The 139,185-nt window shown below is 44.9% G+C and overlaps 3 protein-coding genes across 3 annotated transcripts; all 3 read left to right on the top strand.

The window, feature by feature from the left end:
* Nucleotides 1-1,174: 1,174 nt before the first annotated feature.
* On the top strand, nt 1,175-115,240 carry LOC141121628 (uncharacterized). The gene is made up of 24 exons (XM_073611278.1): nt 1,175-1,242; nt 7,507-7,621; nt 7,749-7,883; nt 51,238-51,456; nt 51,534-51,749; nt 51,904-52,039; nt 53,620-54,717; nt 69,789-70,171; nt 80,462-80,482; nt 93,556-93,663; nt 93,864-93,998; nt 94,085-94,208; nt 94,325-94,419; nt 94,575-94,673; nt 94,771-94,909; nt 101,005-101,903; nt 107,866-107,943; nt 109,861-109,989; nt 110,117-110,251; nt 110,338-110,461; nt 110,578-110,675; nt 110,756-110,989; nt 111,078-111,216; nt 112,103-115,240. The coding sequence occupies exons 2-24, from the start codon at nt 7,526-7,528 to the stop codon at nt 113,320-113,322; spliced, it is 6,060 nt and encodes a 2,019-aa protein (XP_073467379.1). The 5' UTR covers nt 1,175-1,242; nt 7,507-7,525; the 3' UTR covers nt 113,323-115,240.
* Nucleotides 8,323-23,460, top strand: LOC141121592 (uncharacterized). The gene is made up of 2 exons (XM_073611236.1): nt 8,323-8,598; nt 18,021-23,460. Exons 1-2 carry the CDS (start codon nt 8,475-8,477, stop codon nt 19,913-19,915), a joined length of 2,019 nt encoding a protein of 672 aa, XP_073467337.1. The 5' UTR covers nt 8,323-8,474; the 3' UTR covers nt 19,916-23,460.
* A 9,878-nt stretch (nt 115,241-125,118) lies between the features above and the next one.
* LOC141121599 (uncharacterized) lies at nt 125,119-130,974 on the top strand. The gene is made up of 6 exons (XM_073611248.1): nt 125,119-125,190; nt 125,766-125,894; nt 126,022-126,366; nt 126,483-126,580; nt 126,670-126,811; nt 129,028-130,974. Exons 3-6 carry the CDS (start codon nt 126,282-126,284, stop codon nt 130,287-130,289), a joined length of 1,587 nt encoding a protein of 528 aa, XP_073467349.1. The 5' UTR covers nt 125,119-125,190; nt 125,766-125,894; nt 126,022-126,281; the 3' UTR covers nt 130,290-130,974.
* The last annotated feature ends 8,211 nt before the right edge of the window (nt 130,975-139,185 follow it).

Consider the following 139,185-nt stretch of genomic DNA (forward strand, 5'->3'; position numbering starts at 1 on the left):
CCAAGCACAGGTGGCCACACCCTGCACTACACTGACACTCCCAGTTCCCAAAATAAACAACCAGGCCTGGAATCACAATACAAGCCTGCCTAAATTTACCTGAAACCGTACTTTGTAATTTAAACTCAGGGATTTCACCTACATGAAAGTAGGTGACCGCTACATGTATATACACAGAACAAGACTGTGTTCACACTATGGTGTCCGTTTATGAAGCAGTGATCAGCGGTGATCCCGAGGATCGCCGCTGATCACAGTCCATAAACAGTTTATGAAACAGTGATAATCGGGGGAGAACATGTTTGAACTTGTTCTCCCGCCGATTATCTCTACACACGGAGAATCCTCATTGAATGACACAGTAACGGCCAGTTTATGAAGCGGTGATCTCACCGATTCACTGGCAATGTGTCAGAATTCACACTCCCAGGTTCACCAGCTCAGAGGTGGTGAATCGGGGAGTGAAGAGGAAATCTGGGGGGGGATCTGAGGGGGAAGAAGGAAGATTTTTAACTTCCTTATGCCTCGTTCAGACCCCCCAACGCTGTAAGCATGTCCCCCTGTCATATTTATGTGTATACATATATATATATATATATATATATATATATATATATATATATATATAATGTGTATATGTATATATATAATGTGTGTGTATATACATGTATATATAATGTGTGTGTGTGTGTGTATACATATGTATATAATGTAGGGGGACTCCTTATTTTATTAACATTAATCCACGCCGTCTGTCCGTGTATTGAGCGGTGATAATTTATCACTGCTTAATAAACTGACATCTCTGTGTTTCTGTGAATTTCTGGTGCTGTAATCTCATAAAGTCTCACGAGATTCCAGTATCAGGGGCCGTTCTCCACTGTTGGAAGCGTTTGTAGATCACTTCACTCCTCCAAAGGTGAAGCGATCTACAAAGCTTCATAAACTGGCACACAGAGGAGAAAGATCTTCACTGTGAATGCCGGAGAATGGAGCAGTGAATAGATTTCACTGCTTCATGAACGGACACCTATGAAATGTTTCTCAGAGCTGCAGTTCCTCTGAGCTCCATAAGATGGTGATCTCACTTCTACCCAGACAGGAAGTTTCTATGGAAGACAGACAGGAAGTGATGTCAGGTACAGACAGGAAGTGATGTCAGGTATAAATTAGAAGTTCCGGGTCAGAGGTGAGGCGGGAGGAAGTAGAGAGGAGACATTGCTGGAAGTGGCAGCAGTGGAGGTAATAAGATCTTATTTTCTATTTACAACCAGTAACCCCCCCCCGTCATGTCCGTCCTCTTCCTCCATAGTCACTGTGACGTCTTTTATCTCCAGCAGATGATGATACACACATATATAGTGTGGAAACCTAGATTAACCCCTTCAGGGGAAGAACATTTCCCCACTTACAGGGCCGGTGTTCTGCCGAGAAAGTTCCCCTCGGCAGATAAGGACCCCCCTCTACTGCGCAGGCGCAGCGCTTGCGCAGTAGGAGCCGGCGGAAATAGCCAAAGCCGAATAGAATAGAAATCAGCTGTACATGGCGCCTGTAAGAGGGCCCCTCGCGGGCTCGCTTCGCTTGGCACCACTTGGATGGTGGGGCTTGAACCTGGACCCAGGGCACAGGCGCCGTGTACAGCTGATTGAAGTTTTTCAGGTTCGGCTATTTTCGACGGCTCCTAGTCGTTCGTACTGCGCAAGCGCTGCGCCTGCGCAGTATAGGGGGGTCCTTATCCGCCGGGGGAACTTCCTCTGCAAGACACCGGAACATTCTCTTCATTTTAGAGATGTGTCACCTCCTCACCTTAGCCGTCTCTTGTAATGAGGGATGAGCTTCAGATTCGGGTTGGACTGAAATTTGACCCCGATTTCCCGGATTTGAATCTTGGGTGAATTTGTGGTCTTTTAAAGTGGACCTTCACCCAGTCCCCCCCCCAGAACCCCTTTCACACAATCACAGATTTTATTATTTGTAATGTGATAATGATGTAGGGCCAGCCACCCGCGGCCTCTTGTGATATCACATCACGGCTTTCAGGAGGCTTTAGGGATATTTACACAAAACTGCACATGCGCAGTGTGTGGTATGGGGACAGACAAGCGGCCCCTGATGACGTCAGAAAAGAAGATAGTGGTGCAGGAAGCAGTGTGCTGTGGGGATGGGCAGATCACTGCAGGGCAGCACTAGATGTACCAGGTGGATGAGTATGAACTAGGAGGTGGATAACTCTGAGAGGGGGTCTGAGATCAGCTAGTAATGGGAGGAGAGGACGGATAACCCCACCCCACATTATAAGAGGGGGTCTGAGATCAGCCAGTAATGGGAGGAGAGGACGGATAACCCCACCCCACATTATAAGAGGGGGTCTGAGGTCAGCCAATAATAAGGGGAGGAGAGGACGGATAACCCCATCCCACATTATAAGAGGGGGTCTGAGATCAGCCAATGATAAGGGGAGGAGAGGACGGATAACCCCACATTATAAGAGGGGGCTGAGATCAGCTAGTAATGGGAGGAGAAGACGGATAACCCCACCCCACATTATAAGAGGGGGTCTGAGATCAGCTAGTAATGGGAGGAGAGGACGGATAACCCCACCCCACATTATAAGAGGGGGTCTGAGATCAGCTAGTAATGGGAGGAGAGGACAGATAACCCCACCCCACATTATAAGAGGGGGTCTGAGATCAGCCAGTAATGGGAGGAGAGGACAGATAACCCCACCCCACATTATAAGAGAGGGACTGAGATCAGCTAGTAATGGGAGGAGAGGACGGATAACCCCACCCCACATTATAAGAGGGGGGCTGAGATCAGCTAGTAATGGGAGGAGAGGACAGATAACCCCACCCCACATTATAAGAGAGGGACTGAGATCAGCCAGTAATGGGAGGAGAGGATGGATAACCCCGCCCCACATTATAAGAGGGGGTCTGAGATCAGCTAGTAATGGGAGGAGAGGACGGATAACCCCACCCCACATTATAAGAGGGGGTCTGAGATCAGCTAGTAATGGGAGGAGAGGACGGATAACCCCACCCCACATTATAAGAGGGGGTCTGAGATCAGCCAATGATAAGGGGAGGAGAGGACGGATAACCCCACATTATAAGAGGGGGTCTGAGATCAGCCAGTAATGGGAGGAGAGGACGGATAACCCCACCCCACATTATAAGAGGGGGTCTGAGATCAGCCAATGATAAGGGGAGGAGAGGACGGATAACCCCACATTATAAGAGGGGGTCTGAGATCAGCCAGTAATGGGAGGAGAGGACGGATAACCCCACCCCACATTATAAGAGGGGGTCTGAGATCAGCCAGTAATGGGAGGAGAGGACGGATAACCCCACCCCACATTATAAGAGGGGGTCTGAGATCAGCCAGTAATGGGAGGAGAGGACGGATAACCCCACCCCACATTATAAGAGGGGGTCTGAGATCAGCCAGTAATGGGAGGAGAGGATGGATAACCCCACCCCACATTATAAGAGGGGGTCTGAGATCAGCTAGTAATGGGAGGAGAGGACGGATAACCCCACCCCACATTATAAGAGGGGGTCTGAGATCAGCTAGTAATGGGAGGAGAGGACGGATAACCCCACCCCACATTATAAGAGGGGGTCTGAGGTCAGCCAATGATAAGGGGAGGAGAGGACGGATAACCCCACATTATAAGAGGGGGCTGAGATCAGCTAGTAATGGGAGGAGAGGATGGATAACCCCACCCCATATTATAAGAGGGGTCTGAGATCAGCTAGTAATGGGAGGAGAGGACGGATAACCCCACCCCACATTATAAGAGGGGGACTGAGATCAGCTAGTAATGGGAGGAGAGGACGGATAACCCCACCCCACATTATAAGAGGGGGTCTGAGATCAGCTAGTAATGGGAGGAGAGGACGGATAACCCCACCACACATTATAAGAGGGGGTCTGAGATCAGCCAGTAATGGGAGGAGAGGACGGATAACCCCACCACACATTATAAGAGGGGGTCTGAGATCAGCCAGTAATGGGAGGAGAGGACGGATAACCCCACCCCACATTATAAGAGGGGGTCTGAGATCAGCTAGTAATGGGAGGAGAGGACAGATAACCCCACCCCACATTATAAGAGGGGGACTGAGATCAGCTAGTAATGGGAGGAGAGGATGGATAACCCCACCCCACATTATAAGAGGGGGTCTGAGATCAGCTAGTAATGGGAGGAGAGGATGGATAACCCCACCCCACATTATAAGAGGGGGTCTGAGATCAGCCAGTAATGGGAGGAGAGGACAGATAACCCCACCCCACATTATAAGAGGGGGTCTGAGATCAGCCAGTAATGGGAGGAGAGGATGGATAACCCCACCCCACATTATAAGAGGGGGTCTGAGATCAGCTATTAAGTTATAGCGTCTACAAAATAGGGGATAGATTTTTTTTTTTTTTAGCGGGACTTCGACATTGTGGCAGACAAATATCTGACCCCAAGTGACACTTTTTGGGGACCAGTGACACCAATACAGTGATCTGTGATTAAAAAAAATTCACAGATGACTGAAGAAATTCCCCTGGCAGGGAAGGGGTTAACACTAGGGGCGATCAAAGGGTTAACTGTGTTCCCTCAGTGTGTGTTCTAACTGTGTGGGGGATGGGCTCACTGGGACAACACAGAGATCACTGGGAACAGCCGATCTCAGTGCTGTCCCCTGTCAGAATGGGAATCCGCCTTGTTTACATAGGCCGATCCCCATTCTGCCTCTCTGTGGAGCGATCACAGGAGGCCGGCTGACATCAAGTCCGCCGGACCCGCGCGCTCGCTCCCCCAGCATGCAGTGCGCGCCCACAGTATCTCATGCACGAAACGACGTTCAGGTACGTCGTTATGCGCAGCCGGGCCGCCCTGGCGCAGTATATGTGCAGTGGGCGGTCCGGAAGTGGTTACATACAATCTGCTATACTCCAAGGTAGCCTTTCTCAACCTTTTCAACACAGAGGAACCCTTGAAATAACGTTCCGGTCTCAGGGAACCCCTGCTAATAATGACCATATCTACAACTCATGATACATTTAGTGTGATGGTAAGTGGGAAGAATGGTCCTTACACTTGTGGTCATTGGGAAGAATTGCCCCCTTACAGAGAGCTAAAAAGATCAATGGTGTCAATGGGAACTTATCTGAGAGGCAGAAACTGCTCATTGCTGAAGGAACCTCTGGAGGAACCCTGGTTGAAAAACCCTGATCTAAGGGTTGAGGAGCAGCCTACCGAATCCCACACTCTTCTGGGATTACTCAAGCTATCTTTCAAGCTATCCTTGTGTTTATCACACAACTCAGACACACGACTTAGGGTAACATGCCACCCACATGCAGTTTGTCAGCTGACTGGGCTGCTAGGGAACCACGCACGTAATCCCAGCCTGGCAGATCTGCAATCTTACACACGCACTGACACTAATCTGCAGACACCTGATTAGCAACGATTACCAACGAGCATTGATACAGATTAACAACGAGCGTGTACCGATTGTGCAGACACTGGTAACAGAATGATGCAATCTCTGTAGGAAGACTGAGCATACAGATACTGGGAACACAAGGATTCAAATGTAGATAATGCTGCGCAGTTCATATATAAATGTGACAAGTGCACTACAAATCAATAAATCAATATACACATCAAACATAAAGTAAATTAATATTGCATAAATCTCAAGTGCACCAATATAGAAAAGTGCTGGTAGTGGCTAAGAAATAATGCCCCAGTGCAATGAAATAAATATACAGTATTCATAGTTACATAGTAGGTGGGGTGAAAAAAAGACACAAGTCCATCAAGTCCAACCTATGTGTGTGATTATATGTCAGTATTACATTGTATATCCCTGTATGTTGTGGTCGTTCAGGTGATTATCTAATAGTTTCTTGAAAATATCGATGCTCCCCGCTGAGACCACCGCCTGTGGAAGGGAATTCCACATCCTTGCCGCTCTTACAGTAAAGAATCCTCTACGTAGTTTAAGGTTAAACCTCTTTTCTTCTAATTTTACATTATCAACTTGTGTGATCTGTTCTCCTTTGAATGTGGAGGGGTAGACGACGTGATTTTTTTTTTTTGTGACAGGTTCTCTTTAATGAGACACCAGGGGTATAAAAGACTTTGGATGTCTCACCTGTCCTCCAATGAACCTAATGCAGTGCAGATCTCACTGCATTAGATTCTTCCCCAACAGTACAGGCCTGGAAACTGACATGGGGACCCGAAAGTGATGTTTTACATGTTAATTCCGGGTCAGGAATGAGAGCAGATGCATGCCCACTGAACTCCCTCCCCTCTACCCTGCGGTAACCGCCATGCTGGCATGTGACCCTCGGGATGCATGCCGGGGGCATGCGCAGAGGGGCGGCATCACTGGGGGTGTTTTGGAAGCAATCAGGTGTCTTCCCAGCCGCTGGATTGCTTCCATCTGACAGACAGCCGTCAGTTGGCTTGTCATCAATACACACGCAGCCACCCGGAATGTGTGTAACCCCCCACTGTCAGGTCTGTTCGATGTACAGACTGGTAGTAAAAGGATTAAATATTGGACTGATGTATGTAAGGGGCTATTTTACTGTGTGACATGTTTCCCCTGCATGTGTGTCACTTCCTGTGGTTATGGGATATATACAAGAGAACCGACTTTGTGGTGCAGAGTCCGGTGTAAACGAAGGAATAGCCAGAAATTAAAAATTCTGAAAAAAATGGTGTGGAGTCCCCCCCTCCCCCAATCCATACAAAACCCTTATCCAAGCATGCAGCCCAGCAAGCCAGGAAATGGGGGAGGGAGTGAGCACCCCCCCTCCTGAACCATACCAGGCCACATGCTATCAACATTTTCGGGGGCTTTAGGGCAGGAGGGCTCCCCCCCCCAAGTACCTTGTCCCCATGTTGATGGGGACAAGGGCCTTTTCCCCACAACCCTGGGCAGTGGTTGTTGGGGTCTTCAGGCGGGGGTCGTATCAGAATCTGGAAGCCCCCTTTAACAAGGTGGGGCCCCCAGATTCTGGCTTCCCCCTATGGGGATACGGCTGTTGTGCACATCGCTGGGTCACAATGGGGCTCAGGTAAGTATTGGGGGGCTGGAGGGACTGCTGCAAACAGAAGGTTTTTTTACCTTCATGCATAGAATGCATGAAGGTAAAAAACCTTGAGCCTTTAGAACCACTTTTAAGCCACATGCAAGAGGAGTCTTAAAAAGCAGCAGGCTTCTGTGAGGGAATGTGAAGGGGTTCACAGCTGTGAGGGAGTTACCTTTCTGGAGACTGAGACCCTGGTTTTGCTGAAATCCTGCAGCTTGTCTTGTACCCTAAAACAAGTGGGAACCCTAAACCCCAGTGTGGGACCAACAGACTGGCGGTGAGCCACGTTGTATGGCTTTTGTTATATCAGGATTGTGAACCGTTTGCTTTACTTTTGCTGAAGGAAGCTCTTTTTTTTTCTGTTATGAAAGACCAATAATAACTATCTGCCTACAGAGAAAACTGCACAGATTACATGACCACATCAATGAGGATGGAGGAGGACCGAAGTCACATGACTGAGAGGATACTAAACCTCACCCTGGAGATCATCTACCTGCTGACTGGAGAGGTGAGGAGGATTCTGGGAGGTCACATGACATCACTCTTATCTCTATTAGTAAAACACAGACCTGATTGGAGAGATGAGGAGGATTATGGGATACTAACATGATATTCCTATTGGTTTTCCAATACAGAGATTTCCTCTTATGAAGTCAGGTGATCATATGACCATCACAGTGCCTCCATGTGACTCCCTAAAATTTGAGAGACACAACATGGAGAAGATTCTAGAAGTCACCAAGAAGATGATGGAGCTGCTGACAGGAGAGGTGAGCGGTGCTGGGAATTCTGGGACATTATCCAGTAACAGACAAGGGATGTGTCTGGATGGTGACTGTATCATTGTGTGTGTCAGGTTCCTATAAGGTGTCAGGATGTCACTGTCTATTTCTCCATGGAGGAGTGGGAGTATTTAGAAGGACACAAGGATCTCTACAAGGACGTCATGATGGACAATCAGCCGCCCCTCACATCACCGGGTAAGAGGAGACTTTATTGTAAAGGAGAGAGCAGTACGGAGGCTCCACCTAGATCCCCCATCATCTGATAAACACATAGAAACAATGTATTCAGTCTGTGTGTGTGTTTCCTACAGATGAATACAGTAATGGGAACCCACCAAAGAGAGGCCCCCTTCCTCTGTATCCCCGGGATTCCACAAAGGAAGGTCACACCATCCCTCACCATCATCAGGTCGGTGGAGTTGAGGACCTGGAACATAAAGTGATTGAACACTCTGACATATGGAGATGATGTGTGGACTCTACAGGATGATATTTTCTATGTGATCTCACATCATAAATACTTCTATGTTACAGATGTTATTTTCTGCCATTCTGTTGGTTTAGGGTGAAGATCTGATGGACATCAAAGTTGAGGATGAAGTAGAAGAGACATATATGAGGGATAATCAGCAATATACGAGGGAGGATGGAATGACGTGGACATTCAAAGAGGAGGACACTCCTACAGAGATCAGCACAGGTGAGCCATCATATATTCTTGTCATGGTATTGTGACATAAAAAATGAAAAATACATGACCCACGGAACATTTTACAAAACTTCTCACGCTTTCAAGATACAGGAAGAGTCTTTGACACTAGCTACATCAACCCCTTCCCGCCCACCATATAGCAAAATGACGACCGGAAAGTGGTTCTGTTATCCTGACTGGGCGTCATATAATGTCCAGCAGGATAAGCCGCGATCGCGGGGGTGCACAGCAAGGTGATCGGTGGTGTATCAGTCTGATGAGATAAAGAGCCTATGACGTTGGCTCTTTACCATGTGATCAGCTGTGTCCAATCACAGCTGATCACGGTCCAAACAGGAAAAGCCGTGTGTCGCCTTTTCCTCAACTGACAGGCGCGAATAGAGGAGAGCCGATCAGCTGCTCTCCTGACAGGGGGGTCTGCACTGATTGATCATAAGTGTAGCCCACCCAGGACCACCAGGAATGCCCACCCAGGACCACCAGGGATGCTCACCCATGACCACCAGGTAAGCACACTAGAGCCCACCAGGGATGCCAATCAATGCCCATTAGGGATGGCACTCTGTGCCCATCAGTGATGCCTGCCAGTGCCTCCTTATGAGTGCCCATTAGTGCTGCCTATCAGTTCTACATGTAAGTGCCACCTCACCAGTGCCTGTCAGTGCAGCCTCATCAGTGCCCATCAGCGAAGGAGAAAACTTTCTTATGTACAAAGTTTTGTAACAGAAACAAAGAAAAACTTTTTTAATATTTTTAAATTTTCGGTCTTTTTTTATTTTTAGCGCAAAAGTTAAAAACCCCAGAGGTGATCAAATACCACCAAAAAAAAAACAGCTCTATTTGTGGGAACAAAATGATAAAAATGTCATTTGTGTACAGCGTCGCATGACCGTGCAATTGTCATTCAAAATGTGACAGCGCTGAAAGCTGAAAATTGGTCTGGGCAGGGAGGTGTATAAGTGCCCGGTATTGAAGTGGTTAAAATACACAGGACAGGCTTTGAACACCGGCACCTGTGTTGGCCAAACTTAAGTAGTGCTAATGTAGTCTCAGGCTCATTCAACCCCATTTGACAATGCTAAAAGGTTCTCACCTTCGAGGTCCATAAATAAAAGTATTTGATAGAAAAGATTTAAGATTGAGGAAAAGATGATACTTCCAACGAAAAATAAAAAGACAATAGACCGCCCTCTAGGCATGTGGATGATGAAAAATTTAGTTTAGTTAATCTAGTTATTTAGTTTCATTAAATTTGGTTGATTCGCTCAATTCGTATTCGAAATTTACTGATTTTCTTTTTTCCAATTCGAAGCATTCGAATTGATACATTTTGAATTGGTCGAATAAAAATCTTTAGATTCAATTTTTTTTTTTTTTTTTTTTCGATTTGAATGTGGCAAAGTAAACAAACAAAATTAAAAATCTTCATGAAATGATTACAATGACTCTTTAAATCACCTTTTGGCTTAACTAAACCAGCATTTTTTCGAAATGGTAATCTAATAACGCGCACAGTCTTTGATTTCCGCAATATGTGTACAGTTAGAATACGACAAATTTAGTTTCATTATTCGGAGGATTCTGTAAAATTTTGTTTATATTGTGATTCGGCTATACGGATTTATCCGAATAATGAAAAATTAGTCTGATTTATTAATTTGGAACGAAACGAACCGCACAGGTATTGCGCGGTACCACCCTCATCGTTTCAAGGCTGAAGTTACCTGTCCCAAAGACCTCCATTATTTATTCAGCTGTGGCTCCAAACAATAGTGGAGCTACTAGTTAATTATAAACCAAACAAAACCCAGTTTCAAGTTCAAAACCGAAAACTGCAGACTATATGTGAGCAATATATACAGTAAAGTGAGTACACCCCTCACATATTTGTAAATATTTTATTATCTTTTCATGTGACAACACTGAAGAAATGACACATTGCTACAATGTAAAGTAGTGAGTGTACAGCTTGTATAACAGTGTAAATTTGCTGTCCCCTCAAAATAACTCAACACACAGCCATTAATGTCTAAACCGCTGGCAACAAAAGTGAGTACACCCCTAAGTGAAAATGTCCAAATTGGGCCCAAAGTGTCAATATTTTGTGTGGCCACCATTATTTTCCAGCACCCTCCTGGGCATGGCGTTCAGGTGGAGTTCAGATGGATGTTGGAGACCTTGCGCTCCTCAAACTTCCATTTGAGAATGCCCCACAGATGCTCAATAGGGTTTAGGTCTGGAGACATGCTTGGCCAGTCCATCACCTTTACCCTCAGCTTCTTTATCAAGGAAGTGGTCATCTTGGAGGTGTGTTTGGGGTCGTTATCATGTTGGAATACTGCCCTGCGGCCCAGTCTCTGAAGGGAGGGGATCATGCTCTACTTCAGTATGTCACAGTACATGTTGGCATTCATGGTTCCCTCAATGAACTGTAGCTCCCCACTGCTGGCAGCACTCATGCAGCCCCAGACCATGACACTCCCACCACTATGCTTGACTGTAGGGAAGACACACTTGTCTTTGTACTCCTCACCTGGTTGCCGCCACACACGCTTGACACCATCTGAACCAAATAAGTTTATCTTGGTCTCATCAGACCACAGAACATGGTTCCAGTAATCCATGTCCTTAGTCTGCTTGTCTTCAGAAAACTGTTTGTGGGCCTTCTTGTGCATCATCCTTAGAAGAGGCTCCCTTCTGGGATGACAGCCATGCAGACCAATTTGATGCAGTGTGCGGCGTATGGTCTGAGCACTGACCCCCCCACCCCTTCAACCTCTGCAGCAATGCTGGCAGCACTCATACGTCTATTTCCCAAAGACAACCTCTGGATGTGACGCTGAGCACGTGCACTCAACTTCTGTAATTGCAGTGAAAGGGGGTTCTACAAAGTATTGACTCGGGGTGCTGAATACAAATGCACGCCACACTTTTCACATATTTAGTTGTAAAAAAAATTTGAAAACCATTTATCATTTTGCTTCCGCTTCACAATTGTTGCGACTTTGTGTTGGACGATCACAAAAAATCCCAATAAAATATATTTGTTTTTGGCTGTAACATGACAAAATGTGGAAAATTTCAAGGGGTATGAATACTTTGTCAGGGCACTGTAATAACACAGATTTTCTTCTTTTCCTTCTTCTTTCTTTCCTTCTTCTTTCTTTTCTTCCTTCTTTCCTTCCTTTCTTCCTTCTCTCCTTCCTTCTTCCTCTTCTATATGATAACACAGATTGGGCCTTTTCTTAGATTGGTCCCTCTTTTTCGAGTATACTTTTAGCTAAATGTTAATATAAAACTTCATTTACAGTTTTCCTGGGATGAAATGTAAGGAGTAACATAAAGCAACCTCCAGTTCTGCCTATCACCAGCAGCCTAGGCATATTCTCTCTTGTTCATAAAAAGCAAAAATATCTGGTGCACTGCAAGTGGATGGTTTGTGATATAATGATAAAAATAACAGAAGTCCTTAGTATAAGCACACAGTCCCCATTAGTATAAGCACACGGTGTCCATTAGTCCAGCATAAGTGGAATAATAAAAGTTTTTAGTAGGTGACAGCCGTCCCAAGAGCATGTCTGTAAGAAATGACAGAAAAAAAGGGAAGGGGGTGGTGCACCTAAGTGTAGTATTAAAACATGGTATTTAATTCATAAGATTAGGAATCCTTACAGGATGTAAGGTTATTCACGCTTGTAAAAGAATGTCATCATCCTTGGTGGCTGCTGCCATCCTGGAGGTCCATCAGAGCGTCTGGATGGTTGCTGGAGGAAGAGCTGGGACACCTAGAATGTCCAGGAAGTCTATGCAAACCGGCGTGGACCGCACAGGAGGAAATGACGTCACAGGAAGAATTAGTGAAAGTAACTTGTAAACAATTGAAAAATGAAGAATTGTGGAAATAAAGTAAATATATGACATTTGGTCTTAAGACTATAATTACTAACTATCCGTAATCCACCACCCCCAAGACAAGGATATAGGACATGTGACATGCGGAGTAACGCAAAATATTACGAATATGTGGTGTAAAACAACTGAATATACAACTGGATATTACAATAAGGTATGGCCCTCAATTTCCTCATTTAACCCCCCAGGAGTAAGAGTATTTAAGGGATATATGCAGAACGTCTCCTGCTGGCATAAACAGTTTTGAAACATTCTGCTGTGGGCAAGCTTGCCTCAATCACTCATACCTTGAGACCAACTGTAGATTGCTGATGCTTCTCCATAAAATGTCTGGGAACGCTATCTTTACCACAACCTTCTTCGATGAAGCATCTGTGCTCGCCGAATCGTTTGTGAAGGGTACGGATGGTTCTGCCAACATAGAATAGAATTGCCCACATGGACAGGTCAGACAGTAAACAACATACTCCCTGGAACAATTGTGGAATTCTTTAATCGCATAGGTTTTGCCTTTGTGCGTAAAGATCTTTTGGCCGTGCTGTACAAATTGACAAGTCAGACAAAGTTTTTTTACGGCATTGAAACATACCCACCAGAGGAATTGAAGGGATGTAAATGCTGTCGGTTGGTGATTCTTTATTTATCTTACTAGGTGCGATTTTCCTTTTGATGTTTTTGGCTCTACGGTACGACATTTTCTGTTTCTCTGTAAGGGATGTCTGCAGGAAGGGGTCCTCGAGTAATATGGACCAATGCTTAGACAGATTACTCTCCATTCTTTTGTATTGGTCATGAAATTGGGTAGTGAATTTTCATTAATCCCAGCTGATTTTAAGGTTTTTTTTTTTTTTTTTTTTGCGTAGTGTTGGAAGGCATCTGACACCAGAGAAGAGGGGTACCGTTTATCAAGAAATTTTTGACTCAGTAACTCATTCTGTATTTGGAAATCGACGTCCCTTTTACAATTGTTACGGATTCTATGGAATTGGCTTTTTGGAATATTATTAATCCAATTTGGATGGGGGCAACTGCGGTAGTGGAGAAATGAGTTGCCGGTAATTGGTTTTACAAAGTTTTTGGCATATATCATGGGGCCCGCATGACATAACTCAATATCCAAGAAAGCTAGTTGATCCGGATGAGTAACATAGGTAAAAAATAGCCCTAAAGAGTTATTATTGCAGTGTTGTACCATCAGCTCAATACTTTCTGGGGTGCCGTTCCATATGACTGCTATATCATTAATATAGCAGCCATAATAAATATAATGGGATTGTTGCGGGTGATGTACTGCAATTCCCAAAAACCCTGGTTATATTGGCATAGCTGGGGGAAAAATTTGCCCCCATAGCTGTGCCGTTGGACTGCAAATAGTATTCACTGTCAATCTCAAAGTAGTTCTGCTTGAGGCAGAACTGTGTGGCTTCTAAAATGAAGTGGGCCTGTCTTGGGTTGACCAGTGGGTCCTCAGCTAAAAAGTGTTCTACGGCCCTGAGACCTACCTCATGGGGGTATAGAGGTGTAGAGGGACGTGACCTGTATGTGGGCTTCCAATCATAAGTTTGGAGCATCTGTAGAAGATGTATACCATCTCTGATATATGATGATTGGTTCTGGACTAGAGGTTGGAGGAACTTGTCAACATACATGGAAAAACCCCTAGTGACGCTCTCCATTGAGGCCACTATAGGTCATCCTGGTGGAGTTGTGATGGTCCTTGTGGACTTTGGGCAATTGGTAGAAATATGGCGTCCTATAAAAACCTCTCTTGATGAAGGATAGTTCAGCTTTGGAAATAACGCCCTCTGAAAAAGCCGCAAAGAGGCCAGAGAATGTGGGTAATAGGGCGAGTGCAAGTCTCGTATAGGTATTATGGTCAGATTATACTCTGTCAGCCTCTTTGTGTAAACTTGTCCTATATAACTATACCCCCCCATCTGCAGATTTGATGATAATATTTTGGTTGTTGGCTAACTCATCTAGTGCCTTCTGCTCTAACGGGGTAAGATTAGTTGTTCTTTTGGGATTAGATTTACACATTTTGATGAGGTCAGAATACACAACCTGGTAAAATGTTTGTATATAGGGCCTGCAGGAGACCGTTTCAAACATTTATGCCAGCAGGATACTTTCTGGATATATTTCTTAACCACTTAAGCCCCGGAAGGATTTGCCCCCTTAATGACCAGGCCATTTTTTATACGGTACTGCGTTGCTTTAAATGACAATTGCGCAGTCATGCAACGTTGTACCCAAACAAAATTGATGTCCTTTTTTTCCCCCCACAAATAGAGCTTTCTTTTGGTGGTATTTGATCACCTCTGCGGTTTTATTTTTTGCACTATAAACAAAAAAAGACCGACAATTTTGAAAAAAAAAACAATATTTTTTACTTTCTGCTATAATACATATCCAAAAAAAATACATATAAAAAAAAACATATCCAAAAAAAACCAAATTTATTCTTCAGTTTAGGCCGATGTATATTGTCGCAATAGCGATATATTGATTGGTTTGAGCAAAAGTTATTGCTTCTACAAACTGCGGGATAGATTTAGGGACTTTTATTGTTTTTACTGGTAATGGCGGCGATCTGCGATTTTTAGCAGGACTATGACATTGCGGTGGACAAATCTGACCCCAAATGACACTTTTTGGGGACCAGTGACACTATTACATTTATCAGTGCATTTTTATAGCACTGATCAATGTAAAAATGACACTCCCAGGAAAGGGGTTAACACTAGGGGGCAATCTAGAGGTTAAGTGTGTTCCCTCAGCGTGTTCTAACTGTAGGGGGGATGGGCTGCCTGGGACATGACATAGATTACTGGGAACAGTAGATCTCTGTCATGTCACTAGGCAGAACGGGGAAATGCCTTGCTTACAGTTTTCCATTCTAAATATAAATATAGCGCTCGCAAACACAATAAGTGAAAATATGTTGACCAAAAAGGAAACAAAGTCCAAATACAATAAGTGAAAATAAAGTCCAAATGAAGTGACTAAAGGTGCTGCAATCCAAAGTGAAGGAAATGTAATGCCGCGTACACAGGAGCGGACTTTTCGACAGGACTGGTCCGACGGACCAAGTCCGGCGGACAATTCGACCGTGTGTGGGCTTCATCTGACCTACAGCGGACTTTTTCAGTCGAAAATGTGATGGACTTTAGATTTGGAACATGTTTCAAATATTTACGTCGGACCTCCGCTGGACCCAGTTCCTATCAAAGTCCGCTCGTCTGTATGCTAGTCCGATGGACGAAAACCTACGCTAGGGCAGCTATTGGCTACTGGCTATCAGCTTCCTTATTTTAGTCCGGTCGTACGTCATCACGTATGAATCCATCAGACTTTGGTGTGGTCGTGTGTAGGCAAGTCCGTTCGTTGGGAAATTCCGCCGAAAGTCCGTCAAATAGTCCGTCGGATCTGTCCGGTCGAAAAGTCTGCTCGTGTGTACGCGGCATTAGGTGCTTCAGAAAAATTCAGGTGAGCAACACCCCCTCATGTATCCCCACTCACCAGATCAGAACGACCCCCAGCTTTTCAGTCTGGTGGGTCATTTAAAGTTTGGTAAAGAAATCCTGGGATGGTGGATACGGTGATAAGTCTTCAGGTCCAGAATTTCTTTATAGAGTTTCTTAGCCAGAAACAACAGGTACCCAAAAGTAAAAACAGAAGGGAACTGATAGTGAAATACCATTAAAAAAGGTTTTATCGTAAAAGGGAGTGGGTACTTACAAAAAGTAAGATAAAACAAGCCTCAAAATGGAGCTGTGGGTGTAAAAACGCCGTTCCTGGCGTGCGTTCCACGGGACCAGAAGTGACGTCAGTGATACCAGAAAAAGCGTCTATTTCTGGTTTTACTTCTGGGTACCTATTGTTTCTGGCTGAGAAACTCTATAAAGGAATTCTGGACCTGAAGACTTATCACCATATCCGCTATCTCAGGATTTCTTTACCAAGCTTTAAATGACCCACCAGACTGAAAAGCTGGGGGTTGTTCTGATCTGGTGAGCGGGGATACATGAGGGGGTGTTGCACACCTGAATTTTTCTGAAGCACCTTACATTTCCTTCACTTTGGGTTGGAGCATCTTTAGTCACTTTTATTTGGACTTTATTTTTACTTATTGTATTTGGACTTTGTTTCCTTTTTGATCAACAGATTTTCACTTATTGTGTTTGCTGCGCGGACATTGCTCACATGCCGCTATCCTCCTTGTACGGACTGACATTCAGGTACGTCAGTTCGCACAGGAGAGCTGACCTGCCACAGTATATCTGCATGAGCAGGTCGGCAAGTGGTTAAATACTCTTGCTTCTGGGGGGGATAAATGAGGAAATTGAGGTCCATACCTTATTGCAATACCAAGTTTTATATTTAGTTGTTTTACCCCTCATTTTTTACAGTGGACCCTTATGGTCTTACACTACTCCAGATGACGCATGTCCTATATCCTTGTCTTGGGGGTGGTGGTTTACGGATAGTTAGTAATTATAGTCTTAGGACCGAACATTATGTATTTAATTTATTTCCACAACTCTTCATTTTTCAATATTTGTTTACAAGTTACTTTCACTAATTTCAATCATGTTTTTGCTCCCAGCCGGATTGCAGGCTAGGCTGGTTATTATAATTATGCACTATTTCCCCCATTCCCCTCCCCCCCCCACCTCCTCCCCCCTTTTCATCCTGGTTCAATATTGCTGTTCAATATGAAAATTTGGCTGTCTACTGATGTATATTTTATCATTCCATGTGATATGTATTGTTTTTAATATGTTTAAATGATGTCCATTGTAGTTCCACGGCCGTGGACAATCACGCATACAGTATGTGCATTTGAGCTGGTAACCTCCTTGGTACAGCAGGCCAGTAGAAGGAGCTGTGTGCTCCGAGTGCGTAGCCTGCACGGTCATCACATCCTTCACATGATCGGGTCCCCGCCTCTTCCTGTGATGTAATTTCTTTCCATGCGGTCCACGATGGTTTGCATAGACTTCCTGGACGTTCTAGGTGTCTCAGCTCTTCCTCCAGCAGCCATCCAGACCTTCTAATGGACCTCCAGGACGGTGGCAGCCCCAAGGAAGATGACATTCTTTTACAAGCGTGAATTACCTTGTATGAATTAAATGCCATGTTTTAATTCTATACTTAGGTGCGCCACCCCTTCCCCTTTTTTCTGTCATATTGTCCCTTTTTTTTCTGCAAGTCTGAATTTTTAACCTCTTGTTTATCAGAGATCACATGACCCAGTGCCTAGGCTTGTGGTTGTGTGAAGAGCATGTACCTCCCAGTCCTCATTGGTTCCTGCTCTTCTAACAAGGCTTTCTCAATTTAGAAGTTATCTAGGAGGAGGACCAAAGGCTTGAAGAGGGGAAGTTGCAACTGATTAGGACAGCCACAGAGAAAATCTGCTCACTCACACGTGCCCGATCCAGATGGAATTTTGTCCTAAAGAGCTAACCTTCTTGTACCTATTTATATTTTTCCAGGACATGCCATCAAGAAACCCTCAAAGGATCATCTCACTTTATCTCCAGCTTGTGAAATGGAAGATGAGGACATTACAAGAGATTGTGCAGGAGAAAAGACCATGAGCTCAGCTATGGATGGTGAACTTCACACTGTGGATAGACCATCAAATCCCTCTGACTCTGAGCAGCCTCGTACTGTGAGTGATGGTCCTGGAATTCAGGTGGGGGAGACCTTTTCCTGTCCTGAATGTGGGAAAAGTTTTAGCTCTGAATTAAATCTTTCAGTACATATGAGATCTCACAAGGGTGAGATGCCACATTCCTGTTCTAACTGCGAGAAATGCTTTATTCATAAATCAGAACTTTTCATACCTTGCAGATCTCACACGGGCAAGAAACCAAATTCCTGCCCTGAATGTGGAAAATGTTTTACAACAAAATCAAAACTTGTTAGACATCAAAGATTTCACACGGGGGAGAAGCCGTATTCCTGCCCTGAATGTGGGAAATGTTTTACAACTAAATCAAAACTTGTTAGACATCAAAGATTTCACACGGGGGAGAAGGCTTATTCCTGCCCTGAATGTGGGAAATGTTTTACAACAAAATCAAAACTTGTTAGACATCAAAGATTTCACACGGGGGAGAAGCCGTATTCCTGCCCTGAATGTGGGAAATGTTTTACAACAAAATCAAAACTTGTTAGACATCAAAGATTTCACACTGGGGAGAAGCCTTATTCCTGCCCTGAATGTGGGAAATGTTTTACAACAAAATCAAAACTTGTTAGACATCAAAGATTTCACATGGGGGAGAAGCCATATTCCTGCTCTGAATGTGGGAAAAGTTTTACAACTAAATCAAAACTTGTTATACATCAGAGATCTCACACGGGGGAGAAGCCGTATTCCTGTCCTGAATGCGGGAAATGTTTTGTAACCAAATTAAAACTTGTTAGACATCAGAGATCTCACACAGAGGAGAAGCCTTATTCCTGCCCTGAATGTGGGAAATGTTTTACAACGAATTCAAAACTTGTTATACATCAGAGATCTCACACGGGGGAGAAGCCATATTCCTGCCCTGAGTGCGGGAAATGTTTTTCACATAAATCAGCCCTTGTTTCACATCAGAGATTGCACACAGGCGAAAAGCCGTATTTTTGCTCTGAGTGTGGGAAATGTTTTTCAGATAATTCAACCTTAGTTCAACATCAGAGATCTCACACTGGAGTGAAGCCGTATTCCTGTCCTGAGTGCAGAAAATGTTCCTCACAGAAATCACACCTTTGTAGACATCAGCGATTGCATGCTAGGGAGAAGCCAAATTCCTGCCCTGAGTGCGGTAAATGTTTTCTTCATAAATCAGAACTTGTCATACATTGCTGGTCTCACACTGGCAAGAAGCCACATTCTTGCCCTGAATGTGGGAAATGTTTTACATCAAATTCACTACTTGTTATACATCAGAGATCTCACACAGGGGAGAAGCCATATTCATGTTCTGAATGTGGGAAATGTTTTACACAGAAAGCAAGTCTTCATAAACATCAGAGATCTCACACTGTGAAGAAGACATATTTTTGCTCTGTGTGTGGGAAATGTTTTTCGGACAAATCACTTCTGCGTAAACATCGGAGATCTCACAGGAAGGAGATGCGATATCTCTGTCCTGAATGTGGGAAATGTTTTGTGCAGGAATCAAACCTTATTAAACATCTGATGGTTCATACTGGGGAAAAGCCGTTCTCCTGTCCTGAGTGTGGGAAATGTTTTTCACAGAAAACTAACCTTGTTTCACATCAGATATTGCACACAGGGGAGATGCCACATTCCTGCACTGCATGTGGAAAAGGTTTTAGACGGAAGAAAAGCCTTCTTAAGCATCAAAAATCTCACAGACTAAAAAAGTAATTTTTCTGTCCTGAGTGTGGGAAATGTTTTTTTTTTTTCTTTTTTTACAGAAATCAGACTTTGTTAGACATTAGAGAGCTGCAAGAGGGAAATATTTTACTATTCACGAGAGGTTCACTATACTTGCTCATAAGCTCTGAATGTTGATCTGAGCCCAGTTCTTGTAATAATATTTAAAGTGAAATATTAAAAATGCATAATTCTTTTAAATCATTAGATTGGGAGATGCCGTGAAGTGGCACGTGTATGATGTAAACAAGAAAAGTGACATTTTCAAAGAAAATATTTAAATTGCTGGCTGCTAAATGAAATTTCCTGGTCAGCTTCCTTATGTTTGTAAACAAAGGGTATTCCCTCCTTCACTCCATACCAGAAACTTATCCTAGGTGAGGGTCTGATATGGATTATAAACAGGACTCCACAAAAAAAATAATTAGCTGTACGTCGGTACTGTGACATAGAATACCAGGGTTATGGCAGCAAATAGCTGCCATAACTCCTGTATTTTCTGATACGGCGGGCAGTCCTCTTTAAGATTAAAAGTGATCTCCGTGGCCGCAAGATCACTTTTATCGGAGGCGGGAGAGGGCCCCCCTCCCGCCGCGCTCCAGTCATCTCCACCGCTTACTGGAGTCGTTGGTAGCGGTGTAGACGATTTGCCTCCTTTCCCCTCACAGGCCTGGAGCCGAATGAGGGAAAGATGGTGCCCACTTGGCTCCATAACATTGAATGACAGAAGCGACGTCAAACACCACTTCTGCCCATTGGTCTAAAAGGGGATTTTTTTTTAAACACATTTTATTTATTCTTATTGCATTTTAGTGTAAATATGAGACCTGAGGTCTTTTTGACCCCAGAACTCACAATAAAGAGGTCCTGTCATGCTTTTTTTCTATTACAAGGGATGTAATAGGAATAAAAGTGACCCCTTTTTTTTTTTTTTTAAAGGACCGTGTAAAAAAAAAAAAAAAAGTAAAAATAAATAAGAAAATACGCACGTAGAAGCGAACACATACGTAAGTCACGCCCGCATATTAAAACGGTGTTCAAACCACACATGTGAGGTATCGCCACGATCGTTACAGCAAGAGCAATAATTCTAGCAAAAGACCTCCTCTGTAACTCAAAAATGATAACCTGTAGAGATTTTTAAAAGTCGCCTATGGAGATTTTTAAGGGTCATTGTCGCCATTTCACGAGCGGGCGCAATTTTGAAGCGTGACATGTTGGGTATCAATTCACTCGATGTAACATTATCTTACACAAAATTAGGCTAACTTTACTGTTGTCTTGATTCAAAAAAGTTTTTTTTCCCACAATAATGTGCTTGTAAGACCGCTGCGCAAATACGGTGTGGCATAAAGTATTGCAACGACCGCCATTTTATTCTCTAGGGTGTCTGAAAAAAAATATATATATATATAATGTTTGGGGGTTCTAAGTAATTGTCTTTAAAAAAAAAAACAGATTTTTAACTTGTAAACAACAGATCTCAAAGATGACTTGGTCCTTAAGTGGTTAAAAAAGAAAAAGTAACCTGTACCCTAACAACCAAGGGTGCTGTGCAGAATGGTCATCCATATCCCAGCAACGGATGACCACATGGTCATTGGTCGTGTTGGTGTACAGTACCGCCCAATTACTTTTTTTAAGAAATAAAAACCCAAAACAAACCTCATGCCCCACTCCCAAAATAAGTCAATACGTGACCCTTATCCTTGATAAGGGTCTTGTGTGGATTTTAAGATAAACCCCATAAAAAAAAACTGTTGGGCCTCTCTAAATTTCCCTACCAGACCTCTTGACCATGGAATGGATTTTAAGGGTAAACCCCATTCAAAAATAAGTGGAAAGTCCAACCCAAAATCCACACCTGACCCTTATCTAAGCATGCAGCCTGGCTGGCTGAGAAAAGTGGGCCGTGAGTATGGCAAGGCATATTCCTCCTATGTTGAGGAGAACAAGGGGCCTTTTCCTGAAAACCCTGACCTTCTGGGTGTGGGGTCTGTGGGGGCAACAATATCTGAATGTCCATTTAATTATAAGGGGGCCCCCAGATACACGGTCCTCCCTATGTGAATAAATCAGTAGTTACATAGTAGAAAAAAAAAAGTAATAAAACACATTGACGCTGTGAGAAATATCTATATTGGGAAAAAAACACATGGGGGAAAAAAAAGTCCTATTAAAAACCACTTTAGCACCGGAACATTTGGCTGCTGAATGACCGGAGCATTTTTTGCGATTCGGCACTGTGTCGCTTTAACTGACAATTGCGCGGTCGTGCAACGTTGTACCCAAACAAAATTGAAGTCTTTTTTTCCCCACAAATAGAGCTTTCTTTTGGTGGTATTTGATCACCTCTGCGGTTTTTATTTTTTGCACTATAAACAAAAAAAGAGCGACAATTTTGAAAAAACACAATATTTTGTACTTTTTGCTATAATAAATATCCCCTTTTTTTTTTTTTTTTAAAAAAGCAATTTTTTTCTGAGTTTAGGCCGATATGTATTCTTCATATTTTTGGTAACAAAAGTCGCAATACGCGTATATTGATTGGTTTGCGCAAAAGTTGTAGCGTCTACAAAATAGGGGATAGATTTATGGCATTTTTTTTTTTATACTAGTAATGGTGGCGATCTGCGATTTTTTTTTTTTTTTTTTTTTTTTTTTTATCATGACTGCGACATTACGGCAGACACATTTTTGGGACTATTGGTATTTATACAGCGATCAGTGCTATAAAAATGCACTGATTACTGTAAAAATGTCACTGGCTGGGAAGGGGATAACACTAGGGGCGATCAAGGGGTTAACTGTGTTCCTTAGTGTGTGTTCTAACTGAAGGGGGATGGGACTAGCTAGGGGAAGAGATCGTTGTTCATACTTTGTATGAACACACGATCTGTTTCTTCTCCCCTCAGAAAACCGGGATCTCTGTGTTTACACTCAGAGATCCCGGTTCTGGCCGTGTCACGAGCGACCGACGGGCACTCGCATCGGCTCTGGGGGCGGGCGGTGCGAGCGCACCCCTAGTGGCCACAAATAGAAGCGACGTAACACGATTCGCGCAGCTGAGCCATGTTGCCGCAGTACAACTGCGGCGGCTGGTCGGCACGTGGTTAAAGGAAAAAAAAACAACCATGATATATGGTGCCAACTAAAGCCAATGCTGACACGTTCGGTCCAAATCACTGCTCACCATAAATGACAGTTCCCAGCCCCTTAGCTGAATGTAAACAATGGGCACCACCAAATATGGACATGACCATATTTGGTCAAAGACATCAACCCACCCCCGCCCTGTGATGTCACCCTGAATATCCTGACGTATTCATTTTGCTACCGGCTGGGGAGCTGTCATTTACAGCAAGACTCCAGACATATCAACGTGTTTTTTTTTTTTTTTTTTTTTTTTTGGGTTTTTTTTACGCTGGAAGGTCTCCATTGTAAATGTTATGGACCTGTTCCTTTTATTATTTATTTACATTGTTGGGGGGATTTTTTTCAATAAAGGACTAAGGTCAAAGATGTGTATGTGTTTGTTTATGTGGCAGAGTGCCTGTTTTTTGTCTTCCCCATTTTGGAGTAGCAGGGCCCTTTAACCTGCTCATGGGATATACTTTGCAGCTCCTCTCACTTTCTGTGACCATACCTGATGAAGCAGCTGTGTTATGTTAGCCAATATCCTGACAAGAAAGAGAGAGTGACTCTCTACCCCCCCGACCGATTTGAATTTCAGAAGATGGTTAAATTCTTTCTATTCTATTGTTTATTTTCTCTTCTATTCTTGTCTACACTGTTCTTTTATTTTCTATTCTACTATATTCTATTCAGATTTATTCTATTTGAATTTTGGGAAGTGGTTATATTTTTTCTATTCTATTTTTTTTCTATTCTATTCTTTTTAATGTGAATTTGAATTTATTCTATTCAAATTTCAGAAGAAGGTTATATTCTTTCTATTTTATTCTATTCTTTTTTCTGTTCTTTTTTTATTCTATTCTTCTCTATTGTATTCAAATTCATTCTATGTGAAATTCGAACATCAGACGATGGTTATATTCTTTTTTACTCTATTCTATTATTTTCTCTTTTATTTTGTTCTTTATTTATAAAAAAAAAAAAATCTTTATTTTAGTTTTCAAAAATAACGGTATAATAATGGTATACAGAAAAAAGAAGGAAAAAGCATCCAAAAGGGCAGTGAAAAGGCACCACATCATAAATCACAATTTGTCAAGAATGTTATTAGTGGCCCATTGGTATATTTAGTTACGAACATCAAATAACATATTCAATTTCTTTCCCAAACAAGACTAGGGATTACGTTTGTGAGATGCCGTACCAATCATGAGCTAAACATCCACATGTGAAAACAGGAAAAAGAGCAGTGAGAATCGGAGTGGATATAAAGGGTGGGTGGGGGAGAGGGGAACCAAAGGAAATGGGGAATAGGTTTGTACATAATAGAAAGAAGAATAACCTGTAGATAAAACAATCAGCACTATAACTGGATTCAGATACATTGATATCAAAGATGGTCTAAAGATTTGCAGATCTGCAGCAAGCCTGTCCCACTCTATGACAGCACCATACAACATTGCTTTAGTTCCTTAGTAATAAAGACAGAAGCAAAGAGGACCCAGAAGCATAGCTCCCAACTGTCCCTGATTTGGAACAATGTCCCTCTGTCCCTCATTCCTCCTCATTTGTCCCTCATTTTGGTCTGATCTATATAGTTGTGTATAAAATGCACTTTTTATCTTTCAAAAAGTGTTTCCCAGAGCAATCTGATTTCTAAATTGATGCATTTGTACATATTAAAAGCCAATATAAAGGAATAGTAGTGGTAAAAAAAATCCTTCTGGATTTAATTAACTTTTTTTTGGTTAATTCTCCTAGAGGGGGTGTGGCAGGGGGTGTGTCCTATGCCTACATACATTTGTTAGTAGGTGTCCCTCATTCCCATCTCAAAATTTCTGGAGGTATGCAGAAGCGCCAGGTTGGGGAGCCCGCAAAACATTAGAAGTATAGAGTATCCAGGTGGCCCAAATACCATAGAACTTCTCATCTCTGTCTTTACACGTCGCCACCCACTCCTCCGCTGCAATAATGGTATTGACCAGGCGGATCCAATCAGCTCTACTAGGAACATGAGCCATCTTCCAATGGATGGCGATCAAACGTCAGGCAGCATTCAAAAGGTGAGACAGAACCAACTTACGGTAGTGACTGAGAGTGATGGATGGCACGTGAAGCAAGAATTCCAAGGGAGAATCACTTAGTTCAACATCTAGTACCACCTTAAAGGGGTTGTAAAGGTATTTTTTTTTTTTTTTAAAATAACAAACATGTTATACTTACCTTCACTGTGCAGCTCATTCTGCACAGAGTGGCCCCGAACCTGGTCTTCTGGGGTCCCTCGGCGGCTGTTTCAGCTCCTCCCCGCAAGCATTTACCACCTTAATGCGAGCTCCCTCGCATGGTGGTGAGTGCTTGCGGGCGCGCTCCCGTGATACAGCCGGCGGCTATAGCCGCTCGCTGTATCACTCGGCCCCGTCCCCCGGCGTGCCGCGTCATCAGATGTGATTGACAGCAGCGCGAGCCAATGGCTGCGCTGCTTTCAATCCATCCACTGCAGCCAATCAGCGACCAGGCTGAGCTGCAATGAAGATGACGAGGACGAGCAGCGAAGATTCGAGGCGTCAGGTAAGTAAAACGGGGGGGCTGGGGGCGGCGGTACTGTCAAAAGTTTTTTCACCTTAATGCATAGAATGCATTAAGGTGAAAAAATTTTTACCTTTACAACCCCTTTAAGCTGGGCTCGAATATCTAGCCAGAATGGCCGAAGCTTTGGGCATTCCTACCAAATATGCAGATCAGTGCCCCAAAGCCCACAGCCCCTCTAGCAGGCATCTGAAGTTGCCTGAAAAATCCTGGCCAAAGTCGCAGGGACCCTGTACCACCGGGTCAATACATTAAAGCCGTTCTCCTGCATCTTGGTGTCCACAGAACTCTTGTGAGTAAGGCTATACAGGTGGTCTAGTTGGTTCTCTGTGTACGTCTCTCTCCTATTCCCTTAAATACGTAGACTGGCCTGCTCCTAAATTCAGCTTCCACCAACATCTCATAGAGGACCGAGATAGAGTGAGGGACAGGAGCAGCCAACATGCACAGTTTCTCAAATTGAGTCAAGGAGGACGGGGCTCTGATGGGGTGAGGTAAACTATGAACAAAATGATGTAACGATCTGTAACACCAATCATCCATTGAGAAACGGCCAAATTGATCACGGAGCCAATCCAGAGAGACTAGGCCCTGATCATGTATAAACCTTCCACACTGTATCTCCCCATCCCTCGCCCACAAGTGAAAGTAAGAGAGGTGTTTCCCAGGAATGAACCAGGGGAAGCCTCCCAAGGGTGCCAGTGGAGACACACGAGACAGCAACCCCTGTGCATTCAAAGCAAGTACAAAATTTCAATGTATGGACAGTGACCAGGGAGACCAAATCCAAAAGACCCCGATATTCCTGGGAGAGCCGAGGGGTGCAAGACAAGTTACAGCCGGTCAAAAATTTCTCAAGGGAAACCCAAGCTTTAGTACGAACGTGTTGATGCCAATCCAATTTCCACTGTAGAGCCAACGCCCCCAACTGCTTAGGACATTGCAGGGTGCAGAGGGCCAGGCGGGGGTTCCGCCCATGCCAAATACATTTCAAACACAGACTGTTGAGGGCCAAGAAAAATGGTCTGGGTAACGATATAGGCATCATCTGGAGGAAGAAAAAAACTCTTGGCAACACATTAATTTTCAATATACTGACTCCGCCCATCCAGGAGAAAGTGGTACCGTCCCATCTCAGCAAATCAGCTTTTATCGTGGAGAGAAAAGGGGCATAATTGCTCGTGTATAATTGTGAAAATTGGGCTGGGAGATGAATGCCTAGATATTTTAAAGAGGAGAGACACCAGGTAAAGGAAAAAGAGCATTGCAGCTGGGCACGCAGACCAGAGGGAATAGCAAGGCAGAGTCTCCGACTTAATATAATCGATTTTAAAATTTGTTAGTGAATGGAATCTCTGTTTGCTCAGCCATGATATTGGGGAGGGAGATTAGCGGATCAGCTACATAAAATAAGACATTTTCCGCGTATGCCGACCGATTATGTTCTGTCATCCCCACACAAAATCCCCTAATGCTAAGGTTCAAGCAAATCATATATAACAAAGGTTCAAGTGTTAGGGCAAAAAAAGGTGGAGACATGGGACATCCCTGTCTCATCCCATTTCGCATAGGGAAGGAGTCAGAGAGAGTCCCATTTACCTTCACCCAAGCCTCCGGGCACTATACAAGGACCCTATCCAGCTAAGCATTGTATGGCTGAGACCCAACCTGGTCTGCATGGCTCGAAGATATGCCCAGTCCACTCTATCAAAGGCCTTCTCGGCGTCAGAGGACAGTAGAAGGCAGGGTGGACAGGCAGTCTGTGAGTTTGCCCAGTGGATCAACTGGATTGCTCGGTTGGAATTGTCCCTAGCCTCCCTCCCTGCTATAAAACCTGTTTGGAGAAAGTGTATGACCGTCGGTAGGATAGGCTTCAATCTATTTCCCAGTACCTTTGCTAAAATCTTAATATTAGTGTTTAGCAGCGACCATGGCCTTGTGTACCTCCCATACTGCAGCTATCCCCGTCTCTCCCACCAGATTCTCCACAAAATATAGGGAGATGGTGTTGAAGATCTGCTTCAACGCCACTGCGTCATCTAGTAGGTTTTTATTCAATCGCCATGTCCCTCCAAGGCCCTGAAGAAGCCAACTAAACGAAACACACTGGGTTGTGTTTTTTTTTTTTTTATCTCCCTCATGTGTTATATAATCTTGTGCATAGCATGATCTCATTTCTATACAGTATATGAGTGTCAGTAACTATGTCGGGCGGGGGGGGCTTTTGGTATTACAAGGAGTTGTGATGAATTTTTCATGCTTTTAAGGGATGTCCATTATCTATAACAGACACACTTTTTTATGAATCACAATAAGAATCTATTTTTTAATTTATGATGTCATATGGACAATTATTCTAGGAGGAAGTTTCAGCACTTACAAAGTCCCAATCCCCCCCCCCTTAACATATTATGTGCCCATCAGTGTGCCCCCACTAACATATTGTGTGCCATCTATCCATAAAATGTGCATGTCAGCATGCCCCTTATTTTATGTTAAGGGACACTCTGATGGGTACATTTTATATTAAGGGGCACTCTGATGAAGACATTTTGTTGTGCCCATCAGAGTGCTCCTTAACATAAAATGTGCCCATCAGAGTGCCCCTTAACATAAAATATCAGGCAGCAACCAATGACTGCAGAGCGGAGATGTAGCACGTAAGATAGATATAAGAGATGAACAGCACTATAGCAAAATGACAATTAACGTTCTGATGCTTTTCAATGCCTCCTGCAGCCTTCAGTCCCACACAGCAGACATAGCAGGCACCAGATGTAGGCTTTAGACAGCGATCTCCCATCAATCAGCAGCTTACTACCTCCTTCACGGTGGTCACTGCTCCTACAACTCTCCCCACTCGGGTTGATCACTGTTTTCTTATGCTGTGAAGATAGTGACGTATTTACACAATCCAGCTGGTTCTGCCACACTCCCTGTATCCTCCTACTCTCACCGCTCCTCTCCAGACACTCCGGCGTTGTAAAAAAAAGCTTGACCCATGCAAAACCTTGACTGCGTCACTTCCGGTGCGGCCACATCATGAAACAGCTGCCCGCGTGGCTCCGCTGTAACGAGCCATCCGATGCTCCGGGACTAGAACTACAGCTATGCGCCGTTCTAATCCAGTTGTGTAGCTCAGAACAAACACCAGGCAGACTGTATGTAAGTTCAACCAGGAATCTCTTTTATTGACAGGAATACAGGCTCTTTTATACAGTAAAAGAGGGGGTGCATACCTCCTGCTCATATTACTCTAACAATACACCTTTAACCTAATTAACATGAGCTAGTTTACTAACATGACCTTTTGCCCAGACTTGTGGTGACCGAGCTTCACACAGTACATTATACATTATCATAAGTACAACCACAGGACATTTTCACAATAGCAGGAGCTAATTACAATTAACAATACAAACAGTGGTCTCCCCCCTCCTCAGCCTAGTCATCAACACTTATAGTAGGAGTAGACTGTTCATCTCCTAGCCAGTCCTGGAGGCTAATGTGATCAGCTCACTCAATTAACATGTTGAGTTCAGAATCAAACAAACCAATAATAGTCTTTACATATATATCCTGGGAGATATTGGGGATAAATATTACTGTCCCATTTTAAGCAATCCAAGACATACCCTCCAAGTCACCATTTCCCATATGGCATACACAGGGTCCCCAGAGTCTGTGTGTCCTGGGGGACCATGCCCCCGAATCCACAGTAATACCACCTCAAGAGTCCCCAGGCATACAGCTCACAAAGAGCACCATTCCCCCAAATGCCAGGGCCCATAATCGGTCGGCAAGAGGCTTGCATTCAGTCCCCTCCAACAGCCTCTATCCCGGGTGAGTCTGTCACAACCGCGCATGCGCGGGAAGTGACGCAGTCGAGGTTCTGCATGGGTCGAGCTTTTTTTTTCAACACCAGGCTCCAGACACACCACACGCCGCTCGTCACATGATGTTTAGAAGAAGAACTGAGCACAGCATCGGCACTCCACTAGATCAAAGGAGAAGGCTTAACACAGCTCCAGCACTCGGAACTCTGTGCATGTCTCACTGTCACAGGCTGCAGTTTCAGGCTTGCCTCGCTCACAACTTTGGTTCCTCGGCACTCCGACTCTCACAGCCTCACACACACTCAAGCCACACCAGCCGCTTCATCTCTGCGTGCAACCAAACAGGGAAGACTTTACACTGACGGCCCAGACAGGAGTGTCGCTCGGTCCATGTTTGGACTGCAGACCGCCATGTAATGATGACTGGTCTATACCTCTCATGTCCATATCAGTGGCGACCCATCCATTAGGGGCGCACGGGCACCCCCCCCCATCCATGCATCCGGCCCCCTAATCTACATACAGTGCGCATGGATTCCAATGGTTTTTTTTTTTAAGCACATGATTAGAGCCAGGAGCTCTAATAGGCTTCAAAAAAGGGTGGGCTCGGGGCACAGAGCCCTGAGCTCACCCAGTTGTGTGACAATAGCGAATGAATACGGGGTAGGTGCAGGGCTAGATCACCACCCGCCCGGGGGTGGGGGGGGAGTGGAATGCGGGTGACCCAACATCTGACAGTCAACGAGGATGGCAATGAGCCAACACAGTCCTGCCCCGCAGGAGGTAGTACCATTAGAGTTGGCCCCTTCAAGTCCCAGGAAAGAGGACTTTTCTCCAGTATAAAAGAGGATGCAAATGGAGTAACCAGAGGCACGTGAGCTTTAACTCCCCACATTTATCAGACTCACAGTCTAAATTATCGGACACTATGGATGGGAGATCCTCTACAGCCTCCAGAAATTCAGCCTCTTCAGTTTTTGAGAAGGACACCCCTACACATGCACCCCAAAAAATCCAGATGGGCGCATTAAACAAAAAACATGTAAAAAAACAAAACAAGGAGGACAAGGAGAGGAGGACAGAGGAACAAGAAGAACCACATACCCGTGACGAGCGAGGAACAGGAAAGTTTCACACAGGTGAATAATGTCATTGACCTCTCTGATGTTTCTTTCACACCCTCTGAGGTCTCACTCCTCTCCAGGGGACTATCGTTTATTGAGGAAATTCCAATACCTGTATTTTAATAGTTCGTTATTATAGGTTAGTTAGTTATTATTTCTGATTTTCTCATTTACAAATACTGCATCTAAACAAATGGAACATAACGAATTTGATCATAACGAGTGACCCCAAAAACTAAAAAAAAATACGAACAAATTTTTCGGCAGTGCACATGTCTAGTAGTAAGGTCAAACCAGGTCAGCAACAAAACGTCCATTCAGTAGTCTAGTATACCTGTAAGTGTGGTGCAGAGGCAACAATTCCCACAAGCAGGTGAACTAGAAGACTTGTATTGAAGTATTGCAGTAACCATTGGTGTGCGCAGCCTATTGCATTAGACTATGCACTCCAGAGCACAGACACACGTGTGTGTATATCAGCAGAGCAGTGGATGGTGTCAGTAGAGCAAAGATTGGTGTCAGTAGGGCAGTGGACGGTATTCGTAGTTTTTTATTTATATTACTTTTTACAATATTTTTTTTTATTTTAAATAATTTTTACAGTATTATTTTTCATTACTTTTTTACAATTTTTTTATGGGGCGTTGGTGAAATATCAAGAGTCTAAACAGACCCCGGATGTCTCATATTTGAGACAGAGAAAGAAACTAAGGACAGAGATTCCCCAGTCCCTGTCTCTGAAGCCTGCAGTAAACATAGTTTACTGTGCTTCAGAATGAAAACAGAAGCGATCGGTACAGATCATACACTGTGTTCATTCAGAAAAGGAAGAGGCCAGTTAATTAAATATTTACCAGCCCCTTCCCTGCTCGTGAGAGGAGAGGAGGGAAGCTGGCAGCATTGCAGGCGGGGAGACAGGAAGCCGTGGGAATCAGCACCGCACGGGGTGATTAGGGTGTGCCCAGGCACACCCGGCACACCCTGTGCTTACACCTATGGCAGTAACAGTTCTCAACAAATCCAGTGGAAAGGCCACCCAGCCGGGTGCACTCACAGTTCCCAGCCACATGGAAGAAGCAAATTCCAACCGGACTGACAGCGTCTGTTGAGAGGGGCAGAATACGGCCTCTAGACTAGTGCCCAATCAGTAAGATGTCCAGAAGAGGTGCAACCCTACACTTTCCATCCTCAACGGGAAGCTTTTCCATAATGCTAGTACTGTCCCTAACAAAACTTTCTTGAGGCTGCAGTTCATCTGAGCTCCACAAAGTGGTGATCTTGCATATTCCAAGACAAGACATCTCTATGGAAAGTAGAGAGGAAGTGATGTCAGGTACAGACAGGAAGTGACATCAGGTATAAATAAGAAGTTCCGAGTGAGAGGTGAGTTGGGACGAAGTAGAGAGAAGACATTGCTGGAAGTGGCAGGAGAGGAGGTAATAAGATCTTATTTTCTATTTACACCCAGTAACCCCCCCCCGTCATGTCCGTCCTCTTCCTCCATAGTCACTGTGATGTCTTTTATCTCCAGCAGATGATGATACACACATATATAGTGTGGAAACCTACATTAGCCCCTTCAGGGTCAGAACATTTCCCCACTTATGTTCGGAACATTCTCTTCGTTTTGAAGATGTCTCACCTTAGCAGTAATGATGGGCCGGGCGTGTGTGGCATTTGTTTTGGGTAAAATATAAAAGATGAGGTTGCACCAAATAAATGATACCATACATGTCACCTTAACCGCTTTCTGACCATTTACAGTACATATAAGGCAGCCTTTCTGTGAAAGATCACGTACAGGTACGTGATTTTGAACTTCTGGGGCACACACAGCGGGAGCCAATCAGCAAGTCTGCCAGGACCTGCCTATCGTTCCCGAGAGAGGCAGAACGGCAATCTGTCTATTGTTATTCAATGTAAACAAGGCAGATCACTGTTCTATGACAAGGGAAGATAGTGATCTTGTGTTTCTGCTAAGCAGGAACACGGATCTCTGCCTTCCCACAGTTAAAGCACCTCCTCCACAGTGCGTAGGAACACTTTTAACCTTTTGATCGCCCGTGATGTTAACCCCTTCCCTGCCAGTGTCATTAGTACAGTGCATATTTTTTTTAGCACTGATCACTGTATTGGTGTCACTGGTCCCCAAAAAGGTGTCACTTAGTGTCCGAATGTCCGCTGTAATTTCGCAGTCCTGCTATAAGTCACAGATTGCCGCCATTAGTATTAAAAAACAATACATTAAAAACTCCATAGATCTATCCCATAATTTGTAGTTGCGATAACTTTTGCACAAACCAATCAATATACGCTTATTGGGATTTTTTTTTAACAAAAATATATAGCAGAATACATATTGATCTAAATTAATGAAGAAATTTAGATTTTTTTTTGTTTTATAGCAGAAAGTAAAAAATATAGTTTTTTCAAAATTGTCGGTATTTTTTTGTTTATAGCGCAAAAAAAACAAAAAACGCAGAGATGATCAAATACCACCAAAAGAAAGCTCTATTTGTGGGGGGAAAAAAAGGACGTCAATTTTTATTTGGGTACAGCGTCCTGCGACCGCTCAATTGTCAGTTAAAGTAACCCAGTGCTGTATCGCAAACAAAATGGCCTGGTCAGGAAGGGGGTAAATCTTCCGGAGCTAAAGTGGTTGAATTGCATGCAGCCGTGCGATGGCCACAAGCTTCAGTAACCTATATTTTTTTATAGACGACTCTTTAAAAGCCCCTCCCAGGTCATCAGTTTGACTGTGGGTTAGGGTTGTCCTGATACCACTTTTTTAGGACCGAGTACAAGTACCGATACTTTTTTCAAATACTCACCGATACCGATACTTTTTTTTTAATGTCACGTGACAGTGTTTTTTTTTTTTTTTAACAGTGCTTTCTTTTTTCCGGGGGGGGAGGGGGTGAACGGTGTATGTGTGTGTGTTTTTTTTTTTTTTATTTATTTACAATTTTTATTTTTTACAATAATATTTTTTTTATTCTTTATTGCAATATGTGTTTTTTTTTTTTTTTGTTTTTTTTTTTTAATCAGCCCTGTTGGGGGGCTTTGGTGAGATATCAGGGGTCTTAACAGACCTCTGATATCTCCCCCTCTTGAGACAGAGAAAGAGACCGAGGATAGAGGTTCCCCAGTCCCTTTCTCTGCAGCCTCAGCTGTACTGAGAATGAATGGAGAGAAGACAGCGGCTCCTCTCCATTCATAAACTGACACATCGTAATCACAGAAGATTACAATGTTTCAGTTACGTGAATAGACAGAGTCAGCTGACTCTGTCCATTCACAAAGGAAGGAGGAGGAGGACAGCACAACGGAGGGGGAGAGCGGAGAGGCACAGCAGAACGGAGGGCACAGAGAAGGAGAGGGGGACAGAAGAACGGAGGGGACAGCGGAGAGGCACAGCAGAACGGAGGAGACAGCGGAGAGGCACAGCAGAACGGAGGAGACAGCGGAGAGGCACAGCAGAACGGAGGAGACAGCGGAGAGGCACAGCAGAACGGAGGGGACAGCGGAGAGGCACAGCAGAACGGAGGGGACAGCGGAGAGGCACAGCAGAACAGAGGGGACAGCGGAGAGGCACAGCAGAACGGAGGGGACAGCGGAGAGGCACAGCAGAACGGAGGGGACAGCGGAGAGGCACAGAAGAACGAAGAGGACAGCGGAGGGGACAGCGGAGAGGCACAGCAGAACAGAGGGGACAGCAGAGGGGGACAGAGAAGGAGAGGGGAACGGCAGAACCGAGGGGGACAGTGGAGAGGCACAGCAGAACGGAGGGGACAGCGGAGAGGCACAGCAGAACGAAGGGGACAGCGGAGAGGCACAGCAGAACGGAGGGGACAGCGGAGAGGCACAGCAGAACGGAGGGGACAGCGGAGAGGCACAGCAGAACGGAGGGGACAGCGGAGAGGCACAGCAGAACGAAGGGGACAGCGGAGAGGCACAGCAGAACGGAGGCGACAGCTGAGAGGCACAGCAGAACAGAGGGGACAGCGGAGGGGGACAGAGAAGGAGAGGGGAACGGCGGAACCGAGGGGGACAGCGGAGAGACACAGCAGAACGGAGGGGACAGCGGAGAGGCACAGCAGAACGGAGGCGACAGCTGAGAGGCACAGCAGAACAGAGGGGACAGCAGAGGGGGACAGAGAAGGAGAGGGGAACGGCGGAACCGAGGGGGACAGCGGAGAGACACAGCAGAACGGAGGGGACAGCGGAGAGGCACAGCAGAACGGAGGCGACAGCGGAGAGGCACAACAGAACGGAGGCGACAGCGGAGAGGCACAGCAGAACGGAGGGGACAGCGGAGAGGCACAGCAGAACGGAGGGGACAGCGGAGAGGCACAGCAGAACGGAGGGGACAGCGGAGAGGCACAGCAGAACAGAGGGGACAGCGGAGGGGGACAGAGAAGGAGAGGGGAACGGCGGAACCGAGGGGGACAGCGGAGAGACACAGCAGAACGGAGGGGACAGCGGAGAGGCACAGCAGAACGGAGGCGACAGCTGAGAGGCACAGCAGAACAGAGGGGACAGCAGAGGGGGACAGAGAAGGAGAGGGGAACGGCGGAACCGAGGGGGACAGTGGAGAGGCACAGCAGAACGGAGGGGACAGCGGAGAGGCACAGCAGAACGAAGGGGACAGCGGAGAGGCACAGCAGAACGGAGGGGACAGCGGAGAGGCACAGCAGAACGGAGGGGACAGCGGAGAGGCACAGCAGAACAGAGGGGACAGCGGAGAGGCACAGCAGAACGGAGGGGACAGCGGAGAGGCACAGCAGAACAGAGGGGACAGCGGAGGGGGACAGAGAAGGAGAGGGGAACGGCGGAACCGAGGGGGACAGCGGAGAGACACAGCAGAACGGAGGGGACAGCGGAGAGGCACAGCAGAACGGAGGCGACAGCTGAGAGGCACAGCAGAACAGAGGGGACAGCAGAGGGGGACAGAGAAGGAGAGGGGAACGGCGGAACCGAGGGGGACAGCGGAGAGACACAGCAGAACGGAGGGGACAGCGGAGAGGCACAGCAGAACGGAGGCGACAGCGGAGAGGCACAACAGAACGGAGGCGACAGCGGAGAGGCACAGCAGAACGGAGGGGACAGCGGAGAGGCACAGCAGAACGGAGGGGACAGCGGAGAGGCACAGCAGAACGGAGGGGACAGCGGAGAGGCACAGCAGAACAGAGGGGACAGCGGAGGGGGACAGAGAAGGAGAGGGGAACGGCGGAACCGAGGGGGACAGCGGAGAGACACAGCAGAACGGAGGGGACAGCGGAGAGGCACAGCAGAACGGAGGCGACAGCTGAGAGGCACAGCAGAACGAAGGGGACAGCGGAGAGGCACAGCAGAACGGAGGGGACAGCGGAGAGGCACAGCAGAACAGAGGGGACAGCGGAGAGGCACAGCAGAACGGAGGGGACAGCGGAGGGGGACAGAGAAGGAGAGGGGAACGGCGGAACCGAGGGGGACAGCGGAGAGGCACAGCAGAACGGAGGGGGATAGCGGAGGGGGACAGAGAAGGAGAGGGGAACGGCGGAGAGGCACAGCAGAACGGAGGGGTCAGCGGAGGGGGACATAGAAGGAGAGAGGAACGGAGGGGGACAGCGGAGGGGGACAGAGGAAAGGAGGGGGCATGGAGGAGGATGCAGTGACAGTCAGCGGTGACCGATCACCGCTGTGTGTCACTAAAGCCGCTGAAAGCCGCAGGGGGAGAAGCTTGTAACTCCTCCACGCTCCGATCACAGCTGTCTTCTGGGTATCGGGGGAAGCATCGGGAGCATTTGCCCGAGTACAAGTACTTGGGCAAATGCTCGGTATCGGTATCGGGACAACCCTACTGTGGGTAATGGTCGTAGAATTATTGCTCCTGACGTGTGTCTTTACGTTTGTATGTGGACGGGCTCAAATGGCTTGGGAGGGGTTAAGTGTTTGGGTATAACTTTCATGTTTTACACTTTTTTTTTTTCACAAAACTTTATTTCTTATCACATAGAGGACGAAAAGTCCCCATATATGATACTTCCATTGGTGTCAGATTCTCCATTTCCCTACCAGGCACTTTTACCCCCTTCCTGCTCAGGCCAACTTTCAGCACTGTCTCACTTTGAATGGCAATTGCGCGGTCATGCAACATTGTACCCATATGAAATTTTTTTTTAGCATATTTTTTTTCATACAAATAGAGCTTTCTTTTCATGGTATTTAATCGCCGCTGGGGGTTTTATTTTTTGCTAAAAATTTGGTGCAAAATTTTGCAAACAGGTAATTTTTTCCTCCTTCACTGTGCGCTGACAAGACTGCAGTGATAGGCACTGATAGGCAGCACTGATGAAGCGGCACTGATAGGCTGCACTGACAGGTGGCACTGGTGAGCACTGATGAGGCTGCACCGACGGGCGGCACTGATAGGCTGCACTCATGGGCATTGATGAGACTGCACTGACAGGTGGCACTGATGGGCTGCACTGACAGGTGACACTGGTGAGCACTGATGAGGCTGCACCGACAGGCGGCACTGATAGGCTGCACTCATGGGCACTGATGAGACTGCACTAACAGGTGGCACTGATGGGCACTGATTGGCAACACTGGTGGGCACTGTTGGGGCTGCACTGATCATCAGGACACTGATTATCAGTGTGGATGCCCCCTTTCACATTTGCCAGTTACCAGCTCTCCTTCCCTCATAAGAGCGAGCCGTGTGCGGTGTCAACAGATGCCCTCACAGAACTGGACAACCACACGCTAGCCTTTATTCGGCAAGCTGTTAATAAGATATTGAGTGCCTTTTAGACCCCTGATGTCTCATCTTCCCTCTTCTGGAGCTAATCGAGTGTAGATTGGGTAAAAAGTTGCAGTTGGGCCTGGAGATGACATTTTTACACATTGCTTATGGATTCTCAGTAGGGAGAGGATGTACACTGATCTCCCTCCACTCTATGCGGTGGCACCTGCCATGCTAGTCTTGGGTCCAATGACGGTAGCCCAGGAAACATGACAGTGGCATGTGTGGTAGTGGAGAAACCGACTGTTGCTGAGGTGTGTGGAAGCGATTGGTTGACTGTCAGCTTCAGCTGTGTCTCTGGGTATTTCTGTGCACTCTTGCTATTCCTCCTGTGTACCCTGCTGTCTTGTGAGACCTGTGCTCCAGCTCTGCAAGGGGGGGTTTCACTGGTGCACTTGCATCCTGCTTGTCTAAATCGGAGAACCGCAACCTAAAACATATTATCTCCACCTCTAGGAGGCCTGTAGAAGACCAAATGGTAGCTTTGATTTTGCACATCAGCCCTTTTCAGCGTGTAGGCCTGTGTTAGGTACCATGCATTGGGAGCAAATATGTCCACACAGTATATATTATATATAACACAGTTTAAGCAGGCAGAAGTGCCCAAACATACAGAAGCCCCCGTGGATGGGTGGAGGTGCACAGAAGGTCATGAGAAGCAGGTTGCGGGCAAGGATGCATGTGATCGCTGGAGCAGGATGGGGACAAGGAGTACATGGGTGAAGCAACAAGTAGCTGTCAGGGAATCACACAGGCCCTGGCAGGATACAGAGGACACACTGGAAGCATGCAGGAAACAAACAAGTTCCTTGCAGCTCTGGGGATCTGGATACACAAGGCAGTGCGGTAACACAGTGGGTATGTATGGGAACACATAAAGGAGAAACCTAACGAGGGGCTGTGGCTGGACATCACCAGGGAGCATACTGGTGCAAGGAAGCAGGAACTAACTGTGCAGAGAGACATGAATGAACTGTACCATGCTATAAAATACTAGTGTGTTACAAAAATTATAAATGTGCCGAATAATCAATGGTGGTAACAAAGATTTACCAACAATCTGTGAATCCAGTGATTTTTGTAAATGCAGCGCCGAGTAATTTGCAGTGGTAATAAATGAAGGATAATTATTGGCAAACAAATTAGCAATATGCCGAGCAATCAGCAGTAGTAACAAAGATCAACTAACGATCTGTGACTCCAGTGATTTTGTAAATGCAGCGGCGAGCAATCGGCAGTGGTATTAAATGAAGGATAATTATTGGCAAACAAATTAGCAATGTGCAGAGTAATCAGAGGTGTTAACAAAGATTATCTAAAGCTGGCCATACACCATACAATTTTCCTGTTCAATTTTCTTTAGATTTACCTTCAACTATGTAGTACAAGGGCCTGCCTGATTGCATCCAAATTGAAAGTGTTTAGGTTTGACCTCCTATTATATGGTTTTGGTAAATCTAAAGGAAAGTTGAACAGGAAAATTGAATAGTGTATGGCCAGCCTAACAATTCGAGAATCCAATGATTTAGTAAATGTAGGAAATGTAAATGCAGTGCTGAGTATTCTGCAGTGATAATAAATGAAGGATAATATTTGGCAAACCAGTTAGCAATGTGCCGAGTAATCAGCAGTGGTAACAAAGATTTAACAAACAATCTGCATATTCAGTGATTTTGTAAATGCAGTAAATGTAAAGGCAGTACCGAGTAATCTGCAGTGGAAATAATTGATGGCTAATAATTGGCAAACAAATTAGCAATGTGCTGAGTAATCAGCAGTGGTAACAAAGATCAACTAAGAGCCCATTCACACAGGGGCAACACGACTTCCAGCACGACTTTGGGAGGCAACTTGGATACGACTTGAGTATGAATCACAGCACGACTTGAGGCAACTTGAGTCGCCTCCAGGACAGGGAACTTTACAAGTGGCCAATCAGAGCTTATCAGCTGTGTATGAGAAGGAGGGGGCTGGCTGTTTAGTGGAGGAAATTACTTTCTGTTTCCTTTCTGCTTCCTGTAAAGTTGCCTCAGTATGAACAGTGATCAGACTTGGAGGCAACTTCTATTGAAATCAATGGGTACAAGTTGCCTTCAAGTCGGATTGAAGTAGTACAGGAACCTTTTCTGAAGTCGGAGCGACTGCAGTAGTGTGCATTAAGGCAGATCCATTCACTTACATTGATTTATTCATGTAGCGCGACTTGAGGCGACTAGGGGCGACTTGAAGTCGGATCCAAAGTTGCCCCTGTGTGAATGGGCTGTTACAATCTGTTAATCCAGGGATTTTGTAAAAGCAGTGCCGAGTAATTTGCAGTGGTAATTAATGAAAGATAATTATTGGCAAGCAAATTAAAAATGTGCCGAGTAATCAGGGGTGGTAACAAAGATTAACCAACAATCTGTGAATCCAGTGATGTTGTAAATGTAAAAGCAGTACTGAGTAACCTGCAGTGGAAATAAATGAAGGATAATTATTGGCAAACAAATTAGGCTTAATATGAACTTTTAACTATTTACGGACTACATTTAAATAAGCACTGCTGTCTCTCTCCTTAATCAGAGGTGGTAACAAAGAGTATACAACAGTCTGTTAATTCAATCGTTTTGTAAATGCAGTGAATGTAAAGGCAGTAGTGAGTAATCTGCAGTGGAAATACAGTAAATTAAGGATAATAATTGGCAAATCAATTAGCAATCCGCTTTGTAATCAGCGGTGGCAAGAACAATTTAACAAATCTGTGAATCCAGTGATTTTATAAATGCAGTAAATGTAAAGGCAGTACCAAGTAATCTGCAGTGGAAATAAATGAAGGATAATTATTGGCAAACCAAACAGCAACGAGTCGAGTAGTCACTGAGTAATCAGAGGTGGTAGCAAAGATTAACCCAGGGGTCTTCAAACTACAGCCCTCCAGTTGTTCAGGAACTACAATTCCCATCATGCCTAGTCATGTCTGTGAATGTCAGTGTTTTACAATGCCTCATAGGATATGTAGTTCCGTAACAGCTGGAGGGCCGTAGTTTTGAGGATCCCTGGATTAACCAACAATCTGTGGATCCAGTGATTTTGTAAATGCAGTAAATGTAAATGCAGTGCTGAGAAATTTGCAGTGGAAATAAATGAGGGAAAATTATTGGCAAACAAATTAGTAATGTGCCGAGCAATCAACAGTGGTAACAAAGATCAACTAACAATCTGATTCCAGTGATTTTTATAAATGCAGTAAATGTAAAGACAGTATTGAGTAATCTGCAGTGGAAATAAATGCAGGATAATTATTGGCAAACCAAATAGTAATGTCCTGAATAATCAACAGTGGTAACAAAGATCAGCTAACAATCTGTGAATCCAGCGGTTTTGAAAATGCAGTAAAGGTAGTAGTGAGTAAGTCGAGTAATCAGTGGTGGTAAAGATTTATACAACAATCTGTGGATCCAGTGATTTTGTAAATGCAGTAAATGTGAATGCAGTACCGAGAAATTTACAATGGTAATAAATGAAGGATAATTATTGGCAAACAAATTAGTAATGTGTGGAGCAATCAACAGTCATCAGCTAACAATCTGTGAATCCAGCGGTTTTGTAAATGCAGTAAATGTAAAGGTAGTAGCGATTAATCTGCAGTGGAAAAACAGTAAATGAAGGCTAATAATTGGAAAACCAATTAGCAATGTGCTGCATAATCAGTGGTGGAAAGAACGATTTAACAACCAATCTGTGAATCCAGTGATTTTTGTAAATGCAGTAAAGGTAAATGCAGTACCGAGAAATTTGCAGTGGTAATAAATGAAGGATAATTATTGGCAAATTAGCAATGCGCCAAGTAATCAACGGTGGTAACAAAGATTTAACAAACAGTCTGTGAATCCAGTTGTTTTGTAAATGCAGTGCCGATTAATCCGCCATGGTAATAAATGAAGGATAATTATTAATTAACAAATCTGTGGACCAATGGTGGTCAAAAGTCCATGAAAAATAAACCAAATAAAGTCTATAAAATGAATCTTCTATAATAGTTCATAATAAATCCACCAAACGGAAATGAACCAAAAAGAAAAATAAAGTTGCAGAATCCAAAACGGTTTGTCTTTTGGACCACTGATGTCTCATTAAAGAGAGCCTGTCACCAAAAAATGCAACATGTCAGGCAGAAGTCCCCATCCCCCACACTGAGGACGGAGTGGTGGCGGTCTTGTCGGCGGAAGGGACCTGCTGTGGGCTGCACATACAGGGAATCTGAGTCCTTGAGTTTAATGCACTGCCACCCTCCCACCACCAGAGGGTGCCCGCTCCCCTTCTCCCAGTGTGTATATATATATATATATATATATATATATATATATATATATATATATATATATATATATAATATTTTTTTCAATAATAAAATTTTTTAATATTAATATTTTTTTTTTCTACAATAATAAAACAGATTGCGCTCATGTGGTCAGCCAAACAGATACAAATAATGATAGATAGATAGAGATCTATCTATCTATCTATCTATCTATCTATCTATCTATCTATCTATCTATCTATCTATCTATCTATCATTATTTGTATCTGTTTGGCTGACCACATGAGCGCAATCTGTTTTATTATTCTAGCAAAAAAATATTAATATTAAAAATTTTTATTATTGAAAAAAATATTTTTTCATCTTTATTTTTATCTGTTTGGCTGATTACATTAGCTCAATTTATTATTATTAATAATATTAAATCGGTCTCATGTCAGCCAAACAGTGGTAAAGATTAAAAAAATATATATTTTGTTTCAATAATAATTTCTCATAATCATAAAAAAATAAAAACAGATACAAATAAAGATTTAAAAAAATATATATTTTGTTTCAATAATAACAATATTTTCTCATCATAATAAGTAAAAACAGATACAAATAAAAATCTTAAAAAATATACTTACCTGAGTCCTGTATCAGTCCAGCGCTCAGTTTAACTCTTCTGGGAAGGCTGTCCACAAGGTTTAGGAGTGTGTCTATGGAAATGTTTGACCATTCTTCTAGAAGAGCATTTGTGAGGTCAGGCTATGATGTTGGAGTAGAAGGCCTGGCTCGCAGTCTCCACTCTAATTCATCCCAAAGGTGTTTAGGGTCAGGAATAGGGATGGGCTTTATGTTCGGGTCAAACCTGAGTTCGACTCGAACATTGGCTGTTCGTCCGTTCGCCGAATAGCGAACAATTTGGGGTGTTCGCGGCAAATTCGAAAGCCGCGGAACACCCTTTAAAAGTCTATGGGAGAAATCAAAAGTGCTCATTTTAACCACTTGAGCCCCGGACCATTATGCTGCCTAAGGACCAGAGGTCTTTTTCCAATTTGGCACTGCGTCGCTTTAACTGCTATTTGCGCGGTCATACAATGCTGTACCCAAACAAAATTTGCGTCCTTTTCTTCCCACAAATAGAGCTTTCTTTTGATGGTATTTGATCACCTCTGCAGTTTTTATTTTTTGCGCTATAAACGGAAAAAGACCGAAAATTTTGAAAAAAAATGATATTTTCTACTTTTTGTTATAAAAAAAATCCAATAAACTAAATTTTAGTCATACATTTAGGCCAAAATGTATTCGGCCACATGTCTTTGGTAAAAAAAATGTCAATAAGCATATATTTATTGGTTTGCGCAAAAGTTATAGCGCCTACAAACTAGGGTACATTTTCTGTAATTTACGCAGCTTTTAGTTTATGACTGCCTATGTCATTTCTTGAGGTGCTAAAATGGCAGGGCAGTACAAAACCCCCCCAAATGACCCCATTTTGGAAAGTAGACACCCCAAGGAAATTGCTGATAGGCATGTTGAACCCATTGAATATTTATTTTTTTTGTCCCAAGTGATTGAATAATGACAAAAAAAAAAAAATATTTACAAAAAGTTGTCACGAAATGATATATTGCTCACACAGGCCATGGGCCTATGTGGAATTGCACCCCAAAATACATTCAGCTGCTTCTCCTGAGTACGGGGATACCACATGTGTGGGACTTTTTGGGAGCCTAGCCGTGTACGGGGCCCCGAAAACCAAGCACCGCCTTCAGGATTTCTAAGGGCGTAAATTTTTGATTTCACTCTTCACTGCCTATCACAGTTTCAGAGGCCATGGAATGCCCAGGTGGCATAAAACCCCCCCAAATGACCCCATTTTGGAAAGTAGACACCCCAAGCTATTTGCTGAGAGGCATATTGAGTCCATGGAATATTTTATATTTTGACACAAGTTGCGGGAAAGTGACACTTTTTTTTTTTTTTTTTTTGCACAAAGTTGTCACTAAATGATATATTGCTCACACAGGCCATGGGCATATGTGGAATTGCACCCCAAAATACATTTAGCTGCTTCTCCTGAGTACGGGGATACCACATGTGTGGGACTTTTTGGGAGCCTAGCCGCGTACGAGGCCCCGAAAACCAATCACCGCCTTCAGGATTTCTAAGGGCGTGAATTTTTGATTTTACTCTTCACTGCCTATCACAGTTTCGGAGGCCATGGAATGCCCAGGTGGCACAAAACCCCCCCAAATGACCCCATTTTGGAAAGTAGACACCCCAAGCTATTTGCTGAGAGGCATTGTGAGTATTTTGCAGCTCTCATTTGTTTTTGAAAATGAAGAAAGACAAGAAAAAACATTTTTTTTTTTCTTTTTTCAATTTTCAAAACTTTGTGACAAAAAGTGAGGTCTGCAAAATACTCACTATACCTCTCATCAAATAGCTTGGGGTGTCTACTTTCCAAAATGGGGTCATTTGGGGGGGTTTTGTGCCACCTGGGCTTTCCATGGCCTCCGAAACTGTGATAGGCAGTGAAGAGTGAAATCAAAAATTCACGCCCTTAGAAATCCTGAAGGCAGTGATTGGTTTTCGGGGTCCTGTACGCGGCTAGGCTCCCAAAAAGTCTCACACATGTGGTATCCCCGTACTCAGGAGAAGCAGCAGAATGTATTTTGGGGTGTAATTTCACATATTCCCATGGCATGTTTGAGCAATATATCATTTAGTGACAACTTTGTGCAAAAAAAAAAAAAAATTTGTCTCTTTCCCGCAACTTGTGTCGCAATATAAAATATTCCATGGACTCGACATGCCTCTCAGCAAATAGCTTGGGGTGTCTACTTTCCAAAATGGGGTCATTTGGGGGGGTTTTGAACTGTCCTGGCATTTTATGCACAACATTTAGAAGCTTATGTCACACATCACCAACTCTTCTAACCACTTGAAGACAAAGCCCTTTCTGACACTCATTGTTTACATGAAAAAGTTATTTTTTTTTGCAAAAAAATTACTTTGAACCCCCAAACATTATATATTTTTTTAAAGCAAATGCCCTACAGATTAAAATGGTGGGTGTTTCATTTTTTTTTTTCACACAGTATTTGCGCAGCGATTTTTCAAACGCATTTTTTGGGGAAAAAACACACTTTTTTAAATTTTAATGCACTAAAACACACTATATTGCCCAAATGTTTGATGAAATAAAAAAGATGATCCGAGTACATGGATACCAAACATGACATGCTTTAAAATTGCGCACAAACGTGCAGTGGCAACAAAATAAATGCATTTTTAAAAGCCTTTAAAAGCCTTTACAGGTTACCACTTTAGATTTACAGAGGAGGTCTACTGCAAAAATTACTGCCCTTGATCTGACCTTCGCGGCGATACCTCACATGCATGGTGCAATTGCTGTTTACGTTTGACGACAGACTGCCGTTTGCGTTCGCCTTAGCGCAAAAGCAGGGGGCGACAGGGGTGCTTTTTTTTTTTTTTCTTTATTATTTTTTTGCTTTTTTATCTTATTTTTAAACTGTTCCTTTTATTTTTTTTTTTTTTTTAATCATTTTTATTGTTATCTCGGGGAATGCAAATATCCCCTATGATAGCAATAGGTAGTGACAGGTACTCTTTTTTGAAAAAATTGGGGTCTATTAGACCCTAGATCTCTCCTCTGCCCTCAAAGCATCTGATGACACCAAGATCGGTGTGATAAAATGCTTCCCCAATTTCCCAATGGCGCTATTTACATCCGGCGAAATCTAAGTCATAAAATGATCGTAGCTTCCGGTTTCTTAGGCCATAGAGATGTTTGGAGCCACTCTGGTCTCTGATCAGCTCTATGGTCAGCTGGCTGAATCACCGGCTGCATTCTCAGGTTCCCTGTTGAGACAGGAGAGCCAGAGAAAAACACGGAAGACGGTGGGGGGCATTCCCTCCCACGGCTTGTAAAAGCAGTCTAGAGGCTAATTAGCCACTAGGATTGCTTTTACATGAAAGCTGACCGCTGGCTGAAAAGAATGATACCAAGATGATACCTAAACCTGCAGGCATCATTCTGGTATAACCATTCAAAGTCGTGAATGGTGTACCTGAAGACGAAAAAATGGTTAACAATAAAGCACAGTAAACGGTAAAGTATAAAAAATTTCATACCTGAAAAGCAAACATGATAAAACATAATAACAATAAAACATTGCAGAATAGAATACAGTAAAAAAGAGCAGAACAAGAGAGAGAGAATAGAGAGAGAGAGAACAATAAAACGACAACTATTTTTTTTAAATTTTATATATATTTTTTTTTTTTTTACACTTTTTTTGTAACTGTAACTTTTATAACGGTAACCGGTTCCAGGTTCGGGTCTCTCAAAATGCGATGGCATCTTGGGAGACCCTGTGAAAGTGTGCCTAGTCTGTGCAATGCTGTACCCTACGCTAATACTCAGCTAGTGTATGGTAGCGTTCAAAACATTCACCAATGCAAAGACCAGGATTGTCAGGACAGGAGGGACAATAATAGTGGGTGTCATGCCTATATCCGCGCTTGCTGCAGACACGACATCTTTTTTGGGGGTTCGTTGGGTAGGGGTACTCGGGAGGACATAAAGAAAATGCCTCTCATGCAGCCGACTGCATTTGGTTGGGGATGTGAATGGGGGAAGTACGGGCGCTGCAGAAGCGGTGGGTTCCCAATTAGGATTGGCGAATGCAGCAGGAAGGGCATTATGGGCACGACGGGCCTGTGTTTGTCTTTTTGGTGGCAGCGGGACACTACTTGTGCTTGCCACCTCACCAGCTTGAACTGCACTTATAGGACTCGCCACGTCACCAAGTGTTACTGCAGTGCTGGTTTGACTACGACCGGGGTGTACTAGGCCGCTGGCGCTTGCCAGTTCAATAAAAAGCTACCAAAAAAACTGTTAGCGATCGCAGGGATCAGGCCTGACTCTGCGAACGCTGCAGTTATGCGTTAAGTGTTTTGTATGTGACAGTGATCGATCGATACTGCACTTGGGTGGGCTGGGCTGGGCGGAGGGGCAAAATGCAGGTGCTAGCAGGTATCTGTGCTGATCCCGCTAACACTGCGTTTTTGGGAACCCTAAACTGCTGGGGACGCTAGTATAGATCTGATCAGATATTGATCCGTTCAGATACTATACCACTAAGGGAGGTGTACAGTGCGTGCGTGGGTGTTAGCGGTACTGGCGCTAATCTGACGCTGCTTGGGGCTGGTGCTTGCCAGTTCACCAAAATACTACCAAAAAAACTGTTAGCGATCGCAGGGATCAGGCCTGACTCTGCGAACGCTGCAGTTATGTGTTTAGTGTTTTGTAAGTGTCAGTGATCGATCGATACTGCACTTGGGTGGGCTGGGCCGGGCGGAGGGGCAAAACGCAGGTGCTAGCAGGTATCTGGGCTGATCCCGCTAACACTGCGTTTTTGGGAACCCTAAACTGCTGGGGACGCTAGTATAGATCTGATCGGATCAGATATTGATCTGATCAGATACTATACCACTAAGGGAGGTGTACGGTGCGTGCGTGGGTGTTAGCGCTACTGGCGCTAACCTGACGCTGCCTGGGGCTGGTGCTTGCCAGTTCACCAAAATGCTACCAAAAAAACTGTTAGCGATCGCAGGGATCAGGCCTGACTCTGCGAACGCTGCAGTTATGCGTTTAGTGTTTTGTAAGTGACAGTGATCGATCGATACTGCACTTGGGCTGGGCCGGGCGGAGGGGCAAAACGCAGGTGCTAGCAGGTATCTGGGCTGATCCCGCTAACACTGTGTTTTTGGGAACCCTAAACTGCTGGGGACGCTAGTATAGATCTGATCGGATCAGATATTGATCCGTACAGATACTATACCACTAAGAGAGGCGTATGCTGCGTGCGTGGGTGTTAGCGGTACTGGCGCTAATCTGACGCTGCCTGGGGCGACGCATATCACCGCCGGGCGATCAGGGGGCTAAACCTTTATTCGGTAATAAACGGCGGGTGCCCTGACACTATAAAAAATAAACAAACTAACCAGCGTCACCCGTAACAGTTATACGGTGATCAGTGGTGAAAGGGTTAACTAGGGTGCAATCAAGGGGTTAAAACATTTATTAGATAGTATATGGGGGTCCCTGTCGCTATAAAACGCTGACGGCGAACCTAAATATTTACCTCACTAACTAGCGTCACCAGCGACACTAATACAGCGATCAGAAAAATGATCGCTTAGCGACACTGGTGACAGGGGGTGATCAAGGGGTTAAAACTTTATTAGGGGGGGTTAGGGGGATATCCTAGACCTACAGGGGGGTAATACTAACTGTCCCAACACTGTAACTGTCACAAACTGACACCAATGCAGTAATCAGAAAAAAAAAAAAAAAACTGCTGGTGTCAGTTTGTGACAGGGGGGGGGGGGGTGATTGGGTGGCGATCGGGGGGGGATCGGGGTGTTTTGTGTGACTGGCATGTTCTACTGTGTGTGTGTGTTGTGCACTCACATACCTGTCTTCTCTCCTCGGGCCGGAACGGAAATTACCGAGCCGAGGAGAGATGACATCATTTCCTTTGCTGCTGTTTAGCATACAGCAGCAAAGGAATGTTCTCATTGGCCGGTGGCGATCGCGAGGGGGGGGCCACGAACGGATGGCCTCCCCCTCATCTCCGATCGCCGTGGGAGAAAAGACGACCGCCTCGGGCACCGGGGGGGGGGGTCCGATCGGACCCCCCACCCGCGGAAGGCGAATCACGTATATGTACGTGATTTTGCCTGTCCGTGCCACCTTGCCGACGTAAATCGGCGTGAGGCGGTCGTCAAGTGGTTAAAGGATAATATGCAAGTTATTGTCATAAAAAGTGTTTGGAGACCGGGGTCCTGCCCCAGGGGACATGTATCAATGCAAAAAAAAGTATTAAAAACGGCCGTTTTTTCGGGAGCAGTGATTTTAAAAATGCTTAAAGTGAAACAATAAAAGTGTAATATTCCTTTAAATTTAGTACCTGGGGGGTGTCTATAGTATGCCTGTAAAGGGGCGCATGTTTCCCGTGTTTAGAACAGTCTGACAGCAAAATGACATTTCTAAAGGAAAAAAAGTCATTTAAAACTACTCGTGGCTATTAATGATTTGTTGGTCCGGCAATACACATAAAAGTTCATTGATAAAAACGGCATTGGATTCCCCCACAGGGGAACCCCGAAGCAAAATTTAAAAAAAATATGCGTGGGGGTCCCCCCAAATTCCATACCAGGCCCTTCAGGTCTGGTATGGATATTAAGGGGAACCCCGCGCCAAAATAAAAAAAAATGGCGTTGGGGTTCCCCTCAAAATTCATACCAGACTCTTAAGGGTCTGGTATGGATTTTAAGGGGAACCCCGCGCCAAAATTAACCACCGGGCAAGGGTTGTGGGGATAAGACCCTTCTCCCCATCAACATGGGAACAAGGTGCTTTTATCAATGAAATTTGATGTGTATTGCCGGACCGACAATTCATTATACCCGCGAGTAGTTTTAAATGACTTTTTTTCCTTTAGAAATGCCATTTTGCTGTCAGACTGTTCTAAACATGGGAAACATGCACCACTTTGCAGGCATACTATAGACACCCCCCAGGTACGAAATTTAAAGGAATATTACACTTTTATTGTTTCACTTTAAGCATCATTAAAATCACTGCTCCCGAAAAAACGGCTGTTTTTAAAACTTTTTTTTGCATTGATACATGTCCCCTGGGACAGGACCCAGGTCCCCAAACACTTTTTAAGACAAAACCATGCATATAAGCCTTTAAAATTAGCACTTTTGATTTTTCATGTTCGTGTCCCATAGACTTTAACGGTGTTCGCGTGTTCAAACAAATGTTTTGCCTGTTCGCATGTTCTGGTGCGAACCGAACCGGGGGGTCGTTCGGCCCATCCCTAGTCAGGACTCTGTGCAGGCCAGTTAAGGTTCTCCACCCCAAACTCACTCATCCATGTCTTTATGGACCTTGCTTTGTGCACTGGTCCACATCATTTGGTGGAGGGGAGACTATGGTGTGGGGTTTTTTTCAGGGGTTGGGCTTGGCCCCTTAGTTCCAGTGAAGGGAACTCTTAAGGCGTCAGCATACCAAGACATTTTGGACAATTTCATGCTCCCAACTTTGTGGGAACAGTTTGGGGATGGCCCCTTTCTGTTCCAACATGACTGCACACCAGTGCACAAAGCAAGGTCCATAAAGACATGGATGAGCGAGTTTGGGGTGGAGGAACCTGACTGGTCTGCACAACCCTGACCTCAGTCATGAACTCAACCCGAAAGAAAACTTTTGGGATGAAAGTTATAGTGGTTTTATGTAATCTCCAGGCCTACGTTTTTTTGGAGCGTGTATTCTCTGACAGCGAATGGGTTAAGGAATGGCGGAAGCAGGTTTTTTTTTTTTTTCAGCGGGGGCACAGTTCCAGGCACCTCCAGCACTGAATGTTTGTAATGGCAAGGGGTTGTGCTACAGTGTCTTTTGATGCTGGCAGCTGGGGGATCTATTTTTGCTGGGGAGGGGGTGATATTGTTCCTGGGGAGGTCTATTGTTGCTGCTAGGGGACCTTCAGTATTGTCTCTGGATGGGATCTATTTTTGCAGGGGGGGGTCTAATTTTGCTGGCGAGGTCTATTGTCGCTGATGGGGGACCTACTGTTGCTTTGGTGCGTCTTATGCTGCTGGGAGGGATCTACTGTTGAGGGGAACAGTCTATTTAAGCTGGCTGCTGGAGGGTCTATAGATTTTGTCTGTGGGGAGATCTATTGTTGCTGCCGGGGTCATTTATAGGATTTGTGTATTTCCCAAGTTCCCCTCAAAGCTGTGTGAGAAGGACCCTTCTAATACTAAGCAAACACAGTTCAGACTTGAGATGTAATTTCTGATCGGGCAGGTAGGACAGGATATAACAGGTGTGCAGGGTGCAAGAAACCCAACAAATACAAAGTAACCCAAATTACATGCACTCCATCCTAACACTGTACAACCAATCATTCTCAACTATCCATCTACAGGGAAACCCACATAGATCACATGAAACATCAATGAGGATGGAGGAGGACCGGAGTCACATGACTGAGAAGATACTAAACCTCACCCTGGAGATCATCTACCTGCTGACCGGAGAGGTGAGGAGGATTCTGGGAGGTCACATGACATCACTCTTATCTCTATTAATAAAACACAGACCTGACCGGAGAGGTGAGGAGGATTCTGGGATTCTAACATGATATTCCTATTGGTTCTCCAATACAGAGATTTCCTCTTGTGAAGTCAGGAGATCATATGACCATCACAGTTCCTCCATGTGAATCCCTAAAACCCGAGAGACACAACATGCAGAAGATTCTAGAAGTCACCAAGAAGATGATGGAGCTTCTGACAGGAGAGGTGAGCGGTGCTGGGAATTCTGGGACATTATCCAGTAACAGACAAGGGATGTTTCTGGATGGTGACTGTATCGTGTGTTTCAGAATCTGTATATTGTCTGCATTTTTACAATTTATTACGTTTTTATTTATTTTTTATTCTATCTTCAGTGTGGAAACCTGAGAGATTCTAAAGCTGATGTTAAAGAAGAAAAGGAGGATGAGGATGGGGTGATTGTCGAGTTAAAGTTGCTAAATGGACACAAAGATCTGTACCAGGACACCATGGTGGAGTCATCCAGCTACAGGAACCCACCAGAGAGATGTCCCCGTCCTCTGTATTCCCGGAATTCCACACAGGAAGGTCACACCATCCCTCACCATCATCAGGTAGATGATTAATAATTATTGGTAGTTCTGATTTATACACTGCATGTTTTTACAAGGAATGTTTATTATATATTCAGAGCGGAAACCTCGGGAATTATAATATTGTTGTTAAAGAAGAGTATAAGGATGATGAGTATGGAGTGATGAAGAGGTTTTCTGAAGGACACAAGGATCTATTTAAGGACATTATGATGGAGTCACCTACTAACAGATACCCACCAGAGAGATGTCCCCATTCTCTGTATTCCCGGGATTCCACACAGGAAGGTCACACCATCCCTCACCATCATCAGGTAGGTGGAGTTGAGGGTCTGGAACATAAAGTGTTGAACACTCTGACATGTGGTGACGATGTGTGGACTCTACAAGATGATATTTTCTATGTGATCTCACATCATAAATACTTCTATTTTACAGATGTTATTTTCTGCCATTCTGTTGGTTTAGGGTGAAGATCTGATGAACATGAAAGTTGAGGGTGAAGAAGAAGAGACGTATGTGAGGGATGATCAGCAATATGCGGAGGAGACTGGAATGACGACGACATTCGAAGAGGAGGACACTCCTACAGAGATCAGCACAGGTGATGTATAACCCCTTCCCGCCGACCGAACGCACATATGCGTACTCGGCTTTCCGGGGTTATACCGGGATGATGCCCGCAGCTGCAGGCATCATCCCGGTACCGTTGTTTACAGCGGGCGATCAGCTACCCGTGTATAACAACCGATGCGGCTAAAAGCCGCTCGGCTGTTATACCGGAGGAGCGGGAGGGGACATCCCCCCCCTCCCGCCGCCTCCCGCTGCTGTTACCGGGCCTCCCGTGCGATCGGGAGGCCCGGTGTCCGTTCGGCTGCCTTCGGCGGCTGGGGGCGGACTGGAACGAAGCTGCGAGCGGCTTCGTTCCAGCCTTCTTGTTGTAAATGCGGAAGCGACGTCATGACGTCACTTCCCGTTTACTCGGCTGCCAATGGCGCCGAATTTAAAAAAGTACACAGTATTCAGAATCGCCGTTTTCGGCGATCTGAATACTTTGAAGTGTAAAGGAGGGATGGGGGGGGTCTTTTAGACCCCCCATCCCTCCATAAAGAGTACCTGTCACTACATATTACTGTCACAAGGGATGTTTACATTGCTTGTGACAGCAATAAAAGTAAAAAAAAAAAAAAAAAATTTAAACACAATTTATAAAGTACAAAAATAAATAAATTAAAAAAAAAAAATTTTAAAGTGCCCCTGTCCCCGCGAGCTCGCGCAGCGAAGAAAACGCATACGGAAGTCGCGCCCGCATATGTAAACGGTGTTCAAACCACACATGTGAGGTATCGCCGCGATCGTCAGAGCGAGAGCAATAATTCTAGCCCTAGACCTCCTCTGTAGCTCAAACCTGGTAACCGTAAAAAATGTTTAAATCGTCGCCTATGGAAATTCAAAGGTACCGTAGTTCGTCGCCATTCCACGAGTGCGTGCAATTATAAAGGGTGACATGTTTCTTATCTATTTACTCGGCGTAACATAATCTTTCACATTATACAAAAAAATTGGGGTAACTTTACTGTTTGGATTTTTTAAAATTCATGAAAGTGTCACTTTTCCAAAAATTTGCGTTTAAAACACCGCTGCACAAATACCGTGTGATAAAAAATATTGCAACAATCGCCATTTTATTCTCTAGATTCTCTGCTAAAAAAATATATATAATGTTTTGGGGTTCCTAAGTCATTTTCTAGCAAAAAATACGTATTTTAACTTGTAAACACCAAATTTCAAAAATAGGCTTAGTCATGAAAGGGATAATATATTCTTCTGTTATCTCTGCTACCTCTTCATTATCAGAGATCACATGACCCAGTGCTTAGACTTGTGGTTGTGTAAAGAGCATGCACCTCACAGTCCCCATTGGTTCCTGCTCTTCTGACAAGGCTGTATAAATGTAGAAGTGATCTGGGAGGAGGAACAAAGGCCCTTTGGCTGAAGAGGGGAGCTGGTTAGGACATCCACAGAGAACATCTGCTCACTAAAATCTACTTGAACAAGATAGAATCTTGATTTAAGTGAACTAACTTACATAGGTTGGACTTGATGGAATTGTGTCTTTTTTCAACCTCACCTACTATGTAACCCTCTCATATCTATTGATCATGTTTTTTTTATATTTTCCAGGAGACGCCATCGAGGAACCCTCAAAGGATCATCTCACTTTATCTCTGGGTTGTAAAATGGAAGCTGAGGACATCACAAGAGATTGTGCAGGAGAAAAGACAATGAGCTCAGCTATGGATGGAAGACTTCACAGTGTGGAGAGACCATCAAATCCCTCTGACTCTGAACAACCTCGTACTGTGAGGGATGGTGCCGGAATTCAGGGGGAGGAGAAATTTTCCTGTTCTGAGTGTGGAAGATGTTTTCTTCATAAATCAGAACTTTTCATACATTATAGATCTCACACAGGGGAAAAGCCAAATTCCTGCCTTGAGTGCGGGAAATGTTTTTTACAGAAATCAGACCTTGTTCTGCATCAGCGATCTCACATGGAGGAGAAGCCATTTTCTTGTAATGAGTGCGGGAAATGTTTTTCACAGAAATCAGACCTTGTTAGACATCAGAGATCTCACACAGGGGAGAAGCCTTTTCCCTGTGCCGAGTGCGGTAAATGTTTTTTACAGAAATCTGCCCTTGTTGTACATCTGAGGTCTCACACAGGGGAGAAGCCGTATTCCTGCCTTCAGTGCGGAAAATGTTTTTCACAGAAATCAGACCTTGATAAACATCAAAGATCTCACACAGGTGAAAAACCATATTCCTGTCCTGAGTGCGGGAAATGTTTTTCACGGGTCTCCTATCTTTACTTGCATCAGAGGATTCACACAGGTGAGAAGCCTTTTTCCTGCTCTGAGTGTGGGAAATGTTATTCATGGAAATCAGACCTTGTTATGCACCAGAGATTGCACACGGGGGAGAAGCCGCATTCTTGCCCCGAATGTGGGAAATGTTTTTCAGAGAAGTCCAGTCTTTGCAGACATCAGAGAATCCACACGGGAGAGAAGCCGTTTTCCTGTGCAGAATGCGGGAAATGCTTTTCACAGAAATCAGACCTTGCTATACATCAGAGATTGCACACAGGGGAGAAGCCATATTCCTGCCCCATATGTGGGAGATGTTTTCCATGGAAGTCAGACCTTGATAATCATCAAAGAACTCACACAGGAGAGAAGCCGTATTCCTGTCCTGAGTGTGGAAAATCTTTTTCTTGGAGGTCCAGTCTTTCTGCACATCAAATATGTCACACAGGGGAAAAGCCGTATTCCTGCCTTGAGTGCGAGAAATGTTATCCACGGAAATCAGAACTTCTTAGACATCAGAGATCTCACAAAGGGGTGAGATCTGAGTTCAGTTCCAGGGAGGTTCACTAAACAGCTCTAAAGTTCCAAACTCCACTGAAGTCAATGGGAGCAGAATATTTAAAGTCCATTTTGAAGGCTAATAGGCAAGAGAATGCCAACTAAAGGGCGTGGCTAGCTGGGCACTGCCCTGATGGACATGTAGAAATGCAATTTTTTTCTTTTTTTTTTTTTTTTTGCAAAATTATGCAAAATTTCTTGTGACACAGAAAAAGACTGGTCAGAAGACAGCTCATAGGCACCACATTCCATCACTTGGAAATAAGACACAAAAAAAGGCTGCTCAAACCAGGAGCTGAGATTTTTAAGATGTCAATAAACCAATTTCATAAACATATGTTAAAAGTCATCGATTTTATTGTATTGATTAAAAAGATTTGAATATAAAAAAAAAAATAACATATATACATTTGAACGAAAAAACATTAAAGTTACTGGATCAGTTCATTTTGGATGTTTACAAATATGATTGATAGTTGATGGCAAGTATGGAATGATAACCCTGCCAATAGATTTGGCTTTTCTCATGGGATATTTATTATCACACCTACAATAAGTGAATAAAGACATATAAATATTCCAAAAAGATAGATGGTGAATGTTAAATCATACATTACAACAATACTCATAAAAACAATATTCATAAAAATTGGTGGGGGGTGGGGGGGGGCATCTTCCCAGTATGCAAGTATGCAATGTTAATGCATGTAGTCATCCAAAAAGGTTTGTATTGACCGCAAGGTCAGAAAAAAAAAAGGAGAAACACACAGAATGGTTGCAGGATGAGGCACTCATGTGCTGGCCGCAGGAGGTGTAGATCAGGTCATTATCCACCAAAAATGTTTTTATATATATATATATATATATATATATATATATATATATATACACACAATTATAATATAATATAATTTTTAGTGGATAATGACCTGATCTACCCCTCCTGCCTCATCCTGCAACCATTCTGTGTGTTTCTCCTTTTTTTTTTTTTTTTTTTTTTGGGTTTACAACCGCTTTAAGCCTGCCTGTGAAGGGGCACAACTGTACGATGTAAACCAGTGACATTTTCGTAGTAGAAATAAAACATTTACATTGCTTTTAAATTACCCCACTAGCTTCTTTCTGTTTAAAAACAAAAGGGCATTCTGTTCATCCATACCAGACCCTATCCTGGATGAGGATCTGGTATAGATTCAAAGTGCGACCCCATAAAAAGTGAACACAAAAAAATGTCACCTGCACTCTAGCACCCAAGGATGCTGTACATGCAAGACACCTGCGTCCTAACAACCAATTATGTCATTGGTTGCTAGGATGCTGTCTGCCATGCGGTCATTGGTAGGTCTGGTGCACTGCAACAAACAATGACTTTTATGACAAAAAATAAATAAAAACGTGTTCCCCCAAGTCAATACCAGACTCTTATCCTTGATGAAGGTCTGGTATGGATTGTAAGGGGGAAAATACAAAAAAAAAAAAAAGAACGGGTCCAAATTCCAAACCGTATTCATTCATAGTATAGATGTTAAGCATGAACCCCATGCACAAAACAAGGGGAAAAAAAAATGTGTGGGGTCCACCCCAAAATCAAACCCTGACCCTTATTTAACCTCTTCCCACCAGCTGCATGCATATATGCAGCCCTATGTAAACACAAATCTGCTGAGAGTGTGCACCCAGCACAGTCAATAGTGGGCACCGGAAAGCTCCTGTGATCGTGAGTATTCCAATCATGTCACTGCTGTGGCAGCCAATCACAGTGGTCACATGACCTGAATGCTCCTGGCATCTACACAGTGCCTTGAAAAAGTATTCATACCGCTTGATATTTTCCACATTTTGTTATGTTACAACCAAAAACGTAAATGTATTTTATTGGAATTTTATGTGATAGACCAACACAAAGTGGCACATTGATTGTGAAGTGGAAGGAAAATGAAAAATGGTTTTCAATTTTTTTATACAAATAAATATGTGAAAAGTGTGGGGTAAATTTTGTATTCAGCCCCCTTTACTCTGATACCCCTAACTAAAATCTAGTGGATCCAATTGCCTTCAGAAGTCACCTAATTAGTAAATGGAGTCCACCTGTGTGTAATCTAATCTCAGTATAAATACAGCTGTTCTGTGAAGCCCTCGGAGGTTTGTTAGAGAATCTTAGTGAACAAACAGCATCTTGAAGGCCAAGGAACACACCAAGGCACTGTAGATGTTCTTAAAGGGCCGGGAGGCAGTTGAGGGAAGGGGTTAAACATGTAGCCTGGCTGGACAGGAAACGAGGGGGTGCGCACCAACTTCTGAACTATACCAGGCTACATGCCCTCCAAATAGGTAGGGTGCCTTACCGGGGGGGGGGGGGGGGACTTCTCTGGCAAAGCACCTTTTCTAAGTAGACATAAAAATAGGAGGACCCCAAATACAGGCCCCTCCCCAAGAGGTACATAGTACTTATTAAAAAAAAAATTGAAAAGGTAAACTCACAATGACATTATGAGGAGCACTTATATTGGAAGAAAATATGAACACAATGACAAAGTCCTTTGTTAAAAAAATAAAATGTCCAATGTAAATCCATCGTCCTTCACATCATCCAGCAGTGTAAATCCACATCAAATATTAGAAAAAAGAAGAAAGAAAAGCTGTAGGACTTTAATGGTTGCCATCCATAACCCCAAAGAAATAAGTACTTCAAAAATAAGAAAATATACATAGTTACATAGTAGGTGAGGTTGAAAAAAGATACAAGTCCATCAAGTCCAACCTATGTGTGTGATTATATGTCAGTATTACATTGTATATCCCTGTATGTTGCGGTCATTCAGGTGCTTATCTAATAGTTTTTTGAAACTATCAATGCTCCCCGCTGAGACCACCGCCTGTGGAAGGGAATTCCACATCCTCGCCGCTCTAATTCCCCGTACACACGGTCGGATTTTCCAACGGAAAATGTGCGATCGGAGCGTGTTGTCGGAAATTCCAACCGTGTGTGAGCTCCATCGGATTTTCTGACACACAAAGTTTAAGAGCAGGATATAAAATTTTCCGACAACAAAATCCGTTGTCGGAATTTCCGATCGTGTGTACACAAATCCGACGCACAAAGTGCCACGCATGCTCAGAATAAATAAAGAGATGAAAGCTATTGGCTACTGCCCCGTTTATAGTCCCGACGTACATGTTTTACGTCACCATGTTCAGAATGATCGGATTTTCCGACAACTTTGACCGTGTGTATGCAAGACAAGTTTGAGCCAACATCCGTCTGAAAAAATCCTAGGATTTTGTTGTTGGAATGTGCGATCAATGTCCGACCGTGTGTACGGGGCATTACAGTAAAGAACCCTCTAAGTAGTTTAAGGTTAAACCTCTTTTCTTCTAATTTTAATGAGTGGCCACAAGTCTCTTTTGCGAAAAAGTTTTATTCCTATTGTGGGGTGACCAGTACGGTATTTGTATATTGAAATCATATCCCCTCTCAAGTGTCTCTTCTCCAGAGAGAATAAGTTCAGTGCTTGCAACCTTAAACGTTTATTAACAACATCTGATGATCCATTAAAGTGAATTCCATAAAAACAAATGCAAAATGTATTCGACTGTAGGCCTCATGCACACTGGACGTTAAATTAACGTTATAAAAACAGCAGTAGCTTTGCAGTAAGTTTTTCAATGTTTTTGCAATAGCGTTTTTCCATGTTTTTTTTTTAATAGATCAAAAACCACTGGTGAGCTGTGTTTTTGAGCGTTTATCACCGTTTAATGTTAGAGCATTTTTACAGCTGAAAAACTCCTCTCCAAACCCACTAGTTTTGGGGGTTTTTTTTAAAGCCAAAAAAAATTTGAAGCCAAAAACAGCTGCTGTAAAAAGTCCCATGTGCATGATGTTGCATTTTCCATCTGTGTACAAAATATCTGCATAAACTGAGACCTGTGTGCGTCAGCCCTGTATACTTATGTTACATAAGAAGATCATAACAGTAGAAGTCTTCCATCCAGGAATCAGTAGATAATCATTGGTAAGGATCTCTACGTGTTTCGCCAACAGGCTTCTTCAGGGGTTCCTATTAGTGCTGGAAAATGCATTGCAGTTATTTTCTACTACTTTACACAGTTGCAAAAGCCAAACAAAAAGAGAAAATATATTCATAACTCTATAGCAATGTTCAGTACTCACATCTATACAAACAAAAAGCAAGTACCAGAGTAACAAACTGCTTGGTTCAAGAGAGAGGGGAAAATTATGGACTCACAAGGAGGTGCTGCATGCGGACCAAACCAGCTGAAACAGGAGCCCAATAGGGCATTCCATTCCCTATTTAATAACAGCCTTATATAGTGTATTACACAGAGGGTATATTAAAGCTCTCTTCTAGGCATAACAATCTTAAGGGGGGGTAGAGGTTAGGGGTTTTGGTGGTCAGAATGAGCTAAAAGTAATTGAAAAATAACATTAGAAAGAAGTTGTATAAAAATCTAATAATCAAAACAAACGGTTGGTCACAGGGTCATATTGTGTGCCTACAAGGAAATGGAATTTACATAAAGAAGTCCAAAGACTAAAATGAAGTAGATTTTTAAACAATTATTATGGGGACTTTGATCATGGGCGGTGCCCAGAAGTACGGGGACCCCCAACCCAAAAGTCAATAAAGTCTTCTGTTTTAGGTATATCAAAAACTGACCTTCAAGAGTATTCGTAGGAGCCAATCTGTCAGTAGACGGTCCACAACATGCCATCACACCCCCCTTAAGTAGAAAAAAGTGCCTGCCTCAGACCTCGTAAGTCATCCCTATATATAAGGAATAAAATGGCTGCCACCACTACAACTCCTTCCCGTGCACGCCACGTACACTCTCTTTGTAGGGGGAAGTGCAGGCAGATAGGTCTCCGGGCACGTGTGAACCAAGGCCGACCATGTCCAGGAATGGTGGGGCAGAGTTGAGAGTGTCCGCAGCGCGGCATCCAAGTCAGGCCAGAATGACACCAGACATGAGGCGCAAAGGCTGTGCACCACCATCCCCTCACCTGGCACGAAACATACAATAACACTGTGAGAAAGACCTATACTAGGGAAAAAGACCCCAGAAACTGAGGCGCTTATTTAAAAAAAAAAGGTCCTACTTTGTAAATACATCATCTGACAATGTGATGTATAAACCTGCTGACACATCCATTCCCAATGACTGATCACCACAAATGACTGCTCCTGGCATTGGGAGCAGGCGTGTCAATGTCCTCATTAGGAATGAGGCAGTGGGCATCGTTCATGGATTACATTATTTATTTATTTTTTAAATAAAGTACTTGTCAAGGGTGTGTGTTTATGTAGCAGAGCGCCCTCTTACCCACCTTTCCTAGTGGCAGCCACATGGCCCTTTAACTCCAATACAGCCATTCAAGTAAGCTGGCATTACTCAAAGCTGCTTGAACTGCTTTACTAGACATGGCCATACCTGTGTGGAGTTGTCAGAAACCATGAAATCAGGCCAAGACAGAAGTACAGTTAAATCACACTTGTTTAATAATAAAAGTAAAAAAAACAAACGTAGTCAAAACATAGCAAAAGTTCAGTAACCGGAACGGATAGTCAGCCAAGCCAGGATTCTGGGATCAATGTAGTGGAACAGCAAGCAGGATCTGGAGCCAGAAGGAATGTCAGCAAAGCAAGTCTTGAACAGCATCGCAGGAGATAGTTTCTGTGATGTTGACCAAGGCGAAGGCAGAGATCCTCTGGACTGGACAGCTTAAATAGGGAGGACTGATGAGCAGGATATCATCAACAGCTGAGTACCTGTGGAGAGATAGGAGCTGGCAATTAGCCGACAGCTGGGCGGCCAGCTCAGAGAAGGAAGGGCTGAGCCCAGCCCTGACAGGAGTCTGCTGTGGGGTTCCAGTCCTCAACTATCTGGGCTATCCACTGCAGCCAGTCCCCTGACAAAAAAGAGAGAGACTGTGTTCCCTCTCAGGGCGTCACAAGTATTTGCCTTAAAGTATAATTCCATGCTATACCTAACTAATCTCTATACCTAAAAATGCTCCCTCCCCACTCCCAACACTGATTCCAACTAACCTGAGTAAGAATAGATGTATATACTTGCCTATTTTCAGCCTGCTCCAGTCCAATCACATGATCTCTGTGTCATCCAGAGGCAGCTAAAATGCCAGTGGGTACCTGTATCTTTGTGACCTTTAGCACGCTGCTTGCTACCTTGTAACCAGGCTGACAGGCACTCCTGGAGACATGATCTAGGATAAGGGTCTGGAACTGATTTTGGGGGGAAACCCTATGGGGTTTTTTTAGGAATAATTAAAAAAAAGAGTGTGCGTCCTGCCAAAATCAGTATCCAGTGCAAAAAAAAAGAAAACACAAAAATGTTATGGGGTTCCCCTAAAAATCCATACAAGAACCTTATCCTTCGAAACGCGTCAGCCAGCAGTGGTTCACACGTCCTCTCTTTAGGATCTGGAGACTGCTTTTAGTAGACGGATTGCCACAAGCTAATGATTGTTACAGTGTGGTTTTCTTTCCATCTTTGTGAGTAGTTTTTAATATTTTTTCTTTTAATAAATATATCAAAGGATATTGCACAAGGCTGGTACGCCCTCTTTTTTCTATTCTTTTTTTGACTGCTAGGATATCCCTATCCTGGAGGGCGGCAAGGCCTAAAGACACTATCCATTCTGAACCTTGGATTGCCTGGTTAACACATTCGTGCGCAAGAGTATTTGCTTTGCTGCCACAACGCTGCCTGCCTGGAGTTTGCATGTTCTCCCTGTGCCTGCGTGAGTTTCCTCCCACACTCCAAAGACATTCTGGTAGGTTAATTGGCTTAATTGGTTAATTGGCTTCTGTCCAAAATAAATTGGCCCTAGTATATGAATGTGAGTTGGGGACCTTGAATTGTGGGCTCCTTGAGGGTAGGGACCAATGTGAGTGTGCGATGTGTGGAGCGCTGCGTAAATTGACGGTGCTATATGGGTACCTTAAGTAAATAATAATATAATAGAAGAGCATCTTAATGAGAAACAATGTACAGGGATAGGGACAATTGTAGACTCTCACTCAGGTTAAACTGGATGGATTGGTGTCTTTATTCAACCTTACTAACTATGTAACTATGTAATTAGTGCCCATCAGTGCTGCCTCATCAGTGAAGGAGAAAAATGACTTATTTACAAATTATGTAAAGTGTAAAGAGTAAAGTAGTTAGTAAGGAGTACATGGGTTTAAACCAGAGTAAAGTAGTTTAAACCCACGTACTCCTTAATAACTACTTTACTCTGCTGCTAAAAAATCCCCAGGGGGACTTTTCCCATATTGTACTATTTAGGCCTGCAGCACCATTATCTCTCCTCATATGTGTCTCTCCCATGCTACTTATTTACAGAATTTACTGACAGAAACTAAGAAAAACTTTTTTTTTTCAAAGTTTTTGTCCTTTTTTTTTTTTAGGAAAAAATAAAAAAAACCCAGGAGTGATTAAATACCACCAAAAGAAAGCTCTATTTGTGTGAATAAAATGATAAAAACTTCACATGGTTACCGTGTAGCATGACCGTGCAATTGTCATTCAAAGTGTGACAGCGCTGAAAGCTGAAAAATGGCCTGGGCGGGTAAGTGCCCTGTATTGAGGTGGTTAAGGGGTGTGGCAAGGGGCATGTTATATGCCTACATACATTTGTTAGTAGGTGTCCCTCATTCCCATCTCAAAATGTTGGGAGATATGGTGTTGTCAGTGAGTACAAGGTGTAACCTTACCCAGCATTAGTGGTTAGTGGTGGTACTTACCTGATCACACACTCCCACTGCCTCTCTGCTGATGTCGGAGTTCTACTCTCACTATCAGAAAGGAGATCACGGCTCCCAACAGTCTGGTATAATTGCAGCGCCTGGTGATGGAACTCAGAGAGTGTTCCAGCAATCATCACCTCACTGCCACTCTGCACAGTGTCCCGGAGCCTGCAAGATAAGGACATAATGGGACAGTAGCAAAAAATCCTGGGACTGTCCTGCAATATCTAAGACAACGTTGGGCTCATAATATGACGTTTCTCAGAGCTGCAGTTCCTCTGAGCGCCATAAGATGGAGTTCTCACTTCTACCAAGATAAGACGTCTCTATGGAATAAAGACAGGAAGTGATGTCAGGAACAGACAGGAAGTTCCGGGTGAGAGGTGAGTCGGGAGGAAGTAGAGAGGAGACATTGCTTGAAGTGGTAGCAGAGGAGGTAATAAGATCTTATATATATATAAGATCTGGGGTGTAGAGGGGTCAGAGTGCTGGGGGGGATATCTGGGGTGTAGAGGGGTCAGAGTGCTGGGGGGATATCTGGGGATGTAGAGGGGTCAGAGTGCTGGGGGGATATCTGGGATGTAGAGGAGTCAGAGTGCTGGGGAGATATCTGGGGTGTAGAGGGGTCAGAGTGCTGGGGGGATATCTGGGGTGTAGAGGGGTCAGAGTGCTGGGGGGATATCTGGGGTGAAGAGGGGTCAGAGTGCTCGGGGGATATCTGGGGTGTAGAGGGGTCAGAGTGCTGGGGGAATATCTGGGGGTGTAGAGGGGTCAGAGTGCTGGGGGAATATCTGGGGGTGTAGAGGGGTCAGAGTGCTGGGGGGATATCTGGGGTATAGAGGGGTCAGAGCGCTGGGGAGATATCTGGGGTGTAGAGGGGCCAGAGTGCTCGGGGGATATCTGGGGGTGTAGAGGGACCAGAGTGCTGGGGGGATATCTGGGGTGAAGAGAGGTCCGATTGCTGGGGGGGGGGGATATCTGGGGGTGTAGGGGGGGGTCAGAGTGCTGGGGGGATATCTGGGGTGTAGAGGGGTCAGAGTACTGGGGAGATATCTGGGGTGTAGAGGGGCCAGAGTGCTGGGGGGATATCTGGGGTGTAGAGGGGTCAGAGTGCTGGGGGGATATCTGGGGTGTAGAGGGGTCAGAGTGCTCGGGGGATATCTGGGGTGTAGAGGGGTCAGAGTGCTGGGGGGATATCTGGAGTGTAGAGGGGTCAGAGTGCTGGGGGGATATCTGGGGATGTAGAGGGGTCAGAGTGCTGGGGGGATATCTGGGGATGTAGAGGGGTCAGAGTGCTGGGGGGATATCTGGGGATGTAGAGGGATCAGAGTGCTGGGGGGATATCTGGGGATGTAGAGGGATCAGAGTGCTGGGGGGATATCTGGGGATGTAGAGGGATCAGAGTGCTGGGGGGATATCTGGGGATGTAGAGGGATCAGAGTGCTGGGGGGATATCTGGGGTGTAGAGGGGTCAGAGTGCTGAGGGGATATCTGGGGTGTAGAGGGGTCAGAGTGCTGAGGGGATATCTGGGGTGTAGTGGGGTCAGAGTGCTGGGGGGATATCTGGGGATGTAGAGGGGTCAGAGTGCTGGGGGGATATCTGGGGATGTAGAGGGGTCAGAGTGCTGGGGGGATATCTGGGGTGTAGTGGGGTCAGAGTGCTGGGGGGATATCTGGGGATGTCTGGGGTGAAGAGGGGTCTGATTGCTGGGGGGGGGGGGGATATCTGGGGTGTAGAGGGGTCAGAGTGCTGGGGGGATATCTGGGGTGTAGAGGGGTCAGAGTGCTGGGGGGATATCTGGGGATGTAGAGGGGTCAGAGTGCTGGGGGGATATCTGGGGATGTAGAGGAGTCAGAGTGCTGGGGGGGATATCTGGGGTGTAGAGGGGTCAGAGTGCTGGGGGGATATCTGGGGGTGTAGAGGGGTCAGAGTGCTGGGGGGATATCTGGGGGTGTAGAGCGGTCAGAGTGCTGGGGGGATATCTGGGGGTGTAGAGGGGTCAGAGTGCTGGGGGGATATCTGGGGATGTAGAGGGGTCAGAGTGCTGGGGGATATCTGGGGATGTAGAGGGGTCAGAGTGCTGGGGGGATATCTGGGGGTGTAGAGGGGTCAGAGTGCTGGGGGGATATCTGGGGATGTAGAGGGGTCAGAGTGCTGGGGGGATATCTGGGGGTGTAGAGGAGTCAGAGTGCTGGGGGGATATCTGGGGATGTAGAGGAGTCAGAGTGCTGGGGGGGATATCTGGGGTGTAGAGGGGTCAGAGTGCTGGGGGGATATCTGGGGGTGTAGAGGGGTCAGAGTGCTGGGGGGATATCTGGGGGTGTAGAGCGGTCAGAGTGCTGGGGGGATATCTGGGGGTGTAGAGGGGTCAGAGTGCTGGGGGGATATCTGGGGATGTAGAGGGGTCAGAGTGCTGGGGGATATCTGGGGATGTAGAGGGGTCAGAGTGCTGGGGGGATATCTGGGGGTGTAGAGGGGTCAGAGTGCTGGGGGGATATCTGGAGTGTAGAGGGGTCAGAGTGCTGGGGGGATATCTGGGGATGTAGAGGGGTCAGAGTGCTGGGGGGATATCTGGGGATGTAGAGGGGTCAGAGTGCTGGGGGGATATCTGGGGATGTAGAGGGGTCAGAGTGCTGGGGGATATCTGGGGATGTAGAGGGGTCAGAGTGCTGGGGGGGGATATCTGGGGTGTAGAGGGGTCAGAGTGCTGGGGGGGGATATCTGGGGTGTAGAGGGGTCAGAGTGCTGGGGGGATATCTGGGGTGTAGAGGGGTCAGAGTGCTGGGGGGATATCTGGGGATGTAGAGGGGTCAGAGTTCTGGGGGGATATCTGGGGATGTAGAGGGGTCAGAGTGCTGGGGGGGATATCTGGGGTGTAGAGGGGTCAGAGTGCTGGGGGGATATCTGGGGGTGTAGAGGGGTCAGAGTGCTGGGGGGATATCTGGGGATGTAGAGGGGTCAGAGTGCTGGGGGGATATCTGGGGGTGTAGAGGGGTCAGAGTACTGGGGGGATATCTGGGGATGTAGAGGGGTCAGAGTGCTGGGGGGGATATCTGGGGTGTAGAGGGGTCAGAGTGCTGGGGGGGATATCTGGGGTGTAGGGGGGGCAGAGTGCTGGGGGGATATCTGGGATGTAGAGGGGTCAGAGTGCTGGGGGGGGGATATCTGGGGTGTAGAGGGGTCAGAGTGCTGGGGGGATATCTGGGGGTGTAGAGGGGTCAGAGTGCTGGGGGGATATCTGGGGATGTAGAGGGGTTAGAGTGCTGGGGGGATATCTGGGGGTGTAGAGGGGTCAGAGTGCTGGGGGGATATCTGGGGATGTAGAGGGGTCAGAGTGCTGGGGGGATATCTGGGGGTGTAGAGGGGTCAGAGTACTGGGGGGATATCTGGGGATGTAGAGGGGTCAGAGTGCTGGGGGATATCTGGGGATGTAGAGGGGTCAGAGTGCTGGGGGGGATATCTGGGGTGTAGAGGGGTCAGAGTGCTGGGGGGGGATATCTGGGGTGTAGGGGGGTCAGAGTGCTGGGGGATATCTGGGGATGTAGAGGGGTCAGAGTGCTGGGGGGGATATCTGGGGTGTAGAGGGGTCAGAGTGCTGGGGGGGGATATCTGGGGTGTAGGGGGGTCAGAGTGCTGGGGGGATATCTTTGATGTAGAGGGGTCAGAGTGCTGGGGGGGGGGGGGATATCTGGGGTGTAGAGGGGTCAGAGTGCTGTGGGGGGGGGGGATATCTGGGGTGTAGAGGGGTCAGAGTGCTGGGAGGGATATCTGGGGTGTAGGGGGGTCAGAGTGCTGGGGAGATATCTGGGGTGTGGAGGGATCAGAGTGCTGGGGGGGATATCTGGGGTGTAGGGGGGTCAGAGTGCTGGGGAGATATCTGGGGTGTAGAGGGGTCAGAGTGCTGGGGGGGGATATCTGGGGTGTAGAGGGGTCAGAGTGCTGGGGGGGGGATATCTGGGGTGTAGAGGGGTCAGAGTGCTGGGGGGGGATATCTGGGGTGTAGAGGGGTCAGAGTGCTGGGGGGGATATCTGGGGTGTAGGGGGGTCAGAGTGCTGGGGAGATATCTGGGGTGTAGAGGGGTCAGAGTGCTGGGGGGGGATATCTGGGAATGTAGAGGGGTCGGAGTGCTGCAAGGAATATCTGGGGTTTAGAGGGGTCAGAGTGCTGGGGGGATATCTGGGGTGTAGAGGGGTCAGAGTGCTGGGGGGGGGATATCTGGGGTGTAGAGGGGTCAGAGTGCTGGGGGGGATATCTGGGGTGTAGGGGGGTCAGAGTGCTGGGGAGATATCTGGGGTGTAGAGGGGTCAGAGTGCTGGGGGGGGGGGATATCTGGGAATGTAGAGGGGTCGGAGTGCTGCAAGGAATATCTGGGGTTTAGAGGGGTCAGAGTGCTGGGGGGATATCTGGGGTGTAGAGGGGCCATAGTGCTGGGGAGGCATCAATCTAGCAGATATATTATATGCACTTTGTTACTTGATGCTATTAGGACAGCCCTGTCGCCATCCGTTATGTGTTCTCGGAAATCAACCAGCACACTGCAGATTGTTTTTCCAGTCCTGACATGCTTAACAGCCGTATAACATTACACACAGTCCATTATCCCACAGCTGCCATTGAAATGTCAAGGATGCAAACCATTGGCAACTTCTGTAGATAACCAAGGTGCAGACCTTGTATAGTGTAGGAGGGAATGCGACCCACAAGTTAAACCAGCTCTGATACAGTTGTCACAACCTGCAATATTTTGGCCACCACTAGAAAGAGCATCGACCCAAAATCTAGCTGGCTGGCCACACACAGGCAGATAAAAATCTTGTATGCAATCTGCTGCACTCTAAGCACTCTTCCCACCTGCACATCAGACAATATGACAGAGACACTTCTGTCACCAGGATTCAGATACATATAGAAGCTGCAACAGTTAAACTATTAGAAAACAGGAACACTTACCGAATAGTCTCTGCTTCTGGTCTGGTTGAAATACAGCAGCAGCTCTTGTATGGAAGGTCATGTGGTCCAATTGTGTGTCTACGTTCTGCAAACTCCCCTTTATGAGATATTCCAGTCCTCCAATCAGGGTTTCTGATCCAGATAGCAGGGACAATAAATACCTGTCTATAACCAATTATCTCTGTGATATTTACCAAGCAACATCTATTTACAAATACAGACACTAGAGGGAAGGTGCTTCCTACACATGTGCCAATTTCCATTGGGAGCAGCTCACCTATTAACCCCTTACATCTCCATCCCAATATTATACAACCAATACAGTCCAGATAATTCTTTTTCTACAGAGAAACCTACAAAGATCACATGATCACATCAATGAGGATGGAGGAGGACTGGAGTCACATGACTGAGAGGCTATTAAACCTCACCCTGGAGATCATCTACCTGCTGACAAGAGAGGTGAGGAGGATTCTGGGAAGTCACATGACAACACTCTTATTTCTATTAATAAAACACAGGCCTGACCAGAGGGGCGAGGAGGATTCTGGGAATGTGGCATGATATTACTGTTTTTTGCTTGAATAGAGTTTTCCTCCTGTGAAGTTTGGAGATCATATGACCATCACAGTGCCTCCACCTCACTCCCTAAATCCTGAGGTAAACGGCAATAGGAAGATACTAGAAGTCACCAAGAAGATGATGGAGCTGCTGACAGGAGAGGTGAGCGGTGCTGGGAATTCTGGGACATTATCCAGTAACAGACAAGGGATGTGTCTGGATGGTGACTGTATCATTGTGTCTGTCAGGTTCCTATAAGGTGTCAGGATGTCACTGTCTATTTCTCCATGGAGGAGTGGGAGTATTTAGAAGGACACAAGGATCTCTACAAGGACGTCATGATGGACAATCAGCCGCCCCTCACATCACCAGGTAATTGTAAAGTGTAGAGCAGTACGGAGGTACCATCTAGATCCCTCATCATCTGATAAACACATAGAAACAATGTATTCAGTCAGTGTGTGTGTTTCCTACAGATGGATCCAGTAATGTGAACCCACCAGTGAGATGTCCCCATCCTCTGTATTCCCAGGATCCCACACAGGAAGATGACACCATCACTCACCATGATCAGGTCGGTGGAGTTGAGGGTCTGGAACATAAAGTGATTGAACACTCTGACATGTGGAAACGATGATTTTCTATGTGATCTTACACCATTCTGTGGGTTTAGGGTGAAGATCTGATGAACATGAATGTTGAGGGTGAAGTAGAAGAGATATATGTGAGGGATGATCAGCAGGAGGCTGGAATGACGAGGACATTCAAAAAGAACACTCCTACAGAGATCAACACAGGTGAGCCATAATAAATAATAAATAAATATATATACACCTCTTTATTATTAGAGATCGCATGACCCAGTGCCTAGGTTTGTGGTTGTGTGAAGAGTATGCACCTCCCAGTCCTCAGTGGTTCCTGCTCTTCTGAAAAGACTGTGTAGAGGAAGAAGTGATCTGGGAGGAGGAACAAAGGCCCTTTTAATAAAGAGGGGAAGTCCCAGCTGGCTGGAACATCCACAGAGAACATCTACTCACTCAAATCTACCTGATCCAGATGGAATCTTGATTTAAGTAATCTAACCAACTTGCATATATTGATCATATTTTTATATTTTCCAGGACACGTCATCAAGAAACCTTCAAAGTATCATCTCACTTTATCTCCAAGTTGTAAAATGGAAGATGAGGACATCACAAGAGATTGTACAGGAGAAAAGACAATAAGCTCAGCTATGGATGGTGGACTTCACAGTGTGGATAGACCATCAAATCCTTCTGACTCTGAGCAACCTCGTACTGTGGGGGATGGTGCCGGAATTCAGGGGGAGGAGAATTTTTTCTGTCTTGAATGTGGGGAAAATTTCAGCTCTGAAATAAGTCTTACTGTACATCAGAAATCTCACACCGGTGAGAAGCTTCATTCATGTTCTGAGTGCGGAAAATGCTTTCTTCATAAATCAGAACTTGTCATACATTGCAGATCTCACATGAACAAGAAGCCAAATTCCTGCCCCGAATGCAGGAAATGTTTTACAAGGCAATCACAACTTCAAAGACATCAGAAATCTCACACAGAGAAGCCGCATTCCTGCCCTGAGTGCGGGAAAGGTTTTTCACAGAAATCAGACCTTGTTATACACCAGAGATCTCACACTGGTGAGAAGCCCTTTTCCTGCTCTGAGTGCAGGAAATGTTTTTCACATAAGTCAAATCTTGTTAAACATCAGAGAGTACACACAGGAGAGAAGCCGTACCCCTGCCCTGAGTGCGGGAAATGTTTTTCACAGGTGTCCACTCTGTACACACATCAGAGGATTCACACAGGTGAGAAGCCATATTTCTGCCCTGAGTGTGGAAAATGTTTTTCACAGAAATCAGCCCTTCTTCAACATCAGAGAATGCACACAGGTGAGAAGCCATATGTCTGCTCCGTGTGCGGGAATTGTTTTTCATGGAAAGCAGAACTTGACTATCACCAAAGATCCCATGCAGGGGAGACGCTGAATTCCTGACCTAAGTGTGGAAAATGTTTTTCTCAGAAGTCCCATCTTTACATCAGATATGCCACATGCAGGAAAAGCAGTTTTCCTGCCCCGAGTGTGGAAATTGTTTTACACAGAACTCAAACCTTGTTAAACATCAAAAATCTCACAGAGGGGTGTAGGGATGAGTCGAACATTTCTTGGTTCAGTTTGTGGGAGGTTCACTGAACTTCTCCAAAGTTTTTAATGTTAATCTGAACCCCATTGAAGTCAATGAGAGCAGAATCTTTAAAATCCATCCAGGCCATTTTAATGGTTCAAAAACAATGGATTCTTAAACAAAGGGCACATGTACGATGTAAAATCACTGCAGCCTCATCCATGTCCACCAGTGCCGCCTATTAGTGCCTCATCATCAATTCATCAGTGCCTATCAGTGAAGGAGAAAGATTACCTGTTTTATTACAAACTTTGAAATATATGTGGGGTTTTTTTTTTTCAAAATGTTCGTTTTTTGTTTTTTTTTTTGTTTGTTTAGCAAAAAATAAAAAACCCAGTGGTGATTAAATACCCCCAAAAGAAACATCTATTTGTGTGAAAAAAAAATTTCATATGGGTACAGTGTTGCATGACCACGCAATTGTCATTCAAATTGTGACAGCGCTGAAAATTGGCCTGGGCAGGAAGGGGGTAAAAGTGGCCAGTAGGCAAGTGGTTAAGGGGGACCAAAGAAAAAAATAAAAAGGTGGGGGTCTCCACCAAATTCCATAGCACAAGAAAAAATGTGAAAGCCATCCCGCCTGGCCCTATTCAAATGTGTAGCCTAGTTGGCCAGGAAAAGGGGGGCATGTGCCCCACCTCCTGAACAATACCAGGCCACATGCCCTCAAAATGTGGGGGGTATCCTGCCAGGAGGGGATACTCTGGCAAAGCACCTTGTCCCCATGAGAACAAGGGCCTCTTCCCCACAACCTTGACCTGTTTGTTGTGGGGGTGACAAAATCTGAAAGCCTTCTTGAAAAAAAAGGGGGGGTGGCCCCAAATACAGGCCTTTTCCTATCTGAATAAACAGGGCTTTTTTTCAGCAGGAACGCAGTTCCGGCACCCCCAGAATTGAATAGCAAGGTGTGCTGCCCTCCAGAATTCCATTGTTGCTGTAGGGGATCTATTGTTGCTGGGGGTACTATTGTTGCTGAGGGGGGTCTTCTGTTGCTCGTAGGGGATCTATTGTTGCTGGGATTGGGTCTTATGTTGCTGGAGGGTCAATTGTTGCTGGCAGGGATCTACTGTTAAGGGAGGGGGTATTTGTTGCTGGCTGCTGGAGGGTCTATTAATGCTGGCTTCCCGGGAATCTATTGTTGCTGGATGGGATCTATTTTTGCAGGGGGTATATTGTTGCTGAGGTGGGTCTTATGTTACAGGGGGTCAATCATTGCTGGGAGGGATCTACTGTGGAGTAAAGGGTCTAATCTATCGGAGAAAAAGAGGTGGAGTGTGGGACTTTATATGAGGCACAGATACGTGCCTCCATCCCTATATTTGGATGCATAGAGAAGGAAATTAGACTTTAAAATGAAGCGGTTGAAATGCGGAGGTGATGGTATAAATATAAAGTTTTATTTATATCAAAGTAATTAATTTCATATATTACATATATGCACAAGATATGGACATGGTAATACAAAGGTATAAACACATAAATGAAAGTAAATTCAAGGGAATCAAGTGGATGGTATGTAACAGCAAAACAGCCTAAAAAAGCCAAACACAGTATGCCCGGCACCTGTGTAGATAATCACATAATAGGAATCTAAGATAGCTGGGTTCATATTAGTAGCATCATAGGCCATAGTATGTGTGTCTGTAGCATCATGTAGCTCTACGCGTTTCGTGGATACGTTTCCACTCGTCAGGAGCAGATGCGACAGATTCCTGTAAATATGATAAATAGGGTAAACCACACTCTGAAGGTGAAAAATAATATTAAAATTAAAAGAGTTAACCCCGTACACTCACCAACCCTGGTAGTAAGTGCAGTAGGGGGCAGGCGAGACACGGCGAATCGGGAGCATAAACCACATCACGGGAGCTGAGGCGGCGTAGTAATACACAACCAGCTTGGGGAGATGTTGGGGTGTCTGTGAAGATCTCCGTGTGCAAAAGTGCTGGCATGTGAATCTGCAATTAGGGATATCTGTTGCTGAGGTGGGTCTTATGTTACAGGGGGTCAATCATTGCTGGGAGGGATCTACTGTGGAGGTCTAATCTATCTGGCTGCTGAAGGGTCTATTGATGCTGGTTGCTTTGGTGGATCTATTGTCACTGGGGTGTATTGTTGTTAGATCTATTTTACTGCCTTTCTTGTTATTAACAAATTCTATACAAAATAATTAGCACCACAAAATGATACTTGGTTCTGTATTCTCTAAAAGGGGTGGTACTGGGGGGTGGACCTAAGGAATGGTGCTCAGAGGTGGGTAGAAGGCGGAGTCAAGGGGTGACTCGGAAGGAAGGAGTTCCTGCACCTATTCTTTGAGAAAAAAAAGCACTGAATAAGTAAGGAGTATGTTGTACCCCTGTTTACTCATTCAAAAAGTAAATAAACACAATGGCACCACCAGAAAGTCCTATATTGAAAAAAAAACACCTCAAGAAGGAGGGTGGCATTACTCAATGCTGCCTATACTGCTTAACAAGAGACTTCTGCAGCCATACCTATTTGGAGCCTGCTGTGGGTTCCAATCCTCAACTACTTGGGGTATCCTCTGCAGCCAGTCCCCTGACAAAACAGAGTGAGTATTTGTCTTAATTGTCAATACAGGATCTACATAGTTCATACTTGCCAACAGTTCCGATTTTTCCGGGACGATTCCGATTTTGGGACGCTTGTCCCGATTAAATTCCCGGGATTTTGCCTTTGTCCCAGGAAAATCGGGAATGTTTTAGGCAAAAACGGCCGGCAGGCTACAAAAAGATGGCTGCCCCCGTGAGGACTAATCCCCACGTGTTCAGTGGAGAGGGGAGGGGCAGCCAGTAGGCTTCTTTCTTCAGTGTACAAGTAGACAATTCTCTTGTACACTGAAGCCGATTGATTGCACAGCCCAGAGGTCCCTCCCCTCTCCACTGAACACATGAGAACTGTGTAGCTGCCGATGATGGGGACAAATGCATGAAGGAGGGCTCTGCTGCCAGGGATACAGATGTAAGGAGGGGCTCCGCTGCTGGGGACATTGATGTGAGGAGGGCTCCGCTGCCAGGGACATTGCTGTGAGGAGGGGCTCCGCTGCTGGGGACATTGATGTGAGCAGGGGCTCCGCTGCTGGGGACACTGATGTAAGGAGGGGCTCCGCTGCTGGGGACACTGATGTAAGGAGGGGCTCCACTGCTGAGGACACTGATTTAAGGAGGGGCTCTGCTGCTGGGGACACTGATTCAAGGAGGGGCTCTGCTGCTGGGGGCACCTGATGTAAGCAGGGACTCCATTGGGGGCACCTGATGTAAGGAGGGACTCCGCTGGGGGTACCTGATGTAAGGAGGGACTCTGTTGAGGGCACCTAATGTAAGGAGGGACTCTGCTGGGGGCACCTGGTGTAAGGAGGGACTCTGCTGGGGGCACCTGATGCAGGGATGGACTCTGCTGAGGGCACCTGGTGGCAAGTGGCAGGCTCAGGGCTCCCACTGATTCTGCATTATGATGAGTTGAATGATTTCCTTTTTATATTACGATGTAATAATAGAAATGCGCTTCAATCATCCTGACACCATAACAACCATGGTGCCGGGATGATTGAAGCGCTAATACCAGGTTTTTGGAGTATCTTCATCTGCTGATTGTTAAATGTTCTGGATTACACATATTTCTTCGCTTCGACACACTCCGCTCCGCATTTTTCCCCGCTAAGTTACGTCTACAAATGAATGCCCAGCCCCCTAATTATAATAAGACTTTGCCTACAGGCAAAACAGCGTCAATATAAATCTTTTTACAATGCGTCCTTAACAATCGATGACTCATCAGCTGTCAGTGGGCTTTCCCGCTGTTCACTGGAGTGTAAACAGAATTGCCAGCAAATGAAAAATCAGGAAAAAAATGCATGCAAAGATTTAAAAAAAAAATGGTGTGCCCCCCCCCCACCCCCCAATTATATACCAGACCCTTATCTGAGCATGCAGCCCAGCATTCCTGAATCATACCAGGCCACATGCAATAAACATGGGGGGGTGCTTTGGGGCAGGGGGGTAATATCCCCCAAAGCACCTTGTCCCAATGTAGATAGCAACAAGGGCCTCTTCTCCGCAACCCTAATACTTCATATTCCCATTGCACACTTTCCTGGATGAGCTCATGAAATATGGGTGCTGCAGCAACAACCAGCTGGATACTGGTTCAAGTCAAAATAAAAATATTTGTCAGCACACCATGGAACGGCGTAGATAGCGTCCAAACGTGTAATTTATTGCATGATCACAATACAAGGAGAGTGCAACGTTTTGGAGTCACGCAGGACACCTTCGTCATCACATGCCTGACGAAGGGGTCCTGCGTGACTCCGAAACATCGCACTCTCCTTGTGTTGTGATCATGCGATAAATTACACGTTTGGACGCTATCTACGCCGTTCCATGGTGTGCTGGCAAATATTTTTATTTCTCCACAACCCTGGCCCGTTGGTTGTGGGGGTGACTTATTGGAATCTGGAAGCCCCCTTAAACAAGGAGACCCCCAGATCTTGGCCCCCCTATGTTATATTGGCTGCGATCTTCAGAAAACCAACTTGGAAGAGGAACCATGTGCTCAGGTGCAGCAGATGAAGCTGAGCCAGAAGGAGGCGCAGCATTAAAATCAGGCAAACTGGATAGTGATTGGATAAGAATCTCTAGTTGGAAAAATCTTCTTTAGCTCTGAGATCTGTTTGGAAGCTCAGCAAGAGGAGCATTGTCTCTGTTACCTAAATACATGGCTGTATCTTACTTTTATGGCGTCCCCTGGCAGGTAACTCTCCAGGTGTGGAGTCTGAGTCACAGTAAGTGACAGCTGACCTTACCCAGAGCTCCTGATGGTGGAGACAGCCTAGGACCTTAGTGGTTTATGTTGATGCAAGCTGTCCCTAGGTCCTGACCCTCTTGATTGCCCCACCAAGGGGGCGGCTGAAACAGAATGGCTATGGTGTAAAGCCTTTACGCTAAAAATTAGGCAACAAAGTAGTCAGCCCTGGGCAGGGGACAGGCAAGAGAGTAGTCAGGACAATCCTGGTCAGCAAAGAAACAAGTAGCAAGTAGTCTAGTTTAACTCTTTTGCACAAAGCTGGGTACTGCAACACTGGGTTTAATAGATGACTGAGCCTTGAGCTCCACTGATAAATGGACTAGACAAGTCAATGCCTAACAGCTGAGTGGGCTAAGTAGACCTGAGCTTGACAGCTGTGTTTCCTAATTCCTAATTAGGCTTCAATGTGGGGTGCGCTAGCTGGATTTGAACTAAACAACTTGCATGGGTTAGCTGAGCCTGGGCTTGACAGCAAGGTGGGTTAACTGAACCTGGGCTAGACAACTGAGTGGGATAGCTTGTGCCTGGCTTGATGGATGGGTGGGCCAGCTGGCTGACTGGAAATCCTAGACTGAGAGGCTTGGAGTATGGGCCACTAATAAGTGACAATTGGCATCCTTCTCCACACCCAGGCTTGCCACGAACAGGAAAGGGACACACAAGAGGATGTAATAGACAGCCATCTGCTTCACAGAGGGGTTTTTATCTCTCGGAGGCACTGGCCCCCTCTGTCCTTCTCACTCCCCAGCAATCTGCAGCCACTCCCAGGAAAGGTCCAGGGTGGAGTCTCTGTCCAGGCACTTTTGGGTAATTTATTGCATTTATGTGAACTAAAATTGACTTTAGTGCATTTTTTACTGAAATTTTGCATTTCCAAGACCTTTGCGCTAATATGATGTAACAATAAAAATCCACCAATTGCAAGTAAGGGAAACCATAATTAAGGAAAAATATACCTTTTTACATAGAGGCAGTGTAGGGAAATTTGAAAAAATATGGAGAAGATGGTTTGATATTCTGGATGTATGATGAGAGGGGACCAGATAGATGTGGGAGCGATAGGAAGAGAAGAGGGGGGGGGGCATGGGGGCCGGGGGGGTTTCTCTTTTTTTTTTTGGTTGTCTTTTTTTTTTATTCCCTCTCTATATGTGCTGGGTTGTATGTTGTTATCATTGTTTATGATGTTTGTATATAAAAGAAATAAAAAGATTTGATTTAAAAAAAAAAAAATCCACCATTTTACTCTCTAGGGTGGGGGTCAGCAACCCGTTGATCGCCGACAGGTGACGTGTAGACAGTGAAGATGTTCCACTGTTGCCCCAGAGAGGCGCATGCGCACACTCACTCAATCCCAAACTGCAGAGGAAGCCCCCGCCTCTTGCATACGTGTGGCTGCAAGGCGGGGAGGGGAAAGTCTCCGGAAGAGCTTGGGCGGGTTTATGTTCTTCTCCAAACATGCCCAAGCTCTTCTTATGGATATTGCGAACTCATCGCCACCGGCCTTCCTCCCCAATCCAAGGATACTATATGGGAAGGTGAGAGGATTGCCAGCAGGGATCAGCGCCACTCTGCTTTAAAAACTTCTGTGCCCCCCTAACATTCCAGTCCTCCTGACACCACAACCCTCCTGATGTCCCAGCACCATTCCCTCCTGGCACCACAGTACCATTCCCTTCTGACCCCCCCCCAATATCATAACCTTCTGACACCCCAGACCTCCTGACCCTCCAGTACCATGGCCTCCTGACCCCCCCCAGTATTATGCTTTCCTGACACCCCAGCCCTCCTGAACCCGCCCCCAATACCGTACCCTCCTGCCCCCCCAGGGCCATGTCCTCTTGAGATCCCAGCCCTCCTAATTTTCCTGTACTTTGCCCTCCATATCCTCCAGTACCATACTTTCCTGACCCCCCTGTACTGTGCCCTACTTACCTTCCTGTACCAGGCCCTCCTGACCCCTACCATACATACTAGTGACCTCTGTACACTGCCCTACATACTACTGACCTCTGTACACTGCTCTACATACTACTGACCTCTGTATACTGCCCTACATCCTACTGACCTCTGTACACTACCCTACATACTACTGACCTCTGTACACTGCCCTACATACTACTGACCTCTGCACACTGCTCTACATAATACTGACCTCTGTACACTGCCCTACATACTACTGACCTCTGTACACCGCCCTACATACTACTGACCTCTGTACACTGCCCTACATCCTACTGACCTCTGTACACCGCCCTACATACTACTGACCTCTGTACACTGCCCTACATCCTACTGACCTCTGTACACCGCCCTACATCCTACTGACCTCTGTACACTGCCCTACATACTACTGACCTCTGTATACTGCCCTACATACTACTGACCTCTGTACACTGCTCTACATCCTACTGACCTCTGTACACTGCTCTACATACTACTGACCTCTGTACACTGCTCTACATACTACTGACCTCTGTACACTGCTCTACATCCTACTGACCTCTGCACACTGCCCTACATACTACTGAGCCCTGGACGCTGCCCTACATACTACTGACCTCTGTACACTGACCTACATACTACTGACCTCTGTACACTGACCTACATACTACTGACCTCTGCACACTGCCCTACATACTACTGAGCCCTGGACGCTGCCCTACATACTACTGACCTCTGGACGCTGCCCTACCTACTACTGACCTCTGTACACTGACCTATTTTCCTGTACTTTGCCCTCCATATCCCCCAGTACCATACTTTCCTGACCCCCCTGTACTGTGCCCTACTTACCTTCCTGTACCAGGCCCTCCTGACCCCTACCATACATACTAGTGACCTCTGTACACTGCCCTACATACTACTGACCTCTGTACACCGCCCTACATCCTACTGACCTCTGTACACTGCTCTACATACTACTGACCTCTGTACACTGCTCTACATACTACTGAGCTCTGTACACTGCTCTACATACTACTGAGCTCTGTACACTGCTCTACATACTACTGAGCTCTGTACACTGCTCTACATACTACTGACCTCTGTACACTGCTCTACATACTACTGACCTCTGTACACTGCCCTACATACTACTGACCTCTGTACACTGCTCAACATACTACTGACCTCTGTACACTGCTCAACATACTACTGACCTCTGTACACTGCTCTACATACTACTGACCTCTGTACACTGCCCGACATACTACTGAGCCCAGGACTCTGCCCTACCTACTACTTGCACTGGCTAGAAATCAGAGCAGATAGCCAGGCCTGAAGCTAGTCAAGAAAATCAGCCTGCAGTACCAGATGTTCTGTTTTCATTATAAATTCATCAGACTTGTGGGGGTGACTAATTACTCCCCAGACATGAAAAATAATGTGAATTAAAGTGAAAGCAGAGTTTCTCACTGAAGCTAACTTTTAAGGTAGACTAAGTTGATATTTTTATAGCGACATTCTTTTTAGTAGATTTCTCTAGGTTTTTTCATGCTGTCTTTACTTTTTTGGGGGGGGCTAACTTCTTTAAAAAAAAAAGGGGGGGGGGGGGAGCTGCACTTCGGTGATCTTTGAATCTTTTCAATGTTGTCCAGGTAGATCTCCATCTCTCAGAGGTTGCCTACCCCTGCTCTAGGGCCTCTCCTTTCAGAAAAAATATAATGTGTTGAGGGCTTTATGTAATCTTTTCCAGCCTACATGTATGTAGCGCTGGTAGATTTTTCAGTCTACCGCTTATAGGTAAATTTAGTGGGTCATCTGTTCTGTACATAGTTCAGATTTAGTTTATTGTCAGATTTAGCCTCTGTTCCAGCTTGGCTGTGTTGCGTGTAGTTTCACATTGCGCCTGTGGGTGTCGTTCTCACCATGGGTCGGTGTTGGAAAAGCAACAGGCTGAAGTGTATGAGTGCTCCTCTGTCCTGGAGATAACTCGGCGGAGGTGGTCCACCGAGTTGCATGCTGGGAGAGGGTATTTTTGGAACAGATGCCATGTTTTGAGGGTTAATCTTTTTGCCTCGTGGCCCTCCTGGCCTAGAGGTATGTGTCAGTGAGTTCTACCTCGTAGCCCTCAGGCCTGGAGGGTTGCATTGCTGCAGCCGTGAGGGTAGACCCAGAAGCCTGTCTGGGGCCTGCTATGGCTGGGATGGTCCTGAGCTGTCTGTCCTGCGGGAGGAAGCCGGACAATCGGGAAGATCCAGGGGAGGACCCGTCTTGGAAGGGACCATGCAAGGCTGGTCTTAAGAAGGGCCTGGTGACCCGATTGGAGGATGTATCCTAAACTAATCTACCGCACAAGTACTGCCGGGTCGGCTTAAAGGTTCTGGTACTGTGTTTGCTGTTCATCGAAAACCACTACATCCTGTGGCAGAGGATCGTACGGGTTTTGCTTCACTCAAGTCTGTGGCAGAGATTTTTTGTTCGTGCTGCGTACCGGCTGCTACCCTGTTTCTCCTAAAATAAGACCTAGTGTGATTGTCGGTGATGGCTGCAATATAAGCCCTACCCCCCAAATAAGCCCTACCCTGTTTCCCCGAAAATAAGCCCTACCCTGAAATTAAAACCTACAAGGACTTTAACTAGGGCTTATTTAGGGGGTAGGGCTTATATTGCAGCCATCACCAACAATCACGCTAGGTCTTATTTTCGGGGAAACAGGGTAGGTTGGTGAGAGAGATCTATCCGGGTGGGCAAAAGATATAACACTAAAAGGAAAATACATTCATCCCTGAAACTTCAATTCCTTAGTGCTACATCAAGAAAAGGTATTTGAACTTCCCTGCAACTCTTCTTCTACCTCTCTCCTGCTACTTCTTCCAGTTATATCCCATTAAAGCACTGAAAACATACTCAAGTGACTGGTGCCTACATTGTCTGATAATAAGCTCAGCGTGGACTCTAAGTTTGGTGTTGGTGAAATTACAGGTAAAAAGGTGACGGTAACAGCCCGCTTTAAATCGGCAGCTCCACCGTGAGTTATTGCTACATGTATGTAAAAAAAAACCCTCACAAAAACGGTTCTGGCAGTGAAAGGGTTAAAGGTGTGAAGTACACACAGCACAAGGCTTTGTTCACTCTAATGTTTCTCTCCGAGCTCCAAAAGGTGCTGATCTCACTTATACTGAGACAGGGCGCCGCCTTGGAATACAGACAGGAAGTGATGTCAGGTACAGACAGGAAGTGATGTCAGGTACAGACAGGAAGTGATGCCATGAATGAACAGAAAGTTCCAGGTGAGAGGTGAGTCGGGAGGAAGTAGAGAGAAGACATTGCTGGAAGTTGCCGTAGAGGAGGTAATAAGATCTTATTTTCTATTTACATCCAGTAGCCCCCCCCCCCGTTATGTCCATCCTCTTCCTCCATAGTCACTGTGATGTCTTTTATCTCCAGCAGATGATGATACACACATATATAGTGTGGAAACCTAGATTAACCCCTTCAGGGGCAGAACATTTCCCCATTTATGGGACCAGAAACATGGAGTGCAAGGTTTGGTCCAGACACAAGTCCAGGCTGAACATTGGCTGTTTGGGCATTCCGCTATTACACTTAACAGCTTCCAACTGTCAATGGCTGTACTATTCACATGGGTGGACAGTATCTGTGTGCCACCTTATTGTTAAAGGGGGCTTACAGATTCGATAAGCTTCAACCCGCCCCCCGGACCCCCACAATCACAGGACCAGGGTTGAGGGGAAGAGGCCCTTGTCCTAATCAACATGGGGACAAGGTGCTTTGCCAGAGGGCTACCCTGGCAAAGTACCCCCCCTCCCATGTTGAGGAAATGTGGCCTGACATGGTTCAGGAGGGGGGCGCACACTTGCCCTCTCTTCCTTGGCCAGCAAGGCTACATGCTCAGATTGGGGGTCCGGTATAGATATTATTTTTTTTTTTAGTTAGATCAAATGATTGTTTTTATTTCTTCCTTCGTATTCGTGTTTTTTCACCTTAATGCATCCTATGCATTAAGGTGAAAAAACACCTCGCTATCATGGGCCCCCAGCCCCCCGTTTTAATTACCTGAGCCCGTTCACCCGGCGTCCTCTTCTCCACTGAGTCTGGCCGTTAATTGGATAGATTGATAGCAGCACAGCCATTGGCTCGCGCTGCTGTCAATCACATCCAATGACACGGCCGCTGGGGAGGGCGGGACCGAGTCATACACTTGGCATCTATGGACGCCAAGTGTATGACACGGGAGCGCGCCCGCAAGCTAACCCCCTCGGGAAAGAGCTTCCCAGAGGGGATTAGCTTTAGCGGGGAGCAGCCAAGACAGCCGCCGTGGGACCCCAGAACAGCAGGATCGGGGCCACTCTGTGCAAAACCAACTGCACAGTGGAGGTAAGTATAACATGTTTGTTATTTAAAAAAAAAAAAAAAAAAAACGAACCTATACAACCACTTTAACCACTTGGCTTGGCGACCAGACTTTTACTGGCACTTTTGCTTACAAGTTTAAATCTGTATTTTTGCTAGAAAACGACACAAAACGTCACAAAAGTGAGTACACCCCTCACATTTTTGTAAATATTTTCTTCTATCTTTTCATGTGACAACACTGAAGAAATGACACATTGCTACAATGTAAAGTAGTGAGTGTACAGCTTGTATAACAGTGTAAATTTGCTGTCCCCTCAAAATAACTCAACACACAGCCATTAATGTCTAAACCGCTGGCAACAAAAGTCAGTACACCCCTAAGTGAAAATGTCCAAATTGAGCCCAAAGTGTCAATATTTTGTGTGGCCAGCACTGCCTTAACCCTCTTGGGAATGGAGCTTGAGTAGGGGTTGTCCAAATAAGTTTGAAAAAGCATGGCAGTGTTGGTTTTCAGACACTGACACTCTTGGTTGAAATGAATTGTTGTCTTTAGTACTATGGTAGTAGTGCTGACGTAGTTCTCTCACTTGAGCATTGTAGGGTTTTAACCAAGGGATCCTTACTGCTTCATATGGTTACTATCCAATGATGAAGATGAATGTAGATGATAGGGCTATTAGTCCTTGTCTAGTTTTCCTCTGCACTTAAAGTGGAGTACCACCCAAAAAATGGAACGTCCACTTTTTGGACTCTTTCCCCCCCCTCCAGTGTCACATTTGGCACCTTTCAGGGGGGAGGAGGGAGCAGATACCGGTCTAATACAGGTATTTGCTCCCACTTCCTGGCATAGATCACCGCAGTGATTGCGGTGACCTACGCCACTTCCGCCGCCTACTCTGTCCTCCTCCACACAGACACAGAATACAGCAGGGACCAGTGAGGACGCGCAGCGTGACTCGCGCATGTGCAGTAGGGAACCAGGAAGTGAAGCCACACGGCTTCACATCCTTATTCCCTTACCGAGGATGGCGGCGGCAGCAGCCGAGAGCCAAAGGACGGATCGGCTTCGGCTGCCGACATCACGTGCTCCCTGGACAGGTAAGTGTCCATATATTAAGAGTCAGCAGCTGCAGTATTTGTAGCTGCTGGCTTTTAATATTTTTTTTTCAGCGAACCTCCGCTTTAAGGAACGTTGCACATTTGGGAAGGAAGGTGGGGGAGGGATTTTGTTATTTTATTGTATTTACACATATTTTTTCTATGTTAATGAGGTTACTAACTCGGTGAGATCTGATACCGGGTTGTAACTGTAATGTTGTATGTTTTGTATGTATTTTTCTTTTTGTTGGTAAGGAAAAAGGTAATATAAATACCATATTTATTGGCGTATAACACGCACCCCAAGTTTAGGAGGGAATTTTAAGGAAAAAAACTTTTAGGAGGGAAGTTTAACCACTTCCAGCCCACGGACGTCATATGACGTCCTGGGCTTTGGGCGGGTATATCTGAATGATGCCTGTAGTTACAGACATCATTCAGATATTGCCGGTTTCAGCCGGCGAATTTCTACACCATAAGAACAATCATAGCGGCCGTTCCGCCGCTTGATCGTTCCTATGGGAGGCGAGAGGGGACGTCCCCCCCCCTCCCACCGCCCTCCGGTGCTTGCTCCGACTCACCGTTACGATCGGTGAGGCGGAGAGTGGATCCGCCGGCACCGGATGTAGATCATAGAGATTTCCGGCGGACCAGATGGTCCCCGGAGTCTCTATGATCGTCGGAGGCCGGGCGCGATGTTATGACGTCACGTCCGGCCTCTCCATTCAAAAAAACGAAGCGGCGATTGTTTTATTTTTTTTTTTATTTCAGGCTTCCCAGCCTAGTGGTGAGATATGGGGTCTTATTGACCCCATATCTCACTATTAAGAGGACCTGTCATGTCATATTGCTATTACAAGGGATGTTTACATTCCTTGTAATAGGAATAAAAGTGATCAATTTTTTTTTTTTTCAAAAAAGTGTCAAAAAAAAAAAAAAAATAGAATTAACAATAAAAAAAAAAAAAAATGTTTTAAAGCACCGCTGTCCCTGTGTGCTCGCATGCAGAAGCGAACGCATACGTAAGTCCCGCCCACATATGAAAACGGTGTTCAAACCATACATGTGAGGTATCGCCGCGAACGTTAGAGTGAGAGCAATAATTTTGGCCCTAGACCTCCTCTGTAACTCAAAACATGTAACCAGTAAAAAAATTTCAAGCGTCGCCTATGGGGATTTTTAAGTACCGAACATTGTGCAATTTTGAAGCGTGACATGTTAGGTATCTATTTACTCGGCGTAACTTCATCTTTCACAAAATGCAAAAACATTGGGCTAACTTTACTGTTTTGTTTTTTTTTAATCACAAAACAGTTTTTTTCCCCAAAAAAACGCGTTCGAAAAATTCCTGCGCAAATACTGTGTGAGATAAAAAGTTGCAACAACTGCCATTGTATTCTCTAGGGTCTTTGCTAAAAAAACATATATAACGTTTGGGGGTTCTATGTAATTTTCTAGCAAAAAAATTATGATTTTTACATGTAGGAGAGAAATGAAAGAATTGGCCCGGTATTGAAGTGGTTAAGGAAAAAAACTTTTAGGAGGGAAGTTTAAGGAAAAAAACTTTTAGGAGGGAAGTTTAAGGAAAAAAACTTTTAGGAGGGAAGTTTAAGGAAAAAACTTTTAGGAGGGAAGTTTTCAAGGGAAAATACTTTTAAATGCCCATCAATGCAGCCTTATCAGTGTCCATCTGCAGCCTTGTCCATCATTTCAGAATGATCAGTGTCATTTGCAGCCTTGCCCAGTGTCATTGTAGCCTTATCGTTTAAAATTAGCGCCACCGAGATACACAGAGCCGGATGTCCTGTGTACGCGGCTCCTCTCGACTCTCGCAGTCCCGCCCCTTTAGCCCGGTGTCTTGTCAAATACAGTCCCCTATCATATAGTGTCCTCCCTGTACTGCGCAGGCGCAGTACGGAGGACAAACGAGACGCCGAACGTCTCCGAAGTTTAACAGCTGATCATCAGTTGTACACGGCGCCTGCGCTTTTATTCTCACCCTATGTCCAGGATCATTCCCTACTATCCAAGTGGACACAGAGTGAGAATAAATAGTTGCCGAGCGCAGCGAGGCCGTGCCCGAAGCGCGGCGAGCGAAGCGAGCCCGCGAGAGGCCCTCTTACACAGCCATCGCTAAGAACTGCCGAAGCGCCGTGTACAGCTGATGGTCAGCTGATCAACTTCGGACATTTTCGGCATCTCCTTCTGCTCCGTACTGCGCAAGCGCTGCGCCTGCGCAGTACGGAGCGGACACTATCCGATAGGAGGACACTATATGGCAGAACACCGGCTCCTGTCATGGACATAACACAGGTCCAATGGCGGGACTGGGCGTGACTGCGAGTGGAGCCGAGCCTAGCCTAGCTGAGTACACAGGACACTCAGCTATGTGTATATCGGCCGCGCTCGCTCCTCCAGACAGCGGGGATCAGCGTATAACACGCACCTACGATTTTCCCTTGATTTTAAGTGGAAAAATTGCATGTTATACGCCGATAAATACGATAATTTTCCAAAAAAAGAAAAAAATACACTTCAATGAAAAAAAAACAAACCAAAAAAAAAAAAAAAAACACAATATTTACGGCTGTTTTTGTATAATGTGAAAGATGATAGATAGATACCTAATATGTCACGCTTTAAAATTGCGCGCACTCGTGGAATGGAGACAAACTACTGTACTTAAAAATCTTCATAGGCGACGCTTTAAATGCCTTTACAGGTTACCTGTTTAGAGTTACAGAGGAAGTCTTGTGCTAGAATTATTGATCTCACTCTAATGCCCTGTACACACGGTCGGATTTTCCGATGGAAAAAGTGCGATCGGATTGTGTTGTCGGAAATTGCGACCGTGTGTAGGCTCCATCGGACTTTTTCCGTCGGAGTTTCCGACACACAAAGTTTGAGAGCAGGATATAAAATTTTCCGACAACAAAATCCAATCGTTTAAATTCCGATCGTGTGTACACAAATCTGACGCACCAAGTGCCACACATGCTCAGAATAAATTAAGAGACGAAAGCTATTGGCTACTGCTCCGTTTATAGTCCCGACGTACGTGTTTTACGTCACCGCGTTCAGAACGATCGGATTTTCCGACAACTTTGTGCGACCGTGTGTATGCAAGACAAGTTTGGCCCAAAATCCGTCAGAAAAAATCAATGGATTTTGTTGTCGGAATGTCCGATCAATGTACAGGGCACTACATTTGGAGCGATACCTCACACGTGTTGCAAACTTTGTTTACATATGCGTGCGCGACTTACGTATGCGTTCACTTCTGCACGCGAGCATGGAGGTATAGGGTGCTTTCATTTTTTTTCTTATTTATTTTACTTTTTATTTTTACACTGTCCCTTCAAAAAAAAAAATATCACTTTTATTCCCATAACAATGAATGAAAACATCCCTTGTAATAGAAATAAGGATGACAGGTCCTCTTTATGGAGAGATCTGGGGTCAAAAATACCCCAAATCTCTTCTTTACCTTTTAAAAGCAAAAGATGATAAAAAAAAAAAAAAAACCTTTTTTTGATCATTTGCTTTAAAAAAAATTTTAATTATTTACTTCCAGCCTGGCCCGAAAGTGACGTCATGATGTCGCTCCGGTCCTCCAAGGCCATAGAGTCAATCAAAGAGTCATGCCGCTTTTGAAAGCATTTCAGCGGCTCATAAACCGCTGAGAATGATTTCATGAGAAAACATCAAAAATTGGTACCGAGGTTATGGCTGATATCGTCAGCTATAACCCTGGTAAATAAGGTTGCCACCTCTCCGGGATTCACCCGGACAGTTGGGATTTGAAATCATGTGTCTGGGTTTCAGACCGCCTGTCTGGCAGGGTTGCTGGCTGTAGTTGGCTAAGCTGAGAATGTCTGTTGCACTCTCTTTCACACTGCCCAAAGTTATCACTTACAATCCCCCCTCTCCCCCCCCAAAAAAAAAAACACACGAGAGAGAAGAGAGGGCTCGATTTGCACCTCTTCCCCCTACCCCTCTGTGTCTGCCCACACTCCAATCCCCGGCGCTGTGCCTCAGAAAAGGAACGTGGGGGCCGGAAATTGAAAGTCTAGCAGCCTCAGATACATCTGAATGAGAGGTGCCACTGCCAAGGGGTGAGTGAGCTCACCATCCATCCCTGTCTGTGACTGAAGTCTTCCCCCCTTCTCTCTCCTGCCTCTGAGTGCGTACAGTAGGGTAATTCAGGGTTCTCAGAGCACCCCTTACATCAGAGTTCCCCTTTACACCAGAGGCCACAGTGTTCCCCCTTACATCAGAGTTCTCTCTGTACATCAGAGTTCTCAGTGTTCCCCCTTAAATCAGGGTTCCCAGAGCATCCCTTATGTTAGAGTCCCCAGAGTTCTCCCTTACATCAGAGTCCTCTCCGTACATCAGAGTTCTCAGTGTTCCCCCTATTAAATCAGGGTTCCCAGAGCATCCCTTATGTTAGAGTCCCCAGAGTTCTCCCTTACATCAGAGTCTGCAGAGTCCCCCCTTACAGTGAACTTTGTGGATTCAGATGTAAAAGGGGAACTCTGTGAACTCTGATGTAAAGTGGGACATTTGCTATTACCGTCATGTGATTAGAAATGTTATTTAATAGCAAAATATATGTATAGTTTATACTATTATTGCTGTGCGCTAAAGTGTTCGGGTTTGACTTGAAGAAAAGGTGGCAACCCTACTGGTAAACCACTTGCAAACCGCAACTTATATCTACGTATTGCGGTCGGCAAGTGGTTAAAATTCATATCAGACCTGAAGAGTCTTTTATGGATCTCCAGGAAGACCTCATGCATTTTATAATTTTTATTTTTTGTGTGGGGTACTCTCTTAAAATCTATACCAGACTCAAGGGGTTTGGTATGTATTTTTTAGTGGGGAGAACTCTATGCTGTACGATGTGCTACAGCAAAATGACATTTACAAAATGGAGTTGAAAATGCTGGCAAATGACATTTCATTGCCGGCTTCTTTTTTTTTTTTTTTTTTTTTTTTTTTTTTTTTACTTTTTTTTTTTTTTGCCGGCTTCTTTTAAGGAAAAAAGAAAAAAAAAAAGCCCACACACATAGAGCCCTCCAAAAGTTCCCCAAAATACATAAGTTTGCTGTTATTTGCTGTCAGTGAAATGTCATTTGCCACAATTGTAACTTTTTTCCTTGTAAATGTCAGCATTGCTGCAGCACTTTCTGTACACCACAGAGATGCCCCTCTACAGGCAGGATTAGGCCCCACCAGACATGTTTGTAACATTAATGTGATTATAGATGTAGCAGTAGGGTCATTTTGCCAATAGCGGAGGTGACGTGATCTGTAGAAGTGGTGTTATTGTTGATGTAGTTTAATTCTGTAGTATCAGTAATCAGTTGTAGACATAAGTTCTTCTATTAACATTTGAAAGGACAGAGCAAGCGTCTAGGCTTGAGTTGACACATAGATTCCAATAAAATTTCCCTTCCATGTAGACATAGATTTCTCACCTTCCCAAAGCCTCAATGAAGCCTACTAGTTATGTTGGTCATAAGAACCAGCAGGGGACAGTCAGGAGGCCCCGAATGGTTGGCCAGCTTTGATTTATATCCACAGATCTGAGGAATCCATTTTATCTCTCATAAAAGCTAAAATATTAGTTGCAGAGAGATGAAAATAATTCCTTCTGGTTGTACACATGTTGGACTACCTGTACATGTAAATCTGTATTTGTAACACATTTAGAATCCCAGAGAAACACACACAACTGTTATATGGCGCCTGATTGCGACAGCTGAACAGTGATTGGTACTGTCTCAGTCGGATCCATCCCAGGGATCGGATTGTTTCTGCCGCTACCGACGGCTCCAGTAAGTGGCAGGAGGGGCACCCCTCCCGCCACCCATAAAAGTAATGTCACGGCATATCCGCCGCTGAGACCACTTTTATGTTAAACCGGACCGCCCGCCGTTTAAAAAAAATACCGGGGTTATGGCAGCTGGTGTCGGAAAACCTCTTCCCGACCCAGTGGTCAGATCTGTTGCAGGCCAGTTCAGAACACAGAACTGTCCTGTGGGTTGTAACGGGAACGCCCCCCCCCCCCCCCCCCCCCCAGGGTTGATTGCCCAAGGGCTAAAGCCCAGCCCACATCCATATTCCAATAAATTGAGGAGACTGGGATATGGACGGGGTGATTCCTACGAAGCCGATCCGTCTGACTGGAGAATTACAGGCTTTCCGACATGCTTCTGTCAAAGGACAAACATTGGTAAAATTCTATTTCAGTTTTTACCCCTTTTTATCTTCATAGTGAATAGCCAACTTTGTATGTCCTTGTGTCTTTTTGTGTTTTTTGTAATGCGTTTTCTGTGTATATATTTTATGCACTGCCCGCTTTCAGGATATTAAATTATAAAATTAACCACTTCCGGACCTCCCACTGTGTATATATACGTCGCCACAGATAGCTGCCATAACCCCGGTATTTTTTTTAAACGGTGGGTGGTCCACATTAACATAAAACTGGTCTCAGCGGCGGATTCGCCACAAGATCAAAAATTTTTTTTTTTAAAGGGACAGTGTAAAAATATAAAGTGAAATAATAATAAAAAAAATTAAAGCGCCCCGTCCCTCTGAGCTTGCGTACAGAAGCGACCGCATACGCAAGTCGTGTCCACATATGTAAACGATGTTCAAACCACACATGTGAGGTATCGCCACAATCGTTAGAGTGAGTGCACTAATTCTAGCCTAAGATCTCCTCTGTAACTCTAAACTGGTAACCTTTAGAAATGTTTAAACGTTGCCTATGGAAACTTAAGTACCAAAGTTTGTCACCGTTCCACGAGCGTGCCCAATTTTGAAGCATGACATGTTAGGTACAGGCAGTCCCCGAGTTACGAACATCCGACTTGCGAACGACTCCTACTTACGAACGGGAGGCATCTGCCGTTCTGCACACGCGTGGCCACTGTTTGCATCGGAAAACGACGTCTCTGCCATTCTGCGCATGCGCTCCCGACTTACAAACATTTACGACATAAGAACAAACCTACAGTCCCTAACCCGTTCGTAACTCAGGGACTGCCTGTATCTATTTACTCGGCATAACATCTTTCACAATCTAGAAAGAAATTGGGTTAACTTTACTGTTTTCTTATTTTTTAATTCAGAAAAGTGTATTTTTGTCCCAAAAAATTGTTGGACAAAGACCGCCGCGCAAATACGATGCTACATTAAGTATTGCAACAATCTCCATTTTACTCTCGAGGGCAGGGGTCTCAAACTGGTGGCCCTCCAGCTGTTGCGAAACTACAAGTCCCATGAGGCATTGCAAGGCTGACAGTTAAAAGCATGACTTCCACAGGCAGAGGCATGATGGGACGTCTTTGTGCTAAGCTAGGGCTCATATCTCTGGAGACATGCTGGATTGCAGTGTCTATGTGCTCGTTCTAAGTTAATTGCCAATCTGTATGTAATTGCACTGGCAGATTGGCAGATTGGCAGATTTCATGCAGATCCTAAACTAGCAGATCATTTTCTGTGCATGTGTGGGTGTGGGGATAGTGGGAAGAGTGATTAACACCGGGGTTCTAGCTTGAAGGATAGCTGAAGAAATCCTGGAAATGTGTGCTAATTGCTAGACTGCTCCCCAACCCTTAAGCCTCGTACACACGGTTCAATTGTTGGCAGGGGATTGTCTGTTGACAGACTGTTGTCCTAAAATTTTACCGTTAGTACGCTCCTTTTGACAATTGTTGTCCAACTTTCGACCAACAAATGTTGGATGGCAAGCTAGTAAATTTTCGGCGGACAACGGTTTGACGACGTAAGGTCAGTACACAAATCCGTCACATAAAAGTCGAAAGTACAAACACGCATGCTGGGAATCAATGCTCACCAAACATTAGCAGAAGGGGCCCAAAGGGTAGCGCTCAAGAGCTGAAATTCCTCGTAGTACGTCACTACGTTTGTGTTTATGGCACAACAATTGTGTACCGTTAGTATGGAAGACAAGAGCCTGGCACACGCCCTTTTGACAAAAATCAGACGCTCGGTTGGCCAACAATCATACCTTGTGTATGAGGCTTAAGAGTGCACCAGATTATATGTAAGATTTGTATCTGCCTGTGTGTTGTCAGCGAGTTGGATTGTAGTGTAGTCTCCCTCTAGTGGTGGCCAGAGGTGGTGCGGGCTGTGAAAGTGTATCACGGCCAGTCTTACTTGCTGAGAATAAGTCCTCCTCATTTCCTCATACCCCAGTCAAGGACCACGCCCCCCGGCTAGCTAGCTGCCACAGGGGCGTGCATTTCCATTACAATGTTATTTAACCACTTCCCGCCCGCCCTATTGCGGCTTGACGTCCGGGAAGTGGTTCCGTTATCCTGACTCATATCATGTCATATGACAGCTGAAAATTGGCCTGGGCGGGAAGGTGTCTAAGTGCCCGGTATTGAAGTGGTTAAGGGAATTTAACATTTTTAATATTTAACTTGGGGTATTTAAAAAATAAATCACTGATCCCGGGCCAATTGGATTTTTTTAAACTTTTTTTTTTTTTGCATTGGTAAATGTTCCCTGGGGCAGTGCCCACCCCTCATGGTATTATTTTACCCCTTTGCTTATTAGCCCAGAAAATGGGCATTTTTAATTTGACAGATTTGGCTCCCAGTTCGGTATCTAAACATGGAAGTTCACTGAACCCTGCTTGAACCAAACCCAGGGCAGTTTAGCTCATCACTAATGCTCACCCATTATGCCCTGCACAACCTTTCATCCCTGTCAGCAGACTCACACCAGCTAACAGTGGGGGGGGGGAGGTGGATAACCCCATCCCTCACTACAAGTGGGGGTCTGAAATCAGCCAATTATATAAAGGGGATGGATAACCCTGTAGGCAGTGAAAGGAATTCTGGTTCTGGACGGCCATCCTTCATTAATTTGGCAAGCCACTTGGACCCTCGGTACCAGGAGACACCCCAAAAATACAGGAAGCAAGCAAGATGTGTATTCATAGGGTCTCTGTCTTTAATGGGAGATCATCCAGCTTATATAGTATACAGATGAAAAGAGAAGGGAGGGGTTGTGTGGTCTTAGTGACAGGAAGAGAGAGACTTTGAAATACAGATACCAAAAAACAGTAAACTGGACACCTGGTCATTTAGTCATAAAATGAAGCCAATTGCCTAAGGATAAACAGGATATTCAAACTTGAAAGGGCTTGACCATAAATACACACTATAGGGTGTATGCTATTATACAGACATTCCTACATAATCATATACAACCTGAAACCAGAAGCAATGAGAGACTATACTGAATATAGCAGGCACAAATCAAATGATGGGAATTATTAAATTGGAGTCCTTATGATTCATTCATATTATTATGGGCAACTGCAGTGTTGGTTTTTGCCCGTTGTCCTGAAGGGAGAGCTGCGTCACCTCACCAGGTTGGCAGGAGCCCATTAAGGACTGAATGGTTCCCTATCATGGGCTCCAGGCAGCATCTTGGGAAGGCTGTTTTCTCCTATTGAATGCTAAAATGGGTCATTTATGTGCATCCACAGTGTGGGAGTGGGGTGGAGACAGAACCTTGCTTGTCAGGGATATAGTGATATAGTGCAAGGGAAAGGAACCAGATGAGGATGGGCCGTGCATGTTTCCCTAAAGAGCAGCACCATCAGTGAGTCCTCCAGAAACGACCCCTCTCGCTATGAAAGAGCTCCTCATACACCCAGCAACCTGTAATCCTTCCATCATATTGTCATTAGAAGTCCCTTATTGTCAGCCTGTGCCTCTCTGCCTGTACATGAATTATCTCAGACAGCACCCTTCCACTAAGTCATCTTCTTCTTTTGAACTTCACCATAAAGACCATAAAAGTTACGTACAACCATCAATGTGGTGTCATCTGCTCCAACTATTTGGTGTCGCTTCATAAGCCCCACCGCAAACCTGCTTCTTACTGTAAGAGGGGTCTGAGATAAACCTATAATGTGGGAGGAAGTTGATAATCCCTCGGTTTAAGGTTGGGTTTGAGATCAGCAAAAAATTGGGAAGGATGTAAATAACCCCGCCCCTTTACATTGAACACCAGAGCAAAATCATCAACAGTCATGTGGTGTCCATGATGTCTCCACTGCTAACAGTAATCTTTTGGCAGCAGCTTGGGCACCACCTTCAGTTGTTTGGTGGGGGGCAGATGGTGGAAAGAACCAACAACAGTCCCGCCCTCCTCCATCTTCAGTTTCTGCATTATAAGCCCCTACATCATAGCAACAGTGGTAGCTAAATTCACAGTAATGAGGACTGAAGAACCTCAAAACTGAGTACAAAAACACAGTGTCTCCTTTCTTTTGCTTAAGCTAGCAAGTGTGTGGCAAACTATGGGATTTACAGTAAATGTTATATCCCGAGGCTCCATTCACACTTGTACGACTCCAAAGTTGCACCGACTTTGAAGTGCAACTTTGGATCGGTGCAACTTGGATATGACTTTGTCTTTGACCAGCGATAATAGACAACTGTTGCATTGTATAACATTCAGGTACGACTTTCATGCAACTTTTGAGGGTTAACATTGAAGTCTATGGCCCTCAAGTTGCATGAAAGTCGGACCAAAGCAGTGCATGAACTACTTTGAAGTTGCTGCAACTTTAAGTCCCACATATATAAATAGTTATGATTGGAAAACATGGGGAATGACTCGTCATGCAACTTTGATGTCCAAAGTTGCATGACAAGTCTCACAAGTGTGAATGGAGCCTACGGGTTATACAGAAAACGGATTCATTCCATGGACCCACAACTGTTCTCAAAGCATACATACACAAGGTTCCAACACAGGGGCAATATGACTGCTGTGAACATATACTTTTATAGTAAGAGGGCGGGGTTATCTATTCTTTTACATAATTGGAGCTTGCAAATCAGCTGATCAGAGGCAAAGCAGTACATTCTCCACTATTTGTCTACAGATAAACCTGCATATGACCACATCAACGAAGATGGACAAACACCAGATTCTTGTGATTGAGAGCATATTAAACTTCACCCTGGAGATCATCTACCTGCTGACCGGAGAGGTGAGGAGGATTTTGGGAGGTCACATGACATCACTCTTATCTCTATTAATAAAACACAGACCTGACCAGAGAGTTGATGAGGATTCTGGGAGGTCACATGACATCACTCTTATCTCTATTAATAAAACACAGACCTGACCGGAGAGGTGAGGAGGTATCTGGGATTCTAACATGATATTCCTATTGGTTCCCTAATACAGAGATTTCCTCTTCTGAAGTCAGGTGACCATATGACCATCACAGTGCCTCCATGTGACTCCCTAAAACCTAAGAGACAAAACATGCAGAAGATTCTAGAAGTCACCAAGAAGATGATGGAGCTGCTGACAGGAGAGGTGAGCGGTGCTGGGAATTCTGGGACATTATCCAGTAACAGACAAGGGATGTGTCTGGATGGTGACTGTATCATTGTGTGTGTCAGGTTCCTATAAGGTGTCAGGATGTCACTGTCTATTTCTCCATGGAGGAGTGGGAGTATTTAGAAGGACACAAGGATCTCTACAAGGACGTCATGATGGACAATCAGCCGCCCCTCACATCACCGGGTAAGAGGAGACTTTATTGTAAAGGAGAGAGCAGTACGGAGGGTCCACCTAGATCCCCCATCATCTGATAAACACATAGAAACAATGTATTCAGTCAGTGTGTGTGTTTCCTACAGATGGATCCAGTAATGGGAACCCACCAGAGAGATGTCCCCGTCCTCTGTATTCCCGGGATTCCACACAGGAAGGTCACATCATCCCTCACCATCAGGTAGGTGGAGTTGAGGGTCTGGAACATAAAGTGATTGAACACTCTGACGTGTGGAGACGATGTGTGGACTCTACAAGGTGATATTTTCTATGTGATCTCACATCATAAATACTTCTATTTTACAGATGTTATTTTCTGACATTCTGTTGGTTTAGGGTGAAGATCTGATAGACATGAAAGTTGAGGGTGAAGTAGAAGAGACGTATGTGAGGGATTCCACACAGGAAGGTCACACCATCCCTCACCATCATCAGGTAGGTGGGATAGGGCGTCTAAACCTTGGACTAGTAGAGACGATGTGTGGATTTTGTATGTGATATCACAATTTTAAATCTTATATTTTTGGTTTAGGGTGAAGATCTGATAGCTATAAAAGTTGTGGTTAAAGAAGAAGAAGAAACTTATGTGAGGGATGATCAGCAGTCTATGGAGGAGGATGAAATGACGAGGACAGTCAAAGAGGAGGACATTCCTACAGAGATCAGCACAGGTGAGCCATACTATATTCTTCTGTTATCTCTGCTCTGTTACTGCACACTGATTGGTCCAGAGTAGGGCGGGAGATAAGTGATGTCATAGGTTGATAATAGTCACCTCCTTTTACTGATACCCATCCTGAACATTAGACATTCTTTCTCTCTGATAAACCCCCTGGGGTTCATCTAGCTGTATTAGGATTGTTAAGCCTCATACACACGATCGGATTTTCCAACCGGAATTGTGATGACAGGCTGTTGGTGCAAAATCCGATCGTTTGTGCGCTCCATAGGACAATTGTTGTCGGATTTTCCACGGGCAAATGTTGGATGGCAGGTTTTAAATTTTCCGTGGACAAATGTGTGTCAGCGGATTTTCCGAGCGTGTGTACACAAGTCCGTCGGAGAAAAGTCCAAAGTACAAACACGCATGCTCGGAAGCAAGGACGAGCCAGAAGCGGTCGGTCTTGTAAACTAGCGTTCGGAATGGAGAATTGACATTCGTGACGTGGAAAATTATGAAATCTCGAAATGCAGCGCACAATTCTCTTCTTCTTTAATGGGATAATAATGAAGCTGCTTTGCTGGTGATACTGATGGAGTTATTGCAAACAAATTTTCAAAGGCTTTTTTTTTCTAGTGATATCAATAATAATATTATTATGCTTCTTTTTTTATTTGGGCAAGTTACCACAACACCATTATCCGTAGTTTTTAAGTTCAAAGATACAACTATGTTGGTGTCCGGTGTTGATTTTACTTTGTATTTTTTTTAAATGTAACTGCCCACTCCCAAACTGTCATTTGAAGTAAAACACATAGCCAAGTACTATTCTCCTCAAATTTTTTATTGTGCATTAAGAAAAGAAAACAAATAAAATTAGACATGCTATCTGTCAATAGAACTTAACCAAAAAGTGCATTCTATGCATCCAAAAATATAGAAAATATACCAAATCAAATCATTATTATTCAACCAGAAAATAAAATAAAAGCCTCATGCATGTGTCCTGCTTCTTAATATAGGGGGTCAACAATGCCAAGAGTTGGTGAAAGCAGGGGTCCGTCATCTGGAGATAATTCCGAAAATCATCCGGATTATTCTCCTGGAGCTCCCGCAGCAAAGGCAAATGACATAATTGGTCACGATTAATAAAGCAACCAATTTTTGGTCCAAGAAATCCTCCTCCTCCTGTTCCTGGACTGGACTTGGGTCAAAGCAATAACTCCAAGGCCAATAATAAGTAACCCGTTATCTCCTCCGATTCCGCAACATGGCTGGCTGACGAACGGCCGTTCAGAAACAAACTAAAAAGCGCAAAATGAAAAGCGCGATTCAACACTCACTGAACTTCTACTAACATGAAATTAGCAGAAGGAGCCCAAAGGGTGGTGCCAAAGAGCTGAAAAACCATGTAGTACGTCAGTAAGTTTGTGTTTATTGGCCGACAGTTCCTTGCCGTTTGTATGAAAGACAAAATCCAGGCACACGCCTTCAAACAAAAGTCAGAGGTTTTGTCTGCGGAAAATTTGATCGTGTGTACGAGGCTTTAGAGTAGCACAAGTATGATAACATAGATTGTTCCTTTCTTAGGTTGCGCCCTCTTCTTTTAGCAAACTTATAATTATAGTAAAAGATAGGAAGAATAGGGCGCTTCTGCCTACTGGGTCTTGGAAGCGCTGGTCAGAATGAGGAATGTTCGCACAGCTGGGGATGGCCTTAGGGCATAGAGTAGAAGCAACTCTAACTTCAAGAGAAAAGGACAGAGAAAAGGCTCCTCTAAGTATAGAATGCAGTCAAGATGGCCACCGCTCTTCTGGGACCACGGTGGAACACCCTCACCGGAGGTGACGTCAGGAAAAGGACGGTGATGCATTTCAGAGCATGCGTACTAAGCTCCTTCTTCAAAAACCCTTTTGTGTTTTGAAGAATGAGCTTAGTTCGCATGCTCCAAAACGTTTCACCGCTCTTTCCTGACGTCACTTCTGGCACGTGCGTTCCACCGTTGTCCCCGGAAGAGGGGGCGGCAGCCATCTTGACTGGGCTATCCTACCCACCCTTGAGCTGCTGGATGGCACAGGGCATAGGGAGATGGAAGACAGTGACAGAGGCCGCCAGGAACATACTGATAATGAGCCTATTTTATGCTTAATAAAACTGCTGGCCTTCTGCACTTGGAGGCACCTTCTCTTTCCATTTCTTTTTTTTAGACTTATAACTATAGAAGTCATGTGCACTGACAAAAAATGTGTTTATTTTCGTTTTTTTGCTTTTTTCGGAAATTAGAAAATTAGAAAATTCAGAATTCTAAAAATTGGAAATTAACGAATTTGTAAAAATGTGTTAAAGAACTAATTCGGAACTAAACGATTTGCATGTGTCTAATAGCAGTTGATTAGGGACAAGTTAGCTTGTGTTCAGACCAAACCTTGAACGTTCAGGGTGAATGCCCAAAAATGTACCTGTTTGGCTACTATACATAACAGCTTCTTGTCATCAATGTTTGTTAAAGGAGCCAGTGGGTGCAATCCTTAACAACCAGTGGTGGCGCCGTAAGCAAAGGTGTGGGATAGCTACAAAAGAAAATGGCATGGGGTTCCTCCATAATTCATACCCGGCCCTTTAGGTCTGCTATGAATTTTAGGTGGGGCCCCATGCAAAAAACAAAAAATAGCATGGGGCTCCCCCAAATTCCAGTGGTTTCATTAGGATCTCAGTGACATCATTAAGTGAATATGGTTCTATGTAAAGATGATCAATGATGTCACCCAGGAGACCGTGCCCCATTTTATCAGATGTTGTCCACCGGAGCTGTCAGAAGTTCCCCATAAACGTTTACTGTACAAAATAATGGACCATAGGGTGAGTACATGGATTGCAAATTGGCTACAAGGGCGTGTTCAGAGGGTGGTGATAAATGGGGAGTACTCAGAATGGTCAGGGGTGGGTAGTGGGGTCCCCCAGGGTTCTGTGCTGGGACCAATCCTATTTATTTGCAATCTATACACTGGGGGGAGAACCTCTGGGGGAATCTAGGATGGAAAAGGACCTGGAGGTCCTAGTAGATGATAGGCTCAGCAATGGCATGCAACGCCAAGCTGCTGCTATCAAAGCAAACAGAATATTGGCATGCATTAAAAAGGGGATTAATTCCAGAGATAAAACGATAATTCTCCCGCTCTACAAGACTCTGGTCCGGCCGCACCTGTAGTATGCTGTCCAGTTCTGGGCACCAGTCCTCAGGAAGGATGTACTGGAAATGGAGCGAGTACAAAGAAGGGCAACAAAACTAATAAAGGGTCTGGAGGATCTTAGTTATGAACTGAACTTATTCTCTCTGGAGAAGAGACGCTTGAGAGGGGATATGATTTCAATATACAAATACCGTACTGGTGACCCCACAATAGGGATAAAACTTTTTAGTGGAAAGGAGTTTAACAAGACACGTGGCCACTCATTAAAATGAGAAGAAAAGAGGTTTAACCTTAAACTGTGTAGAGGGTACTTTACTGTTAGACCCTTTTCACACTGAGGCGCTTTTCAGGCACTTTCACGCTAAAAAAAGCACCTGAAAAGCTCATGAAAACCTATTTTCATTAAAATCAATGAATGCTTTCACACTGGGGCAGTGCGCTGGCAGGGTGGTGAAAAAACACCCCTCTCCATTGAAATGAATGGAAAAGTGCCTGAAAAGCTCTTCAAAAATGCTCAGTGTTTTTACTGGCAGTTTACAAGCACCTCAGTGTGAAAGGGGCCTAAGAGCGGCAAGGTTGTGGAATTCCCTTCCACAGGCGGTGGTCTCAGCGGGGAGCATCGATAGTTTCAAGAAACCTATTAGATAAGCACCTGAACGACCACAACATACAGGGATGTAGAATGGAATACTGATACAGTTGCAATAAAAAGTATGTGAACCCTTTTGGAATGATATGGATTTCTGCACAAATTAGTCATAAAATGTGATCTGATCTTCATCTAAGTCACAACAATGTAGTATGTGAACCCTTGGATTTAATAACTGGTTGAACCTCCTTTGGCAGCAATAACTTCAACCAAACGTTTCCTGTAGTTGCAGATCAGACGTGCACAACGGTCAGGAGTAATTCTTTACCATTCCTCTTTACAGAACTGTTTCAGCAATATTCTTGGGATGGCTGGTGTGAATCGCTTTGTTGAGGTCATACCACAGCATCTCAATCGGGTTGAGGTCAGGACTCTGACTGGGCCACTCCAGAAGGCGTATTTTCTTCTGTTTAAGCCATTCTGTTGTTGATTTACTTCTATGCTTTGGGTCGTTGTCCTGTTGCAACACCCATCTTCTGTTGAGCTTCAGCTGGTGGACAGATGGCCTTAAGTTCTCCTGCAAAATGTCTTGATAAACTTGGGAATTAATTTTTCCTTCGATGATAGCAATCCGTCCAGGCTCTGACACAGGAAAGCAGCCCCAAACCATGATGCCCCCACCACCATACTTCACAGTTGGGATGAGGTTTTGATGTTGATGTGCTGTGCCTCTTTTTCTCCACACAGTGTTGTGTGTTTCTTCCAAACAACTCAACTTTGGTTTCATCTGTCCACAGAACATTTTGCCAGTACTGCTGTGGAACATCCAGGTGCTCTTGTGCAAACTGTAAACGTGCAGCAATGTTTTTTTTGGACAGCAGTGGCTTCCTCTGTGGTATCCTCCCATGAAATCCATTCTTGTTTAGTGTTTTATGTATTGTAGATTCGCTAACAGGGATGTTCGCATATGCCAGAGACTTTTGTAAGTCTTTAGCTGACACTCTAGGATTCTTCTTCACCTCATTGAGCAGTCTGCGCTGTGCTCTTGCAGTCATCTTTACAGGACGCCCACTCCTAGGGAGAGTAGCAGCAGTGCTGAACTTTCTCCATTCATAGACAATTTGTCTTACTGTGGACTGATGAACAGCAAAGCTTTTGGAGATACTTTTTAGAACCCTTTCCAGCTTTATGCAAGTCAACAATTCTTAATCGTAGGTCTTCTGAGAGCTCTTTTGTGCGAGGCATCATTCACATCAGGCAATGCTTCTTGTGAAAAGCAAACCCAGAACTGGTGTGTGTTTTTTATAGGGCAGGGTAGCTGTAACCAACACCTCCAATCTCATCTCATTGATTAGACTCCAGTTGGCTGACACCTCACTCCAATTAGCTCTTGGAGATCTCATTAGTCTAGGGGTTCACATACTTTTTCCACCTGCACTGTGAATGTTTACATGGTGTGTTCAATAAAAACATGGTAACATTTAATTCTTTGTGTGTTATTAGTTTAAGCAGACTGTGATTGTCTATTGTTGTGACTTATGCCGCGTACACACGGTCGGACTTTTCGGCTACAAAAGTCCGACAGCCTGTCCGACAGACTTTCAACGGACTTGCGGCAGACTTTCTTACGAACGGACTTGCCTACACACGACCACACAAAAGTCCGACGGATTCGTACGTGATGACGTACACCAGACTAAAATAAGGAAGTTGATAGCCAGTAGCCAATAGCTGCCCTAGCGTGGGTTTTTGCCCGTCGGACTAGCACACAGACGAGCAGATTTCTGGGTCCGGCGTAGTTACAATGTAAAGATTTGAAGCATGTTTCAAATCTAAAGTCCGGATTTGCGGCTGGAAAAGTCCTCTGAAGGTCCGGGGAAGCCCACACACGATCGGATTGTCAGCCAGCTTTAGTCCCTCGGACTTTTGTAGACGAAAAGTCTGACCGTGTGTACGCGGCATTAGATGAAGATCAGATCTCATTTTATAACCAATTTGTGCAGAAATCCATATCATTCCAAAATGGTTCACATACTTTTTATTGCAACTGTATATAATCACACACATAGGTTGGACTTGTGTCTTTTTTGACCTCACCTACTATGTAACTATGTAAGTGGATAAATAGTCATGGGGTGAGATCGGATTCTGCGGGTAATTTTCTTTCGGCAGGTGTTGGGCTTTGTGATTGATGTGGATCTATATTGCTGGATGATATGATGGATGTACTTGGTGGGACATTTTTTTTAAATTAAGGAACTTGATAAAAATTGTGTATTTTTTTTATAGCACTACTATCGATCATGTTTTTTTATATTTTTCCAGGACACGCCATGGAGAAACCCTCAAAGGATCATCTGACTTTATCTCCAAGTTATAAAATGAAAGATGAGGACATCACAAGAGATTGTGCAGGAGAAAAGACAATGAGCTCAGCTATGGATGGTGGACTTCACAGTGTGGATAGACCATCAAATCCCTCTGACTCTGAGCAACGTCGTACTGTGAGGGATGGTGCCGGAATTCAGGGGAAAGAGAAATTTTCCTGTCTTGAATGCGGGGAAACTTTTAGCTCTGAATTAAGTCTGACTGTACATCAGAGATCTCACACGGGTGAGAAGCTTCATTCCTGCTCTGAGTGCTGGAAATGTTTTACACGGAAATCAGAACTTATAAGACATCAGAGATCTCACACAGGAGAGAAGCCGTATTCTTGTCCAGAGTGCGGAAACTGTTATGCGCGGAAATCAGACCTTGCGATACATCAAAGAACTCACACAGGCGAGAAGCCGTATTCCTGTCGTGAGTGCGGGAAATGTTTTACGCAGAAAGCCCATCTTACCACACATCAGAGGTCTCACACGGTGGAGAAACCATATGCCTGTGAGTGCGGGAAAAGTTTTTTACAGAAATCGGACCTTGCTGTGCATCAGAGATTGCACACGGGTGAGAAGCCGTATCCCTGCCCTGAGTGCGGGAAATGTTTTCCGTGGAAATCGGACCTTGTTACACATCAAAGGACCCACACAGGAGAGAAGCCGTATTCCTGTCCTGAGTGTGAAAAATCATTTTCACAGAAGTCAAGTCTTACTAGACATCAGGCATGCCACTCACAGGAGAAGCCATATTCCTGCCCTGAGTGTGGGAAATGTTTTACACGGAAGGCCTATCTTAGTGAACATCAAAGAACCCACAAAGAAGATTATTTCCTTCTCACTATAGTATAGACTAATCCTAATAATCCAGTATCTCTCATGTGGTCAGCCTATAGCAGTTAACTGTGGCCCCAGACAGAAAAAAAAATGAATGTCTTTGTGTTTGCGTTGTGCTTGGGAGAGATCTGTTGAAATGTTGTGTATGGAAGATTTTATATACTGCATTGCCATTATATAAATAGGGTTGGATATGACATACAGTATGGAATTTATTTTTTGTACTAAGGTTTTCACTCCTGAACGATGGAATGAAAGAGTCATACTAAGTACAACGCGTTAATGTTCCTCTAATAAATGCGATGATGCGTCTTTTTATTTGTAGACCAACCTGCATTAACCAAGCCCAAGATATTAAATGGTTTTAAGCTTCAAGAAGAACTATGTAAATCGATAAACTCTTAGCATTTTTATCAAATAAAGATCATTTAGGTAGAAAAATGTAATGCATTAATCGTGATGACATCACTCCAATTAAAAAAAAATAGCAGCTTCTGTCGACCTTAGGAGGAGGTGTAAAATCAGGGGCACGTCACTTCCTGCCTCACTCTACAGGTATGAGAAACTACAGTTCCCATCATTCAATGAGAACTGTAGTGAATTGGCATGAATGTGGGCGAGTACATTGAGCATATAATTATTGCACTGAATGAGCTAATGTACCTATCCATATACTCTAAAACAGTGGTCTCCAAACTGTGGCCCTTTGATTGCTTTTATCTGGCTCTTGTATCCACAGATACCAATGATGGGGCACCATTCCTCTTACAGACACCAATGATGGGGCACCATTCCTCCCGCAGACACCAATGATAGGCACCATTCCTCCCTCAGACACCAATGATGGGGCACCATTCCTCTTACAGACACCAATGATGGGTCACCACTCCTCCCACAGACACCAATGATAGGCACCATTCCTCCCTCAGACACCAATGATGGGGCACCACTCCTCCCACAGACACCAATGATAGGCACCATTCCTCCCTCAGACACCAATGATGGGGCACCACTCCTCCCACAGACACCAATGATAGGCACCATTCCTCCCTCAGACACCAATGATGGGGCACCACTCCTCCCACAGACACCAATGATGGGCACCATTCCTCCCTCAGACACCAATGATGGGGCAACATTTCTCCCGCAGACACCAATGATGGGGCAACATTTCTCCCGCAGACACCAATGATGAGGCACCATTCCTCTCACGGACATCAATGATGGTGCACCATTCCTCTCACAGACACCAATGATGGGGCACCATTCCTCCCACAGACACCAATGACGGAGCACCATTTCTCTCACAGACACCAATGATGGGGCACCATTCCTCTCACAGACATCAATGATGGGGCACCATTCCTCCCACAGACACCAATGATGGGGCAGCATTTCTCCCGCAGACACCAATGATGGGGCACCATTCCTCTCATGGACACCACTCCTCCCTCAGACACCAATGATGGGGCACCACTCCTCCCACAGACACCAATGATAGGCACCATTCCTCCCTCAGACACCAATGATGGGGCACCACTCCTCCCACAGACACCAATGATGGGCACCATTCCTCCCTCAGACACCAATGATGGGGCAACATTTCTCCCGCAGACACCAATGATGGGGCAACATTTCTCCCGCAGACACCAATGATGAGGCACCATTCCTCTCACGGACATCAATGATGGTGCACCATTCCTCTCACAGACACCAATGATGGGGCACCATTCCTCCCACAGACACCAATGATGGGGCAGCATTTCTCCCGCAGACACCAATGATGGGGCACCATTCCTCTCATGGACACCACTCCTCCCACAGACACCAATGATGGGGCAGCAAACCTCCCGAAGACACGAATGATGGGGCACCATTCCTCTCACAGACACCAATGATGGGGCACCATTCCTCCCACAGACACCAATGATGGGGCACCATTCCTCCCACAGACACCAATGATGGGGCACTATTCCTCCCACAGACACCAATGATAGGGCACCATTCCTCCCACAGACACCAATGATGGGGCACCATTCCTCCCGCAGACACCAATGATGGGGCAGCATTTCTCCCGTAGACACCAATGATGGGGCACCATTCCTCTCATGGACACCTCTCCTCCCACAGACACCAATGATGGGGCAGCAAACCTCCCGCAGACACGAATGATGGGGCACCATTCCTCTCACAGACACCAATGATGGGGCACCATTCCTCTCACAGACACCAATGATGGGGCTCCATTCCTCCCACTGACATCAATGATGGGGCACCATTCCTCTCACACACACCAATGATGGGGCATGATTCCTCCCACAGACACCAATGATGGGGTGCCATTCCTCCCACAGACACCAATGATGGGGCACCATTCCTGCCACAGACACCAATGATGGGGCACCACTTCCCCCACAGACACCAATGATGGGGCTCCATTCCTCCCACAGACACCAATGATGGGGCACTATTCCTCTCACAGACAACAATGATGGGGCTCCATTCCTTATACATACACCAATGATGGGGCACCGTTCCTCACGTAGACACCAATGATGGGGCACCATTACTCCCACAGACACCAATGATGGAGCACCATTTTTATCTTGAATACCAACAATTGGGCATCATTTCTCTCACTGATACCAACAATAGCGCACTATTCCTTTCAATGAAATCAATGATGTGACACCATTCTTCCCACAAACACCAATGATGGGGCACGATTCCTCCCACTGATACCAACAATAGTGCAATATTCCTTCCACTAAAACCAATGATGGAGCGCTGTTTACTCTCACTGTATCAGGGCTGGGCTCAGCCCTTCCTTCTCGCTCAGCTGTTGGCTAATTGCCAGCTCCTATCTCTCCACAGGTACCCAGCTGTTGATGATATCCTGCTTGTCAGTCCTGCCTACTTAAGCCGTCCAGCCCAGGGGATCTCTGCCTTTGCCTTAGTCAACATCACAGAGACGCTCTCCTGCATTCCTGTTAAAAGACTTGCTTGGCTGACATCCCTTCTGGCTCCAGATCCTGCTTGCTGGATTTTCCAAGTCCCTGGAGAGCCACCACACAGATGTCTGTCGTGTGCTTCAGAAACTAAGAGAGAACAATCTCTATTGTAAATTGGAGAAGTGCAAGTTCCATAGTGAACAGGTTAAATGCCATTGTCATTTCCACTGCTGGTTTTTCGATGGACCCAGAGAAACTTTCTGCAGTCCTACAGTGGCCCTGACCCGTGGGTTTACATCCTCTGCAGCATTTCTTGGGCTTTGCCAACTATTATCGGAAGTTTATTCGTAACTTCTCATCTCTGGTCAAGCCCCTGACTGATATGACCAGTAGGACGGTAACCCACAGAGTTTGTCTCCGGAGTCCATTAAGGCCTTTGAGAGTCTCAAGGCTGCCTTTGTTTCTGCTCCTGTGTTTGCTCATCCTGATCCTGTGTTACCTTTTATCCTTGAGGTTGATGCTTCTGAGACTGGAGTTTGCGTCCTTCTCTCTCAATGTCCTACCTCTGAGAGCGCTATGCATCCTTGTGGCTACTTTTCCAAGAAATTGTCACCTGCGGAGTGCTAAACGCCTCTCTCCCAGAAGGGCACGATGGGCTCTTTTCTTGTCAAGTTTCAATTACATTGTCTCATTCTTACCCGGTACTAAGAATGTAAGGGCTGACGTCTTGTCATAACAATTTTCCTTCACTTCCAAGTTGGAGTCAGTTCCTGTTCCTGTGATTCCTCCTGATCGTATTCTGGCTACAGTTCACACCAGTCTCACTTCTCCTTTGGGTGACAAAATTCTTGCTGCTCAGGTCGATGCTCCTCCTGAGAAACCTTGTGACCACTGCTTTATCCCAGAGAGTCTCTGTACTGCCATGCTCCAGACTTACTATTCTCCCAAGGCTGCTGGCCTCCCTGGGAAGAATCAACTCTTTTGGGCCATTTCCCTACAATTCTGGTGGCCTAGTCTACGTGCTGATGTGACCGCCTTCATAGCTGCCTGTTCCGTGTGTGCTCAGAGTAAGACTCCACAACCTCTTCCAGTGGGCCTCCTACAACTCATACCCAATGGAGAGAGGCCCTGAAACCCACCTGTCTATGGATTTTATTGTGCTAGTTACCCAACTCTCAGGGCAACACAGTTATCCTTATGGTGGTTGACCGGTTCTCAAAAATGTCTCATTGTATTCCACTTAAGAAGTTGCCCACTTCTAAAGGAACTGGCTTCCATTTTTGCTCGGAAGATCTTTCGCTTACATGGGCTACCCAATGTGATTGTCTCAGACAGGGGTAGAGTCGAGGGGCGTTTCTGCTCTCTCCCAGGGGATTTTCGTTATACTACCTTACCTACAGCTTTTGTCTCGGACTACAACAGTCTGATTTGGACTGCTATCTGTGGACCATACTTGGGGTACAATCAAGCCCCCGTCTTCGCTACCTTGATGTGTAGGATCTTCTTGTTCATACCAATGCTATATAGCTACATTTTGTCTTTTAGATAACAACAAAAACCTGGGGAATGCCCAGGAAAAAACTCCAAGCCTACTTCTATTTTGTCTTTTACCCTATTTTGTCTTTTACCCTGTTTGGTATCCCCTGTTTGAGACTGCCACACTTGGACGCCTACTATTGCTTTGCCCACAGCTGACTCTCATCTATCCTCGTGCTCTGATTCGCTCTTATCACGAGTCATCTGTTCCAGTATTGGAAATTTCCATTTTTGACTATCTGTTGATTGGTGTTGACTCCTCTGTAAGATAGTGAGACCTTTTCTATTTCTTGCAATCAATGAACCCCGAGTGTGTCCTGAAGAAGTTTTGACAACAAAACGCGTAGATGCATTAGGGCTCACATCATGTATATTTTATATATATATATGATTCTTATATGTCTTTTTCATGTCCTTTTTGGATTATATATATATAATGTGTATGTGTGTATGTGTATATATATATATATATATATATATATATATATATATATATATATATATATATATATATATTCCACTAAAAGCTAGTATTTTTTTATATCTCTTTTGTTTGCTGTGCCCTCAAAGTCCGACCTGGGGTTACCTTTTTTGGAACCCCTTTTCTTTTGTGTTTTCTCAATGATTTAAGGATGAGGCAATTGGAGTGTTCTTTTTCCCTTATTTTAAATTAAGTGTCAATTGCTCTTATTCTGCTGGCACCTAAATTCTGGTCTAGTGAGCTGGAAAATATTTGTGCAGGGTGAAGCAGCATTCATGACAGTGCAGTGTGAGTTGACACTTCAATCATCACATCTTAGTGGCAGCTTGGTGGGATTGATATTGGTGAAAGTGGCCAGGGTCTGACACAGTGTTTGTCACGCAGTTTACATTAACATTCGCAATTTGAAGATTTTTTTGGACGCGTATGCTAAACAATATGTGGATCAAACCCAAGCAGTGTCTCTGATCACTATTTGTCAGCTTTCATTATGTTTTCTTTTTAATTCAAAGACACTGTAGATCAGCCTTTCTCATCCTTTTCAACACAGAGGAACCCTTGAAATAGTTCTCTGGTCTCGGGGAACCCCTGCTAAAAAGTAGAAATCTACTCATGATACATTAGTGTGATGGTCAGTGGGAAGAATGCTCCTTACACTTGTGGTCATCGGGAAGAATTACCTCCTTACAGATAGCTCAAAAGATCAATGGTGTGAGTGGGAACTTATCTGAGAGGCAGAAATTGCCCAATGCTGGAGGAACCCTGGTTGAGAATCACTGCTGTAGATGTATGTGCCCCCCCATTTTATTGTGAGGGGGTTTGCTTATCCAAAAAAAATGATTTGCCATTTAAGGCCTGCAGGCCATAGCTGAAAGGCCACCAGTGCATCATTATTGTCACGGGCGTTTCTTTGGGCTGCAGTTTTTCTGAGATCCACTAGGTGGTGATCTCACTTATACTGAGAAAGGTAGGCTCTATGGAATACAGACAGGAAGTGATGTCAGGTACAGACAGGAAGTTCCGGGTGAAAGGTGAGTCAGGCGGAAGTAGAGAGAAGACATTGCTGGAAGAGGCAGTAGAGGAGGTAATAAGATCTTATTTTCTATTTACACCCAGTAACCCCCCCGTCATGTCCGTCCTCTTCCTCCATAGTCACTGTGATGTCTTTTATCTCCAGCAGATGATGATACACACATATATAGTGTGGAAACCTAGATTAACCCCTTCAGGGGAAGAACATTTCTCCACTTACAGGGCCGGAACATTCTCCTCATTTTATTAATATTATTTTACAGGATTTATATAGTGCCAACAGTTTGCGCAGCGCTTTACGACATGAGGGCAGACAGTACAGTTACAATACAATTCAATACAGGAGGAATCAGAGGACTCTGCTCGTTAGAGCTTACAATCTTGGAATTTTAGAGATTATGGAGTGCAAGGCTCGGTCCGAATACAAGTCCAGACTGAACTTTTGCTGTATGGGCATTCCACTATTACACGACAGCTTCCCCCTGTCAATGGTTGTACTATTCGGATGGGGGGGGGGGTTGGGCTGGGGTAGTATCCCTGTCATTCCTGATTGTTTAAGGATGTTTCCTTGATTTTAGACTAAAATCCTAGTAATATGTTTCTCTAAACACACTGACAATAAATAGAGAAGCAATGACCATACATGGCCTACAAAGGGCAATTATTACACTACACACTCAGCGAATGGGCAATCATTACAATATGCAGCCAACACAATGATGGAGTGCAGGGGTCAGGAGTATGGAGCATAGAGCCCCTTACATTGCTGGTAAATAGGAAAAAATACATTCTCCAGCCTGCCACGAAGAATATGTTCCATCATTGGTGTCAGAAGGAGGAAAATACTGAAGGTTTTGAGGGAAGTAGAGGAGCTTAGGGGTCTCTGAGGGGGTACTGAGTCTGAACGACTTGGGTGCCCCTGGGAGGGTAGTGGGGTTCAAGGTTTTTGAGTGGGTAGCGTTTCTGAAGGACTCTGGGCCCTTGATAAGGTTAGTGGACAGCAAGGCTCTGAGGGAAAAGGAGGTTGTAGGACTCAGGGGGACTCTAAGGTAGAGAGAGGGGCTCTTTGTCCATAATGGTCCTCCCATCTGCATTTCATTTACACAACTTCTTCCAGGAAATTAAGGCAACCTTCACCTTCTTACCATCTCACTGATCAAATAAAATTTTCCAGGATACCAAGTTGAATGAAGAAGGGCCGTCCTTCACCCCTCGGTAGACACTAGTTCTTGGAGGAGGTCTGTTTGTGCAGCATCACTTAACGGGTGGTCGGGGGCTCAGTGATGTGCATCTGGGGGAGCCAGACTAATACCTTCCCATGATACAGGCTCTGGCAGTGCCCGGTGTTGAAATTCAGAACACTGGAAACCAACTGATACTTCATACAATGTCCTGGATACTAAAATATACTTGGCAACCAAGAGAACAAACCCCTCCTCCTACCCACACTGGGCCACCATTGGAGAACAGACTTTTCTTTCAGCTCTCTCAGCTCAGCTCACAGCTCTCTACTACACCAGCAGTGTCCTCCTCCTGCTATCCAATCCAATCCCTTCTCTTACTGCAGAGAGTGACAGTGACATCACTCCTGTCAGTCAGCAGGCTGCCGGAGATTAGAATTTTCCTGATTAGCTGGAAAATCTGTCCAAAATCAGTAAGTTTCCCTTCCTGGACATCATAATGGCCCGATGTTGACCTCACAGCACTGCCTCAACTGATAATAATAATAATAAAACAAATCAAAACCAGTTCAGAAACGAAACAAACCCAACAGAGAACAGGGGATTTCTGATCTGGCAGGAAAAGAGGGTTCATGAATATGTAGCAAAAACAATTCAGACTAAATGTGTTCCCATGGGGGCAGTAGTTCTAAAATGTACAGCAACCCATCTATTACCCCCTTCACATCCACATCCTATTATTGTGTGACCAACACCATCTAAATAATTCCTGCTTTTATTTCCCAAAGTTATCCGTCTACAAGGAGACCTGTATAGATCAAATGACGGCACCAATGAGGATGGAGGAGGACCGGAGTCACATGACTGAGAAGATACTAAACCTCACCCTGGAGATCATCTACCTGCTGACCGGAGAGGTGAGGAGGATTCTGGGAGGTCACATGACATCACTCTTATCTCTATTAATAAAACACAGACCTGACCGGAGAGGTGAGGAGGATTCTGGGATTCTAACATGATCTTCTTATTGGTTTTCCAATACAGAGATTTCCTCTTGTGAAGTCAGGTGCTCATATGACCATCACAGTGCCTCCATGTGACTCCCTCAAACCTGAGAGACACAACATGGAGAAGATTCTACAAGTGACCAAGAAGATGATGGAGCTGGTGACAGGAGAGGTGAGCGGTGCTGGGAATTCTGGGACATTATCCAGTAACAGACAAGGGATATGTCTGGATGGTGACTGTATCATTGTGTGTGTCAGGTTCCTATAAGGTGTCAGGATGTCACTGTCTATTTCTCCATGGAGGAGTGGGAGTATTTAGAAGGACACAAGGATCTCTACAAGGACGTCATGATGGACAATCAGCCGCCCCTCACATCACCGGGTAAGAGGAGACTTTATTGTAAAGGGGAGAGCAGTACGGAGGGTCCACCTAGATCCCCCATCATCTGATAAACACATAGAAACAATGTATTCAGTCAGTGTGTGTGTTTCCTACAGATGGATCCAGTAGTAGGAACCCACCAGTGAGATGTCCCCGTCCTCTGTATTCCTGGGATTCCACACAGGAAGATCACACCATCCCTCACCATCATCAGGTAAATGAGGAACAATCACTGATAGTATCATTAGGATCTGTACATTATCTGCATTGATGTCATTTTTATTATATATTCAGAGTGGAAACCGTACATGTGGAGATCGTAAAGTTAAGGTTAAAGAAGAGATAAAAGAGGAGGATGATGAGGATGGGGTGATGGAGGAGTCACAGCTTCTAAAAGTACACAAAGATCTGTACCAGGACACCATGGTGGAGTCATCCAGTAACAGAAACCCACCAGAGAGATGTCCCCGTCCCCTGTATTCCGGGGATTCCACACAGGAAGATCACACCATCCCTCACTGTTACAAGGTTTGTGGGATGGAGCATGTAGATGTGATATCACAATACTAAAGCTTATTTTTTACACATGCTCTTTTCTCTAATTTTCTTGATTTAGAGCAGAGATCCAATTGATATAGAATTTGAAGTTAAATCAGAAGAAGAAGAGACGTATGTGAGTGATGATCAGGAGTCTATAGAGGAGGATGGAATAATCAGGCTAATTATAGAGGACACTCCTACAGAGTTCAGCACAGGTGGGTCATTAACACTAAATATATTCCTGCACCCATTCTGCTCACTGATTGGTCCAGAGTAGGGTAAGGACTGGGTGATATCAGCCTGTAATACCCTGGTCACTTTCCTGAGCTGTGTTCCCCATCCTGTATTCCTGTAATTCTCTCGGATAATCTTCCTTCTCTGTTCTGCAGACACAATTTATATATCTAGACTGCATTTATGGAGATTCTGGGGTTCAGCTGGCAGCAGAATGTTGATTTTCAACATAGGCATAACTCAACCTAGCCACCTGGGACATGTGTCTTGGTTCTTCTGCCCATGCCCGGGTCTAGTAAGACCTCAGACAGAACAATTCTCCCAGGGTTACTTGCTCTGTTATCTGCTGGCTGTGCCGGGTGGAGGGATATGTCTGTATAGTCTCAGACCCAAGTCACTGAGTGCAGTCTCAGGAGATGGGAGGCAGCGGTGTGGGATCTCTGCAACTTGTCTCATGTAAACATTTAGGCTTCCACTGATTACTGAATACCAATATTATGAATCCTGACTATTACACTATATCAATTGTATTGCACATTACATAATCCTGACCCCTGCACTATATATGCTGTTCTACATTACTGTACATATTTCTGATAGTATATAGTCCTAACTCTTGTATTCTGTACAATACATTACATAAGCCCGACTTCTGCAAAAGACAGTTCTCGTTGTTTCCTCACTCTCTGACTAAGGTCCATGAATAAAGAAATGAACTGGTAGGAGATCAGAGGACCCATTTACTAGTTACCTTGAGGGTGTAATTATAAGATCCTCAGAGACAAAGCTGTCTGATGTGGGTGGAGTCCTGGTTTAGGGGAACCAATCTGCTCATGTCTAGTAATAATCTTTTTATTTCTATTTTAGTAGATGGACGGGAGATGAGGAAAACCTCAGAGGATTGTCTCACTTTGTCTCCAGACTGTAAAGTAGAAGATGAGGACATCACACAGTATAGTCCAGGAGAAAAACCCGTCCTTCCAACAGATAAGAGGGTTTCCTGTCCTGAGTGCGGGAAGTGTTTTTCACAGAAGTCCAATCTTTACAGACATCAGAGGTCTCACTTGGGTGAGAAGCCGTATTCCTGTCCTGAGTGCGGAAAATGTTTTTTCCATAAATCCCAACTTGTGTCACATCAGAGATCTCACACAGGGCAGGAGCTGCATTCTTGTCCTGAGTGTGGGAAAAGTTTTTCACAGAAGTCCAATCTTTACAGACATCAAAGGTCTCATTCGGGTAAAAAGCCACATTCCTGTCCTGAGTGTGGGAAATATTTTTTCCATAAATCTAAACTTGTGTCACATCAGAGATCTCACACAAGTGTAAATCTGTATTCCTGTCCTGAGTGCGGGAAATGCTGTTTAAAAAATTCAGAACTTGTCAGACATCAGAGATCTCACACGGGGGAGAAGCCATTTTCCTGTCCTGAGTGCGGTAAATGTTTTTCAGACAAGTCCAATCTTTACAGACATCAAAGAGCTCACACGGGGGAGAAGCCGTATTCTTGTTCTGAGTGTGGGAAATGTTTTTCCCAAAAAGCAGATCTTGTAACGCATGAAAGATTTCACACAGGGGAGAAGCCCCATTCCTGTTCTGAGTGCAAGAAATGTTTTGTACTAAAATCAGAACTTCTCCTACATCAAAGGTCTCACACAGGGGAAAAGCCATATTCCTGTCCTGAGTGCGGAAAATGTTTTTCAGATAGGTCACATTTTTACAGACATCAGAAATTGCACACAGGTGAGAAGTCCTATTTCTGTTCTGAGTGTGGGAAATGTTTTGTACAAAGATCTAAGCTGGTCACACACCAGAGATCTCACACAGGGGAGAAGCCATACGCCTGTTCTGAGTGCGGGAAATGTTTTTCACAGAAGTCCAGTCTTAACACGCATCAGAGATCTCACACAGGTGAGAAGCCGTATTCCTGTCCTGAGTGCGGGAAATGTTATTCAAAGAAGTCCAATCTTTACAAACATCAGAGATTTCACACGGAGATAAAGCCGTATTCCTGTCCTGTGTGTGGGAAAGGTTTTTTATTGAAGTCCAGTCTTAATCGACATCAGAGATCACACACGGTGGGGAGCTAATTTTCTGTCCTGAGTGAGGGAATTGTTCGTCACTGAAGTCCTGTCTTCCTGTACATCAGGGATCCCACACAACCCTCGAGGTGTATTCGTGACTTGAGTGCAGAAAATGTCTTCTATATGAATGTTGCTGGACATCACAGCTCTCATGTGGGGAAGAAGCACACCCTGATATACACCTCAGATATACTCCATGGCTGATCTTCATCATGTAAGAAACAGTTCATAAGGAGATCAGAGATCACCAAAGACATGGATGAAGTGTTGTACCGTGTTGGCCATTGATAGCAGGAGAAAAATAAAAATGGAGTCATTACCTTTTGTTGGCTGAATACATTTTGTGATGTAACGCTTCACAAATACTTGGTGGTCTGTTTTTTTTTAAATTCGTTCATCGAATGTAACAAGCATTTAACCAGCCATGACGAATACTGGCTGTATGTTATGTCATACAGTAATTTCCTATGATCATTGGCTCTATCTAGTGGTCATAATGCTGTATTGCAGTACTCCTGATGATTGAGGTATTTCAGAAAACACACCGCACCGTGGCCTCTAAATGGAGCTAAAATACAGCCAGAATTTGTAACAGTTGGGCAAATGCTTGTCACATTAATCCAACACATTTTTTGAGCGGACCATTTAGTTTCCTTCGTCAGACATGGTTTCATACTAAAAACTGAGATCATTCTCATGCACTTATGCTTACAGTTGAGCATAAGTCAACAGTATTAAAACAATCATTGATTTAAAATACCACATTTGACCTTTAGATGGTGCTATGTATTATAGACATTTGTACCATCTAGTGCAGGGGTGTCAAACTCAATTTCATCGAGGGCCGCATCAGCATTATGATTGTCCTCAAAAGGGCCGGTTGTATCTGTAAGATTAGATGTCCAGCGCATCTCCTCCTCTTACATTAGATGTCAAGAGCCACCCCACCATCAGAAGTCGAGTCCCCTACTCTCCCTAACATCACAGTGCACCCCCTTTCCTTATGCTGCTGCTGGGAAGAGGCTGGATGCATTGCTTGAAAGCAGAAAGTAGGGGTCTGGAGGAGGACCAGAGGAGGGCTGGAGCTCTCCTGCAGCTGCAGGAGAGGAGTGAGGGCCACATGAAATGGCCTGGAGGGCCGGATTCGGCCCTCGGGCCTTGTGTTTGACACCTGTGATCTAGTGGCTAAATATAATATTTTACATTATGCAATAAATTAATATCAAAAATTTGACCGGCACATCAAATAGCCTAATAACATTCATTTTTTACCCACATTTAGAGGGAAGGGATGTACATGCACTTTCGTTGAATGAATTGCTAGGCAAATTTGGTATGAATAGACCCCTAAATATCAGGAGACATTTATATAAAGATGGGAAGTGGGTAGCAGATACATTAATAGACCTCCTAGCAATGTTATTACCAGGCTGCAGCTAGGGGGAGCTCTAATGTTTACAGTGTAATCACAGCAGAGTGATCCCATCTAGCTCACATTAACCCTTTCACTGCCCGAGTTGGTTTTTGTTTTATTTTTGCACACATGGTAAAATGCAGATTTTGGGCCCGAAGATTAGGTAAAACCCCCAAACCTATATTTTCTGACAGCAGAGGCCCTGTAGAATAAAATGGTGGTAATTGTTAAGGTTCCTTATACACAAATCTTACTTTAATATCTGGGTTTATTTTCTACTTTTCCCCCATTTTCTCTGTTGTGATCTTTTCTACAATACTTTGTTATAATAATGTGACACGTTGTGTATTGTACTGTACACAAATGAATAACTACTCCGCCTCCATATTCCAGACCAAGTCATTTTCCTGACCAAATTGGATTTCTACCTTTTACTATTTCCTGATTTTTTTTTACTGCAATCTTGTTAAAAGATAAAATTATAATAAAAAATGTATTGAAAGAAAAAAATGGTGTGTGCCGGATCAATGACAAGACATTTAGGTATCCAAAAATGACTCATAGGTGACACTATAAAAGCCTTTACAGGTCATCACTTTAGATCGAGGTTCCTCAACCTTGGAGGAACCCTTGGCAAAAAGTTTGAGATCTTGGGGAACCCCTAAAATAATGTTCAGATCTACAGCTCACAGAACATTGGTGTGATCAGCGATACAACAGTTGATATAACAAATATTTTAAGAAATAACATTAAATAATAGAATATATATTAAAACGTACCTATTTCATGTGAAACTTATGCTGGCTTTTTTCTGCACAGATGCTCAATTCTGGGCTGAACTTGAGATAAGCAATGTACAGAGGGTCAGGAGGGCACATTATGTGCGGGGGGGCAGCAGTAGGACATATTAACATGAGGGGCAGCAGGATACATTAACATGGGGACAGCGGGCCACATTAACATGGAGGGGGAGCAGGACTCACTATCATGGGGAGCATCAGGATATATTAACATGGGGGGCAGCAGGACTTATTATCTTGGGGTACAGCAGGATACATTAACATGGGGGGGGCAGCAGGACACATTAACATGGGGAGTACAGCAGGATTTATTACCATGGGTGTACAGCAGGATACATTAACATGAGTGGGGGGGGGGCAGCAGGACTCATAAACATGGGGGACAGCAGGATGCATTAACGTGGGGACAGCAGAAGACATTAACAAGTGGGGAGCAGCAGGACAAATTAACATGGGGGGAACGAGCCACATTAACATGGAGGCAGCAGGACACATTAGCATTGTGGGGTAGAAGGACGTATTAACATGGGGGGGTAGCAGGACACATTAACATGGGGGGTAGCAGGACACATTAATATGAGGGGTTAGCAGGACATATTAACATGGGGGGCAGTAGGATTTATTACCATGTGGTACAGCAGGACACATTAACATGGGGGGGGCAGCAGAAGACATTAACAAAAATGGGGGGGGGGAGCAAGACACATTACCATGGAGGGCAGCGGGACACATTAACATGGGGTAGCTGGATTTATTACCATGGGGTACAGCAGAACACATTAACATGGGGGGGAGCAGGACACATTAACATGGGGTAGCTGGATTTATTACCATGGGGTACAGCAGGACACATTAACATGGGGGGGGGAGCAGGACACATTAACATGGGGGCAGCAGGACAAATTAAAATGGGGTACAGAAGTACACAGTAACATAGAGTGCAGCAGAATACATTAACAAAGGGGGGGGGGGGGAGCAGCAGGACACATTGACATGGGGGACAGCAGGACACCTCCCAACCATCCCTGACATTCCTGCAATTGGCAGCTCTGTCCCGGGCACCCTCATTCTGGGACAATACAGTGTCCTGGAACTACCCCCTGGCCCTGGACCGATCTGATGCCCCCTAAAATATCCCTCGCATCGCTGCTGTCACTCACTGACAGCCTGTGGTGGACCCCTGGCTGGTGAAACCCCCTTTTACATGAGCCGCTGGCTCAGTGCCCAAATGGTTGCTAGCCACTACCTGCCTGGCATCCTAGCAACCAGTGACGTCATGAGTGGGAGAGAGGCGGAGCCCCAGCATTCACAGCGGGCAAGCTTTAACTTCCTCCTCCGCGCCTACTGATTAGCTCCACCCACCTCCTCCCTGCATCGTTCAGCCAGCAGCATGCAGAAGTGCACAAAGGAGAGATGAGTTTTATAGAAAGGCAAGTAAATCCAAAGCACTCACCATGACAGATGGGGTTAAAGTCAGCTCTCCCCCAGCAGCCAGTGTTCTGTGCTGAACTGTCAGCACTTCACAGGAGCTCCCAGTGTGTGTGAGCCTGGAGCTAGCACTGATAAGAGGATGGTCGGCAGATAAGGGGTCTGCAGAAGAGGAGAGGACACTGACAGATGAGATGACACTCTCAGAGGGATGGAAGGAGGACACATCCTTAGATATCAGAGCAGGGTTCATGCTGGGATGTGACCCCCCCCAAAAGTGAAGGACTACAGGTCCCAGAATGAACCCCTGAGAACTGAAGATGTTAAACCCCCCAATCAGTGAAGAACTACAGGTCCCAGCAGTAGCATGTGAAATTTATGGGGTCACACCCTTAATTCTCAGGGGTCCATGCTGGGACCTGTAGTCCTTCAATTTGGGGGGCATCACATCCTTAGATATCAGGGGTTCATGCTGGGACTTGTAGTTTTTTATTTTTGGGGGATGTGACCCCCATAAAAGTGAAGGACTACAGGTCCCAGCATGAACCCCTCAGAGCTGAAGATGTGACACCCCCCCAGCCCCCGCATGGGAAGAGTCACATCAGCGGCAGGAGGGGTGTTCACTTTCCCAGGGCTCCGTTGTGTCGGACTGGTGGCAGACTATAGGTGATAAGTGAGAAAAATTTGGAAAAAAACGGATTCGCGCTAAAAAGGACTCGTGACTATGTATATGATCACCAATCCACAAAATTCTTGAGTTGTGTAAAAAAACACAAATAAAAAATAAAAAAAATGACAGTCCATCAAATGTACATTGCTAAATGTGAAATGTTGGCAATATAAAACAAAAGTCCATGTGTATAAAGTGAAATGAATATCACCCATGTGATGATTAACAATCCATGTGAATTGTGATTCCTGCCAAGAGTAGACAAAAGTGCTTGTTCCACCACCTTAGGTAAACATTGGCCGCTTACCAGAAACTCATGATCCCCCACCACAGAGGATCAGAGAAAGCTGTATAGAAAGGTCTAATCTGGATCGGAACCATAAAACCAGGAGCCTTGGAGTAGGATAGTGCTTCAGAAACCTTGATATCGTAGTGGAGGAATTCCAATTACCACTTCCACTCTAATGCCGCGTACACATGGTCGGACTTTTCGTCTACAAAAGTCCGACGGACGCCGACGGACTAAAGCTGGCTGACAATCCGATCGTGTGTGGGCTTCCCCGGACTTTCAGTGGACTTTCAGTGGACTTTCAGCGGACTTTTCCAGCCGCAAATCTGACGGGCTTTAGATTTGAAACATGCTTCAAATCTTTACGTCGTAACTACGCCGGACCCAGAAATCCGCTCGTCTGTGTGCTAGTCCAACGGGCAAAAACCCACGCTAGGGCAGCTGTTGGCTACTGGCTATCAACTTCCCTATTTTAGTCCGGTGTACGTCATCACGTACGAATCCGTCGGACTTTTGTGTGATCGTATGTAGGCAAGTCCGTTCGTAAGAAAGTCTGCCGCAAGTCCGCCAAAAGTCTGCCAAAAGTCCGTCGAAAGTCTGTCGGACAGGCTGTCAGACTTTTGTAGCCGAAAAGTCCGACCGTGTGTACGCGGCATAAGAAATCCACCATCCACTGCAAGAAACCCTCCCTCCTCTCGAGAGGAGGGAGGGTTTACCCCCTGCTGTAACAGGACACATTAACATGGGGAGCAGCAGAACTCATTAACATGGAGGGAGAGCAAGGGACATTACTATGGGGGGCAGCAGGATTACCATGGGGTACAGCAGGATACATTAACATGAGGGGGCAGCAGGACACAATAACATGGGGGATACAGCAGGACACATTAACATGTGGGGCAGCAGGATTTATTACCATGGGGTACAGCCAGCAGGATACATTAACATGGGGGGGGGGGGGGTGGCAGCAGGACACATTAACATGGGGGGCAGCAGGGAATATTATTGTGGGGGCAGCAAAAGACATTAACGGGGATGGGGAGGAGGCAGCAGGACACATTCATATAGGGGGGAAGAAGGCATAATAACATGGGGAGTAGCAGGAAACATTAACATGGGGTGAGCAGCAGGGCACATTAACATGGGGGGAGCAGGACACATTAACATGGGGGGTTGCAGGACATATTAACATAGGGGGCTGCAGAACACATTAACATGGGGGGCAGCAGGACACATTAACATGGGGGCAGCAGGACATATTATCATAGGGGGCTGCAGAACACATTAACATGGGGGCAGCAGGACATATTAACACAGGGGGCTGCAGAACACATTAACATGGGGGCAGCAGGAGACATTAACATTAGGGGGGCTGCAGGACACATTAACATGGGGGGCTGCAGGACACATTAACATGGGGGGCTACAGGACACATTAACATGGTGGGCTGCAGGAGACATTAACATTAGGGGGGCTGCAGGACACATTAACATGGGGGGCTGCAGGACACATTAACATGGGGGGGCTACAGGACACATTAACATGGAGGGCAGCAGGACACATTAACATGGGGGGCTGCAGGACACATTAACATGGGGGCAGCAGGACACATTAACATGGGGGGCTACAGGACACATTAACATGGGGGCAGCAGGACACATTGGGGGTAGCAGGTAGGATGACCACATTTCCAAACTGCCATTCAGGGACCCCCCCCCCTTTCCTGAGGGATTGGTTTAGTGGAACAAACTTTTGCCAATGACTGGGGGGTGGGGGGTGGTAAGTAGTCTCTGGGTGGACGGGGAATTTGGCAGCGGGTGATTTGTTGGGTGAATGGCTGGTGTTAGCACTTCAATCGTCCTGACGCCATGCTTGATATGGTGTCGGGATGATCAAATCACATTATTTATATTACTACATTGTAATATATAATGAAATAGTTCAACTCACCGTAATGTAGAATGAGTGGGAACCCTGAGCTTGTTACCTTGCCGCTGATCGCCACCATTATGAGTAGAAAAAAAAAATATTCTATAAAAATATCCCATAGTTTGTAGACGCTATAACCTTACAGGCGCAAACCAATATCAATATACGCTTATTGAGATTTTTGTTATCAAAAACACGTAGCAGAATACATATTGGCCTAAATTGATGAATAAACAAAATTTTTTTCTATTTTTTTTTTGGATGTGTTTTATAGCAGAAAGTAAAAAATATAGTTTTTCTTTTCAAAATTGTCGCTCTTTTTTTTTTTTAATAGTGCAAAAAAATAAAAACCGCAGAGGCGATCAAATACCAGCAAAAGAAATCTCTATTTATGGAAAAAAAGGAAATACATTTTATATTTGGGTACACTGTCGCGCGACCGCGCAATTGTCAGTTAAAGTAACGCAGTGCCATATTGCAAAAAATAGCCTGGTCATGGGGGGGTGGGGGGATCTTCCAGAGGGCAAGTGGATAACAAGGACCGTTTCTTTAATGGACTGTCTATAACATGGACTTTCTCTGTACATCAGGGACTGCCCTCCCTTACCAAACAGGGATTAGAACTATGGTAGTTACACTTGGTAGAGGGACAGAAGACAATAAAAGAAGGACAGACGGGTGTGTTTATAAATCAGGGACTGTCCCTATTAATCAGAGAGATGCCATCCACAGTAGTGGGTGAAGGAGAGGGACTGGTCTCCAGGTCAGGGACTGTCCCCCTGTGTACAGTGACATGCTGTGTATACAGTGGGTGAGGGGTCTCTCAGCACACAGCCAGTGTTGTCCCATGTCTCAGTGTAGCACACACACAGGCAGTAGACATGTACAAACACACGAACAGTTGTACATCCCCCCTCCCTCCTGAGCACTCATTCATGGTCCCCTCAGTAATTTATGATTCTTCTAGCAGGGCCACCATGGAGCATTCCAAGCGGGCAGGTTAGGGAGGGGGGAGGTTAAGAATGTGACCGACAAGGAGGCACAGGCTCATTTATCCAACAGGCAGCTCTATAGACCTCCTACAACTCCCTCTGACAATCCAGTGTGTCCCCTTATGGTGTGGGCAGAGGCTGGTGGATCCCCCCTACTAGAATAACACTCACTGTGGATCACACTGATTAGGAACATTGCTGGTGCTGGCTGCTCCATGCTGTGAACGGTCAGATGCATGGTAGAGATCCCCGTGGTGACTGGAAGTGAAGTAGCAGAGACTCCAGCCAGGTTCTGTGGGATGCCGTGAGTGGGGCCTCCCACTGACACCTGGCCCAGATGCAGTGTCACTTGCCAGAGGATAGTGGAGGTGGGTGGTCATCCAGCGTGGTGGAGAGCACTTGGCGCGGAGGAGGAGAAAGTTAACCCCTCCTCCGCTTTGAGAGCTGAGCAGGGAGTCACAGCCATGATGTCACTGGTTGCTAGATGCCAGGCGGCTCTAGCAACCAGTGGCCAGTAAAATATCGGGTGGAGGCGGCGTGAGCACCAGCGCTACAGCGGGGTTTACTCGAGTTTACAGACCACCAACTCTATGATAAAAAATATCTTTTAATGATATAGAGTAAAAAGACGTGTACCGTCTACACTTTACATAGATACATCAAACAAAAAACAAAACAGAAAATGCACAATAACAGATCATCATATGTACTCTCCAGGGGGTGGTGTACCCTGATACCCGACGCGTTTCCAGTATTCAGATACCTTCATCAGGGCTGAGAGTTGGGTATATTTACATTTTAATTCATATGGAATGATTCCTTGTATAGGGAGTGCCGGAGGTGATTCAATCAAGCAAAGTATTCAAAGGGCGCCAGACCATGATGATGGAAGAATTTAGAGTGCACAACAATTCCAGCATCAGTAGATATGAATCCGGGGTGCATGGGACGAACTGTCGTTCGAGCCTAAAGTATGGGCTAGATAATGGACGGACAAATATCCAAGCGTCCCTGGACGGACGTGTCCTGTAGGTGTCTGGGTCCAATGTATGGCGTGCCTCCTGCGTGTAAAAATATTTTTAAAATCCCCTTTTTAATATTTTTCCACAGTGCTTCTGGGGAAGGGGGTGGGTGGTATGTGGCAGTGGACGGTGTCAGTAATTTTTTTATTTTTAATAATTGATTTTTTACAATTTAATTTGTTTCTTAACCACTTAAGGACCGAGCCTCTTTCTGAGATTTGTTGTTTACAAGTTAAAAACAGTTTTTTTGCTAGAAATTTACTTAGAACCCCCAAACATTATACATTTTTTTTCTAACACCCTAGAGAATAAAATGTCAGTCTTTGCAATACTTTCTGTCACACCGTATTTGCGCAGCAGTCTTACAAGCGCACCTTTTTATGGAAAAAACACACTTTTTTGAATTAAAAAATAAGACAACAGTAAAGTTAGCCCAATTTTTTTATATTGTCAAAGATAATGTTACGCCGAGTAAATTGATAACCAACATGTCACGCTTCAAAATTGCGCCCGCTCGTGGAATAGCGACAAACTTTTACCCTTAAAAATCTCCAAAGGCGACGTTTAAAAAAATCTACAGGTTGCATGTTTTGAGTTACAGAGGAGGTCTAGGGCTAAAATTATTGCTCTCAGTCTGCCAATCGCGGCGATACCTCACACGTGTGGTTTGAACAGCGTTTTCATATGCGGGCGCTACTCACGTATGCGTTTCCTTCTGCACGTGACCTCTTCAGGACGGGGCGCATTTAAAACATTTTTTTTCTTATTAATTTTACCTTTTTATTTTTTATTTTTACACAGTTTTAAAAAAAAATGGCACTTTTATTCCTATTACAAGGAATGTAAATATCCCTTGTAATAGAAAAAGGCATGACAGGACCTCTTAAATATGAGATCTGGTGTCAAAAAGACCTCAGATTTCATATTTAGACTTAAATGCAATAAAAAATAAATAAAAAAATTTGTCATTAAAATTTTTTTTTTAAAAATGGCCCTTTAAGAGCTGTGGGCGGAAGTGATGTTTTGACGTCGCTTCCACCCTGCAGTGTCATGGAGATGGGTGGGGGCTATCTTCCCCTCACTCGTCTCCATGCACAGCCACAGAGAAGACCGGATAGTGATAGTAGTAGGTATAAGTAAAAAAAGTTAAATTTAGTCTGTACCTCAGTTGAGACGAAACTTGGAGCCCATTTCTAGTGGTCTTTTCTGTGTAATGGTCCCTAACATTGGTGGCCAATAAGTAAAGGACCCCCTTATGTCAGTGTAGTGGTCCATTACATTAGTGGCCAATGAGGACCCCCTAATCTCAGTGGTCTGTGTAATGGTCCCTAACATTGGTGACCAATGGAAGAAGGACGTTCTTATGTCATTGGTCAGTGGGAGAAGGACATTCTTACATTATCATCAGTAGGAAGACTGTCCCCTTACAGATCACTGATGCCAGTTGTTCCTGTAAGACATAAATTGTTAATTTCTCAAAGAACCGGTAGAAACCTTTGGAGGAACCCTTGCTGAGAAAGGCTGGACTAAGCAGTAATATATTTCTATCCCTCTTGGTGGGAGTGGAGATGACCCCATCTACATAGTTCCCAACAGTTTCCAGTCCCGATTTTCCCAGGACAATCCCGATTTTGGGACCATCGTCCCGATCGGAGGCCATCCCGATTCGGGATTTTGCCTTTTTTGTCCAGGGAAATCGGGAATGTTTGGCTTTGCAGCAGCTGGCTCCAACAAAATGGCAGTCGCCGCGGCCGCTAGATCGTTTCCCTTGTGTTCAATGGAGAGGGGAGGGGGCTTGATCCGTGCAGCCGATGAATTGGCTTCTCTCTTCACAATTCTGAAACTGGGGTTAGCTGCACGGATTGGCCCCTCCTCTCGTGGAGTTTGCTCTGCTCTTGTCCCTCTCGGTGTAAAGTCCAGGCCAGCAGCGTTGTAACTGTAATGTACAGGGGGAAGGGCAGTAACTATGTACAGGCGGGGTTACTATGTACAGGGGGGGTTACTATGCACAGGGGGTAACTATATACAGGGGGGGTAACTATGTACAGGGGGGGTAACTATGCACAGGGTGGGGAACTATGCACAGGGGGGGTAACTATGCTCAGGGAGGTAACTATGCACAGGGGGGTTACTATGTACAGGGTTGGTAACTATGAACAGGGGGGTAACTATGTACAGGGGGTGACTAGGGGGAGAGGGGTAACTAGGGGGCGAGGGGTAACTATATACAGGGGGGGGTAACTATGTACAGGGGGGGTAACTATGGCTCTGCCTGGGACACTGATGTAAGGCCTGAGGCTGGGGACATTGGTGTAAGGACTGACTCTGCTGGGGGCAACTGATGTAAGGAGGGACTCTGCTGGGGCACCTGATGCAAGGAGGGACTCTGCTGGGAGCACCTGATGCAAGGACGGACTCTGCTGGGGGCACCTGATGCAAGGACGGACTCTGCTGGGGGCACCTGATGCAAAGACGGTCTCTGCTGGGGGCAACTGATGCAAGGAAGGACTCTGCTGGGGACACCTGATGCAAGGACTGACTCTACTGGGGACACCTGATGCAAGGACGGACTCTGCTGGGGACACCTTATGCAAGGATGGACTCTGCTGGTGGCAGGCGACATGGCAGGTGACACGCTCAGGGGTCCCACTGATTCTGCATTATGGTGAGTTGAATGATTAAATTTTATAGTACAATGTAATAATAGAAATAATGCGCTTCATTCATCCTGACACCATAACAATCCTGGTGCTGGGATGATTGAAGCGCTTACACCAGGTGTTTGGAGTATCTTTATCTGCTGATTGTTAAACTCTGGAATACACATATTTCTATTGTGGTGTAGGATCTGGGGCTGCTGTCCCTCCATCCCTCTCCCCCCTTCCCCCCTTTCCCTCTCCATCCCTCATTCATCTCAGACTCTAACCACACCCCCTTTGAGCCACGCCCATTGAAGCCATGCCCACTGTTTCGCGTAAACAACACTGCATTTCCCCCCATGCCACACCTACAAATGCATGCCCCACCCCCTAATTTTAAAGGGACTCCTCCTACAGCCAAAAAAGTATCACTAAATTTTTTTTTACAATGTTGGCAACTATGCATCTATAAGGATATACAGTACATACACACACAGCACAAGGCCGTGTTCACACTACAAGACATTTCTCTGGGCTGCCATTCCTCTGAGCTCCACAAGGTGGTGATCTCACTTCTACCCAGACAGAAAGTCTCTATGGAACAAAGGAAGTGATGTCAGTACAGACAGGAAGTTCCATATGATAATAAGTAGAGAGGAGATGGATTCCAGGTTGCTGGAAATGGAGGAGGTAATAAGATACTCTTTATCCTCTGTTCATTGAAGGACACATCCAGACCTTCATGTCCTTCAAATAATTTATAGAAATGGACATTATGCTGAGTACAAAGATCCCATTTTGTATTTACACCCAGTAACCTGTAAGTTGCTGGAAGAGGCAGCAGAGGAGGTAATAAGATCTTATTTTCTATTTACACCCAGTAACCCCCCGTCATGTCCGTCCTCTTCCTCCATAGTCACTGTGATGTCTTTTATCTCCAGCAGATGATGATACACACATATATAGTGTGGAAACCTAGATTAACCCCTTCAGGGGCAGAACATTTCCCACTTACAGGGCTGAAACACAACTTAGCTTAAATTCTAGTAATATGGTCCCCTTTACTAGGGTTTAGTATGGAAGGATTTCTGATGTCTGTTATTATTTGGTATGGGAGTTGCATTGTACACTGGTGCTGGGAATTGTAGTGCTGAATGTTTATTATGTTCAATGTTTGTATATATCTTTTTCTATGTTTAAAAAACCTTTAATAAAAAGAATTTACAAAAACAACAAAAAAATACAATAACTTTCATTTACCAAAGTTATCCGTCTACAAAGAGACCTGTCTAGATTAAATGACGGCACCAATGAGGATAAAGGAGGACCGGAGTCACATGACTGGGAAAATACTAAACCTCACCCTGGAGATCATCTACCTGCTGACCGGAGAGGTGAGGAGGATTCTGGGAGGTCACATGACATCACTCTCATCTCTATTAATAAAACACAGACCTGACCGGAGAGGTGAGGAGGATTCTGGGATTCTAACATGATATTCCTATTGGTTTTCCAATACAGAAATTTCTTCTTATGAAGTCAGGTGATCATATGACCATCACAGTGCCTCCATGTGACTCCCTAAAACCTGAGAGACACAACATGCAGAAGATTCTAGAAGTCACCAAGAAGATGATGGAGCTGCTGACAGGAGAGGTGAGCGGTGCTGGGAATTCTGGGACATTATCCAGTAACAGACAAGGGATGTGTCTGGATGGTGACTGTATCATTGTGTGTGTCAGGTTCCTATAAGGTGTCAGGATGTCACTGTCTATTTCTCCATGGAGGAGTGGGAGTATTTAGAAGGACACAAGGATCTCTACAAGGACGTCATGATGGACAATCAGCCGCCCCTCACATCACCGGGTAAGAGGAGACTTTATTGTAAAGGAGAGAGCAGTACGGAGGGTCCACCTAGATCCCCCATCATCTGATAAACACATAGAAACAATGTATTCAGTCAGTGTGTGTGTTTCCTACAGATAGATCCAGTAATAGGAACCCACCAGAGAGATGTCCCCGTCCTCTGTATTCCCGGGATTCCACACATGAAGGTCACACCATCCCTCACCATCATCAGGTAGATGAGGAACAATCACTGATAGTATCATTAGGATCTGTACATTATCTGCATTGTTACAGTTTATGTCATTTTTATTATATATTCAGAGTGGAAACCTGAGAGATTCTAAAGTTGAGGTTAAAGCAGAAGAAGAAGAGAGGTATGTGAGGGGTGATCAGCAGTCTATGGAGGAGGATGGAATAACGGGGACATTTATAGAGGAGGACACTCCTACAGAGATCAGCACAGGTGGGCCATTAACACTAAATACATTCTTTCACCCATGCTGCTCACTGATTGGTCCAGAGTAGGGCAAGGACTGGGTGATATCAGCCTGTAATACCCTGGTCACTTTCCTGAGCTGTGTTCCCCGTCCTGTATTGCTGTATTTCTCTCAAATAATCTTCCTTCCCTGTGCTGCAGACACAATTAATGTGTCTAGCCTGGATTTATGGTGATTCCGGGGTTGAGCTGGAAGCAAAATGTTGATTTTCATTATAAGCCTTGTTCAAGCTAGGCACCTGCAGTATGGGATTTGGGTCTTCTGCTCCATGCCCCGGTCTAGCAGGATGACAGAGCAATATTTCAAGGGTTACTTGCTCTGTTGTCTGCTGGCTGTGCCGGGTGGAGGGATATGTCTGTATAGTCTCAGACCCAAGTCACTGAGTGCAGTCTCAGGAGATGGGAGGCAGCGGTGTGGGACCTCTGCAACTTATTTCAGTTAAGGTTTAAGTAAACCTTTAAGCTTCCACTGATTACTGATCTCATTTATATTGCAATGTGCATAGTCCTGACCAATGCCCTATGTATACTGTTGTACTATTTCATTTATTCATAAATTAACAGTTCAATCTCTGTATTTGCAGACAATACTAAGCTAAGCAGGGCAATAACTTCTTCGCAGGATGTGGAAATCTTGCAAAAAGACCTGAACAAATTAATGGGGTGGGCGACTACATGGCAAATGAGGTTCAATGTAGAAAAATGTAAAATAATGCATTTGGGTAGCAAAAATATGAATGCAATCTATACACTGGGGGGGGGGGGGGGGGGCTCTGGGGGAATCTAGGATGGAAAAGAACCTGGGGGTTCTAGTAGATGATAGGCTCAGCAATGGCATGCAATGCCAAGCTGCTGCTAACAAAGCAAACAGAATATTGGCATGCATTAAAAAGGGGATCAACTCCAGAGATAAAACGATAATTCTCCCGCTCTACAAGACTCTGGTCCATCTGCACCTAGAGGATGCTGTCCAGTTCTGGGTACCGGTCCTCAGGAAGGATGTACTGGAACTGGAGAGAGTCCAGAGAAGTGCAACAAAACTAATAAAGGGTCTGGAGGATCTTAGTTATGAGGAAAGATTGCGAGCACTGAACTTATTCTCTCTGGAGAAGAGACGCTTGAGAGGGGATATGATTTCAATGTAACAATACCGTACTGATGACCCCACAATAGGGATAAAACTTTCCATGAAAGGGAATTTAATAAAACACGCTGACATTCATTAAAACTAGAAGAAAGGCGGTTTAACATTAAACTACGTAGAGGGTTCTTTACTGTAAAAGCGGCAAGGATGTGGAATTCCCTTCCACAGGTGGTGGTCTCAGCGGGGAGCATCGATAATTTAAAAAAAAACATTAGATAAGCACCTGAATGACCGCAGCACACAGGGATATACAATGTAATACTGATATATAATCACACACATATAGGTTGGACTTGATGGACTTGTGTCTTTTTTCAACCTCACCTACTATGTAACTATGTAACATTTAATAGTCCTCACCCATGCACTTTATACTTTATGGTGTAAATTACTTAATTCTTATACTATATAGTCATAACTGTTGTATCTTAAGTTCTCTACTCACTGCTATATATAAACATATTATGTATTCTCTTTTATTACCTCCTTTTTCTACCAGCTGTACATTTTATATCTGATGATTTGATTGGAGCACAGACTTTTACATGTTGATAATAATGTGATAACATCCTCAAACTTTGGAACCTTAAACAGAAAGTGATAATGAGGGAGGAGTCAGTAACCCAATGATGGTGGTCTTCAGGATCAGTCCAGTCTTCATCTTGGATGTTCTCCCCCATCCTCACTCTCTGACCTCTGGTGGGGCTCAGCCCCGCTGTTATTCATGACTAAATCATGGACTAAGTAAGGAAGTGCAGGACTTCTTGTGTTGGGAAGATGGCAATGAGTGATAGAGGGGGTGGGGACACTCGTCCTATAATCCCCTCATCACTGTCACTCCTATAAAAGACAGTTCTCGTTGTTTCCTCACTCTCTGACTAAGGTCCATGAATAAAAAAATGAACTGGTAGGAGATCAGAGGACCCATTTACTAGTTACCTTGATCCTCAGAGACAAAGCTGTCTGATGTGGGCGGAGTCCTGGTTTAGGGGAACCAATCTGCTCATGTCTAGTAATAATCTTTTTATTTGTATTTTAGTAGATGGACGGGAGATGAGGAAAACCTCAGAGGATTGTCTCACTTTGTCTCCAGACTGTAAAGTAGAAGATGAGGACATCACACAGTATAGTCCAGGAGAAAACCCGACTACCTCAAATGTCCATCCGGCACCACAGAGTGTAGATGGACCATCGTATTCCTCTTATCCTGAGGAACCTCAGACTGTGAGGGACGGTGCCGTCCTTCCAACAGATAAGAGGTTTTCCTGTACTGAGTGTGGGAAGTGTTACCATTTTAAATCCAGTAAAAAAAATGTGCATAAAAAATCTCAGATGGGTGAGCAACCGTATTCCTTTCCTGAGTGCGGGAAATGCTTCTCAAGGAAGTCCATACTTTCCATACAGCAGAGATCTCACAAGGGTAAAAAAACACATTCCTGCCCTGAGTGTAGGAAATGCTTTGTGAAAAAATCAGAACTTGTTACACATCAGATGTCTCACATGAGGGAAAAGATATATTCCTGTGCTAAGTGCAAGAAATGTTTTTCACAGAAATACAATCTTTACAGACATCAGATATTGCACACGGGAAAGAAGCCATATTTCTGTCCTGTGTGCGGGAAATGTTTTTCGCAGAAGTACAATCTTTACCGACATAAGTGTTTGCACACGGGGGAGAAGCCGTATTCCTGTCCTGAGTGTGGGAAACATTTATCTAAAAAATGTTTTTTAGATAAGACCAGTCTTACTATTCATCAAAGATCTCACACAGGGGAGAAGCCTTATTCCTGTTCTGAGTGCGAGAGTTTTGTACAAAAATCAGATCTTGTCACACATCAAAGGTCTCACACGTGGGAAAAGCCATATTCCTGTCCTGAGTGTGGGAAATGTTTTTCAAGGACTTCTGTTCTTTACAGACATCAGAGATTGCACACGGGAAGGAAGCCACATTCCTGTCCTGAGTGTGAAAAATGTTTTGTACAAAAATCAGAACTTGTTACACATCAAAGGTCTCAAACTGGGGAGAAGCCGTTTTGCTGTCTTGAGTGCGGGAAATGTCTTTCAGGGAAGTCCAGTCTTTGCAGACATCAAAAATTGCATACAGGGCAGAAGCCACTTTCCTGTCCTGAGTGCAGGAAATGTTTTTCAGACAAGTCCAGTCTTTACAGACATCAGAGATCTCACACGGGGGAAAAGCCGTATTCCTGTCATGAGTGCGGGAAATGTTTTTCATGGAAGTCCAATGTTTACAAACATCAGAGATCTCACACGGGGGAGAAGCCACTTTCCTGTCCTGAGTGAGGGAATTGTTCCTCACTGAAGTCCTGTCTTCCTCTACATCGGGGATCCCACACAACCCTCGAGGTGTATTAGTGACTTGACTGCAGGAAATGTCTTCTATATGAATGTTGCTGGACATCACAGCTCTCATGTGGGGAAGAAGCACACCCTGATATACACCTCAGATATACTCCATGGCTGATCTTCATCATGTAAGAAACAATTCATAAGGAGATCAGAGATCACCAAAGACATGGATGAAGTGTTGTACTGTGTTGGCCATTGATAGCAGGAGAAAAATAAAAATGGAATCATCACCTTTCATTAGCTGAGTAGATTGTGTGGTTTAGAGACTTTGAAGTCTATTAAAAAAAAAAATAGTTGAACAAATGTGACACGCAATTGCCCAGCCCTGACAAATATTGGCTTTTTTTAACTCAGTGATTTTCTATAATCATTGGTTCCATCAAATGTCCATAATGCTGTATCACGCTATTTTTATTGATGGAGGCATTTCAGGTAAAACACTTAATTATGGCCACTAGATCTCACTGATGATTATAGGAAATTACTAGGCCAGAATTTACCATGGTTGGGCAAATGCTTTCACAGTCGTCCAACAAATGTATTTTATAGACCGCTTACATTCCGTCCCCAGGCATGGTTTCATACTAATAATAGATATATTATACTTATGTACTTATGAGCACAGTAGACATCGAAGAGCATAAGTTATTTAAACAAACAATATTAAATCAGCCATTCATTTAAAACCAAAAATACCACATTTGGCCATTAGCACAATTGACACTTTTGATAGTAGGCATCCATATATATATGTATATATGTGGGGTATGTATATATGTGGGGGCTCAAACATTTTGGGGAAGAGTTTATGTTTAACTTGCATGGTTTAACTTTATTGCTAGCATATAAAGGACCAACAGCCTGTAGTGATCGGGTATATTAATATATACTGGGTGATATGATGTAGAGTGGGTATGATAATTAATATTTAGGTATTATTATAATGATGATGTAAGTACTCTTCCGCAGCAACCCAATTCTTCCAGAGAGATGCACTTTATTGACTTCCAACACAGAACAAAGTCCAAAGTCAAAGTCCCATGTCTTAGGTCTGAGTGTGCATACACAGACAAGCCTCTCCTAAACCCTATAGACTGAATGCCGTGTTATATTCACCAGGCATTGAATGGCTGAGCAATTTGATTGGCCGTTTCAATTTAGGACTTTGATAAGATTTAGTCTATCAAACAGACAACAACTCCCAGCTGTGAACAGCTGTAGTCATAAACCACCCCAATTTGCACTCCCGCATATCAACATCAACAAGTCCTTAGATATGTGTAATTAGATTAGATTAACAGATACCACCTGAATACCCTTTGAGATGTTCAAATAGACTTGCATAAGATTAACACATCAAAGAGTCTTCAGCTGTTAAAATTCAGTTGGACAAATCAACCATTCTGTCATTGTCATTCTGGCCTGGTCAACATTGACTGCATGTGTACATACACACAACAATGTCCCACATAAATCGGTGAACATATTACAACATATACAACACAGCCCACCGCCCTCTGTATGATAGTATTTTGTTGCAACAGATTCTCCTTAATGACCCATCATGGTTCAGTTAGACCTCTTGTATCTCTGCTGTCCTCCGCTGAAGATAATGGAGAGCAGATTGTGCTTCATTCACAGCTCCTTTGGCCACAGCAGCCAGAAATTATAGCACTGAACCAGGAAATTACGTAAAGGGCAGGGGTTGTGAAGAGGGGGTAGGGCAGTGAAGAGTTCATAAGGGGGATGTAGAAGAGAAATAGGGAGCTATGAGGGAATCAGGAAGTTGAAAAGTGTAACAAAGAGGGGGAAAAGGAGTTGAAAAGGGGGATGCGGGTGAAGGGGAGGATGAGGAGCTGATGAGGGGGTAAAGATGGTGAAGTGGGGGACAGGAAGCTGAACAGGGGGATGAGGAGGAGAAGAGGGTTGAAGAAGGGGGTAGATCCTAAGTTACAGTCCCAGGTGGTCTTATCCTCTTATCCTGGCAGTTTGTTTGAACCATGACAGACGAATCCTCATCCTCATCCTGAAGATTTCAACAAGCTACTTCTTCAAAGGCTCAGTGCTCAAGAATCTAGTCAAGTTCAAGGGTGCTAAGTCCTGCCGTGGAGTTATTAACCATTGTAACATTTATTTTAAATTACAGCTGCAGAATTTCCCTTCTGGTCAGGCCAAGGTCGCATACGTAATTTCTTTACTTTCTGGAGAGCCTATCCACTGTGGAAAAAGGTTGATCCAGTAACCAATGATATCACAGTATTTCTTGCTCTCTTTAAAAAGACTTTTGATGAGCCTGGCTGAGCATCCTCCGCTGCAGGCGCACTTCTTCACCTCCATCAAGAAACCTCACAGTTGGACAGTATGCCATTCAGCTCAGCACCCTAGTAGCTGAACTTTCCTGGAATAATGAAGCACTTACAGTGGCCTTCTGGCAAGGATTGGCAGAACATATCAAAGACGAGTTGGCGGGTCGTGAGATTCCTACCATCCTGGAAAATCTTATTTCTTTGGCCTTCAATATCGTCACCCGTTTCCAAAAGCGATCCCTGAAGAGGGCTTGGCAGCGCCAATTCTCTGCCTCTCACCTGGCTCCAACCCTTGATTACCACCTTAGTATTTCCCAATAACTCCTTTTCTTCCTCTCAAGAAGAGCCTACGATAGTAGGCCTTGCACACCAACCAAGGAGGAAAGGAACCGTCATTGAATGCAGGGACTATGCATCTACAGCTGACAAAAAGGAAATTTATTGAAACAGTGCCCACAACGCCAGGAAACTTCCAAGGCTAGTACTGTATATCTAGAGGGGGGTATGCTAGACCAGTGTTTCTCAACCTTTTTTCAGTTAAGGTACCCTTTAAAATTATAGACAATCTCAAGGCACCCTTTAAAAATATAGACAATCTCAAGGCACGTTTTAAAATTATGGACAGTCTCCAGGCCCCCCATTCTAAAATGTAAAAAAAAATTCTAATCGCTTTACATAATGCAGAAACATCCACACATAGGACACCCACCGTTAGAGGTGATTTATTCTTCCAAAGCAAATACACTTTGCACACAGGTACTGACTAGCAGTGGCGGCTGGTGCTCAAAATGTTTGGGGGGGGCACAAACAAACTGAAAAATACTAATCCCCCCCATTGATTGCAGCCTCACTGTGCCCATCAATTGCAGCCATTGTGCCCATCAAATGCAGCCACTGTGCCCATCAAATGCAGCCATTGTGCCCATCATATTCAGCCACTTGTACCCCATCATATGCAGCCACTTGTGCTCATCATATGCAGCCACTTGTGCCCATCATATGCAGCCACTTGTGCCAATCAAATGCAGCCACTTGTGCCCATCATATGCAGCCACCTGTGCCATTCAAATGCAGCCACTTGTTCCCATCATATGCAGCCACTTGTGCTAATCAAATGCAGCCACTTGTTCCCATCATATGCAGCCGCTTGTGCTCAGTATATGCAGCCACTTGTGCCCATCATATGCAGCCACTTGTGCCCATCATATGCAGCCATTTGTGCCCATCAAATGCAGCCACTTGTGCCCATCATATGCAGCCACTTGTGCCCATCAAATGCAGCCACTTGTTCCCATCATATGCAGCCACTTGTGGGGCTAAATGTGAAGTTTCCCCTAGAAGAGAGAAATTGATCCAAAGGAGATCATTAACTTCTTGCTGTAAAATTAGTTCCGGAAGAATAGTGGTACCTTCTTGAAGGCTTGCCTCATCAGATCAATATCTACACTATCATGTTCCTTTGACTCACAGGATTCTGAGAACTCTGGAGATCCAGAGTTTATAATTCCTCCCACCCAAATTCTTGCTCTCACTTCAGTTCAGGACTCTACCCCACTGGGGAAAACTTTTGTGCCAGTGAATTCTAGGATTAAGCTGTTACTTTGGGCTCACGACTCTAAGCTCTCTGGCCATCCGGGTATCCATAGGACCATAGTGTTTCTCTCTCATCTCTACTGGTGGACAAGCCTCTGCAAGGATGTTAAGGAATTTGTGAAAGCCTGTCTGGTTTGTGCCTTTATCAAATCCCCTAACCAAGCTTCAGCAAAACCCCTTCTCCCATGGCCTGCCCCCGGGGAGCCTTGGTGCCACATTGCTATGGATTTTATAATTGACCTTCCTCTATCCGAGAGCTGTATTGTAGTGTGGGTTGTGGTAGACCGATTTTCCAAAATGACACACTTTGTACCCCTTCCTCAGTGCCATCTGCAGCAGAATTGGTGCCAGTCTTCTTTCGTGAAATCATTAAACTACACGGGATGCCTATAAGTACAGTTTTGGATCGTGGGGTTCAGTTTACTTCCAAATTCTGGAAAGTTCTTTGTAAATCCTTGGAAGTATCACTGCAGGTTCTTTGGCCTACCATTCACAGTCCAATGGACAGTCTTAAAGAACCAACCAGTCCTTGGAGGAGTTCCTTTGGGCCTTTGTGTCAGCCCACCAAGATGAATGGGTTGCCCTTTTGCCTTGGGCAGAATTCCCTCTCAATAATCATCTTAATGCCAGCACTCAGGAACCTTAATTTTTTTTAGTTTTCGGTAAACACCCACGTCTTCCTCTGCCTATACCCTGTACTCCTGAGATCCCTGCCTTAGAGGCCATGCAGAAGAGTATGAATCAGATTTGGTCCCAAGTCCAGACCCTACTTCTGTAGGCAGCCAACAGACACAAAAAATTTGCTGACTGACATCACTGAAGAATCCCTCTATTTCAGCCTAGGGACAAGGTTTGGTTGGCTACCCCATGAAGTTTGCCCCTCATTATATTGGGCCTTATGCCAGCTCTGCCAGAATCAACCTGGTTTGCCCTCTCATCTTAAAATGCCCAATTCCTTTCATGTATCTTTACTTAAGCTGTTGGTCTTGAATACATTTTCTCATTCATCAGCGCTGGCAACCCCTCCTACCAGTCCATGTCAAGAATGTGAGGTTAACCAAATCCAGGATTCCAAAGTCTCCCGTAGTAATGTCCATTATCTGATTGGTTGGATGGGTTTTGGTCCTGTGGAAAGACCCTAGGTTACCGCTTCAGATGTTTCTGCTCCTCGCCTGGTGAAAAGATTCCACCTTCGCTTTCCTTTGAAACACAGACTCCAGCAGCCAGAGGGGGGGGGCAATGACTTTGATCCATCGTTGGGTTTTACCTCCTGTTCGAGCTGCTCAGGTTCCTGTCAATCCGTCCTGAACCTAGATATTATTAAGCCTCCCTGTGGTTTAGTGTTCTATCAACATGTCTCCACACTGAAGTAGGACCCTCCTGTTCCCCTGGCATATTCTATTTCTAATTATTCCCTTATTCCCTTATTCTGTGTGTTGTTTGATCCTGTCTTTGTTCTCAGTGTTTCCCTCTTGGCTGTACAGTTATGCTGCCTTTGCTTTCTGTCCGTTGATCCCTTCATTGATCCCTTTATTTTCTGTTGCTGTGTGTGTCTCTCTCAGTACAGTGTCTGTGTGTACCCTTTATCCTTCCAGCATGCTATTTGGTTGCATTGTGCCAGCATGGGTGTGCGGGCACAGCCTAGGGCTGCCTCCCAACATCCACACCTCCAGTGGCTCTGGTGAAGACCAGGTGGCTCCATAGACCCTATGAGTCTGGAACACCTCTGTTTGTGTGTGGTCACACTGCTCCCGCAGCTGTCAGGATCCTTACCTGGGTACTCCTGGTTAGTTGTCCATTGGTCCACTAGATCTTAAATTACAGTCCCAGGTGGTCTTAACCTCTAAACTTGAGAAGAAGGGGGTGAAGAAGACAAGGGGGTGTGAAGAGAAGGGTAGGGCTGGGAAGAGGGAGTAAGGGAGGTAAAGAGGGTTTAGGTAGAAGGATAGGAGAGTAAGGAAGTGAACACAGCAGTAAAGAGGGAGACAGAGTAGTGAACAGGCGGATGGGGTGGTAAAAAGGGGGATGAAGAGGGGTACAGGGCAATAAAGGGGGTGGAGAGGGGCAGGAGAAGTTGAAGAGTGAGATGAGGAGGGGGACATGAGGTGTAATTTATTAGATCCTCCTTTTGCAGCCAAAACAGCCATGACAAGACATGGACTCCATTAGACCTCTGAAGTTATGCTGTGGTATATGGCACCAAGCCTTTCCGTAGCATATTGTTTAAGTCCTGTATGTTGCAAGGTGGGGCTTCCCTAGATCACTTGTGTAGTGCTGGTAGATTTGCAATCTACCGCATGTTAGGTAAATTTAGTAAATTGTGCGTTAGTAAGGTTAAAAGTTTGCCTCTGTTCCAGCTTGGCTGACGTTGCGTGTGTTTCCGTGCTGACCAGTGGGTGTAGCTGTTACCACTGGTCAGGGCTGGAAAGGCAACGTGTTGAAGCGAATGGATGCTCCTCTGTCCCGGAGGCACGCTCGGTGGAGGTGGTCCTCCGATTTGCATTCTGGGCGAGGGTATTTATGGGACAGACACCATATTTTGGGGTTCGTTTTACAGCCACCTGCTGGCCCTCCTGGCCGACAGGTATGCGTTAAGGAGCTACCTCGTGGTCCTCCGTTCTGGAGGTCCACGATACAGCGGTGCAAGGGTGGGTCCAGAGGCTTGCCTGGAGCTCACCACTACGGCCAAGGAATGGTCCTGAGCTATTGGTCCTGTGTGATGGAGCTGGACAACCGAGGAGATCCCAGGGGAGGACCCGTCTTGGAGAGATCACGCAGCGTGCTGGTCTACAGAGGGGCCTCGTGACTCGGTTGGAGGACGTATCCAAAAGTAACTATACGGCATAGTGTTGCCAGCTCGGCTTAAAGGTTCGGGCACTGTGACTGACTTTCACTACAGAAAATCTATACATCCTGTGGCAGAGGATCGTACGGATTTTATTCCCAACCAAGTCTGTGGCAGAGACTTTGATTCGTGCTGCGTACTGGCTGCTAGACCGGTGAGAGAGGCCTATCCAGACGAGCAAGGAGTGTGTCCCACGAGGGGAGCGCATTTCCAATAGTGTTTGAATTCTACCAGGACATTTTGTCAAGAGAACCCTACCAGAGAATATTTGAGTTTCTTCTGCGAGTTTCCTTTCTACCTCTTTCCTGCTACTTCCTAAGTCGTTTGTTTTAATAAAGCATTGAAAACGTACTCCAGTGTTGGTGCGTGTGTATCGTCCAGAAGTAAACTCAACGGAACCCTAGACCCAGTGAAACAGGGGGAAGCAGAGTGAAGGTAACAGACCCGCTTAAACCAGCAGCTCCACCGAGAGTTAGTGCTACAAGTGGGGGCGTCGTCCAGGATTTGTTGACCGTTAATTGCTGCAACCCAGTGGAGTGTTTTACCGGGAGTTTACAGAGAGAGCTGGACTTTGATAAAAAATCTTTTCAGGAAGAGGAAAGGTCCCGTTCCAGTGAAACAGAGGGAAGCAGAGTGAAGGTAGCAGACCCGCTTAAACCAGCAGCTCCACCGAGAGTTAGTGCTACACTTGTTTTTCCAGCACATCCTACAAATGCTCAATTGATTTGGAGGCCATGTCAGCTCCTCGAAGACACCTTGCTTCATTGTCCAGTTCTGATGCCCATGTGTCCATTTTAGGAGCTTTTGGCTGTGGTCACAGGTCAACATGGGCACCCAGAATAGTCTGCGGCTATGCAACCCCATATACGACAAAATGTGATGCGCTGTGTGTTCTGACACCTTTCTATTGAAACCAGCATTACATTTTTCAGCAATTTGAGCAACAGTAGCTCTTCAATTGGATCAGACTACATGGGCCAGCCTTCGCTTCCCACAGACTTCAAGGAGCCTTGGCCACCCATGACCTTGTCACTAGTTCTCCGTTTTTCTTTTCTTGAACCACATTTGGTAGGTCCTGACTACTGCAGACTGGTGACATCCCACAAGAGCTGTAATTTTGGAGTTGCTCTGACCTATTTATCTAGCTATTACAATTTGGCCCTTGTCAAAGTCGCTCAAAACTTTACACTTGTCTATTTGTTTCTGCTTTAACCACCTCAATACAGGGCACTTTCACCCCCTACCTGCCCAAGCCATTTTTCAGCTTTCAGTGCTGTCACACTTTGAATGACAATTGCGCGGTCATGCGAAACTGTACCCAAAAATTAATTTTTTGCGCTATAAACAAAAGAAAAGTGACAAGTTTGAAAAAAACACAATATTTTTTACTTTTTGCTATAATAAATAAATTTTTTTTTTTCTTAAACAAATTTTTTCCTCAGTTTAGGCCGATGTGATTTTTTTACCAAAAATATGTAAAAAAATACATAATAAGCGTATATTGATTGGTTTGCGCAAAAGTTATAGCATCTACAAAATAGGGGATAGATTTATGGCATTTTTATTATTATTATTTTTTTTACTAGTAATGGCAGCGATCTGCGATTTTTATCGTGACTGCGATATTGCGGCGGACATGTCGGATACTTTTGACACTATTTTGGGACCATTAACATTTATACAGCAATCCGTGCTATAAAAATGCACTGATTACTGTATAAATGTGACTGGCAGGGAAGGGGTTAACACTAGGGGGTAATCGAGGGGTTAATTATGTTTCCTAAGGAGTGATTCTAACTGCGGGGGGAGGGGACTCACAAGGTGAGGAGACTGATCGGTGTTCCTCTGTACTGAGAACACACGATCGGTCTCCTCTCCCCTGACAGGACGTGGATCTGTGTGTTTACACACACAAATTCACGGTCCTGCTCTATTATTGGGCAACTGCGGGTGCCCGGCGGCTGCGATGTCCGCGCATCAGGTCCCCAGTGACGCGGCGGGTTCGCGAGTGCCGCCACCACTGCGCGCGCGCCCCCTCCCAGAATGAGAGCCGCGCCGCTTGGCCATCATATGACAACCGGTGGGC

The sequence above is a fragment of the Aquarana catesbeiana genome, unplaced genomic scaffold (assembly GCF_042186555.1).
Source record: "Aquarana catesbeiana isolate 2022-GZ unplaced genomic scaffold, ASM4218655v1 unanchor226, whole genome shotgun sequence".
NCBI lineage: Eukaryota > Metazoa > Chordata > Amphibia > Anura > Ranidae > Aquarana > Aquarana catesbeiana.

Coding starts and splice junctions, on each gene's coding strand:
- LOC141121628 (XM_073611278.1), top strand. CDS start 7,526: ATGACCACATCAATGAGGATGGAGGAGGACCGAAGTCACATGACTGAG. Junction 94,209..94,324: donor GCCGCCCCTCACATCACCGG/GTAAGAGGAGAC, acceptor TGTTTCCTACAG/ATGGATCCAGTAATGGGAAC. Junction 107,944..109,860: donor TGGAAGAGGCAGTAGAGGAG/GTAATAAGATCT, acceptor TATTTCCCAAAG/TTATCCGTCTACAAGGAGAC.
- LOC141121592 (XM_073611236.1), top strand. CDS start 8,475: ATGGACATCAAAGTTGAGGATGAAGTAGAAGAGACATATATGAGGGAT. Junction 8,599..18,020: donor TCCTACAGAGATCAGCACAG/GTGAGCCATCAT, acceptor ATATTTTTCCAG/GACATGCCATCAAGAAACCC.
- LOC141121599 (XM_073611248.1), top strand. CDS start 126,282: ATGGAGGAGTGGGAGTATTTAGAAGGACACAAGGATCTCTACAAGGAC. Junction 126,581..126,669: donor CCATCCCTCACCATCATCAG/GTAGATGAGGAA, acceptor TTATATATTCAG/AGTGGAAACCTGAGAGATTC. Junction 126,812..129,027: donor TCCTACAGAGATCAGCACAG/GTGGGCCATTAA, acceptor TTTGTATTTTAG/TAGATGGACGGGAGATGAGG.